Source organism: Acomys minous, assembly GCF_964271855.1.
Source record: "Acomys minous genome assembly, chromosome: 20".
NCBI lineage: Eukaryota > Metazoa > Chordata > Mammalia > Rodentia > Muridae > Acomys > Acomys minous.
This window is the reverse complement of record NC_140502.1, coordinates 25,587,831-25,702,378: the sequence shown is the minus strand read 5'-3', so window position 1 is coordinate 25,702,378 and position 114,548 is coordinate 25,587,831. Positions and strand designations below refer to the sequence as shown.

At 52.5% G+C, this 114,548-nt stretch overlaps 6 protein-coding genes across 19 annotated transcripts; 5 read left to right on the top strand and 1 right to left on the bottom strand.

Annotated features, from left to right (window-relative positions):
• Positions 1 to 2,321: 2,321 nt before the first annotated feature.
• ZNF382 (zinc finger protein 382) lies at positions 2,322 to 14,510 on the bottom strand. Of its 8 annotated transcripts, XR_014777116.1 has the most exons (6): positions 10,393 to 10,675; positions 8,373 to 8,446; positions 6,209 to 6,335; positions 5,301 to 5,393; positions 3,400 to 4,963; positions 2,322 to 2,861 (listed from the first exon to the last, which is right to left on the bottom strand). XR_014777116.1 is itself a non-coding variant. In XM_084771208.1 (5 exons), exons 3-5 carry the CDS (start codon positions 6,240 to 6,242, stop codon positions 3,555 to 3,557), a joined length of 1,536 nt encoding a protein of 511 aa, XP_084627334.1. In that variant the 5' UTR covers positions 6,243 to 6,335; positions 8,368 to 8,446; positions 14,199 to 14,510; the 3' UTR covers positions 2,322 to 3,554. The 8 variants fall into 8 exon arrangements, 7 of the variants coding, with proteins under 7 accessions (XP_084627334.1, XP_084627332.1, XP_084627333.1 ...); XM_084771208.1 differs by lacking the exon at positions 10,393 to 10,675 and adding an exon at positions 14,199 to 14,510 and having other exon boundaries at positions 2,322 to 4,963; positions 8,368 to 8,446; XM_084771206.1 differs by lacking the exon at positions 10,393 to 10,675 and adding an exon at positions 14,199 to 14,510 and having other exon boundaries at positions 2,322 to 4,963.
• A 65-nt stretch (positions 14,511 to 14,575) lies between these two features.
• LOC311591526 (uncharacterized protein) lies at positions 14,576 to 21,819 on the top strand. The gene is made up of 3 exons (XM_084771252.1): positions 14,576 to 14,653; positions 14,830 to 14,950; positions 18,473 to 21,819. Exon 3 carries the CDS (start codon positions 18,890 to 18,892, stop codon positions 20,099 to 20,101), a length of 1,212 nt encoding a protein of 403 aa, XP_084627378.1. The 5' UTR covers positions 14,576 to 14,653; positions 14,830 to 14,950; positions 18,473 to 18,889; the 3' UTR covers positions 20,102 to 21,819.
• Positions 21,820 to 23,270: 1,451 nt separating this feature from the next.
• Positions 23,271 to 30,905, top strand: ZNF566 (zinc finger protein 566; the record flags this gene model as incomplete). Its single annotated transcript, XM_084770509.1, has 5 exons — positions 23,271 to 23,297; positions 24,446 to 24,757; positions 26,721 to 26,764; positions 28,200 to 28,345; positions 29,644 to 30,905. The coding sequence occupies 5 exons, from the start codon at positions 23,271 to 23,273 to the stop codon at positions 30,624 to 30,626; spliced, it is 1,512 nt and encodes a 503-aa protein (XP_084626635.1). The 3' UTR covers positions 30,627 to 30,905.
• A 9,280-nt stretch (positions 30,906 to 40,185) lies between these two features.
• On the top strand, positions 40,186 to 51,245 carry ZFP82 (ZFP82 zinc finger protein). 2 transcript variants are annotated; one of them, XM_084771217.1, is made up of 6 exons: positions 40,186 to 40,540; positions 41,177 to 41,291; positions 42,807 to 42,892; positions 45,208 to 45,334; positions 46,185 to 46,271; positions 49,707 to 51,245. In XM_084771217.1, exons 3-6 carry the CDS (start codon positions 42,884 to 42,886, stop codon positions 51,080 to 51,082), a joined length of 1,599 nt encoding a protein of 532 aa, XP_084627343.1. In that variant the 5' UTR covers positions 40,186 to 40,540; positions 41,177 to 41,291; positions 42,807 to 42,883; the 3' UTR covers positions 51,083 to 51,245. The 2 variants fall into 2 exon arrangements, with proteins under 2 accessions (XP_084627343.1, XP_084627342.1); XM_084771216.1 differs by having other exon boundaries at positions 41,173 to 41,291.
• A 1,218-nt stretch (positions 51,246 to 52,463) lies between these two features.
• On the top strand, positions 52,464 to 71,852 carry LOC311591516 (uncharacterized protein). Of its 6 annotated transcripts, none has more exons than XM_084771213.1 (5): positions 52,464 to 53,126; positions 58,203 to 58,293; positions 60,231 to 60,357; positions 62,995 to 63,096; positions 67,717 to 71,852. In XM_084771213.1, exons 2-5 carry the CDS (start codon positions 58,279 to 58,281, stop codon positions 69,075 to 69,077), a joined length of 1,605 nt encoding a protein of 534 aa, XP_084627339.1. In that variant the 5' UTR covers positions 52,464 to 53,126; positions 58,203 to 58,278; the 3' UTR covers positions 69,078 to 71,852. The 6 variants fall into 6 exon arrangements, with proteins under 6 accessions (XP_084627339.1, XP_084627340.1, XP_084627336.1 ...); XM_084771214.1 differs by lacking the exon at positions 52,464 to 53,126 and adding an exon at positions 54,683 to 54,712 and having other exon boundaries at positions 62,998 to 63,096; XM_084771210.1 differs by lacking the exon at positions 52,464 to 53,126 and adding an exon at positions 54,683 to 54,712.
• A 2,380-nt stretch (positions 71,853 to 74,232) lies between these two features.
• Positions 74,233 to 88,021, top strand: LOC311591551 (uncharacterized protein). Its single transcript, XM_084771292.1, has 5 exons — positions 74,233 to 74,450; positions 74,656 to 74,820; positions 75,363 to 78,235; positions 80,023 to 80,279; positions 80,612 to 88,021. Exons 1-5 carry the CDS (start codon positions 74,343 to 74,345, stop codon positions 87,598 to 87,600), a joined length of 10,392 nt encoding a protein of 3,463 aa, XP_084627418.1. The 5' UTR covers positions 74,233 to 74,342; the 3' UTR covers positions 87,601 to 88,021.
• The last annotated feature ends 26,527 nt before the right edge of the window (positions 88,022 to 114,548 follow it).

Genomic DNA, 114,548 nt, shown 5'->3' with positions numbered 1-114,548 from the left:
AACTGTATCGTCCGCTGTGGCCGTCATCTCAAGAGGTCGCCAAGGCCAAGTGAATCCTCGGAGCAACAAATCCTTCCAGGGTCCCGTTTACTCTCCAAAATCCACCCAGACGCACGTTCTGGCTAACACACTGCCCTGTGCCTGTAAGGACAGGCGCGCGGGGGCGCACAGTGGAGACGCTTGCGGGGGAAAATGCGTAAAAGCCACATCCTGTGCGCCCGGGCGCGCGCGCGCCCCTCGGTGCGGTCTCCCGGCTCCCGCCTCCTCTCCCTGCACTGACCCCCGGGGGCTGCCGTCCACGTCCGCCCAGGCTCCCGCCTCCCCCCTCCGCGGGCCCAGGCCGGCTCGCCCGTCACCCGCCCGCTCCGCACGCAGCGGACGCACCGGGCTCACCTGGGACCGCGGGCTGCGCGGTGCGCGCGTGCGCCGTCGGCCTCTCCCAGGGGTCTCCGCGCCCCTTTCCCGGGGAGGCGGGGGATGGGGGGGGGGGGGGGGGGCTTCCCGACATCCGGGTTTTTTGCACCTTGGACTACATTTCCCACAGACCACCGGGCCACGTCCAACCTTTGCAGGTTTTGGGTCTCCCCGGGTTGTGCAAGGCCTGCAGCTCGGGTTCGTGTGTGCACGCTTGGGCGTGCGCTTGTGTGATGAGGCCACGGCTTAGCGCGTGGGAGGACTTGCGTGTTCCCTGCCCTGACGCGGGAGCTTGTGACGGACCGCGATGATCTGCGAGAGGTGGGCTGGGATGAGTTTGAAGTCATCAGTCACCGTTCTGGGCGCTGCCTGCTCCTCCAGAGGTCCCGAGTTCAATTCCCAGCAACCACGTGGTGGCTCACAACCATCTATAGTGAGATCTGGCGCCCTCTTCTGGCCTGCAGGTGAACATGCAGGCAGAGCACTGTATAGGTAATAAATAAAATCTTTGTTAAAAAAAAAAAAGGCAGGGCTGGAGAGATGGCTCAGTGGTTAAGAGCGCCGCCTGCTCTTCCAAAGGACCCGGGTTCAATTCCCAGCAACCACATGGTGGCTCACAGCCATCTATAGTGAGATCTGGCGCCCTCTTCTGGCCTGCAGGTGTACATGCAGGCAGAGCACTGTATACATAATAAATAAATATAAATCTTTTTAAAAGTTACAAGAGGTTGGGGATTTAGCTCAGGGGTAGAGCGCTTGCCCAGCAAGCGCAAGGCCTTGGGTTCGGTCCTCAGGTCTGGAAAAAATTAAAAAATAAAATAAAAAAGGTACATGCAGCCAGGCGTGGTGGCGCACGCCTTTAATCCCAGCACTGGGGAGGCAGAGGCAGGTGGATTGCTGTGAGTTCGAGGCCACCCTGGTCTACACTGCGAGTCCAGGACAGCCAGGGCTACACAGAGAAACCCTCTCAAAAAAACAAAAACAAAACCAAACAACAACAACAACAACAGTACGTGCACTCTAGTCACAGACCCGTTTCCCCCAATACTACGGCTGGAGTCGCCCTCTGACATGGCTTCTGTGCGGTCTGTGTAGCTGTTTTGCCTACTTGTCTGTACGTGCGGCCTCACGCGTGCCTGGTCCCCGCAGAGGCCGGAGGCCAGTGCTGGATCCTCCGGAGCTGTAGTGACAGCCATTGGGAGCCGCCAAGGGGGAGCTGGGAACCAGGTCCAAGCCCTGCACAGCAGCAGCGAGCTCCCTCCAGCTGCTCAGCCCTCCATTGCAGGAGCGCAGGCACACTGGGACTATCAGGAGTGGTTTGCCCTCCGAGTAAAACTGTCTCGTGCTGTGAAGGTTCTGAGTCATTCTGGGTGTTTCTACCGCAGCCGACTGAACATGCAAATAACCCTATGACCCAGTAATTACAAATTCCTGGAATAATGCACAGGGAGGTGCATACATGTACATTTTTATTATGACCGTAGCGGTAAGGTATGTAAAAGTCGGTCAGTAGCAGGATGGGTACAAGTGATGTTCTTTTTATTTTTATTTTCCACAAGTGATATTGTTATATGATGGAGTTCTATACAGAATAAAAATAAATGACCTTAAAAAATAATAAATAAATAAATAAACGCACCTTCTGCCACGTGCACTCATGACTCGGCTCAGAGGCGAGGCGTGAGGTAAGCAGTGTGTAACGGAACGTATGGTAAAGAACCCAACTGTACACAAAGGCTTAAAATGAGTAAAACCTAACTTACAAATGTCAGAAGTCCGAACTCCGGTTCAATTTGAAAAGGTAACAGCTAGTTTTTATCCCACGCGGACAAGGGGCATCTGTCAACGGTCTCTTACTGACTCACAAGGAAGGTGTGTACCGCGATTGAGAAACAAGCAAATTTGAGTATTTATAGAAGTTTATTTATCAGAGGTCAGTTTAGTCGGCTGTATCTGGTAACTAAAAAGAAAAAAAGAAAAAAAAAGCCTTTTTTTTATTTATTTATTTATTTATTTATTTATTTATTTATTTATTGTCATTTAATGGATCCAGTTGTATCTATGTGACAGGTTACCAAGTAGTGAATGGAAAGAACAGAACCTGAAGCCGCGTGGAGGTGGCGCATGCGCCTTTAACCCCAGCCCTCGGGAGGCAGAGGCAGGCGGATCGCTGTGAGTTCGAGGCCAGCCTGGTCTACAAAGAGAGTCCAGGACAGCCAAGGCTAACACGGAGAGACCCTGTCTTGAAAAAACAAAAAAGACTCGGCCTAGGAAGCTCGGCCCACTTCCAGCTACCGTCACAAGCTCCAGATCATCGGCTCTCAAGCCGCCCAGGCGGGTCCAGGTTATCCGTGGAAGTGGGTTCCCGCGCCAGGCACAGCTGAAGGAGGCGTCTTTCCCCAAGTCCACAGACACGGGTTTCGGTTTTGCCTGCAGAACGGGGCCATCTGGAGGAGAGAGCAGCCAAGGGTGGGATGAGCCCCTGACCCAGGATCTGCTTCTCCCAAATACTAGTGGGGTCGGGGCGGTGATGGTGGCGCACACCTTTAATCCCAGCACTCGGGAGGCAGAGGCAGGCGCATCGCTGTGAGTTCGAGGCCAGCCTGGTCTACAGAGCGAGTCCAGGACAAGCCAAGGCTACACAGAGAAACCCTGTCTTTAAAAAAAAAAAAATAACAGGGCTGGAGAGACGGCTCAGAGTTTCAGAGCACTGTCTGTTCTTCCAGAGGTCCTGAGTTCAATTCCCAGCAACCACATGGTGGCTCACAACCATCTATAATGAGATTTGGTGCCCTCTTGGGGCATGCACGTATTAAGTAAATAAATGTACAAAAACAAAACACACGCACACACAAATGACAACAACAACAAACAACAGAACATCAAAGTACTCAGTTCCAAGAAGAAGAAGAAGAAGAAGAAGAAGAAGAAGAAGAAGAAGAAGAAGAAGAAGAAAAAACAACTGCGGGGCGTGGTGGCACACACCTTTAATCCCGGCGCTTGGGAGGCAGAGGCAGGCCGAGTTTGGGGCCAGCCTGGTCTACATACTGAGTACTGGGCCAGCCAAGGTTACATAGTAGTGAGGCCCTGTATAAAACAAAAAAACCCTAATAAATAAGCCAGATAACGCGACAGCCTCCTCAGTGACTCCCCACGGCCTCTGCGTTGTGCGTCTTCTGGTGCGCGCTGAGGTTGGACTTGCAGCTGAAGGCCTTGCCGCACTCCCTGCAGCCGTGCGGCTTCTCCCCGGTGTGCGTCTTCTGGTGCCGGACGAGGTTCGATTTCCTGCTGAAGGCTTTCCCGCACTGGGGGCAGCCGTTGGCCTTCTCTCCGGTGTGGACGCGGTAGTGGACGGTGAGGATGGCCTTCTGCCGGAAGGACTTGCCGCAGTCGGCGCAGGCGTAGGGCTTCTCGCCGGTGTGGATGCGCTGGTGGAGGGTCAGGGTGGTCTTCTGGCAGAAGCGCTTGCCGCACTCGGCGCACGCGTAGGGCTTCTCGCCCGTGTGCGTCCTGCGGTGCACGGTGAGCGTGGTCTTCTGGATGAAGGCTTTGCCGCACTCGGCGCACCGGTGCGGCTTCTCCCCGGTGTGCGTCCTCTGGTGGTCCAGCAGGTAGGACTTCTTCCTGAAGGCGCTGCCGCACTGGGCGCAGCCGTAGGCTTTCTCGCCCGTGTGCGCCTTGCGGTGCCTGGTGAGGGTGGCCTTCTGCCGGAACGACTTGCCGCAGTCCGCGCACGGGTAGGGCCTCCCCTCCGCGTGCGTCCTCTCGTGCAGCGTCAGGGCCGTCTTCTGGCGGAAGGCTTTGGCGCACTGGCCGCACGCGTAGGGCTTCTCGCCCGTGTGGATCCGCTGGTGCTCGGTGAGGTAGGATTTCCTCCTGAAGCTGTTCCCGCAGTGGGGGCACCGAAAGGGCTTCTCCCCGGCCTGGGATGCGGGGTGGGGAACAAAAACCGGCTTCCCGCCAAGGAGCTGCTGGCTGTGCGCCTGGGGCCTCTTTTCAGGAAGATGCTCCGCGTGGGTCCCGAGGTGCGACCCTTCTAAAAAAGCCATTGGGTCGTCGCGGTAGCTGAGGGTTCTGTCTCCTCTCTGGCTTCTGCTGCGTGGGAACGCAGGTCCCGCCACGAGGAAGGGGCTGCCCCAGTCTCTCCACGCGAGCGGCTGCTCCGGGATCGGGATCTGCTGCTGCTGCTGCTGCTGCTGCTGGTGGTGGTGGTGAGCAAGCCCCGGTTTCAAACTCACGGCCCCCAGGTCTACTTGGTCACGGAGCATCCCTGCAGGGTGGGTTTTCTCACGGGTGGGACTCAGGCCGGGCTTCTTCCATTCCCTCCTCACGGGGCTCACATCCCCAGGAACGAATTCTGGGCCGTTTGTGCAAAGGTTCCCGTCAGACTTGTACTCAAAGAGTGTTTTGGAGACAATGTGGCTCTTGCCTACTGTCTCCCCGTGGAGACTGCTTCTCTCCTTAGTTAGTTCCTCGTGGTTGAAGATCACAACGGATTTAGGATTCTGGTCTCGGTAGTCTTTGAACTGTACCAAAACATCTTCATCTTCTAGAAAGGAATATAATTTAATTAGCAACACTTTGTGTATATGTGTATATATAAATTACACACACACACACACACACACACACACACACACACACAAAACCCATGATGTCTCATTATTGTGGTTTACAAAAATTATAAAATAAATTAACTTAAGCCGGGCTGTGGTGGCGCACGCCTTTATTCCCAGCACTCGGGAGGCAGAGGCAGGCGGATCGCTGTGAGTTCGAGGCCAGCCTGGTCTACAAAGCCAGTCCAGGACAGCCAGGGCTACACAGAGAGACCCTGTCTCAAAACAACAACAACAACAACAACAAAAGTGTTTACATCTATGACTTACCTAAATAGCTCTGACTTGGAAAAAGTCTCTCTGTCCACAACTCCTCCCCTTGTTCCAACCTGCGGATCATATCAGGTTTCGCCATATGAAGTCCTAATAATAAAGAAAAAAGAAAGGAAGGAAGGGGGTGCTGGAGAGATGGATCAGCGGCTAAGAGCACCGCCTGCTCTTCCAGAGGTCCTGAGTCCAATTCCCAGCGACCACATGGTGGCTCACAGCCATCTATAGTGAGATCTGGCGCCCTCTTCTGGCGAGTAGGTGTACAAGCCGAACACTGCAAACGTAAAATCTTTGGGGGGAACAAAAAGGAAGGAAAGAAAGAAAACTGAGACTTGTTTTAAGCTGTTGGGACTCCACACCACTGAGAAGGATACATCGTGGCAAATGGGGTACAAAATGAAGTCAATAGTCGGACGTTCTGGGGCTGAAGAGATGGCTCAGCAGTTAAAAACATGGGCTGCTCTTCCAGAGGACCCAGGTTCAATTCCCAGCACCCACAACCACCTGTAACTCCGGTTCTAAGGGATCCCACGCCCTCCTCTGGCCTTGGTAGGCATCAACCACACACGTGGTTCAAATACACACAACAACATCCATATAAGTTAAAAATAAAAATAAACCTTTACAAGATCTCATATTGGGTTGGACACAGAGGGCCATGCCTTTAATCCCAGCACTCAGGGGACAGAGGCAAGAAGGTCCCTGTGAATTCAAGGCCAGCCTGATCTGTACAGCAAGCCTCAGAACAGGCAGGATTACAGAGACCGTGTCTCAAAACAAAAACAAAAAACCATACATTCTACGAACGTATGATCTGGGCTGAGGAGGCGTCTCTTTGGCAATGTGCTTGCTGGTCACGCGTGAGGACCTGATTTTGGAATTCGTGGAAGGGCCTGAGTGACACTTACCCACAGAGATGAAGTGGCAATAGTTTTCCAGCATCACGTCCCTGTAGAGGGCCTTCTGGGCAGGGCCCAGGCGCTGCCACTCCTCCTGGGTGAAGTCCACGGTCACGTCCTTGAACGACACGGATCCCTGTAAGGGGAACACTGTGGCAGGTCACCCTGAAGTGACTGGACACGGGGAGCTAAACGCTGGGGTCGAGTCTGGCAGTGATCGGTGGCTGAACTAGCTTTAAAAATCCTGTCTTTTGGGCTGGAGAGTTGGCTCAGTTGTTAAGAGCACCGTCTGTTCTTCCAAAGGTCCCGGGTTCAATTCCCAGCACCCACGTGGCAGCTCACAACTGTCTGTAACTCCATGATCTGACACTCTCACACCAATGCACATAAATTTAAAAATTAAATAAAAATATTAAAAAAAAAAAAGAAAATCCTGTCTTTTTAAATAGATTTGTTGGGCTGGAGAGATGGCTCAGTGGTTAAGAGCGCTGCCTGCTCTCCCAGAGGTCCTGAGTTCAATTCCCAGCAACCACATGGTGCCTCACAGCCATCTCTTCTGGCCTGCAGGCAGAATGCTGTATACATAATAAATAAATAAATCTTTAAATAGATTTGTTTAGTTTGGGGTTGTGTGCTTGTGCTTACTTTATGTGTATAAATATTTGCCTGGACGCCGGGCGGTGGTGGCACATGCGCCTTTAATCCCAGAACCTGGGAGGCAGAGGCAGGGGGATCGCTGTGAGTTCGAGGCGAGCCTGGTCTATAAAGGGAGTCCTGGACAGCCAGGGCTACACAGAAAAACTCTGTCTCACAAAACAAAGCAACAACAACAACAAAAGTACTTGCCTGGATGCATTATGTGCACCGCAGGGTTGCAGTGCCTGAGGAGCACAGAAGGGAGCACAGAAAGGAGCACAGAAGGGAGCACCAAAGGGAGCACCGGGTTCTCTGGAACAGGAGTTTCCGGCTGCGGGTGCTGGGAACGGAGCCAAGTCCTCTGCACGAGCAGCCAACGCTCTTCCGCAGGAGGAGCAGCACTAAGCCCCCTGGGTCTCTCTATGTAGCTCTGGGTGCTCCCGACTGGCCCCTGCCTCTGCCCCTGAGTGCTGGGATTAAAGGCGGGAGCCACCATCCTGACATCAGCCACAGGGACTCTTTTGTTGTTGTTGTTGTTTTTTCGAGACAGGGTCTCTCTGTGTAGCCCTGGCTGTCCTGACTCACTTTGTAGACCAGGCTGGCCTCGAACTCACAGCGATCCTCCTGCCTCTGCCAACCGAGTGCTGGGATTAAAGGCGCTCGCCACAGCACCAGGTGCCACCGGTGCTCTTAATCACTGAAACACCTCTCTAGCCCCTTAATCGTGCTGTTTGTGCTACGCACACATACACACACCCACACATACATACACAGATACGATCACACTCATGTACTCTTTCTGAAAATATGTCCAGTAGTATTTACTTTTTATCTCATGTTAAAGATATAAGACCACACATTCTGTCCTGTGTGCAGTTCACTGACTGATGGACTAAAATGATAAAACCTTGATTCTGCTTGTGGAAAATATTTACTCAATAGGTATTAGAGACACAGTGAGGGGAGAATGCACACAAGGAAAAAAATGTTGTAATCTTAAATTTCACTGAAGATACAAACTTTTGTACTTAAAATAAATCTATATTGTAGGAATAAAGGGCACTAGGTTTTTAGGCCGGGCGGTGGTGGCACACACACCTTTAATCCCAGCACTTGGGAGGCAGAGGCAGGGGGATCGCTGTGAGTTCCAGGCCAGCCTGGTCTACAGAGCGAGTCCCAGGACATCCAGGACTACACAGAGAAACCAAGTGTCCAAAAACAAACTCAACCAAACAACCAAACAACCAAACAAAAAGATGGACATAGGAGACGAACAGCATAATGGATGTTTGTGAGCAACCGCCGTAAGTAGAAGGCAACGCCCGCTGAGGGCTCACGCTCACTGCGGCATTGGGTACCGGGGCTGAGTCGGTGGGGCAGGAGATGACGTGGGAAGGCACCGTCCTCCGATAGGGACCTAGGGACCCCGGCTTGGGAAGCGGATCCCAGGATGCAGGGCGCCAACGCAACGCTGCTAAGCAAATGTTCCTGTTCCCCCTCCTGCCCCCCAACGGAAAGAAAAAGAATCTCACCTCACCTTAGGCATGGCTTTGAGACTGGGGAGAGATGGGCCTCGTCGCCTGAGCTCCTCTTTCGGGCAAGGGAGGAGTCCTGTAAAGGCAAAGACGGGGGTGAGGGGGTGGGGGGGGGTGGGCATGAGGAGCCTAGGAGACAACGCTCAAGTTAGATCTCTTGGGAAAGCGCCATCAGCTCCTGCACACACAGCCAGGTGGTGGCAGTGGTGGCGCACACCTGTAATCCCAGCACTCGGGAGGCAGAGGCAGGTGGATCACTGTGAGTTTGAGGCCAGTCTGGTCTACAAAGCGAGTCCAGGACAGCCGAGGCTACACAGAGAGACCTTGTCTCAAAAACAAACAAATAAATCGGCACGCACTCCCACTGTTCCCGCTCATGCCTACCCTGAGGCCTCTTCCAAAGCCCAGGACCCGTGAGGGAGGGTGGAAGTGCACAAGTCCTGCTTTCTCTCTCCAAAACCCGAAGCGCAGTCCCCCGCTGAGCTAGGGTGGATTCTGAGGACCCAGCTGCAGCTTGCAGATGCACCAGGACTTGGTTTTGTTCTTTGTTTTTTCACACCCTTCAGCTTCCCACGGAGCACAGTTTACTGCGCAGGTGTCTGGGCTTGTGGCTCAGGGGTGCAGCACCCACTAGCATGAGCGAGACTCCGGGGACGATGGCCTCAGCACTGCCTGAGCCAACACTGAACGTGACGTCAGTTCCCAAGCCCTGATGACCACGGGTGAGAAGCTTTTAATCTTTATCTGTCCTATAATGTAGTTTAAAGGTATATATCTCAGCCTGGAGAGATGGCTCAGAGGTTAAGAGCACCGGCTGCTCTTCCAGAGGTCCTGAGTTCAGTTCCCAGCAACCACATGGTGGCTCACAGCCATCTATAGTGAGATCTGGCGCCCTCTTCTGGCCTGCAGGCGTACACGCAGGCAGAGCACTGTGTACATAATAATAAATAAATCTTTTTTAAAAGGGTCTACATCTCTTATTGTGATAAGCTTCCTTTAGTGAGTTTACATTTCCCCCTTTTGTAGCGACATCTGGTTTCGTTACACCTTTGCTGTGGGCTTCTGTTTTCTAATTTGCTGACACCGTTTTCTGGTTTCCCCCTGGTTTTCTATCACTGGACATAATCTCGGGTCCTATTTTCTGTTTAAGATGCAATGAATTTTGGGAGCCAAATAACTTTCCAGAGTTTCTCTTATTCAGTTTTGCATGGTGAAACTGTCCTGTAACTGTAATTAGCTGTGTCTCACACGCTATAAATCAGTGTCCCCCAACTAAGAGCAAGGGCCATCCTCATCACGTATGGTATTTATTTCTACATATGCTTCAAAAGACCTGACCAAAAAACAAAAACAAACAAACAACCTGATCATATGTTACATTTCTCCATGGCTTGAAAACATCTGTATTTTCTACTTTCTTTTTCATCGCCTTATTGATTTACTCGTATGACACTATTTAAGAGGCGTAGTCGAAGTCAAATGTGGTGGCGCACGCCTTTAATCCCAGCACTCGGGAGGCAGAGGCAGGTGGATGCTGTGAGTTCGAGGCCAGCCTGGTCTACAAAGCGAGTCCAGGACAGCCAAGGATACACAGAGAGACCCTGTCTCGAAAAACCAGGAAAAGAAAAGAAAAAAAAAAGAAAAAGAAAAAGAAAATAGAGCCGGGGAAACTGCGGGAACCCTAAGACCAAGATCCCATCATGCATCTTCCATACATTCAAGGAGATCGCAATCCCCCCCCTCACCCCACTCCACCCCCCTCAAATAAAAATCCACACTCAGGATTCGGGTCGCGGGAGCCAAACCCCAACACGCACCCCACACCCTCACATGCAACGCTCCCGCATCCCGGGGACCCGCTCCCAGCCACAGAAGCTTCCTGGCGCTTAAACCTCGCCAAGGACCCCCTGCGCCCCCGGGGTCACCCGCAGCCTTACACAGGGCCACGCCCACGGGCCACGCCCGAGGCCCTGCGCTATGGATGAGGGCAACACCCCAACAACACCCCCCACCCCAAATTACCCGGCCCGGCTCGGCCTCCCGGCTTCCTCCCCGGTCTCCCCATCTGGATTCGCCCTGGAGATCCGGAGCATCCGCGGCGATCCTCGGCCTCTTCCGACGCCCCAGTACCCGCAGCCTCATCCTCCCCGCCCCCCCCAATGCTCCCCCCTCCACCTCGGATCAGCCGTCTGCGCCTGCGCACGCCCGCCGGGGGTGGGGTGGGGTGGGGTGGGGGTGTGTTCGCTCTCCCAGGAGCCTCCGGGGCCGCCCGTTAGATGCTGCGCGCCCTGCCCGGCGCCCGGACCAAGGTTCCCTAGGCTAATGCCCGCGTTAGTCCCACACAGACCCCCAACCCCACCCCCGGGCGTGATGCTCGGTTTCGGGGTCACCCTCCTCTGGCTCTGTGGCTCGTCTGTGTGCAGAGTTGTGTGTGCCGGGTCCCAGTGGAAGCGGCGCTGCCGAGTTCCCCGGAGTCCCCGTCGTGTCCCCCAGCCCCCCAAACCCTTCAGCCGCCCCCCCAGCTCCCCCCACCCCACCCCAGGGCCTGTGTGACCGCCCTGTTGCCCGCGAGGGTCCCCGCGGGGGCGGTGGCTGCGTCGGGGTGACTGAACCCGGGGACCGGGCGGCTTGCGGTGATGTCAAAAGTCTGTGGCCAGTTGATCTTTGTGACAGCGCTATGCGCTGACCAAAGTGGGGTGGGATATGGTTTTGTTTTGTTTTGTTTTTTTAAAAGATTTGTTTATTTTATTTATTGCATATGGGTGCTTTATCTGCAGAAGAGGGTATCAGATCACATTATAGATGGTTGTGAGCCACCATGCGGTTGCTGGGAATTGAACTCAGGACCTCTGGAGGCGCAGGCAGCGCTCTTAACCACTGAGCCATCTCTCCAGCCCATGGTTTTATTTTTTTATTTATTTTTTTATTTTTTGACGGTTTTAGGCTGAAAAGTGCGAGGTGTGGCCTCTGTTGGGCTCTACACAGAAGTAGCTCTTTTAAGAAAGGAAACAATTCATTTAATTTTAAATTATGTGAGGGGGTCAGATACCCTGGAACTGGAGTTACAGACGGTTGATGAGCTGCCGTATAGGTGCTGGGAATTGAACTCGGGTCCTTTGGAAGACCAGACAGTGCTCTTAACCGCTGAGCCATCTCTCCAGCCCCCACAGAAGTGGCTGGTCATCGCTGTGCCCTCACCTGCCTTCTCGGGGTAAGAGCTGGAGATCTTAGATGGGAATTGCCACCAAAATCAAGCGTAAGTGAAGATGGGGGTACTGATTTGCCAAGAACAGGATTGCAACGATCGTTTTAGAAGTTCCGTGTTAATTATCAACTACTTTCCCAGTGGTTTGTATCCAGTATGATGTATTAATCGGTCATTCAACAGAAAAAGGACATGAAAAGCCGCACGGATTCGCTGGTTTGGACCAAACACTATTCCATCTGAAAGTGCCGTCTAGTCCCTATTGTATGATTTTCTTTTGAAGGAAAATCCTGCTGTCAAAAATGTGTCATTAGGGGCTGGAGAGATGGCTCAGAGGTTAAGAGCGCTCTCTGCTCTTCCAGAGGTCCTGAGTTCAGTTCCCAGCAACCACATGGTGGCTCACAGCCATCTATAGTGAGATCTGGTGCCCTCTTCTGGCCGGCAGGTGTACATGCAGGCAGAGGACTGTGTACATAATAGATAAATAAATAAATATTTTTTAAATAAATATTTTTTAAAAATTGTCATTAGGCTGGATGTGGTGGCACACGCCTTTAATCCCAGCACTCGGGAGGCAGAGGCAGGCGGATCGCTGTGAGTTCAAGGCCAGCCTGGTCTACAAAGCGAGTCCAGGACAACCAAGGCTACACAGAGAGACCCTGTCTCGAAAAACAAAAACAAACAAACATATATTTATTACATATACAATGTTCAGCCTGCATATGTGCCTGTCTGCCAGAAGAGGGCGCCAGATCTCACCATAGATGGTTATGAACCACCGTGTGGTTGCTGGGAACTGAACTCAGGACCTTGGGAAGAGCAGACAGAGCTCTTAACCTCTGAGCCATCTCCCCAGTCCAAGGTAAAGGTTCTTTAACTATATGCACAGGAAAGAATCTCAGGATGAGTCTGGGTGGAGCAACATTGGTAGGTTTAGTAAGCACTCAAGTGGAGGGTCATCTAGAGAAAGGGCAGTGTACAGTGCCAAGACACAGTGGGAGCTTTCTGAGAGACTCAGACACACGTTAGCCCTATTACATATGGCTGCACTATAGCCCTGTCAGTTCCCTCCCCCCCCCCCCCCCCCCCCGCTCTCTGCTTTGGTTTTTCGAGACAGGGTCTCTCTGTGTAGCCTTGGCTGTCCTGGACTCTCTCTGTAGACCAGGCTGGCCTGGAACTCACAGCAATCCTCCTGCCTCTGGCTGAGATTAAAGGTGTGCGCCACCATGCCCGGCCATTTCAGCTCTTATTTCTACCTCCTCCTCCTCCTCCTCCTCCTCTCAGTGGCTACAGCACTGAGTAAAATGACACTTACAGTCGTTACCTTTCTGTGGCTTTGATAAAACCATGAACAAGTCAGTTGACTGAGAGGAGACTTTATTTGGGGCTTACAGTTGCAGAGGCGGAGCAGAGGCGCAGCCACACACGGCAGGTGCAAGGGCGGGAACAGGGAGCCGAAAGCGCGGGTCTAGAATTGCAAGCACACCCGGGCTGGCCCCCTGCCCTCCTCCCCTCCCCCAACGACTCATTACATCTGCTCACCGCTTGGCTCTCTGCCGCTTCTCTCCCAAGCAAGGCAGCCAGCCTCTGTGCCTTTCTGAATAAATCTCTTGTGAGGTTTGTCGTAAGGTGTTACCTTCCCAACTGCCAGAATACCTTTCCGCTCAGAGGTGTAAGACATACATACACTAGGAGCCCTGTGGTGGTGGCGGCGCCTTTAATCCCAGCACTCGGGAGGCAGAGGCATGGCTGTGAGTTTGAGGCCAGCCTGGTCTACAAAGTGAGTCCGGGACAGCCAAGGCTACACAGAGAGACCCTGTCTAGAAAAACGAAGAGGAGGAGGATGAGGATGAGGATGAGGAGGAGGAGGAGGAGGAGGAGGAGGAGGAGGAGGAGGAGAAGAAAGAAGTGGGAGCAGTTGCAACTAGAAAGAGGGAAACGGCTATGTCGGAGGGACAGGGCTAAGGATGCTACTATTTTACAACAAATAGTTTCACCTGTTATACTGTGCAAGCAGTTGCCCTTCGCGGCCAGGAGGGGGCGCTGGTCTCCTTGGAGTTAGAGCTGCAGGTGATTATGAGCCGCTGAGCCAGCGCTGGGAACTGAACCTCTGCTAGAGCAGCCAGCGCTCTTAGCCACTGGGCATGCAGAAGCACACGCGGGCAGAATACTGCATAAACAATAAATAAACCTTACTTTTAAAAAAATCTTTATGGGGGCTGGAGAGACGGCTCAGAGGTTAAGAGCACTGACTGTTCTCCCAGAGGTCCTGAGTTCAATTCCCAGCAACCACGTGGTCTGTCTGTTGCCCTCTAGAATGTGACCTGGTGTCCTCTTCTGGCCTGCAGGTGTACATGCAGGCAGAGCACTGTTCACATAATAATAGATGAATTAAAAAAAAAATCTTTATGCTGCTGGGCGGTGGTGGCGCACGCCTTTAATCCCAGCACTCGGGAGGCAGAGGCAGGCAGATCGCTGTGAGTTCGAGGCCAGCCTGGTCTACAGAGCGAGTCCAGGACAGCCAAGGCTACACAGAGAGACCCTGTCTCGAAAAACTAAAAATAAGAAGAAGAAGGAGGAGGAGGAGGAGGAGAAGAAGAAGGAGAAGAAGAAGACGACTTACCCTAGGTACTGGGGAGCGAGCGGTGGACACCAGCCGCTCTGATATGTTAGTAGGCTGTTCAGTAGTCACCCGTTTGGCCCGGTTTTGGTTCCACAGAACCTCACAGCACATCTGCACACTGCTTTCCATGCTGTTACTCATGGTCACGACCCTAGGACTTCCGGTTACAAAAATCACAATTTGTGCCTCTTACTCCGGAACGCAATTTTCAGTTTCTATTCCCGCCTGACATCGTTGTGATACTGTGGCAATCGGTTTTAGAGTTCAACACCAGAGTCAGCTGCAACTCTCTGTTGCTACAAGCATGGGGACGCCCGGTGCCTTCTGGGAAATGTAGTTCGGCAGTGCACCACGGTGGCCAAGATGGCGCCAGGCCCTGGAGGCCCATAAAACCTATTCAGTGAGTTTGAGCTGCGTTGATTGCACACCTTCGTCACACACTGCGGTCCATCCTGGTAACACAGTTTAAAGCGCTAGTATCTGAGTCCCGGTCTCTTAGTCTTTTGCCCTTACCAGGGAGACCACTGGGGAAAAGTTCGCGGGGGGGGCGGAATTAAGGGTAGCCCCCTGAGAATTCTGGGAAATGTAGTCCACATTCTTTTTTTTTTTTCTTTTTTTTTTTTTAATGCAGAATGGAAAAAGATCCATCCACTAGTTGAGAGCTTGTTGGGCAGAGACCTCTGGGAGTGCTAGCTCACTGAAGGAGTGCGCAGGCGCAGGCTTCGTGGCTCTCCACCGTCGCCTTTGTCTGGGTGAGTTTTTATTTTGGGGGGTCGGGGCGGGGAGGGTAGAGCGTCTGTAGGGCTAGGGTTTTCCAGGGCTGTGTCGGGTCAAAATAGCTGTAGGGGAAGGTTTACCCTCCTGCAAGGGCGAGGATGCCTGGAGGTGGAGAATCGCCTGCGTGACAGCGGGGAGAACTCGCGTGGATGGGGGCTGGGGAGACTAGAAACCCGGGGTGGGTTTGCGGGTGGGGTGAGCATGCATACGTGTGAGGATGCGACGGCACTGGTTTCAAGTTTGTGAGAACACGCATTTTAAAAGGAAAAAAACCGCAGTTTTCTGGAAAACAGGAAAGGGGGGAAGGATAAATAGAGTGAGTAGTTTTAAAAGTGATTTTAAAAAATTGAAACAAATCTATAATGCAGTAGAAAGTGAAACCAGCATTCCTTTGGGGGAAAAATATATTTGAAGGAAGATTCCCTAAAACTTGTTATCTGGTGCCAACGCATCAGTAGGCATTAGTACTTGGGAGAACCTTTCGGTTGAACTATTTTTTGAGTAATCCCTAATTTGCGGACTAGTCCTGGGAAGGCGATTTCCACTGCTGCAGACGGGACAGAATCAGCCATGTAGTTGTCCCACCTTTGGCGCAGGGGGGTCATGGAAGCTACTTGGCACACAGGTTTGTCTATGGCTCAAGGCTCTTTGACAAGTTAAGTTTTAATTTGTTCCACATTTCCCCCATACCAATGTACAGACTTTCTCCTTAGTATTTTTGCCATCCTTTAAAAACAACAACAACAACAACAGAGTCTCTCCTCATAGTCCTAGCCGTCCTGGAGCTCACAGGCTGGGCTCTGCTTCCTAAGTGCTGGGGTCAAAGGCATTATGGCTCACACACCGCAAATCTGCCTGCCTGCCTATCAATCTGTATCTATCTATCTTAAGCCCTGACTGTCCTGGACTCACTTCGTAGACCAGGCTGGCCTCGAACTCGCAGCGATCCTCCTGCCTCTGCCTCCCGAGTGCTGGGATTAAAGGCGTGGGCCACCACTGCCCGGCCCCTGCATCTGGTTTTACAAGCAGTGGTGAGCAGCCCGTTGTGGCCGCTGGCAACCAAAGTCATGCCTTCTGGAAGAGCAGTAAGGACAGCTTTTAACTGCTGAGCTTGCTTCTCCAGCCCCTTAACACGGTTTTCAATAAAGTGAAAAAGTAAACAATTTCGCAGGCGTGCATGTGTGTGTGTGCGTGTGTGTGTGTACACGCTCACATGGATATGTGCATAAGTGCTCATGAACTTACGTGTGCATGTGTATGTAGCTGGGGGCATAAAGGGAAGAGGTCAGTTCTGTCTCACACGAGCCAGGGGCTCTCACTGATCGCGGAACCCACTGGCCTTGGCCTTGGTCCGTGAGCCTCAGGGATTCACTCGTCTCTAGCCTCTCCTCTATGTAACAGCTGGATGCTACCGTGTGTGGCTTTTTGTTTATATGGCTCATGTTTGATGACTTTTTAAAAACCTGTTTTTGTTTTGCATTTGGCCTCGTTGGGGATTGAATCCCTAACTTTTTCAAGGCGAAGCCCTTGGATGTGTTTTCTCAGAAATTAAAATATAGCCGGGCAGTGGTGGCGCACGCCTGTAATCCCAGCACTCGGGAGGCAGAAGCGGACGGATCTCTGTGCGCTCAAGGACAGCCTGGACTGTAAAGTGAGTCTAGGACAGTCAGGGTTACATAGAGAAACCCTGTTTTGAAAAACAAACAAACGGGCTGGAGAGACCGCTCAGCGCTTAAGAGCACTGTCTGCTCTTCCAGGGGTCCTGTGTTCAATTCCCAGCAACCACATGGTGGCTCACAGCCATCTATAGTGAGATCTGGCGCCCTCTTCTGGCCTGCGGGTGTACATGCAGGCAGAGCACTGTATATAATAATAAATAAATATTAAAAAAAGAAAAACAAACAAACAAAAATATGTACATATAATAGGTTTTTATTTTATTTTTGCCTGCTTGTATATATGAGCACCACATGCATTTCTGGTGTCTTGTGGTCAGAAGACGATGTCAAATCCCTTGTATCTGGAATTACCAGATGTACTGAGCCACCGTATTTGTTCTGGGTACCAAACTTAGGTCCTCAGTCTTAACCACTGAGCCAGCTCTGCAGAAGAAGATCCTCTATAACCTTTTTGCTTTCTTGTTTTTTTATTATTTATTTTTTTAAAGATTTATTTATTTATTATTATGTATACAGTGCTCTGACTGCATGTACACCTGCAGGCCACAAGAGGGCGCCAGATCTCACTATAGATGGCTGTGAGCCACCATGTGGTTGCTGGGAATTGAACTCAGGACCTCTGGGAGAGCAGGCAGTGCTCTTAACCTCTATTTTGTTTTATTGATTTTCATTCTATGTGTGTGGGTGTTATGTCTCTGTACCACATGCATGTGGTGCTCACAGAGGCCGGAAGATGACATTGGATCCTCTAGGATTGCAGTTAAAGATGGTTGCTAGCGAGCCGGGCATGGTGGCGCCCGCCTTTAATCCCAGCACTCGGGAGGCAGAGGTAGGTGGATCACTGTGTGTTCAAGGCCAGCCTGGTCTACAAAGTGAGTCCACTCTGTGTAGCCTTGGCTGTCCTGGACTTGCTTTGTAGACCAGGCTGGCCTCGAACTCACAGCGATCCTCCTGCCTTCTATTTCCCCATCTCCTGTATTGAGACAAATGTAGTGCTCTTTTTTTTTGTCCTGTCACCAACTGAACTGCCACCAACTGCCTCTCAGCTGTTTGAACTGCACTCAGCTCTACTCAGCTGAACTTACTGAACTGATCTGAATGCCTTGCCCTCTTTCCTGTGCTGTTCTTGGGCCTTACTCCATTCTGTCAGATCTCTCTCTGGTTCATCACTTTGCCTACCCCTCCATTAGAAGTCATATTGTGTGTACTAAGGGCGGGTCTGTGTTCCAGCCGGATCACACGGACATAGATGGTCTTTGGATCCAGCCATGTTGCTTCCTGAAAATTCCTCTGCATTCAGTAGTTTAGTTGTTTTTAATCTTTTGCTTTATTTTGACTTGTTTTTTTAAGGCAGAGTCTCATCTCTAGCCAAGCTGGCCTGGAATTCCATGTTGGCCCTAAACTAATAGGACAGTCCTCTGCCTCAGTGTCCCAAGTTCTAGGATTATAAGTGTGACCTACCATGTGTAACTTAAACACCTTCCTCCAACCCCCTTGGTTTCTTTCTGAGACAGGGTAGCCTTGGCTGTCCTGGACTCGCATTGTAGACCAGGCTGGCCTCGAACTCACAGCGATCCTCCTGCCTCTGCCTCCCGAGTGCTGGGACTAACGGCGTGCGCCACAACCGCCCGGCTTAAACAGTCTTTCTTCAATAGCACATTACTTCATTTTACTAGCAAAAATGGGAGAAGTCGCAGGTCGCCGAGGATGTTGATGAGAAGGGACCAGCTAACTTACTGGATGCCTTACGACGTTCTAGACGCCAGCATTTGTACCCTTGTTAAATTTTTTTAGTGACTTTTTTTTTTTCTCTTTTAGAAGCGGCCTCTGGAGTGTATGCACTGATACGGACCCAGGGTGAAGGACTTGCGACTTAAGCCTCATGTTTCTTTATTGAAATAGACTAAGAGCAAACCGGAAAACCTAGGAAACAGAGCATTTCCTCTGGGCAGAGACGTTGGTTTTTCACGAGCCGTCTCTCCTGTATGTGCGGCTCCGTTGGAGAGACGCTGAACTGTAAATGTGCCCACACTGACAATACAAGGACAGCGCTGGTTTCCCAGCCCCTCCCGGTAACCACCACGGCGCCAGCTACTCGCGCGGAAAGTCTCCCGTTGCGTAGTTGGCTACAGTGGACACTTGTGGAGAGAAACTGTATGTGGGTGGCGAGCGCGTGGGCGAAGCCTCCACCCTCGCTCAGGACCCTGCTAGGAGGGCAGCTCTGCGCGTAAGAGGATGCTGGAGAGTCTCCAGCCTGCGCCAGGTCCCCCGCGTGACGACCTTGATCCCGGAGAGAAACTTCACCAATGCGGGAAAAGCTTCAGCCTGAGACCGAGCTCTGCAGAGCCTGAGGCGGCGCACGGTGGGGAGGAAGCACGCGCTTGCGCCGAGTGTGGCAGGGAGTTTCCCCCAGGCTCGTCCCTCCCTCTCCGCCTGAGAAGCCGCCGCGCGCGGAGGAAGCCGCCCGCCTGCGGGAACTGCGGGGCAGCGGCCAGCCGGAGGGGACACCGCCTTTCTCATCAGAAACAGCCCAACGCCTCCGCCGCGGAGGAAGCCCGCGAGTGTGAGAAAACATCCGATCCCGGCGAGGCCGGCGCGGGCAAGGAGCCGTTTGCGCGCCCGGAGCGCGGGGAGGCTCTCGGCGGCGGCGCGTCCTGTCTCCAAGAGCAGCAGCAGGTGCGCGCCGGGGAGAAGCCGTTCGCGTGCGGCCAGTGTGGACGAGCCTTCAGCCAGAGGCAGTACCTCGCCAAACACCAGCACACCCACAGCGGGAAGAAGCCCTTTAGGTGCGACGAGTGTGGCAAAGCCTTCAGCCAGAAAGAGAACCTCGTCATACACCGGAGGATCCACACCGGGGAGCGGCCGTACGCGTGCGAAGGGTGCGGCAAGGCCTTCATCCAGAAGTCGAGCCTCATCCGACACCGGAGGAGCCACACCGGGGAGAAGCCGTACGCGTGCAAGGAGTGCGGCAAGGCCTTCAGCGGCAAGTCCAACCTCACGGAGCACGAGAAGGTTCACGCCGGGGAGAAGCCCTACAAGTGCAACGAGTGCGGCACCATCTTCAGGCAGAGGCAGTACCTCCTCAAGCACCACAACATCCACACGGGCGAGAAGCCCTACGAGTGCCACAAGTGCGGCAAGGCCTTCTCCCGCATCACGTCGCTCATCGTGCACGTGAGGATCCACACGGGCGACAAGCCCTACGAGTGCAAGGTGTGCGGCAAGGCCTTCTGCCAGAGCTCGTCCCTCACCGTGCACATGAGGAGCCACACGGGCGAGAAGCCGTACGGCTGCACCGAGTGCGGGAAGGCCTTCTCGCAGTTCTCCACCCTGGCTTTGCACATGAGGATCCACACCGGTGAGAAGCCGTACCAGTGCGGCGAGTGTGGCAAGGCCTTCAGCCAGAAGTCACACCACGTCCGACACCAGAGAATTCATGTTCACTAAACAAACAAACAAACAAACAAACAAAACCACAACAACCCTGCGGACGCCTTAGGTGTAGGAATGCTTGCGCAGAATGTATGATTAGTAATATATATCAGGAGATTCGTCTCACATTTAAAGTTAACGCCAGTGTGCCGGGCGGTGGTGGCACACGCCTTTAATCCCAGCACTCGGGAGGCAGAGGCAGGTGGATCGCTGTGAGTTCGAGGCCAGCCTGGTCTACAAAGTGAGTCCAGGACAGCCAAGGCTACACAGAGAAACCCTGTCTCGAAAAACAAAACAAAACAAAACAAAACAAAAAGACCCATAAAGTTATGCCAATGTAGGAAATCCTTCGGTAGTGACTTAAAACTTAAAATATAAAGATATTTAAAAAGATATATCACAGTATTATATACTTAGGAGACTCTCACAATAAATATTATCAGCACTATAATTTTTAGGACCCTTCTTAGCCACTCCAGTTAGGATAGTCTTAGCTTATCAAGCGTATTAAGATAATATAAGCAATATAAAGGTTTGAAAGTAAGAGACAAAAATATTTTTGATATATGCTTTGATACATGGGTAATTTGTAGAACTCGTTTTTTTCAAAGAAGGCGCTTTAGGACAGGGTCTCCCTATGGACATAGCTCAGGATGACCTTACACTCACCTCGTGGCTCGAGTTAGCCTTACATTTCTGGTGATCCTAACTCGACCACCCAATGCTGGGATTACAGCATTCCATACCAACTCAAAGGCCTTTGTTGATAGAATTGTATAAACTTAGCTAGGTGCAGCGGCACATGCTTTTTATCCCAGCACTCGGGTGTCAGAGGCAGGTGGATCTCTGTGAGTTCGAGGCCAGCCTGGTCTACAAAGCGAGTCCAGGACAGCCAAGGCTACACAGAGAGACCCTGTCTCGAAAAACCAAATTTAAGCCAGGAGTGGTGGTGCACACCTTTAATCCCAGCACTTGGGAGGCAGAGGCAGGAGGATCGCTGTGAGTTCGAGGCCAGCCTGGTCTACAAAGGGAGTCCAGGACAGCCAAGGTTACACAGAGAGACCCTGTCTCGAAAACCAAAAAAAAAAAAAAAAAAAAAAAGAAAGAAGGAAAGAAAGAAAAACCAAATTAAAAAAGAAATAAAGAATTGTATAACCTTGAGGTCAGAACAGGCTGTTGAATCTGGAACCATGAATGAATTCATGGCAGTTGCTTGTGGCAGCATCGTACATCAGTGGGAGAATCACGGATGACTTTAAAACCATCTCAGGATAATTGGCTCTGAGTGGAAAGACAACAGGGCTCTGATGCCATTCATTAAAGTAGTTCTTAGGAATTCCAGTGTCTTTGCAGAAAGCAAAGCCTTGTGTGAGGACTTCCTGAGAGGATGGTTTCTGAGACCTTGGAGTTCTAGAATCCTCTGCGAGTATCCTTGAGCAATTCTTCTCCTCAAGGAGCTGATGTGCTTACGTAGCGAGTCGTGTACCAGTTAGCCTGCTCACCGCAGCAGGGATTTTGGTAACGAAAGACGGGCGCCCATGTTTGTTGCTTCTGAAATAGGTGACCGAACTTCAGCAGTCATGCAGCCATGTGCTCTAGCAGCCAAGGACGGCAGGTCCAGTCTGTGTGTTCACAGCAAAAGAATTGCATCGGTCTGACGAAAGCGGAGACGATGGGTATGTTGTGATGGCTCTGTGTAAATTCTTGAATAAAACCAACTTAGCATCTCTGTACTGAGTGTTGGTTACTGGAAACTTTCCTCTGAAACTAGAGTTGGGAGGGGACAGGCGTTAGGGGAAAGCGGTTACTGCTGTAGCTCTGCAGAGATGAGACCTGACAAGGCAGGGTAATCACAAGCTGCTTCTGTTTTATGTTTAAATAGTTACTTTTCATTACAAAGAAAGGTTCCAAATAGATGGAACACATTGATAGTTCCATGTTGTGGCAACATGTATTCTTTGTTATTTTTCTTAAACAGATGTATATGAAAGATACATGAGATACATACATACCTGTGAGGACGTTAATAAGCACCACAGTACAAGGGTCTAACAGCAACATTTTTCTTTTTCTTTCTTTTCTTTTTTTTCGAAACAAGGTTTCTCTGTGTCCTGGAACTCAACTCTGTTGCCCCCGCTGGCCTCAAACTCAGACTCCACTTGGCCTCTGCCTCCCGAGTGTTGGAATTGAAGGCTTACGCCACCACCGCCCGGCTCTAGCAGCCGCCTTTTACCCAGCACAGTGGCCCAGTAACCTCACTATATGGCTCCCCCCGTCCCCTTTGAGGACATCCATGTCTTCAAGTAAAGGAACTACATCTTCGCTTTGGCATCAATACTCTTGGCCTTTGGAGCCATAGTTAAGTAAATCACTGTTGCTGTGTGGTTTCCATCTATCAACTGGACGCAGACTAATAGCCACATGGTGGCTCACAGCCGTCTGTAATGGTTTGAGTTTTAATCTCCAAAAGCAAGTGTGAAGAATTGAACCATAGCCAAGCACAGCAATGCACGTCTTTAATCCCAGCACTCGGGAGGCAGAGGCAGGCGGATCGCTGTGAGTTCGAGGCCAGCCTGGTCTACAAAGTGAGTCCAGGACAGCCAGGGCTACACAGAGAGACCAACCAACCAAACAAAAAACCCAAAAAACAAAAAAAGCAACGTAGCAGAAGACCAACTCGGTGCTCACACATGAGGGAGTGGAGCTTGCAGCCTTAACCCGCTTTCCAGGCAGTGTATTCGTCCCTTCAGGAGGCCAGACAAGTTCATTACGCAGCCCTAGATGACCCGGAACTTACCGTGCAAACCAGGCTGGTTACAAACTCGCAGAGATCCGCATCCCTCTGCCTCCTGAGGGCTGGGAGAAGAGGCGTGCGTCACTACGCCTGGCTGTGGTTCAGTTTTTCCGCACTTGCTTTTGGAGATTAAAACCCAAACACATTTGTAGGAGGATAAACATCCATACCATTGGGAAGTGCCACTGACTTCAGTGCGTTGCTTTTGTGGCGGTCTCTCCCGTCCCACGATGGTTGGTTGTTCTTCCGGAGGGACTGTTGGCGTGTAGGCAGGCCAGCCGCCAAGTCACAAGGCTCAGCCTCAGCCTCTCTAGGGTTGAGACTGCGGCCACGCACCACCACACAGGCCGCTCTTCCTTACCACTCCGGTACCTATGTGCCTGAGGGAAAATGCCAGGCACCAAGGCTGGCTCTGGCGTAATTTTATGAATTACTAAGATTGGTCAAGTGAAAAGTGGGGAGGACGGAGACAGCCCCTTGTCAAGGAGGGATAGACTCTGACACTTAAGCTGCGTGGTGGAGGTGCGCACCTTCAATCCCAGCACTGGGCAGCGTGGTGGTGCTGGGGATCTCTGAGTTCCAGGACAGCCAGTGCTATACAGAGAAACCCTGTCTTGAAAAACAAAAGAACAGGGGGCTGGAGAGACGGCTCAGTGGTTAAGAGCGCCGCCTGCTCTTCCAGAGGTCCTGAGTTCAATTCCCAGCAACCACATGGTGGCTCACAACCATCTACAATGTGATCTGATGTCCTCTTCTGGCCTGCAGGTGTACATGCAGGCGGAGCACTGTGTACATAATAATAAATAAATCTTAAAAAAAAAAAAAAAGAAAAACAAAAGAACAAAAACAACAAAAAGAAAGATTAAGATGTGCCTAATTCCAGACTGGAAAAGACTAAGTAAAATTATTATTGTTAACGGCCATGTTGAGAACCTAAAAATGCCATTTAAAGAATAATAGAACCAAAAGCTCTTCCAGAGATGGCTAAGAGCGACTTACTGCTCTTTTAAGAGGACCTGGGTTTGGTCCCCAGTGCCTACATGGTGGCTCACAACTATTAACTCCTATTAACTCCTATTCCAGATAAAATCCCGTCTCTGATAGATTCGTGTACAAATAAGAGTTAGCTGAGCTAGAGAAGACCCAAAGCCACAGGATCAGAAAGGCACATATGTAGTGCCCACACACACTCAGGCACACACACATGTTGGGTGCCAACTATAACCTTATGGATTTTATATGTGTCTTCTCCAGCCTGGAGTAGTGACATGGAGACTTCTATTTGCTTATAGTTAGCTTCTTTTTTTTTTTTTTCTGAGACAGGGTCTCTCTGTGTAGCCCTGGCTGTCCTGGACCCGCTTTGTAGACCAGGCTGGCCTCGAACTCACAGCGATCCGCCTGCCTCTGCCTCCCGAGTGCTGGGATTAAAGGCGTGCGCCACCACGCCCGGCCTTTATTTTTTTTTTTTTTAAACAGGCAGGGGCGGAGGCTGAATTCTGAGGAGTGCATTTCCAATGACAGGTGCTGTCCTCTTAGGCCACGCCCCCCCACCGAAACCCTCATAGAAACCCCGCCCATCGGGAAGCCATCTTGTCCCGCGCGGCGTCTCGGACTACGTTTCCCAGAAGCGCCCTCGGCTTCTCGCGGGGGTTGGGGCGGGGGAAGTCGCGCGCCGGCGGGACCTCGGCGCCGGGCGGGCAAGTGCTGCCGAAGTGCGGCGGCGGAGGCTCGCGGGGCTCGGGGACCCGGGAGGGGCAGGGCCTGGGGTGCGGAGCCCCGGGAGGAGGGCGGGGCGAGCGTGGCGCCCGGGGCTCTGTGCGGCGGCGGCGGGAGCTGAGGTCGGAGCCGTGCGAGCGGCGAGGGGGCGGGACGTGGCGGTGAGCACCCGATCCCGGTGAGCGCGGCGGCGGCGGGGATGGTGGGCGCCGCCCCTCGGTGAGCAGTGAGGGCGGGCGGCGTTGGTGCGTGTGTGTGCGTGTGTGTGTGCGTGTGTGTGAGGTGTGTGTGTGGGGGTGTGTGTGTGCGTGTGTGTGAGGTGTGTGTGTGTGAGGTGTGTGTGTGTGGTGTGTGTGTGTGTGAGTGTGTGTGTGGGGTGTGTGTGTGTGGTGTGTGCGTGTGTGTGGTGTGTGTGTGTGTGTGTGAGTGTGTGTGTGGGGTGTGTGCGTGTGCGTGTGTGTGTGTGGTGTGTGTGTGAGTGTGTGTGTGGGGTGTGTGCGTGTGTGTGTGTGGTGTGTGTGTGTGAGTGTGTGTGTGGGGTGTGTGTGTGTGTGAGTGTGTGTGTGTGGGGTGTGTGTGTGTGGTGTGTGCGTTTGCGTGTGTGGTGTGTGTGTGAGGTGTGTGGTGTGTGTGTGTGTGTGTGCGTGTGTGTGAGGTGTGTGTGTGTGGTGTGTGTGTGTGTGGGGGTGTGTGCGTGTGTGTTAGGTGTGTGCGTGTGTGCGTGTGGGGTGTGTGTGTGTGTGGTGTGTGTGTGTGTGTGCGTGTGTGGGTGTGTGTGTGTGGCTGGTGGGAGTGTTCTGTCCCCGCAGTGGCGTGCGTGCGTGTGTGCGACTGTGCCACCCTGTGCTGCACAGTACAGGTGGGAAAACGCCTGTGAATTTATTCTGTGCTCGTAAATTCCGTGTGGTTAAACTACTTACCTTTTGAGCCCCCCCCCCACCCCCGTAGGGTAGGTATTGTGAGTCTTTGGTGTGTGCGTGTGCGTGCGTGTGCATGTGTGCGTGTGCAGCTCTTGCGTGCCTGGTTCTTTAGTTTTCCCTCCCTCATCTTAGAAGTTCATGTGCGCGCTGTCATGCTCCCCTGTTGTGTCTTACTGTGCTGGTTCGTACACCTGTGTGGTTGCTAACTGAGTCTTTGTGCTGTTTGGTAACTTCCAGGATCTGAAGTGTACGGCACTTACTCATCTCGCCTCCTAGTACTTAATAATTTTTAATCTCATAAACAAACTGCCTTGGCTGTTTTTACTTTCATCCTTTCTTCCCTCCTTTCTTTCTTTCCTTCCTTTGTCACTGTGTAGCCCTGGCTGGCTTGGAACTTATTATCTAGACCAGGCTGGCCTCGAACTCACAGCGATCCGCCTGCCCCTACCTCGTGAGTGCTGGGATTAAAGGCGTGTGCCACCATGCCGGACTTTAATTACTTCTACAGTAGGGTACAGGAGCTTCAGTTTCCACCAGTGCAGGCACGAGTCCTGTGTTCCTCTCTGCTAACTGGTGCAAGATACGCCAGAGTGGATGCACTTACAGAGCTTGTAAGTGCCTTTAATCCCAGCATTCGGGAGACAGAGGCAGGTGGATCGCTGTGAGTTCGAAGCCAGCCTGGTCTACAAAGCGAGTCCAGGACAGCCAAGGCTACACAGAGAAACCCTGTCTCGGGGGAAAAAATTACTTTTAAACCGTGTGTGTGGTTGAGCAGACCTTTGATTCCAGCAAAAGTCTGGAGGCAGAGGGAGATGGATCTTTGGAGAGAGAGATGAGCCAGTGTTTATGTAGGCCTGGCTGTCCTCCCACCTTGGCAATGTTACTGCCTCAGTGTCATGCTGGGATTTCAGGCGTGTGCTGTCACACTGTAGTTTGGAAAAGGACCCTGTATCTGTGTGTGTGTGTGTGTGTGTGTGTGTGTGTGTGTGTGTGTGCTTGCTCACGTGCACCTGTGCCACCTGGCCCAGACCGTTCCCGAGGCTGGCTCTCTGAAGTTAGAGATGTTGAGAGATTTGTCCGTCCTCCCCACGCTCACCCCTTTGTGTGTGTGTGTGTGTGTGTGTGTGTGTGGTGTGAGTCCATGGGGAGTGAGGTAGTGGGAGCTGAGTCAAGCGGGTCTCACTGTTTTCTTTGTCTGTTCCAGAAGAGCCGCGGAGAGGGACTGTGCCTGTCGGAGCCATGGCTCAGGTGAGGCGCAGCTCTTTTTGTATTCACATATAGAGTCTTTTTTGTCTGGAGTACAGATGAACGTCCCCTTCGTCTTGATGCCTTTTTGGTGTTTAACGAGGAGGAAACTTCAGTTTAGTTACAGGCAGAGCCCGTGTTGTGTGTCTGCTTGCAGTGGGTGTGCAGTCACGGTAGGGCCCCTCGCTGTGTTGAGCAGAGCGCCACATCCTAAGGCAGTGGTTCTCGGTCTTCCTAACGCCGTGACCCTCAGGTCATGGTGACCCAAATCCATAAAATTACCTCTTTCCTACCTAACTGTAATTTTGCTACAGTGATGAGTTATAATATAAATATCTGTGTTTTCTAATGGCCTAAGCTGACCCTGTGAAAGAATTGGGCTATACCCAAAGGGGGTGAGAACCACTGCTCTAAAGGAGCTGGGCTCTGCTAGACAAGTTGAAAATGCTTCAGGGGCTGGAGAGACGGCCCAGCTGTTACAGGTTAAAGGCTCACAACAGAGCGTGGCGGCACACGCGTTAAATTCTGGCACTTAGGAGGCTCTACTTTCCGCTATTAATGCGGCTCCTTTAATTCGCTTATTGAGGCGGGTGGCTGAACCTGGCTTGGGGCGCAGGCTGTGACCCCCAAGTTCAGTCATGTCATTACCACAGGTCAATCACTGAATTTGTGACCATTTTTTAAAAAAATATTTTATTTCACTTGCCAACATCGCTCCCTCCCCCAGCCTGTATCAGAACCGTGTGTGTACAGCCCTGTGGAGGCCAGAGGGGGGCGCTGGATCCCCTCAAACTCGGTCACAGATGGTTGTGGGTTCTCAGAACCAAAGTCACCTCCTCTGCAAAGAGCGCCAGGTACCATTAACTGCCGAGCCGTCCCTCCAGCCCCGGTCAGCGCGTCTCTTATCTGGTCTTTTGGACACAGAGAGTCCCTCCCCGACCCTGTGTGTGTGTTGCCATCTGACCTGGCTACGCCCTAGGATGCCACCATTGTCCTGAAACTTCTACTGTACCCCTGGACTTCCCTCTGACATTCTCCCGTTGGTTTCGGCTGGTCGCTGCACCCCATGGCCTCTTCTGGTGGGCCGCCAGTGGTTTCTTTGCATCCTTGTGCACAGAACGGAAGGGAGTTTATTCTTCTCCACAGGATAGTGAACAGCTGCTGTCACTGTGTTCAGAGGTGCTAAGAGTCCCACTGCCATCGCCTCCCCCCCACTCCTTGATGTGTCTTTCTGGATGCTTCTAATGCCCTGCCTGTCTCTTCCATCCGGGAATTTTACTCTTCGCTGTCTGAGAAGAGGGCCGTGTGCTGAGAACACCAGGAGGCTTTGTATAAATCGGTCCCTGAATTCAGAAGTCCCCCCAGCTCAGCTCCGTGCTGTCCCAGCTTCATGTGGGGAGCAGAGGAATTCATGAACCCCACACGGCTTTGTCTGCAGCACGTGGTTGTCCCTCCAGGTGTCAGTGCTCTTCCGTGATGTGTACGTCGAGTTCTCTGAGGAGGAGTGGCAGTGCCTGACTGAGGAGCAGAGGGACCTGTACAGAGACGTCATGCTGGAGAACTGCAGCCACCTGCTGTCCATGGGTAAGGACACGTGTCCGTGCTCACCCCTGGCTTGCCCTGGGGTAGATCGGCCTCCTCCTTTCTTCCAAGTGGGAGGTGCTCACTTGCCTTTGGAAAAAAAACCGCCGGAGTTCTACACCCTAGTCCCACAGAGAGTTTCAAACTTTGTAGAGTTAGAAACAGGAAGCTGCACAGTATGGCGGCTCATGCCTGCTACCATAGCGCTTGGGAGGCTGAGGCAGGAGGATAGCAACCAGTTCTAGGCCAACCTAGGCTACAAAATGAGACCCTATCTCAAAAAGTAAAAATAAAAGAAGAGCCAAAAATAGTCGAGAGCATGGTGGCGCATTCTTGAAATGCCAGCACTTGGGAGAAAGAGGCAGATGGATCTCTGAGTTCTAGGCCAGCCAGGGCTACAGTGAGAGGCTGCCTTTAAAAACCTGAAAAGGGGCCAGGCATGGTGGTGCACGCCTTTAATCCCAGCACTGGGGAGGCAGAGGCAGGCAGATCACTGTGAGTTCGAGACCAGCCTGGTCTACAAAGGGAGTCCAGGACAGTCAAGGTTACACAGAGAAACTCTGTCTTAAAAAACCAAAAAACCAAAAACAAAACAAAAACCTAAAAGGGGGAGAAAGAGAAAGCTGCCTGAGTTACAGAATGCATTCTGAGCCTTGCCCGTGCCTGCTAAGCCAGCCTTGCGCCACTGACTGAGCCAGTCGTCCTTGTTTCCTTCTTTGTTTTGCTTGCTTGGTTTTCGAGACAAGGTCTCTCTGTAGCCCTGCTGTCCTGGAACTCACTCTGTACACCAGGCTGGCCTCGAACTCACAGCGATCCACCTGCCTCTGCCTTCCGAGTGCTGGTGCCACCACCACCCAGCACAATTTTTTTCTTAAATAAGATTTATTTAATTTTTGTATGCTTTGGTGTTTTGCCTGCATTTATATATCTGTGTGAAGGTGCCAGATCTCGTAGAACTACAGACAGATGCCGTGTGGGTACTAGGAATTGAACCTGGTCCTCTGGAAGAGCAGCCAGTGCTCTTAACTGCTGAGCCATCTCTCCAGATCACACAGTCTCATAAAACGCAGAGTAGCTTCAAACTTAGGATAACTTCGAACTCCCAATCCTCCTGCCTCAACTTCCTGAGCGCTGATAGTGTAGTTATATACCTGGGTGTTTAGCCATTGCACCCAGCTGGCCCTCAGCTGGTTTTCAAAAATCAACATAGATCTCCCTCCTATGTTTATGTCACATCTAATACAGTTTTCACGTCTCACATAATAAAAATGTGAGTGATCACGTTTGTATTTTTATTTTAGTCCTGGAATCAAGATGTGAGGCCCAGAAATTATTTTTTAAGAAGGAACTTTACGAGATAGAGTCAGTGCACTGGGAGATCATGAGGAAACTCACAAGGCAGGACGCCCAGCGCGCTAATCTCAGCCTCGCCTGGGAGTGCACCGGCCAGCCTGAGAGACAGTTGGGTGAGCGTCCTCTCGGCCCGTCCCCTCCCTTCTGGCTGCAGCAAATCATTAGGAAGAAAAAGGAGTTCTGCGCAAGTGAAGAAAACGGGACACGCTATCCACGCGGCTCACAGTTCACTGCCCATCAAATCTTCCGTGCCATCGAGAGGCCGTACGAATGCAAGGACTGCGGGAAGGCCTTCAGGCACCCCTCAGGCCTCACGCACCACCACAAAATCCACACAGGGAGGAAACCCTTTGAGTGTAAGGAGTGCGGGAAGACGTTCATCTGTGGCTCGGACCTCACACGCCATCACAGGATCCACACCGGCGAGAAGCCGTACGAGTGCAAGGACTGCGGGAAGGCCTTCAGCAGCGGCTCGAACTTTACCCGACATCAGAGGATCCACACGGGCGAGAAGCCGTACGAATGTAAGGACTGCGGGAAGGCCTTCAGCAGCGGCTCCAATTTTACTCAGCATCAGAGGATCCACACGGGAGAGAAGCCATACCAGTGCAAGGAGTGTGGCAATGCCTTCAGTCAGAGCTCACAACTCATTAAACACCAGAGGATCCACACGGGCGAGAAGCCGTATGAGTGCAGGGAGTGCGAGAAGGCCTTCCGCTCGGGGTCTGACCTCACCAGACACCAGAGGATCCACACGGGCGAGAAGCCGTACGGGTGCAAGATCTGTGGGAAGGCCTATTCTCAGAGCTCGCAGCTTGTCAGCCACCACAGGAGTCACGCCGGGAAGACAGGCTGCCCGCACGAGGGCTGCGGGAAGAGCTTCACCTTTGACCCACAGCTTCCTCAGCATCAGAACTTATACTGCTGCTAAGCGAAGCCGGGCAAGCGGACTGGGAGACCCAATGCTGCCAGAGAATCGTCTGTCTTTAAGATCCCTCCAGACTGAGGAATGTAGCAACAGTTTACTGCTTGGCTACAGCTTGTTCATCCGAAGGAAATTCATACTGGAGAAACACCCTACGAACATAGTGTATTCTGGGAGCCTTTCAGTAACAGTTTGCATTTGTTTTGGCTTAGATTATTCAGTCTGGCAAAGAGCTGAAAAGAAACAATGCTGTGATCTTAAATATCAGAATTCATGTAGAAACAACGTTGTGGTTTGCTTTCTTTTTTTTTTTTTCTTTTTCTTTTTTATTTTCTTTTTTTGGCTTTTCAAGACATGGTTTCTCTGTGTGGCCCTGGCTGTCCTGGAACTCACTCTGTAGACCAGGCTGTCCTGGAACTCAGAGATCCTCCTGCCTCTGCAGAGTTGGATGTAGTACAGACAGGAAGGAAGTGCTCCGAGAGAGGAAGTGTAAAGCAAAGCACGCCTGATAGAAGTGGGCGTGTCCCAGGGGAGAGTCGGTTAGGTCCTCACGGTGAGTGTGACTCAAGTTAACACCAGTAGAGACCTCTAAGGAAGCAACTCCTTTCTAACACTTTTGCCTCCACAGTAGCTAGAACCACAGACGGGTGTCACTGTGCTCAGATTGAGCTACCTGGCCGGCGGGCGGCTTGGTTTGATGAGACAGGGTCTCCCTATGTATCCCGGTCTGGCCTCAAGCTCAGCACTCCTGCCGAGACGCCCAGGTGCTGGCTGGGATTTCAGGCGACAGATGCTCAGCCAGGGCCCTGTCTGGTGTTTAGAGCTCTGCTCTTTCGTGGTCACCGTCAGGTGGGAGTGGTTGTGCCACCGGCCTCAGTGTTGCACGGCACTCAGGGCTGTGCCTGCCAGATGACAACAGGCCGCATGTTAGTGACCGCTTCCCAGTCCTGGCTGGCCCTGTTCTCTGAAAGGCATTGTCTTTTATTTAGGGAATATGATTAACGATGGTGAATTAATCAGAAATTTAATTGTCACATCTATTGTCACATCTACTTCGTGTATTTAAGACGAGGTCTTACTGCATAGCCCTGACTGGCTTGGACCTCACTGTGTAGCTCAGGCTGCTCTCAACTTTGAGCAATCCTCCTGCCTTGAAAGTGTTGAGATTACAGACGTATGCCAACACAATTTATTTTTTCGGACAATTAAAAAACACAGAAAGTGAGCCAGGGCAATCCCAGCACTCGGGAGGCAGAGGCAGATGGATCTCTGTGAGTTCGAGGCCAACCTGGTCTACAAAGTGAGTCCAGGACAGCCAAGGCTACACAGAGAGACCCTGTCTTGAAAAACCAAAAACCAAAACAACAAATACAGAAACTTAGCTCCTAGTGGTTCATTTGGATCAGAGGTTGACGAAGGAAAGCATGCAGGACAAATCCAATTTGTTGCATGCTGGCCAACAGCTACTAGCTAAGAACTTAGTAACTGAGTGGCTTTATTTTAGTTTTAAAATTATTATTATTAACACAGCGCTGGCTGGCCCGGAACTCACAATACATAGGCCAGACTGACTTCAAACTCCATAGAGAGTCTCCTGTAGTCTTGGGACTAAGGGCTTGTGTCACTACGCACTGCCATTTTAAAGAAATACGCTCCAGCCAGGCGCACACCAGTAATCCCAACACTCGGGGAGGCAGAGGCAGTCCGATGTCTGAGTGCGAGGCCAGCCTGATCTATAAAATGAGTCCAGGACTGACGGAGACCAGCTCCGCGAACGTCTTGAGTACAGGCGGACTACTGCTCTGGTGGCAAGTAGCCTTAAGAAACGGGCGGACTATTGCTCCGGTGGCAAATAGCAATGGTTTATTTCTTAGGTACAGTTTTTATACTATTTTAGAATAGCATATTCTGGCTTGGCGCGTACATTAGTTATTCATTAATATTACCAATAACAAACTTGGTTCTCATACCTATTAGACTAAACACATTCTGGGAATCAGTCAAGGGAGAAAATTTCACGAACAAGAAAGAAGATAACTATAAGCCTTCCCTCACCTTGAACCAACAACTGTTTGACTTTATCAAGAAGTTCTCAAGGAGTTACTGCCAAGACTTCTGGGAGCAGAGCCAGAGCCACCCAACCCTTCCAGGAGGGGCAGCCCCTGAGCTCTTCCCCAAAATCCTTAGTTAACCCTTTCAGGCCGATACCAAGTAGCAGTTCTCCTCATTCCACTCTTTTTTCTTTTATTAAATAAACATGGAGGGCGGCTTATCTTTATCTTGATACAACTTAAGTTTCTTCATTTCTATAAAACTTCTATTAAGCTGAGTAGTTAACATCTTCAAAATTACAGGCAGAAGGAGGCAACTCAAAAGAATAATAATAACTATAGCAATAACACCAAACACCCAATGTTTAAATGAGGAAAAGGATGGAAACACAGACTTTAACGTATTTACAAAATACTTCGCTTGTTCTGTTAAGTCGACTTTAATTTTTGGAGTGTTCGATATCCCTTGAATGTGATTTTTAAGCTCCTCTAAATCTAACGAAGTATTAGAATTATCCCATATCTCCTGAAGATGCTGCTGTATTTTATCCCAAGAGAATTGTGTAGCGTTATATGGTACAGGAGTAACACATATTATTTTATAATCAGCATGGCAAGCAAGAGATTCCCTAGTGGCTAGAATTTGTAATTGTCGCCCCATTAAATCAACTGCATCTTTTAAAGAGTTAAGTCTCAATTCCATTTTTTCATCCCATTGTTCTTGTGCTTGCAATGCTTTAATAACATTTATAGCCAAACCATTCACATAGGCAGCAGTTTGAATACTTTGAACTAATGATACAGAGGCAACAGCAGTGACAGTAATGGCAACAATAAGAGCAGCTATTCCAGTAATTATAAGCCCAATCATTCTTTTTTCTCTTCGTAATAATTGTGCAGAAGCTTGATGAATAAGTTCAGTCCCTCTTTCTTCGTATCATCCTTGGGACAAATTAACAGGAACATAAACATACCCTGGCTGTTTCACAATCAAGAAATTATCAATAGTATGGTTAATACAATTAGTAATTTGACAATCTGAACAATTAATTTGAGTTGATCCTATGGTAACATTTCCGCTTAAAAATGCATAAGGTTCAGGTACACAGGCCCTATTAAACACACTTATTTGATTTTGATTCACAGTAAGACCCATACCATTCCCTATTTGAATCCAAGTAATAATATGTTTTTTAACTTTTATTTCCCCCAAAGTGGCTACTGCCTTCCACAAAGATGTAAAATATGTTTTATTATTAAAGGTCCAAATTCCAGATACCAGATTTATGGGTCGTTGACCAGTGATGTCCAGCATATTCCAATCGCAAAAGGATGTGTTAGAACAAACAATTTCATTATTGTGACACACTCTCCAAAAGGGAGCAAAGTCTGATTTAGGAGGCACTACATTTTGACAAGCAGGAATATTAATTGGAGGATGGCCAGATCCACGTCGAGGATTTCTCTTAAATGGATAATAAAAGTCCAGGGCCCAATGAATTCCTGCCGAAACATTTGTGTCCCAATCACCTTGTATTTTAACCTGTTGGCATCCTTTGACAAAGTTTTTTGTAAAACAAATCAATTGTCCTTCAAATCGTCCTGAATAGTTCAAGAATGCATGAAAATATTTAATATGACTATCAGAGTATTGTCCCAAAAATTTTTGTCTGGTTAACATATACAGGGATGTCAAAAGCTTCATTCCATGTTACAGGATGAATAACTGGTGGATTGGGAACGTAAGCCCAATATACTTCTGCATGGCATCCTCTTTGAAGCAGCCAAATAATGCTAAGCAAGGCAGCGAGTATCTTCATATTAAGCATGGGCATCCTCTGCTCTGGAACATGCTGCAGGGATAGTCGAGCCATCCGTCTCCTCAGTTTTCCCATCCTTGTTTTTGGCATGCCTAATACACCGCTCAGGTATCCACTGAGGTGCAGGAGCGTCTGTAGGATAAACACAAACATACCCACGCCCCCATACTAGTACAGGGTCAGGGCCGTAAATTTTCCCGTCTAGTGGGTCCTTCCAGTATACCAATGGCCTTACCTTATCTAAAGGACGCCAATGGCGATCTGCTGCTGATGATCCATCTTTATCCAAAGTTAAAAAATTTAACGTAAAGAGAGCATGTGATAATAGGGTTTTTGGAGTATCCTTTATACCCCATATTCCCCCCTTTATTTTTCTTAAATGATTTTTAAGTAAATGATTTGTCTTTTCTATAATCCCTTGCCCTTGTGGATTATAAGGAATTCCTGTCTTATGTTGTATTGAGAATTGATGACAATATTTTTTAAAAGATTTACTAGTATACACAGGGGCATTATCAGTTTTAATAACTTTAGGTACTCCTAAAATAGAAAAACATTGTAATAAGTGAGTTATAACATATACAATACATTCTCCTGGAAAAACATTAGCTATTATATAATAAGAAAAAGTATCTATAGTAACATGCACAAATGATAATTTTTCAAAAGTGGGTATATGTGTCACATTCATTTGCCATAAATCATTAGGTCGCAGCCCTCGAGGATTTACCCCATAATGAGGGACAGGCAACAAAGGTGCACAGGAAGAGCATTGTTTAACTATATGTCTAGCCTGTTCTCTGGTTAAATTAAATTGCTTTCGCAGTGATAAAGCAGATTGATGATGTAAAGAATGAGAACGCTGTGCACTTTCAATATTAATATTACAAATTTTTGTAAGAGAATCAGCAAGAGCATTATTTTCAGCTAAAGGGCCAGGAAGGCCGGAGTGACTAGGAATATGTCCTATAAATAAAGGATAAGAACGCTGCAATAACAAGGATTGAATAAGACTTAAAGTTTCTGAATAAAGGAAACTGAGGAATTAATTAAAGTAACAGTTTCTAACCATTGTAAAGCTTGCACTATATAAAGACTATCCGAACAAATACTTAAAGAATCAGGAACTTGCAATAATGCTTGATAAACTGTATAAAGTTTCACTATCTGAGTGGAAACGTCCTGTAATTTCCATGTATATCTTTGATTGTTAAGGATCAAAACAGCATTACCATTAGATGAGCCATCAGTAAAAACAGCAACTGCTGGGGCTAAGGGTGTCTGCTTAACTATTTTAGAAAAGACTATACTATGGTAAGATGCAAAGCTCAATCCTTGTCTATCTTTAGTTGTCTGTTCTAACTTACATCTTATAAAGATAAAGCAACGTTATAATCTGTAGTCTGCAGATAAGTGTTAGAGGACTACATCTGTTTAATTTTAGTGTATTTGAATTGCTTGTTTTTAGCTATATATATGCTGATTATTTTAGAAAACACCTGCGCTTAGGTGAGCTATTACTTAACAAAACCATGAGCTTTAATTATTTTAAACAGTTTGTGATAGTAGCTCTTAACTTTACATACCAGTTGTAGTTAGAGTACCAGTATGGCTTAAGAGTGTTCACTATTATGTTTATAATTATTATTACTGTTGTATTTTTTAACCCACTGGCAATCAATCAAGATATAGACACCTTTTGTTATTACTTTTATAATAGGCTTAGTCTGAGTCACAGCAGACACTGCAGACACTAATCAATCAAACTATCTTTCTATAGCGGAGCAGGCACGGGATCCCCGTTTCAATCCCATGCCATCTGTTTTTAATAATTTTTATTAAGTTACCTTTTATCTATAATCTTAAATATTTGTTATTGTTATTGTTATTGTTATTATTATTATTATTATTATTATTATTATTATTATTATTATTATTTTAAATCTGGGCCACTCTTTTATATAACTTACAGCTCTTTGCCCAGAGTTTGGCAATGATTCCCAGTATCTGTCCCAATCCCCCACTGGGTGGAGTCTCTGAGAACATCTATGCTGGGCTAATATTTACTTATACATGAATACATACCATTGTTTTTTATATATTTTTTTTGTATTTTTAAATGTACCCCTTTGTTTTACTGGAGCGGCTTTACCCTTAATGTAAGCATACAGTAACAGCTGAGCAATTTTATTTCTTGCATTAATTTGTATTTTTTGTTTTACATATACTATGATTTTTTTTATATTTATATTTTATAATACCAGGATGCACAATAGGACCTTGAGAAGTTACTTCAGCATCAAGTTGAAAACTTTTTTTTTTTTTTTGAAAATGCATAGCCTTATAGTGAAAGTTGTTCAGAGCCCATCACCAAGGAGTCCAAGGAGTGACTAGGACTGAAAAAGACCTTACCAGTGGCTTTATCTGGTCACTGTTTATCACCCAGTTCCCGGAAAGACCCATCACATTAGCTCTCAGGGTTCAGTCTTTTATTTTTCTTGTTGGGTGTAGTAACCCTGTACTCACCATGTTGAGGCTTCTAGGCATGTTGGAGTTTGGAGCACATCATCAGAAGTTCAGGTAGCTCTGGGCCTGTTGCCAGTTTGATCTAAGCAGAAGACTCCCAGTCCGCTCCAAGGACAAAGCTAATTGATCAGTCTTTTACTGCCTTTTTTGAGAATCTTTTAAATGAGTTAAAACTAATGACCAACAGATGAAATTTCACCCTTTTTTACACTAGAATATAAAATAACACCAACCTCATGCTGGCTGTGGGAGCAACCTGCCTTGTCTCATGTCCAAAACTATTGTCAGTCTCAGTCCACAAGCAAACAGATAAACAAATAGACAGATACAGAAACGCCTTTGTCACTTGCAGGGGGGAAGAAAACTAGACCAGTGGATGGAGGCCACTTATCCACACAAATAGATACAAATAAAGACAGAAAACGACGCCAAAAGTCATAGTAGTCCAGACTATACCAAAACCAGAACCAAATGAGCGGTCGACCCGGTGATCAGGCGGGCCGAGGGCGCTCCCCAAGTGGAGGGAGATAGACTCCCTTCCTGGAGGTCAGGAACGTCTTCCAGCCTCCCCGTCAGGAGGTACACCATCTCCTGGCACAGGCAAAGAGCCACCTTGACACTGTGACTAACCCAAATGCTCGAGCTCCAAAGTGAAACTAAGAGGGACAGAGAGACAGATAAGACAGACAAAGAAGAGTGGCGGCCGCCCTATCTAATTCTTCTACTGGAGTCCGGGTCCTGGAGGGGACTTGGTGATCTCGCTGGGGCCTCCAATGTAAGACTGAGACCTCTAGAAAGATTTCTAGTCTATTCCCCGAGTCCCCACCAAGAGACTGAGTCCATTGCCGATGCAAATGCATAGGAGTAGAAATTTATTGAGCCATCGCGATGGGGTCTGTCCAGCTCTTTTAAGCTGTAGACCTCGAGAAACAGAGGCACAGGCCTTTTATAGGTTTTAGACAAAAAAAAAAATGAGTTTTACAGTATGTAATTGGTTGGCATTTGGGCAGAAAAGCTGCAAGCAGGGAGTTACAAGTCTTGGCGTTTGGTGGTTGGATAGTGGGTGGACGGGCAAGTTAACCTATGGAAAAGATTGATTGAAGCAGTCATAGGAACTTTTTTAGTTGAGGAGGGGTAGTGGAAATTTTAAACACAGCTGGTTGTCCCTGAGCAGCTGACTGAGACCTTGAGTCAAGTTGGATTCTTTAGGCTTTTTCTTTATAAGTGACCAGAAGGTAAAAGCATCTATAGGAACTTTCTCTAGTCCATGAGCAGTATAAAAACCCTTGATTCGTTCTACTTTTTCCAGGTTTCAATATTAATTGTACCTTCTTTAGGGAACCATGGACATACTTCATCAACAAATTCAAGAAAACGAGAAACTTGTTTAGAACCTACTGTAATACCTCTAGCAGTAAGCAAAGATTTAACTACATTAACAAACATTTTTCTTTCAGTACTTGAATTTACACCCATTTTATCGCCTGTGAAAAACTCTTTTACATATTTCTCTCAATACTTGCATTTATTCTTATTTTATCGCCTGTAAAAACACTGTTCCTTGCCTCAGATACTACTCACCCTGGCCGCGGCTGGTTGAGGCAAGCGGCGTTCCTTGGTTCCGAGCTCCCGGGTTTCGGCACCAAATGACGGAGACCAGCTCCGCGAACGTCTTGAGTACAGGCGGACTACTGCTCTGGTGGCAAGTAGCCTTGAACAGGCGGACTACTGCTCTGGTGGCAAGTAGCCTTAAGAAATGGGCGGACTATTGCTCCGGTGGCAAATAGCAATGGTTTATTTCTTAGGTACAGTTTTTATACTATTTTAGAATAGCATATTCTGGCTTGGCGCGTACATTAGTTATTCATTAATATTACCAATAACAAACTTGGTTTTCATACCTATTAGACTAAACACATTCTGGGAATCAGTCAAGGGAGAAAATTTCACGAACAAGAAAGAAGATAACTATAAGCCTTCCCTCACCTTGAACCAACAACTGTTTCAACTTTATCAAGAAGTTCTCAAGGAGTTACTGCCAAGACTTCTGGGAGCAGAGCCAGAGCCACCCAACCCTTCCAGGAGGGGCAGCCCCTGAGCTCTTCCCCAAAATCCTTAGTTAACCCTTTCAGGCCGATACTAAGTAGCAGTTCTCCTCACAGGACAGCCAAGGCTACACACAGAAACCCTGTCTAAAAAAAACCAAACAACAACAAAAAAGAATGCTTGTGTGACTAGGTTAGAAAACATGAAAATAAAAGGCAAGAAAAAAATTGGTTAGAATTAGCGGTACTAGAATGTACTTGTGCTGTCTTATGTTTCTCCTTAAAAAAGAAAAAAACAGGGCTGGAGAGACGGCTCAGAGGTTAAGAGCACCGCCTGCTCTTCCAAAGGTCCTGAGTTCAATTCCCAGCAACCACATGGTGGCTCACAATCATCTATAGTGAGATCTGATACCATCTTCTGCAGATAAAGCACTCATATACAATAAATAAATAAATTTAAAAAAAAAGGGAAACAAACAAAAACACCTCTGGCCAAGAAATTCCTTGATCCTTGGCTGCTTGTCTTATTTCTCCTTATTTTTCCTTAGTGTGGAGTTTCTGCCCTGCACAGTGGCTGGGACAGCCCAATGCTCATGCAGCGGACACTGGGCTCCTATCCAGCACCCACACGGTGGCTCACAAATATGGTGCCCTCCTTGGGTACCAGGTGAGAAGGTGGTGCACGTCGGCCAAACAAACATACACATAAAATTAAAAAAAAGAAATCTTCCAAGAAGAGACTTGATACCCTATGAGCATATACAGGGGGAAGAGGTCCCCCTCAGTCACAGTCATAAGGGAGGGGAGTAAGGGGAAAATGGGAGGGAGAGAGGAATGGAAGAATACAAGGGATGGGTTAGCAATTGAGATTATATGAATAAATTAATAAAATAAGAAATTTTAGCCTTAACAGTTTGGGGCAGGGCCAGGTGGTGGCGGCGCCCGCCCTTAATCCCAGCACTTCGGAGGCAGAGGCAGGTGGATCGCTGTGAGTTCGAGGCCAGCCTGGTCTACAAAGTGAGTCCAGGGCAGCCAGGGCTACACAGAGAGACCCTGTCTCCAAAAACCAAAAACAAAACTAAGAATCCAGGGCAGCAGCAAACTACAACACGACCGGGATGTTCCCTAAAACCTTATGTTAAAACATGTTCCTCTGCATTCATAGCCACATCAAGCCTATGGCTGTAATTAAATGCACGCCTCTCCAAAAAGAAAACCGGGTTGTCCTCAAATGCTTGCGCTGAGGAGGTCCCCCTGCTCCCTCCCCGTGGTCCCAGACAAAGCGCACGTCGGAGTGCGGCGCCTGCGCGCTGGGCGCCCGTGGCCGGCCCTCCCAGCAGCCCCCGCGCGCGCCTGCCTGGCCATTTAGGTCCTCAGGGCAGTGGGGGACCACGTCCGCCCACCGTGCTTCCGCAGCGGGTGTCACCTCGGCGCCGCCAGCTCCGGGGTCTGGGTTCCCGATCGTCCCATGGAGCGGGGTAAGGGGGTGGGGGTGGGGAGGTCAGGGCGGCCCCGGGTCCCGCGCGCGCCCTGGGTGGGGACCACGGGGGGGCGAACGGTGCCTGCTGGGCGTGGCAGGGCGGCACCGGGACTGCGTCCTGCGTGATGGCATTTGTGTGAGCGAATGGGATGCAGAGCGGCTCGCGTGGGCGACACTGCCGAGGTCGGGGAGTGTGTGGTTCTGGTCACATCGGCCCCAAGGATGAATGGTGCCCCCCACGCACTCACCTAGCGCCACACATCACCTAGCGCCACACATCACCCCCTGAGCGCCACACATCACCCCCTGAGCGCCACACATCACCCCCTGAGCGCCACACATCACCCCCTGAGCGCCACACAGAAGACGCCCCAGCAAACAAAACAAAACGTTCCGGATCTTGGGAGGAAAATGCTAGATCTGAATGACATGTCCCGCACCGGCCTCCCCACCACCACACACCCCTTCGGCTGGCTCCTTGGGGGTCACCCCCCAGCCCTCACACATGCTGGGACAGTGACACACTGGCAGGGGGTCCAGCGAGGAAGCAGAGGACAGCTGTGTGTGAGTGACAGGTGGTAGTGACAGGACTAGTGCCCTTGGGCTTTGATTTTTTTTTTTTTTTTTCAGCCAGGCTGGACAAGGCTCCAAGGAAACAACTGGATGTTAAGATTTCCCTTTTACTCCCAGTCCTGTCTTTAAGCGCTCAAAGGAAAGGAAGGAATAAATTGCTGTTGCCTGTTTAAAAGGTAAGGTCAAGGGATCAGATTGTGATGTACATGTGTGTTAACGTGTGTGCGCACAACTGGGTGCTGGTGCCTTAGACACCGGGGGCATCGATGGGATGGGATCCTCCTGGAGCTGGGGTGAAGGGCGGTTATGAGCCTCCTGAGTCAGGTGCTGGGAATTGAATTCCACAGGAGGAATATATACTGGTTTGTTTGTTTTTTTTTAACCACGTCCGAGACAGGGTCTCTCTGTGTAGCCCTGGCTGTCCTGGACTCGCTTTGTAGACCAGGCTGGCCTCGAACTCACAGCGATCCGCCTGCCTCTGCCTCCCAAGTGCTGGGATCAAAGGCGTGTGCCACCACCGCCTGTTTTCTAGTGAATTATCAGTGCCAAGGCTCCGCCACTGGAGCAGGGAATTCTGGGTTTCACAAGCGAGGAGCCGACGGAATTGAGAGCTGGCTCTGTGGGGAGAATAAAGGTTCTATCTGCTACTCCTCTTCCCAACTTTCAGTTTCTACACATCGGGTCTAATTTCTTTTATTGAGGGTTTTCCGACCTGTTGCAGGAATGTAGTAGACGACACAGCAGTCACCGCAACGCAGAAACACACGAATAAAACAGTAGGGTAGCAGTGCCTACCTGTGACATGTGCGGTGAAGGCAGGAGCGTCAGCACAGTGTGGAAGGCAGCTCGGCTGTGGGCAGCCCGAGCCACGGCGTCCCGGGGGGGCAGCCCGAGCCACGGCGTCGGGGGCGGGGGGGGGCAGCCCGAGCCATGGCGTCCCGGGGGGGGGAGGGCAGCCTGAGCCACGGCGTCGGGGGCGGGGGGGGGGGCAGCCCGAGCCACGGCGTCCCGGGGGGGGGAGGGCAGCCCGAGCCACGGCGTCGGGGGCGGGGGGGGGGCAGCCCGAGCCACGGCGTCCCGGGGGGGGGCAGCCCGAGCCACGGCGTCGGGGGCGGGGGGGGGGGCAGCCCGAGCCATGGCGTCCCGGGGGGGGGGAGGGCAGCCTGAGCCACGGCGTCGGGGGCGGGGGGGGGGGCAGCCCGAGCCACGGCGTCCCGGGGGGGGGGAGGGCAGCCCGAGCCACGGCGTCCCGGGGGGGGGAGGGCAGCCCGAGCCACGGCGTCGGGGGCGGGGGGGGGCAGCCCGATCCATGGCGTCCGGGGGGGGGCAGCCCGAGCCGCGGCGTCCCGGGGGGCAGCCCGAGCCACGGCTTTCCTTTCCAGCGGGCAGCCCGAGCCACGGCATCCCGGGGGGCAGCCCGAGCCATGGCGTCCGGGGGGGGGGGGGCAGCCCGAGCCACGGCGTCCCGGGGGGCAGCCCGAGCCACGGCGTCCTGGGGGGGGCCAGCCTGAGCTACGGCGTCCCAGCGGTTACGATGGCCAGGTTGGGATTTCTTGTCCTCGCGTAGGTGGGTCCAGGTGTGCCTGTGACACTCCTAAGGAGAGTGGGTAAGGTGGTGTGGCTGCAGATGGACGGACGGGTCTCTGGGGACTTCTGAGGCCAAATCTCACGGGCTTGTTTTCCTCCCCCAGCTCCGGCCTCAGTGGACTCTGCTTCTTCTGAGAAATAAACGTCAAGGAAGACCGAGCAGTTGCTGAACTTCTAAACGATGGCCCGTGTGAGTTAACTGTTTGTAGTCTTTTTCTGGGAACACTGTCATGTTGAGGTCCTGTGAATACTTCCCTTTTTAAAATCTTTTTATGTGTAGGAGTGTTTCTCCTGCCCGTGTGTGTACATGTGCATACGCGCACACGTGTGTGTGCTTGTGTGCATGTGTGTGTGGTGTGTGTGACTGTGTGTGTGTATGTGTGTACTACATGAGTGCCAGGTGCCTGAGGAGTCCAGAAAAAGGTGACAGATCCCTGGAATGGCACTTAACGTTATAAGTCACCACATAGGGGCTGGAGAGACGGCTCAGAGGTTAAGAGCACTGCCTGCCCTTCCAGAGGTCCTGAGTTCAATTCCCAGCAACCACATGGTGGCTCACAGCCATCTATAGTGAGATCTGGTGCCTTCCTCTGGCCTGCAGGCATACACGAAGGCAGAATACTGTATAAATAATAAATAAATTAAAAAAAAGTTACCACATAGGTGGTGGGAACCAAACCCAGGTCTTCTGCGAGAGCAGTGAGAACTCTCAGGGGCTCAGCCATGCCTCTGGCCCCGAGTGACCATTCCTTTGCCGTGAATCTTGCTGTCAGAGCCCCATCCAGGACCCTTCCTCCAGCTGCTTCAAATCCACTGGGGGAAGAAACCAAGCTTTGTCTTTTTCAGTCTTCAGTGCTCGCTGAATAAGCCATTCAGCATCCATAGCCGATGAGAGAATGGAGCCGCTCAGCTGCTCACAGGAAGGCGGGGGTTTTTCTAGACTTCTGTTTTCTAAGTACATAAAACGTGCTGCTGTTTGGCTTCAGCAAAGATACAGTGAAATCTGGTAGGTTTGGGCTTGAGTGGAGATGTGCCTGAGGTGTGCGGTCACAAAGAGCTAGGGGCTTTCGGGCTGCACTTGGGAGCAGTGTGGCACTAACAGCTGAGTGTGTCACGCCAGGACGCACTTGTGCCCTCCACTTGCTTGCGTAGGAAGCACGTTACCCACTGGGCCACCACTCCCCTCATCCCCGAGTTTTCTTTAAGACAATCCTGGAAGCCGGGCGTGGTGGCGCACGCCTTTAATCCCAGCACTCGGGAGGCAGAGGCAGGTGGATCGCTGTGAGTTCGAGGCCAGCCTGGTCTACAAAGTGAGTCCAGGACAGCCAAGGCTACACAGAGAAACCCTGTCTCGAAAAACCAAAAAAAAAAAAAAAAAAAAAAGACAATCCTGGAGCTGGGGGCGGCGACCGACACCGTTAAGCACGGCACGCTCAGGAGAAGGGTGCGGTAGACGGGCTGCCAGGCCCAGGTGATGCAGAGCTACAGTGGGAGACTCTGTCTCCAAAACAAACAGGACCGAAAGGGAGCCAGTGAGTCGGCTCAGCGGGTAAAAGGCCCTTGATGCGAGCCCGGTGACCGGAGAATTAGATTCTTGCAACCCACATAAAGGTGGAAGGCGAAAAAACCGACCTCACGAAGCTGTCTTCCCATTTCTGCGTGTACGTGCCCGCGCACACAACCGCACACAGGCTACGGGTGTGTAGCCCAGGCCGGCCTTGCGTTTACTGCCTTCCTACCTCAGGCGTGGTGGGTTCTGTTGTCCCTCCCCTAGGCTCTCCGTCTTGGCTCCATGCCTGTCCTAGGATCTCTCCATTGCTGTGATAAACACTGACCAAAGAGTGACACAGGGAGGGAAGGGTTTATTACGTTTCACAGCTCGTAGTCAGTCACGAAGGGAAGTCAGGACAGGAAGTCACAGCAGGGACCTGGAGGCAAGAACCGAAGCAGAGACCGTAGAGGGGGCTGCTCACTGTGACCGCTTCCTGGCTTCCTTGGCTGACCTTTCTTTTCTTTCCTTTCCTTTCTTTCTTTTTCTTTTTTATTTTTTTCTTTTTAAATTTTTTTATTTTTGGTTTTCTTGAGACAGGATCTCTTTGTGTAGCCCTGGCTGTCCTGGACTCGCTCTGTAGACCAGGCTGGCCTCGAACTCACAGAGATCCTCCCAAGTGCTGGAATTAAAGGCGTTTAAAGGCGTGCGCCACCGCCACCCGGCTGCATTTTCCTGTCTTACCATCTTCCAGCTCAAGCCACTTTGCTTGCTCTACTCCTGAGCCGGTGGCACATGCTCTTAGTGCCAACACTTGGGAGGCAGAGGCAGGCGGAGCCCTGGGAGGCCGCTCTGGGCTTCAGAGTGAGACAGTTTTATAGAGAGGATTTGTCTCAAAACAAACAGACGAGCTGCCTCTCACAGCACCTCTCACAGGGCTTCTCCTGTGTTTTTCCCTCGGGGCTTTAAATCCTCTTTTTTCCTGCTTTAGTCGTGACGTACGTCTTGTCCTCCAGGCGTGCGTGATGTTCAGCGATGTGTCCATCGCGTTCTCTCAGGAGGAGTGGGGGTGCCTGGACGTAGAGCAGAGGCGCCTCTACAGAGACGTCATGCTGGAGAACTACCGGAACGTCGCCTCACTAGGTAAGCTCCCGTGTCCTGGGGAAGTTTCAAGAAGCTCTTAGATTTCCTTTTGCATCTACCTATGTGTCTGTCTATCTGTCTGTCTGTGTGTTGTCTGCACGTGTGTTGTAGCAAGCATGTAGTGGTCAGAGGATGCCATTTGAAAACCGGCTTTTCTTCTTCCGCCGTGTGTGTTCTGGAATGTACCGGGGATGGTACCACGTGCCCTGATGCCCATGCCACCTCACCTGTCTTACTTCCTGGTTTGTTGTTGTTTTCTTTTTTCTTTACTTTTTTATTTTATTTATTTATTTATTTATTTAGGTTTTTCGAGACAGGGTTTCTCTGTGTAGCCCTGGCTGTCCTAGACTCGCTCTGTAGACCAGGCTGGCCTCGAACTCACAGAGATCCGCCTGCCTCTGCTGGGATTAAAGGCGTGCGCCACCATGCCTGGCCTTACTTCCTGGTTTTAAGGAGATGGGTTGAGCATTTATCAGAAGTGAAAGCGTTCATTAAGTGTGTTCTCTTTTCCCAGGCTTAACGGTCCCTTGGGCCCTTTACAGTGATGCAGTTTTTATTTCAGTGCTCTGTCTGCATGTACACCTGCAGGCCAGAAGAGGGCGCCAGATCTCACTATAGATGGCTGTGAGCCACCATGTGGTTGCTGGGAATTGAGCTCAGGACCTCTGGGAGAGCAGCCAGTGCTCTTAACCTCTGAGCCACCTCTCCAGCCCCACTGTGAATGCTCTTAAGCTGTCTTTACCTTCTTTAAGGGCTTTACCGGTTACCGTGGGAACCTGTACTAAAATGACCCAAGGACACTTCTGGATTTCATTCCCTCATCACCTGGAGTTTCTTTCCTCCTAAACAGGGTGCTTCATTTCTAAACCAGACGTGATTTCCTTACTGGAGCAAGGGAAGGAGCCTTGGAGGGCTGCAAGGAGGCGGCAAAACCCAGGTGAGTGAGTGTCTGTTGGGCTGGGGGACACGGGCTGGGGGACACGGGCTGGGGGACACGGGCTGGGGACACGGGCTGGGGACACGGGCTGGGGGACACGGGCTGGGGGACACGGGCTGGGGACACGGGCTGTGGGACACGGGCTGGGGACACGGGCTGGGGGACACGGGCTGGGGACACGGGCTGGGGACACGGGCTGGGGACACGGGCTGGGGGACACGGGCTGGGGGACACGGGCTGGGGACACGGGCTGGGGACACGGGCTGGGGGACACGGGCTGGGGGACACGGGCTGGGGACACGGGCTGGGGGACACGGGCTGGGGGACACGGGCTGGGGAACACGGGCTGGGGACACGGGCTGGGGACACGGACTGGGGACACGGGCTGGGGGACACGGGCTGGGGGACACGGGCTGGGGACACGGGCTGGGGACACGGGCTGGGGGACACGGGCTGGGGACACGGGCTGGGGACACGGGCTGGGGACACGGGCTGGGGGACACGGGCTGGGGGACACGGGCGGGGGACACGGGCTGGGGACACGGGCGGGGGACACGGGCGGGGGACACGGGCGGGGGACACGGGCTGGGGACACGGGCTGGGGACACGGGCTGGGGGACACGGGCTGGGGACACGGGCTGGGGACACGGGCTGGGGACACGGGCTGGGGACACGGGCTGGGGACACGGGCGGGGGACACGGGCGGGGGACACGGGCTGGGGACACGGGCTGGGGACACGGGCTGGGGGACACGGGCTGGGGACACGGGCGGGGGACACGGGCTGGGGACACGGGCGGGGGACACGGGCGGGGGACACGGGCTGGGGACACGGGCTGGGGACACGGGCTGGGGACACGGGCGGGGGACACGGGCGGGGGACACGGGCGGGGGACACGGGCGGGGGACACGGGCTGGGGACACGGGCTGGGGGACACGGGCGGGGGACACGGGCGGGGGACACGGGCGGGGGACACGGGCTGGGGACACGGGCTGGGGGACACGGGCTGGGGACACGGGCTGGGGACACGGGCTGGGGACACGGGCTGGGGGACACGGGCTGGGGACACGGGCTGGGGACACGGGCTGGGGACACGGGCTGGGGACACGGGCTGGGGACACGGGCTGGGGGACATGGGCTGGGGACACGGGCTGGGGACACGGGCTGGGGACACGGGCTGGGGACACGGGCTGGGGGACACGGGCTGGGGACACGGGCTGGAGACACGGGCTGGAGACACGGGCTGGGGACACGGGCTGGGGACACGGGCTGGGGACACGGGCTGGGGGACAGGGGCTGGGGACACGGGCTGGGGACACGGGCTGGAGACACGGGCTGGGGACACGGGCTGTGGACACGGGCGGGGGACATAGGCTGGGAACACGGGCTGGGAAACACCGACCAGTCAAAAGAGACCCGAGTGTGGAGGAGGGGCGGGAGCGGGAGGTGGGGTGGAGGACGGACACATCCGGGCGCTCTCCCTGCCCCGTGTGTGGGTGTAACTGTGCAGGCTTCACGAAAAAAGGATTTAACGGTCTGTAGTAAACCACGAGAGATCAGCAGGAGAGGTGTGTATGCACAGCAGATACGTAGCTGTGATAAATAAATCAATATGACTGCACTCTTCAGTAGAGAGAAGTCAAGACGGCACCTGACTTTAAGGAGCCTTTCAGCTTAGGAAGAGCTGAGGCTTGAAAAGCTCAGTGCCAGGCCGGCGGTGGCGGCGCATGCGCCTTTAGTCCCAGTGCTCGGGAGGCAGAGGCAGGAGGATCGGTGTGAGTTCGAGGCCAGCCTGGTCTGCAAAGCGAGTCCAGGACAGCCAGGGCTACACAGAGAAACCCTGTCTCCAAAAACCAAAACCCCAAAACAGGAAAAGCTCAGTGCCACCACGGTGTAAGGCCCTGAATTCTCCCTCTAGCACTTTCTATAAAGTTAAAAAAAGAAAGGAAAACCCAGTAAGAATCACGAAAATGTAAAGTTATTGGTAGTGGAGACGTGTGTGTGTGTGGGGGGAGGCTCAGCTGGTGGAGCACTGCTGTGTAAACGGGGGTGGGGGCGCTGATTTAGAGGAGCCTTAGTGTCCGCTTGAAGGCCAGGGCGCCTGTGGCTCAGTGCTGCGGCGGCAGAGGCAGGCTCCCGGGCCCTTGCCAGGCTGGCTGAGTTGGTAATTTCCAGCTTCAGACAACTAAGGCGGAGGAGGTCGAGCGATGGCTCCACAGCTAGGACGGCGCTGCCCTCACAGAGGACCCAGGTGGAGTTCCCAGAGCCCGCATGACGGGTCACAAACACATGAAAATCCAGTGCAGGGGACCCTGAGCCTTCCTTAGCCCTCTGCGCACGCTCGGTCCCCATAAATACACGTGGGCAAAGTACCCAGACACATAAATCAGAAAACAGGCCTGCCGCGCACAGCAGCGAGGGCTCTCAACCGCCGAGCCGTCTCTCCAGCCCCCAGATTAGAATCTGGTTTGGGGAGATGGCTCAGTGGCTGAAGTGTCCACTGCCCACATGTGCTCTGTCCCCCAGAGCACGTGTGAATGGCAGGTAGGTGCGGCCATCGACCCAGAGGACGCCCTAGAGCAAGCTGGGTAGCTAGACTAGCCGTATTGAAAGACCCAGTCTCGAGGACTAAGATGCATGATAGATTAAGGATGGTTCTTGACACCAACCTTGGGTCTCCACATGCCCCCGCACACACATACAGAGCATGTATGGGTGTGTGGGTGTGTGTGCACTCACATTATACAAACACATGAAAACTGGGAATAAAATTATAGTCTTATCCAGGTGTTTAAACAGTATTTGGGTTTTTTGTTTGTTTGGTTTGGTTTGGTTTTTTTGGTTTTCGAGACAGGGTCTCTCTGTGTAGCCTTGGCTGTCCTGGAGTCGCTTTGTAGACCAATCTGGCCTCGAACTCATAGCGATCCACCTGCCTCTGCCTCCCAAGTGCTGCGATTAAAGACTCATGTTATCGGGGCTGGAGAGATGGCTCAGCGGTTAAGAGCACTGGCTGCTCTTCCAAAGGTCCTGAGTTCAATTCCCAGCAACCACATGGTGGCTCACAACCATCTATAGTGAGATCTGGCGCCCTCTTCTGGCCTGCAGGTGTACACGCCGGTAGAACACTGTAGTATATACGCTAAATAAATAAATCTTAAAGATAAATAAAGACCCATGTTATCATGCCCAGCTGTAATCAGTGTTTGCAATAAGCTCTACAGCAATCCCGATCCGCACCTCAGCGTATGACCCGGGGACTGAACAGGAGCTCTTGTTTCCCTGGTATTCTCTCTGCCCCGTCCCTCCCCCAAGTTACACGACACGATTTTGGGTGTAGTTTTGAGTTTAGTTGAACATTACCTTGTCCTCTGTTTCTACTGTAGACAAGTCTACTTCTTTAGAAGAAGAAAACAGCCTGTGTTTTGCTTTCTTTCAGCTCTGCAAACTAAGGACGAGGCCAATCAGTTGTTCCCAGAAAATGGCCCTTACGAGGTGGATGTGTGCCGGTGGCAGGTTATGGGCAGGATTGGGAACAGTGGCCTGAGGGGCCTCGTCGTCGTCAAGAACGAATGGGGCGCCGAGCGAAACCCTGGGCGCCGGGAGGGCTCCCCGGAGGGCTGTGTCAGTCAGGTGGAGCCCCCCTCCCGCGAGAAGCGCCCCTCCTCCGCGGCCCCGCGCCGGAGAGCCCTGCTGGCGGGAAAGCCCCACGAGTGCGGCGACTGCGGGAAGGCGTTCAGAGTGCGCCAGCAGCTCACCTTTCACCGCAGGATCCACACGGGCGAGAAGCCCTACGCGTGTCACGAGTGTGGCGTGGCCTTCAGGCAGACCGCGCACCTCACCAGGCACCAGAAACTTCACTCCGCCCAGAAGCCGCGGGAGTGCAAGGACTGCGGGGAGACCTTCCCGTACGGCGTGGACCTCAGGGCGCACCAGAAAGCGCACAGCGGGGAGAAGCCCTACGCGTGCAAGGAGTGCGGGAAGGCCTTCAGGGTGCGGGGGCAGCTCACGCTCCACCAGAGGATCCACACGGGCGAGAAGCCCTACGCGTGCCAGGAGTGCGGGAAGGCCTTCCGGCAGCACGCACACCTCACCCGCCACCAGAAGCTCAGCGCGGCCGGCGCTCGGCTGTACGCGTGCCAGGAGTGCGGGCAAGCCTTTCTGTGCGCCCCCGGCCTCAGGGCGCACCACAAGCTCCACACCGGCGAGAAGCCCCACGCGTGCCTGGACTGCGGGAAGGCCTTTCGGGTGCGGCAGCAGCTCACGCTCCACCAGAGGACGCACACCGGGGAGAAGCCGTACGAGTGCCACGACTGCGGCAAGACCTTCAGCCGGGGTTACCACCTCATCCTCCATCACCGCATCCACACGGGCGAGAAGCCGTACGAGTGCAAGGAGTGCTGGAAGGCCTTCAGCCGCTACTCCCAGCTCATCTCCCACCAGAGCGTGCACGTGGGCGTCAAGCCCTACGCGTGTGAGGAGTGCGGGAAGGCCTTCCGGCTGCTCTCCCAGCTCACGCAGCACCAGAGCATCCATGCCGGCGAGAAGCCCTACGCGTGCGAGGAGTGTGGAAAAGCCTTCCGGCTGCGGCAGAAGCTCACCCTGCACCACAGCATCCACACGGGCGAGAAGCCCTACGCGTGCGAGGAGTGCGGGAAGGTCTTCCGGCTGAACTCTTCTCTCACCCAGCATCTGAGGATCCACTCTGGGGAGAAGCCCTACGAGTGTAAGGAGTGTAAAAAGGCCTTCAGGCAGCACTCCCACCTCACCCACCATCTGAAGGTTCACAGTGCCAAAAGTGTAACACAGGCTTAGTGGGACGTTCTTGGAATGTTTGCAGCACATGTCCTGAAACTGGCTGGGCATGAGGCTTCCTTCGTACCATTCAAGGGATGTGTTCGCCATGGTGCTATGGCCTGTCCTCAGCCATAATGCTTCAATACGTTACTCCTACCTATAAACAAATGTGTGACAACAACACCTCTGTCCTGTCACTCCGTCACGTTGAAACACGTTGCCTCGCGCTGTAGGTTTTTTATCCCCCCCCCCATTTGTGAAATGATGTAAAACTAGTAATAACAGCTGCAAATTCTTCTTTGAAAGTACATCAGGGCCAGGCGGTGGTGGCACACGCCTTTAATCCCAGCACTCGGGAGGCAGAGGCAGGTGGATCGCTGTGAGTTCGAGGCCAGCCTGGTCTACAAAGTGAGTCCAGGACAGCCAAGGCTACACAGAGAAACCTTGTCTTGAAACAAAAACAAAAAAGAAAAAAAAAAAGAAAGAAAGAAAGAAAAAGAGAGAGAAAGAACCCATCGGGCTGTGCAGTCTTCATCTTCTTCCTGGAATACGGGCTCTGCCCAGGGGGGAATGCCGCAGATGGTGTCAGCACCGCCATTAGCGACCAGGCTGCCCTGCTGCGGTGGCTGCATCTCAGAAGATCCTATTTGAATATTTGGAGAGAGCCCGAGGCTGCACAGACAGGCGAGACCTGTGCTCACACCGACTTCTGGGCATGCTCCACAGGAGACTAGACACTGCGGCAGGGTAGTTTTGGATCTTCCAGAGCAGACACCAGCTGAATGCCGTTAAGTGACGTCAGCTGACCCCATACGGAACCGTCAGGCCTCATAGCCATAAAGTAATACAGTGGTCATTATTTAAAGTCACTAATTTTCTTTTTTATAGTGACTCCCAACATGTACCCATCCCTCACTGAACTTTAGGTCTCTGGCTCTTGCGAATAGTGTTTGGGGTTGTTGTTTTACGCAGTCTTAGTGCGTAACCAGGCTAGGCGAAAGCTCATTGCTTAACTCAGACCTTGAACTCCCATGTCCTCCTACCTCAGTCTCCAGAGTGCTGAGATAACAGGGGCGCGTCACCACTTCCAGTGCGTGTCTGTGTGCTTGTGTCTGCTCTGCGCTGTGGCAGTGTGGTCCTGAGGATTGAACCCAGAGCCTTTCACTGGAAATCTCCCTAGTCCACTCAATTAACATGAAAAGAAACTAAACACTTATAATTCCTACTTTTAAAAATTCCCTGGGTTGTAGCTTTTTTCCTCCCTTTGAGGCAGGGTTTCTCTGTGTAGCCTTGGCTGTCCTGGACTCCCTTTGTAGACCAGGCTGGCCTCGAACTCACAGCAATCCACCTGCCTCTGCCTCCCGAGTGCTGGGATTAAAGGTGTGCGCCACCACTGCCCAGCTCACCATGTAACTTTTGACCACCGTGGAACTCACTATGTAGAACAGTCTGGCCTGGAACTTGAACTCATAGATCCCCAGGCCTTTGCCTCCAGAGTCCTGGGATTAAAGGCTTGGTCTTTTCAGTAAGCAGCACTAGGCAGCCTGGGTCACGTGTCTGTATAGATCAAAATATCATCTCTTCAGTAAGCAGCAGCAGGTCGCACGCAAGTCTATAGTACATGAAAAACAATTTGTTAGCTTAGTGATAGAGACACAGCTGTAGGGGAGATAAACGTGTCTGTTTTGATCCCACGCCTGGGATGGGGAGGAGACTTGTGAGAGAGCAGGTGGTGGGTATCCACTTAGAAGTCCAACCACTTTGGTGGGGGGAGCTTGGTTGTTGCCAGCTGAAAAACATCCTAGAACAGACTGAGAAGTCACATGTCCAAACAGGAGGCTGGGCTTTTTTGGGAGTGGTATTGTTTGGCTGTTCATCATGCCACTTCGAGACTCTCCTAGAGAGAACCGCTCGCTCCAGGGAAGGCTTCAAGGCTCCGGCTGAGGCTTCGGGTTCCCGTTGCTCCAGGTTCCAGCAGCAACTTTGGTGGACTTGTTGGTCTGCTGAGATCCTGCTGACTACGCCGTCGGGAGAATTGTTGCTAGGAACTGACACCCAGAAGGTTTCCTTCCTGTTTTCCTTAATCTCCTCTCCCCCCTGTTTAGGCTACTCAGGTTGAGAGGGAGGAACAAGTTCAGGATAAAGTATGATTGTTAAGGAAATTGAGCCTACACACAACAGAAAGATGCACAGGAGGACTTGGCAGGGGAGGACACAGGATTGTACGAGGAATTCACACTCATTAGACTAGTGTCCTATCCCTTAAAATTAGTTGATCACACAATGAGTAACATCTATTAATTATCTTAGTTCTGTTCCTCTACAGAACCCAGCCTTGCCCACCGACCTGGCGCCCACTCTGTCGCCCACACAGGTGGGAGGTCTCAACCGGGGGACAAACTGAGGTGCCTATTAACATTTCAAAGGAGACACAGTCCACCAGCTTCTCAGCACCCCCACTCCCCGCTGCAGCTGCCTCCTGGCTGGGGTACAACCTGCTACCCCAAACTCTTCAGCCCAGGGCTGGGCTTCTCTGACTCCTGTATAACCCAGCCATTTTCTCTGAACTGTCTTTCTTTTTTCTTTCTTTCTTTTTTTAACCTTTTGGTGCCTGCTTTGGTTCCTGCTCTCTTGGCCTCTACCTCTCCCCTCCGCTCCCCTCCCCTTACTCACTTCAGTCTGCCGGACATTTCACTCCGGACTCTCCCAGATGCCTCTGCCTGTGCTCTCGCTTTTATCTATGACAAAACCCTCAACCACTTTAGGAGCAGTCATGTCCTCCTTTTCCTTCCTTCCTTCCTTCTTTCTTTCTTTCTTTTTTTCTTTTCTTTTCTTTTTTTTCATTCACCTTGAATTTGCAGTCATCCTGCCTCAGGCTCCCGAAGCTGGGCTTTGTGCCGTGAGATGTGAGCACAGTGGTTCTCAGGCTCCTGATGCTGCGGCCTTTCCATACGCTTCCTCATGCTGTAGTGACCACTGCCCCCAAACCATGAAATTGTTTTTATTGCTACTTAGTAACTGCGATTTTGCTAAGGCTGCCACACTTCAATGTGACGGCCCCAACCATAACATTATTTTCATTGCTACTTAGTAACAGTGATTTTGCTAGTGTTAGGCATTGCAATGTAAATATTTGTGTTTTCCCAAGGGTCTTAGGTGACCTCTTTGAAAAGGGTCATTTGACCCTCGCAGATTAAGAACCACAGTGTTAGAAGAAAGCAGAATTATCTCTCCAGTCTCTTCAACTCCAGTTTGCAAAACAAACCCTAAAGACAATACCAACCAATAGAACAGTCACTCAGTGATTAGATGGGACAGTGGAGAGGGGGGAAAAAAAGCGAGAACCCAGGGATGTTTTGTTTTTTTGTTTCAGTTGGTTTTTCAAGACAGGGTTTCTCTGTGTAGCCTTGGCTGTCCTGGACTCGCTTTGTAGACCAGGCTGGCCTCGAACTCACAGCGATCCTAAAGGCAGGAGCCACCAAGCCTGGCTATAGGGATGTCTTACCGAGCACCCTAGCCTCACGACCCCCAACCACGCTTGCGCACTCCGCCCGTGGCCGCATTAGTCTCTGTCCCACTTTGGACTACATTTCCCACAGGCCTCTGCGCGGCATCTTTCCGGCCGCTTAGCGCCTTTGGCTGGGAGAGGTGAGTTGGTCCTCTGCACGGAGGAAACAGGCGCGCGCGGGGGAGGGCGGCGCGGGAGCTGCGTGGATCTGGCGATCGGTCGGCCTGAGGGACTTGGAGTCGGCGGCGCTGTGTCCTCGGGCTCCCAGAGGCCCAGCGTGGCTCCGGGTTGCCGTGTGTGCAGCCCAGGGTGAAGGATTCCTCCCCCTCCCCGCCCCCCAACAATGCGATCGATGGCAGCGCCTCTGCCCGCGCGGTCCTACTGTGTGCGCACGTGGTGGTGCGACTGACTGGTCACGGGTGTGTGTGTGTCCCGAGGCCACCAAGCCGGGAGGGCACCCTCCGGATTCGTCCTTTCTCCCAGGCTTGGGAATAACGGAAGGAAATGATGCTGCATGCATACATAGAAACCTCGTATTAGTGTTGTTGTATATGTGAAAAAAAAATTGGCCAAGTTACTTTCTTCTTCCTCTTTGTCCTATGAAGTGTGATCCTTATTATTATTATTATTTATTTTTTATTTTATTTATTTATTTATTTTTGGTTTTTCGAGACAGGGTTTCTCTGTGCAGCCTTGGCTGTCCTGGACTCGCTTTGTAGACCAGGCTGGCCTCGAACTCACAGCGATCCTCCTGCCTCTGCCTGGGATTAAAGACCTGTGCCACCCCTGCCCGGCGGCCCCCAATCACATATGCCATAATCGCCTGAGCACTAAGTAGGAAGAGGTTTGTAGGCTGGTCTGCTGCCAATTGCTCTAGCCCTCCAACTCTTGTATACTTTACGTAAAGTTTACTTTGTTCTGCTTGTGCTATCCCTGAGTAAGTGCAGGGCAGATGCGCCAAGAGCATATTGAAGCGGGAGCCTCGTAAGGAGGTCTCTGGCCTCTTTATGTGAGTCACAAACTTCCAGGACACAAGGAGGACCTTTAAGTAGGGCGGGTGAAGGACACCTCCCCAAAGCAGGAGGGTGTAGTAGTGCACTTGGGCCTTTCCTGGGGAAGCTTACAGGCAGGTACCCTGGAAGAAGGCATAAGCGACTCTTAAGAACTTTCCCATCAGTCCAACACCCCCAAGTTGTACCAATGTAAACACCCCCCCCAAGCATGCAGCATGCGGAGATGAAAATCAAACGTGAAAGGCGGCAAATCGGCGATCACAACATGTGGCTCGGCTTGGCTGTGCCTCCTCGTCAGAGAGCCGTGCTGGCTCCATGGCATTCACAGTTCCCAGTGGACACGGCTGTGCCAGGAAACTAAAGCTGGCTGCAGGTCTGCCTGCGCACCATCCAAGGAAAATGCAGTGCTCAAGAGAAATGTCACTTTTTTTGTTTTTTGTTTTTGTTTTTCAAGATAGGGTCTCTCTGTGTAGCACTGGCTGTCCTGGACTCGCTTTGTAGACCAGACTGGTCTTGAACTCATAGTGATCCTTAAGAGGTCATTTTGGATGTTAAAGCTTGAGATTAGGTGGGCGAAGCCTGTATCAACTACAGATTCCTGACTGACACCCTGTGGATGGGAACCACACAGGAGCAATTAAAGTGCGATGCACTTTTGTAAGCTCCCCCCCCACACACATACACACCACGCACACACCACACACACACACCACACACACACAAACCACACACATCACACCACACCACACACACACACACCACACACACACACACACCACACACACACACACACACCACACACACACACACACACCACACACACACACACACCACACACACACACACACACCACACACACACACACACACACCACACACACACACACCACACACACACACACACACACACACACACACACAAAAGGGAACGAGAGTGTCCATGGATGTGCTGGTGGGATCTGGGGACTGGACTTTGGCATGAGATCAGTGATACCTTAACAAGGAGGCTCTGTCAACGCTCAGCCATCGCTGTAGCCGCATGGAGGCTTCCCATGGTCCTGTTGTAAGGCCGTAGACATTGACCCGTCAGCCTTTAGAATTAAGACTAGCTAAGCTCATACATTAAATGATTTTTAAAAAAACTTTTAGGAAATATAAGTTGGATTTTCCCATTCTCAAAAACCACGATTACTACCCCAGGTGTGGTGGTGCACGCCTTTAATCCCAGCGCTCGGGAGGCTGAGGCAGGCGGATCGCTGTGAGTTCGAGGCCAGCCTGGGCTACAGAGCGAGTCCAGGACAGCCAAGGCTACACAGAGAAACCCTGTCTCGAAAAAATATTACTACTGCTGAACTTAAGCCCCTATCTGACATGTGTTATGAGGAGATTGGGATCCATGCTCGTGCAGAACACTGAGTAAAGGAGCAAGACGCGCCTCACGGCTCGTACAGAGGGAGACCTGACACCCCCGAGCCTGCTCACAGCACCCACTCCTCACACTCCTGCTGGGTGTGTCTCGCGGAATCGGCCGCTCGGGCGGGTCCCTCCCCTGGCTACAGCTGAGGAGACTGAAGCCTCTTTGGTTGCTTCGCTGCCTCCTAAGGGAAGATGTCGGAGCAGAGCGCTCTCTGGCCAGGACCTGTCTAGCGTCGCTCTCCCCTACCACGCACAGCGGTCAAGTCACCTTCTTCCTCGCGGTGGCTCGAGGCACAGGGGTTTGATGGCTCCAACTCCTGAAGTTACATCCCACCATTTCTCCTTCAAGCGGATCACAGGAACCCTCGCCTCAGCCAGCGGCTATGGCTTTTACAGACGGCGCCTCTCGCGGACAGCTGTAAAGAGAGTCGTTCCCGGGTGGCGCCAGAAGCCTCAGCTCCGAGTGGAGTTAATTAGCTGCTGTGATCTCGTCTTCTCTGATTGGGCGGATGAAGCCTTTAAGGTGGCTTCTGACTCGCAGCGTGTCGTCAGACTGTTTCCACGTAGTGAAACGGCTGCTTGCCCCTCTGGGAAAACCGCACCATCTCCACCTCTACAAGACGCCCGAGCTTTTATTAGGAGAGGAAATCACAGGCTGCCTCCAACTTGGAGAGCCGCCTGCCTCTTCCTCCCGGGTGACACCTCACCGGGCGCCGTGTTAGCTGTCATTGATCCCCGTTGCCCAGGAAAGATCCGAAACCGTTTGCTTAGTAACAGGGTCTTTCACTTCAGGACCTTCCCGGCACCCCTCTTTCTAGAGCTGGGGTTCGCACCCAAGGCCTTGTGTGTTGAGGCACCGCTGCCCCCTCTGAGGCTTTGTCTCCTGAGCGTCGTCTGCTTCGGAGGCTCATAAGGAGATGTAAGATGGCTCTAAGGGAGAGGGGTTTAGTCTTCACAGTGGGAGCCCTCTGCGTGGCCGCTGACTTGAGCCTCAGGAGGCGGGTTAATGTAGTGACAGGAGTGTGTGGCCCAAGCCGAAGCTCTCTGTAGAAATCTCTGCGTTGGGGTGGGCTCCGGGCTGGGTGGAAGCACAGTAACGAGGGGGACTTGGAAGCAAGAGCGACAGGAAAAACCCTGCTCTTACTACGTAAATTGTTTGGGAACTTCTAAGCACATCGGGGATTCATTTCTTTTTATTCCAGCTTCGCGTGCCTGAACCCTCCCGCTTCCCAGAGAGGTTACTGAAAAGTGCTGACCCGTGACTGCAGTTCTAACACTATGGCCCTGGCCCAGGTAGGTTAATTTTTTTTTTCTTTTCCCCAGCCTGGCCTTGAACATACGAGTCTACTGTCTGCCTCCTGAGTGCTGGGACTGCAAGTGTGTACAGCACACCTGGCACCTATTTCCTCCGAAACACTCGGTTTCCAGGTAGCTGAACTCAGTCACTGTTTCCTGAACCTGCTGATGTAGCGAGCGCCACACGGGGGTCAGAGACACGGCCCATTGCTGTACGGTACGTGTCTTCCCCAGCGGGCCAAGGTAAAAGCCCTGAGGTAAAGCAGAGCAATTCAGACAGAAGGTGAGAGAAGCCGGTTTGCATCAGTCAGCTTGGAGAGGAGTTTTGAGCTAGAACAGCTGAGTTGAACCAGTCTGCCAGAGTTCAGAGAGCTAGAAAGGGGGAGATTATTCAGCAGTGTCTGAGACAATTACATCTGGCAAATAAAAGTTACTTTTGCAGATTTGTATGTGTTAGATACAAGAGCCAGGTGGGGTTTTTGGGATTCTTTTTTTTGGGGGGGGGGGAAAGGAGGCAGGGTCTTACTATGTAGCCATGACTGGCTGGCTTTGAACTCACTATTTAGACCAGGCTGGCCTAGAAGTCACGGAAATCCACCTGTTTCTGTCTTCCAAGTGGTGGCTCAAATATCTAAATTTTGTTTTGTTTTGTTTTGTTTGTTTTGTTTTTGTTTTTGTTTTTGTTTTTTTGAGACAGGGTTTCTCTGTGTAGCCTTGGCTGTCCTGGACTCACTTTGTAGACCAGGCTGGCCTCAAACTCACAGCGATCCTCCTGCCTCTGCCTCCCAACAAATATCTAAATGTTAAAAAAGAGATATCAGATATATCAAATACAGTCAAGATGAGGAAAAGTTTTTAGCAAAAATTTAAAAGTTAAAGAACTGTTTGTAACATTGCATATCTTTAAAATAAAACCTGGAAAAAAAGTAAAATAAAATAAAACCCGACTTTGAAATGAATTTGAAATCAGCCTGCCTTAGATATTTTTGTAGTATATTTGGAATGGATTTTTCTTGAAGAAAAATTTTATCAGCGTGTTTTCATGGTTAATGAAACCGAGTGTCATATTCCTGTAGAGTTTATGACGGGAGCATGTAGGATATTCACATATAACTTCTAGACAGTTGGGTTCATCTGTGGGTTTTGTTGTATTCATTTCCAGAACGAATGAAAAAAATCTAGTCCTTAGCGGCAAGAGGGCTCAGAAGGTAAAGGCAAGGGTGTGAGTTTAATCCCCTGGACCCACAGGAGGAGGAACGGGCTCTTGTAGGCTGCCCTCTGACCTCATGGACTATGGCATGCACAGCACACCAATAAAAATGAAACAAACGTTTAGAGTTTTAAGTTTTCTGTGCGCGTGTAGGGCCGTGTGGGAGCAGAGCATCCCCCTGCCTCTGACACCCTGACTTCCGCGCTGTCTGGTCCTGCTGTAGCGTTCAGCCCCGTGCTGTTTGTGTGCCGCGGCTTCCCGTGTCACCCGTGCACCTTCAGTCTCCACGCGGCTCAGAGGTTAAGAGCACCGCCTGCTCCTCCAGAGGCCCTGAGTTCGATTCCCAGCAACCACATGGTGGCTCACAGCCATTTATAGTGAGATCTGGCGCCCTCTTCTGGCCTGCAGGGGTACATGCAGGTAGAGCGCTTTATACATAATAAAAAAAATAAATAAACCTTTTAAAAAATAAAAAGATTGGCCGGGGCGGTGGTGGCGGCGCACACGCCTTTAATCCCAGCACTCGGGAGGCAGAGGCGGGCGGATCGCTGTGAGTTCGAGGCCAGCCTGGTCTACAGAGCGAGTCCAGGACAGCCAAGGCTACACAGAGAAACCCTGTCTCGAAAAACCAAAAATAAAATAAAATAAAATAAAATAAAATAAAATAAAAATAAAAAGAATTTTCCCACGCACTACACGGGTTTGTTTGTTTGTTTTTCCCCAGGCACCGGTGACGTTCAGGGATGTGGCTGTGGCTTTCTCCCGGGAGGAGTGGGCGTTCCTGGACGCGGCGCAGAGGAGGCTGTACAGGGAGGTGACGCGGGAGAACTACGGCCATTTCCTCTCGCTGGGTGAGCGCAACCCGCTGCCTTCTTACCGTGTGGGGCAGAGCCAGGCCCTGGCCCTTCAGCCTCTCACCGATCCCGAGGTGGCCCCGGTCGCTTCCTCAGACTCCGGTGACTTCTCGCCCGCTCCGTGTCCTGCGAACTCTGCGATCCGGGTTGGATGTGGCCCGGGCCATTTTCCAAGCCAAAAGCAGATTTGTGTTACGGGTCAGTTGTGCCGGCCTAAGATGGCTGACAGCTGACACACCGAGCCTGAAATGTACTGTGAAGGTTTTGGCTCTATGCCGGGCAGGGTCAGAACCGGTACAAACTCGCAAACTAAACAAACTACTCTAGACTTCGTAACCTACACACATCCCAGGCACTCGCCATTTCTCCCTCCTGTCACTCCCAGCTCCGCCCCCTTCTCCAGGAAGTCCCGCCTCCCACTTCCTGTCCTTCTGCCCAGCTGATTGGCCAAATGGTGCTTTATTGACAGGTGTGACACCCACTCAAGACATTCCTCCACAGGTCTCCTCCCTTAGCATTGGAGTGTAGACGTCTCCCGCTTCTTTCTGATTTCAGAGGCCATGTGTGTGGGTGGACGCAGGGAGACGCGCTCTGTGGGGAGCCCGGCCCCTCACACTCTTCCCACTCTCTGGGCCATGGCTGCAGCTCAGGGTCCGAGCACTTGCCTAGCGCGCTGGGGTCCCCGGCTGCACCCCAGGTCAGGGACAGCTAAAATCCTGAGCGGTCTGTGTTCTACAGCGGAGAGGTGAACTGGAAAGGGCCTGGCACTGTTTCCAGAAGCTTCTCTCCCTGTTAGCCCAGTGAGACGAGCTCCGTGGACTTCGTGTCAGCCACGGTCATGTTGTACAGATGATGATCGTGGCCGAGGCACACGGGCTCCGTGGACTTCGTGTCAGCCACCGTCGTGTTGTACAGATGATGATCGTGGCCGAGGCACACGGGTTCCGTGGACTTCGTGTCAGCCACGGTCGTGTTGTGCAGATGATCGTGGCCGAGGCACACGGGCTCCGTGGACTTCGTGTCAGCCACGGTCGTGTTGTGCAGATGATCGTGGCCGAGGCACACGGGCTCCGTGGACTTCGTGTCAGCCACCGTCGTGTTGTACAGATGATGATCGTGGCCGAGGCACACGGGTTCCGTGGACTTCGTGTCAGCCACCATCGTGTTGTGCAGATGATCGTGGCCGAGGTACACGAGCTCCGTGGACTTCGTGTCAGCCACCATCGTGTTGTGCAGATGATCGTGGCCGAGGCACACGGGCTCCGTGGACTTCGTGTCAGCCACTGTCGTGTTGTACAGATGATCGTGGCCGAGGTACACGAGCTCCGTGGACTTCGTGTCAGCCACCATCGTGTTGTGCAGATGATCGTGGCCGAGGCACACGGGCTCCGTGGACTTCATGTCAGCCACGGTCGTGTTGTGCAGATGATCGTGGCCGAGGCACACGGGTTCTGTGGACTTCGTGTCAGCCACGGTCGTGTTGTGCAGATGATCGTGGCCGAGGCACACGGGCTCCGTGGACTTCGTGTCAGCCACGGTCGTGTTGTGCAGATGATCGTGGCCGAGGCACACGGGCTCCGTGGACTTCGTGTCAGCCACTGTCGTGTTGTACAGATGATCGTGGCCGAGGTACACGAGCTCCGTGGACTTCGTGTCAGCCACCATCGTGTTGTGCAGATGATCGTGGCCGAGGCACACGGGTTCCGTGGACTTCGTGTCAGCCACGGTCGTGTTGTGCAGATGATCGTGGCCAGGCACACGGGCTCCGTGGACTTCGTGTCAGCCACTGTCGTGAGTGTGCACAGATTTCTCACAGCTACTCTGACAGAGATACCGTCACCGCCCTCAGCTCAGTGAGAACGCTCAGGCAGCACAGGTCGGGGCAGCACCTCTGCACACGTGGGGAACTGAACTCAAGTTCCCGGATGCACACACCATGGCGCAGCAGGAACAAGAGAACCCGGGAATCACGGGCCAGCGAGGGACAACGGAAGAGACCCGTTTCCGACGGGAAAGCTAGGACTCGGGCCTATGTGTGTGCTGTGGCATGCGTGTGTCCACACTCACATGAGCATACACTCACACACACACACTCATGCACCCACACTCTCGCACACGTGCACGCACACACTCACATGCTCACACACCTGCTGTGCACACACTCACACTCGTGTGCACACACATGCTCGGGCTCACATGCGCACACTCACTCACATGTGCGCACACACTCACATGCGCGTGCACACAGACTCTCACATGCCCATGCACACACACACACATGTGCACACACACACTATTTACTGAGGGCCTATTGAGCAGGCAGGATGTGCCACAGCTCTGCTGCCTCCCCGAAGAGCCAGACTACATTACATGACGCGTGTTGTCAGTCACCTGGTATTTATTATTGCTATTTCCCTAGACGGTTGTTCTGGGCATTTGTAGCATTTACTTAAGGCTTTGGTTGTGAAGTCAGGCATGGCGGGAGCTCTGTACCGGAGAAGCTGAGGCAGGAGGATAGCCACTGGGCTGCAGCGCCAGACCCTGCCTCAAAACAAAACAAGAAGCACCATTTTGACTTAGAACCAACTGCACACTTTTCAGGCTGGTAATCCGCTGGGACGGTTTTCTGTTAAGCAGGACATTCTGTGTCCGAGAGAGAGGCGTTCGCCTTGCTGGGAGAGGACGTGCGGGAGCCCGAGATGCCTGTGAAGGGTGGGAGAAGACGACGTTGCCCTGGTGAGTGAGAGTGAGCTGGCATAGGCGGGGGTCCCACAGGTGGGTGCTCAGCTCAGTGAGGTGGGGGGGGGAGGTTCCACAGGTGGGTGCTCAGCTCAGTGAGGTGGGGGAGGAGGTTCCACAGGTGGGTGCTTAGCTCAGTGAGGTGAGGGGAGGTTCCACAGGTGGGTGCTCAGCTCAGTGAGGTGAGGGGAGGTTCCACAGGTGGGTGCTCAGCTCAGTGAGGTGGGGGGGAGGTTCCACAGGTGGGTGCTTAGCTCAGTGAGGTGAGGGGAGGTTCCACAGGTGGGTGCTCAGCTCAGTGAGGTGGGGGAGGAGGTTCCACAGGTGGGTGCTTAGCTCAGTGAGGTGGGGGGAGGTTCCACAGGTGGGTGCTCAGCTCAGTGAGGTGGGGGAGGTTCCACAGGTGGGTGCTCAGCTCAGTGAGGTGGGGGGAGGTTCCACAGGTGGGTGCTCAGCTCAGTGAGGTGGGGGGGGGTCCCACAGGTGGGTGCTCAGCTCAGTGAGGTGGGGGGGGGAGGTTCCACAGGTGGGTGCTCAGCTCAGTGAGGTGGGGGGGGAGGTTCCACAGGTGGGTGCTCAGCTCAGTGAGGTGGGGGGGGGAGGTTCCACAGGTGGGTGCTCAGCTCAGTGAGGTGAGGGGAGGTTCCACAGGTGGGTGCTCAGCTCAGTGAGGTGGGGGGGGAGGTTCCACAGGTGGATGCTCAGCTCAGTGAGGTGGGGGGGGAGGTTCCACAGGTGGGTGCTCAGCTCAGTGAGGTGAGGGGGGAGGTTCCACAGGTGGGTGCTCAGCTCAGTGAGGTGGGGGGGTGTCCCACAGGTGGGTGCTCAGCTCAGTGAGGTGGGGGAGGTTCCACAGGTGGGTGCTCAGCTCAGTGAGGTGGGGGGGGAGGTTCCACAGGTGGGTGCTCAGCTCAGTGAGGTGGGGGGGAGGTTCCACAGGTGGGTGCTCAGCTCAGTGAGGTGGGGGGGTGTCCCACAGGTGGGTGCTCAGCTCAGTGAGGTGGGGGAGGTTCCACAGGTGGGTGCTCAGCTCAGTGAGGTGGGGGGGAGGTTCCACAGGTGGGTGCTCAGCTCAGTGAGGTGGGGGGGGTTCCACAGGTGGGTGCTCAGCTCAGTGAGGTGGGGGGGTGTCCCACAGGTGGGTGCTCAGCTCAGTGAGGTGGGGGAGGTTCCACAGGTGGGTGCTCAGCTCAGTGAGGTGGGGGGGGGAGGTTCCACAGGTGGATGCTCAGCTCAGTGAGGGGGGGGAGGTTCCACAGGTGGGTGCTCAGCTCAGTGAGGTGGGGGAGGTTCCACAGGTGGGTGCTCAGCTCAGTGAGGTGGGGGGGAGGTTCCACAGGTGGGTGCTCAGCTCAGTGAGGTGGGGGAGGTTCCACAGGTGGGTGCTCAGCTCAGTGAGGTGAGGGGTGTCCCACAGGTGGGTGCTCAGCTCAGTGAGGTGGGGGAGGTTCCACAGGTGGGTGCTCAGCTCAGTGAGGTGGGGGGGAGGTTCCACAGGTGGGTGCTCAGCTCAGTGAGGTGGGGGGGGAGGTTCCACAGGTGGGTGCTCAGCTCAGTGAGGTGAGGGGGGTCCCACAGGTGGGTGCTCAGCTCAGTGAGGTGGGGGAGGTTCCACAGGTGGGTGCTCAGCTCAGAGAGGTGAGGGGAGGTTCCACAGGTGGGTGCTCAGCTCAGTGAGGTGGGGGGGGAGGTTCCACAGGTGGGTGCTCAGTTCAGTGAGGTGGGGGGGGAGGTTCCACAGGTGGGTGCTCAGCTCAGTGAGGTGGGGGGGAGGTTCCACAGGTGGGTGCTCAGCTCAGAGAGGTGAGGGGAGGTTCCACAGGTGGGTGCTCAGTTCAGTGAGGTGGGGGGGGGAGGTTCCACAGGTGGGTGCTCAGTTCAGTGAGGTGGCGGGGGAGGTTCCACAGGTGGGTGCTCAGTTCAGTGAGGTGGGGGGGGGAGGTTCCACAGGTGGGTGCTCAGCTCAGTGAGGTGGGGGGAGGTTCCACAGGTGGGTGCTCAGCTCAGCTCAGTGAGGGGGGTTCCACAGGTGGGTGTTCAGCTCAGCTCAGTGAGGGGGGTTCCACAGGTGGGTGCTCAGCTCAGTGAGGTGAGGGGAGGTTCCACAGGTGGGTGCTCAGCTCAGTGAGGTGGGGGGGGGGAGGTTCCACAGGTGGGTGCTCAGCTCAGTGAGGTGAGGGGAGGTTCCACAGGTGGGTGCTCAGCTCAGTGAGGTGGGGGGGGGGAGGTTCCACAGGTGGGTGCTCAGCTCAGTGAGGTGAGGGGAGGAGGTTCCACAGGTGGGTGCTCAGCTCAGTGAGGTGAGGGGAGGTTCCACAGGTGGGTGCTCAGCTCAGTGAGGTGGGGGGGGGAGGTTCCACAGGTGGATGCTCAGCTCAGTGAGGTGGGGGGGGAGGTTCCACAGGTGGGTGCTCAGCTCAGTGAGGTGAGGGGGGAGGTTCCACAGGTGGGTGCTCAGCTCAGTGAGGTGGGGGGGTGTCCCACAGGTGGGTGCTCAGCTCAGTGAGGTGGGGGAGGTTCCACAGGTGGGTGCTCAGCTCAGTGAGGTGGGGGGGGAGGTTCCACAGGTGGGTGCTCAGCTCAGTGAGGTGGGGGGGAGGTTCCACAGGTGGGTGCTCAGCTCAGTGAGGTGGGGGGGTGTCCCACAGGTGGGTGCTCAGCTCAGTGAGGTGGGGGAGGTTCCACAGGTGGGTGCTCAGCTCAGTGAGGTGGGGGGGGAGGTTCCACAGGTGGGTGCTCAGCTCAGTGAGGTGGGGGGGTTCCACAGGTGGGTGCTCAGCTCAGTGAGGTGGGGGGGTGTCCCACAGGTGGGTGCTCAGCTCAGTGAGGTGGGGGAGGTTCCACAGGTGGGTGCTCAGCTCAGTGAGGTGGGGGGGGAGGTTCCACAGGTGGGTGCTCAGCTCAGTGAGGTGGGGGGGGGTTCCACAGGTGGGTGCTCAGCTCAGTGAGGTGAGGGGAGGTTCCACAGGTGGGTGCTCAGCTCAGCTCAGTGAGGTGGGGGAGGTTCCACAGGTGGGTGCTCAGCTCAGCTCAGTGAGGTGGGGGGGGGTTCCACAGGTGGGTGCTCAGCTCAGTGAGGTGAGGTGGGGGGGGAGGTTCCACAGGTGGGTGCTCAGCTCAGCTCAGTGAGGTGGGGGAGGTTCCACAGGTGGGTGCTCAGCTCAGTGAGGGGGGGGGGAGGTTCCACAGGTGGGTGCTCAGCTCAGTGAGGTGGGGGGAGGTTCCACAGATAGGTGCTCAGCTCAGTGAGGTGGGGGGGAGGTTCCACAGGTGGGTGCTCAGCTCAGTGAGGGGGTTCCACAGGTGGGTGCTCAGCTCAGTTCAGTGAGGTGGGGGGGGAGGTTCCACAGGTGGGTGCTCGGCTCAGTGAGGTGAGGGGGGAGGTTCCACAGGTGGGTGCTCAGCTCAGTGAGGTGGAGCGCTTGCCAAGAATCGTTGGGGAGCACTCTTCCAAAGCAGCCTGGAGGGTCATTTGAGACCTGAAGCAAATTTAGGTTTAAAAAGCTCACAGTGATCCTCCTGCCTCTGCCTCCTGAGTGCTGGTATTTGAGGCGTGCGCCACCACTGCCCAGCGCCCTTCCTTCCAGACAAGGTTTCCCATATCCCAGGCTGGAGCTGAACCCACTGTGTATCCAGGAAGGACCTTGAACGTCCCTTCCTCGTTCTCTCCCACCTCCCTGCTGCGGCTCTAGTCCGCACCACCACGCCCAGTTGGGTCTTGACTATTTATTTTTAGGTGGACTTTCTTATGTCGCCCAGGCTGGCTTCTACCTCTCAGGATCAAGTGACCCTTCTCCCTTAACCTGCCTGGAAGCTGGGGAAATAAACACAAGCAAAGGGCTGGGGGGATGGTTCAGCTGTTAAAGGCCAGGCTCACAACCAAAACTATAAGAGTTCGGTTCCCAGCACCCACAGCTGTCTCCCCAGCCACCAAAAAACAAAACAAAACAAAAAAACCAAAACCCCCCCCACATTTCACTCCCCAGTTTGCCTTTCTTTTTAGTTTTAGAGATGATTTACTTTGTAGCCCAAGCTGTCCTGAGACTCTTTGTAGCCCAGGCTCTGTATCCCAGGCTGCTCTGAGACTCTTTGTAGCCCAGGCTGTCCTGAAACTCTGTAGCCCAGGCTGTCCTGAGACTCTTTGTAGCCCAGGCTGTCCTGAAATTCTTTGTATCCCAGGCTGGCCTTAAGCATCCTCCTGCTTTGGCCTCCTGTGTGCTGGGGTGGCAGGTGTGAGTTGCTTGGTCCTGTTCTCACATGTGCCACCTTGGCTTGAAACAGGACTTCTGGTTAATTTGTACTTATTTTATTCATGGAGTGGGCTTTGGCCACCCTGAGTAACTTTACCCCGTGATATAGAGCTGTTAGTGTTCTGCTGATAAAACCGTGCGTGACTGTGTGTCAACGCCTGCTGTCTTTCTCATGGACGTAGTAACTTCTGGTGCAGGATTTGGCGAAGGCTGCGGGGTTTGGGGTGCACATGGGTAGTATTTTTCAGAGATGCCCGTTTACAGGAGGAGGCCCAGCCTATCACTTCCGGTAGGCGTGACTTTAGGTCCTTTTATTGGTCCTTCTGGAACCTGGAAGCAGTGTGTTTTCTTTCTTGTTTCCATTCAGATTTGGAGTCCAGACTCAGGACACCGCCATCCGCAGACGGGGACACTTCCGGCGCTTGTTCATTAAAATGGGAGTTGATGGAGAAAACCAATAGCCTCAGCCCTCAGGGTTCTGGTCCTAGAGACGACCGGAAGTGCACCAGCAAGGCTGAGCGACGAAGGGAAGCCCAGGAGGGTCACCCTGGGCAGCTGACAGTCACCTCCGGGAAGGTCACACCGGAAAAGCGCAGTGTCCTCTCGGAGAACCAGAGAGTCCAGAGCGGGGAGAAGCCGTACGAGTGTCGAGAGTGCAGCAGGACCTTCATCCGGCGCTCCACGCTGTGTCAGCACGTGAGGATCCATACGGGCGAGAAGCCGTACGCGTGCCGGGAGTGCGGGCAGCCCTTCCGACAGCGCGCCCACCTCCTCCGCCATCACAAGCTCCACACGGGCGAGAAGCCCCACGCGTGCAAGGACTGCGGCAAGGCCTTCACGGTGCTGCAGGAGCTCACACAGCACCGGCGGCTCCACACCGGCGAGAAGCCGTACGCGTGCAAGGAGTGCGGCAAGGCCTTCCGCGTGCACCAGCAGCTGGCTCGGCACCAGCGGGTCCACACCGGCGAGAAGCCGTACGCGTGCAAGGCCTGCGGGAAGACCTTCAGGCAGTGCACACACCTCACCCGCCACCAGAGGCTTCACACCTCCCAGAGGCTGTACGAGTGTAAGGAGTGTGGCAAAGCCTTCGTGTGCGGCCCGGACCTGCGAGTCCATCAGAAAACGCACTTTGGCGAGAAGCCCTACGCGTGCAAGGAGTGCGGCAAGGCCTTCAGGGTGTGCCAGCAGCTGGCGGTCCATCAGAGCGTCCACACTGGGGAGAAGCCCCACGCGTGCCAGGCCTGCGGGAAGGCCTTCAGGCTGAGGCAACAACTCGTCCGCCACCAGAGAATCCACGCCCACGAGAGACCCTACCCGTGCCTGGAGTGCTGCAAGACCTTCAGCAGTCACTCCCAGCTGGCTTCACACCAGAGCATCCATGTTGGCGAGAGACCCTACGCGTGCGAGGAGTGTGGCAAGGCCTTCCGGCTGCCCTCCCAGCTCACGCAGCACCAGAGCATCCACACGGGCGAAAAGCCCTATGCGTGTGAGGAGTGTGGAAAAGCCTTCCGGCTGCCCTCCCAGCTCACCCAGCACCAGAGCATCCACACGGGCGAGAAGCCTTATGCGTGCAAGGAGTGCGGGAAGGCGTTCAGACTCTATTCCTTTCTCTCCCAGCACCAGAGGGTCCACACTGGGGAGAAGCCCTACGCGTGCAAGGCGTGCAAGAAGGCCTTCAGGCAGCACTCACACCTCACCCAGCACCAGAGGATCCACAGCGGGACGTAACAAGCAACGTAGTATAGGTTCCACGCTACGTTGCACAGTGTCGGGAAATGCAGTTTTGAGGATAATTTATTGCATGCTTTTATAAGTGAGGGTAAGAAAGACCGTGCTGCTTTGACGGGCGGAGGGAAATGTTTAGTCTTATCTGCTATCACCGCCATCTGAGAACTCTCTGGCCTGCTGTGATACTGGACTCGCTGCCAACATGGTGACAACAGAACTTACATGTGCTTCTTACTGTTGAGTAAGAAATCAATAGGAAAACGGTAGCTTAAATAATATACATTTATCATCTAAAAATTCCTATAGATCAGGAGTCTAGGCGTGCGTTAATTGGGTCTTTGAGGCTTCAGCTAAGCCTGGGGTCTTACCTGGAGAAGGGTGCACACTGGCGTTAGCCATAGGTTAGACGCCCGGACTCACGGTTTTAAGAGCTGGTCCATTGAGACCCTGAGTTTCTCGATGGCCACGTTCACCCTCCCAGCATGGCTGCTGCTGGCAGCATGGAAGTCGGCTAACAAGACTGCTGAAGCTATAACCTGCGTAATCTAATCACAAAAGGAATATCCCGTCATTTTACCACCTTCTACTGGTTGGAAATAAGTTCTCAGACCAGCTCACACTCAGGAAGACTGCATGAAATTAAAATAGCATGAGACAGGGACTAATGAGTGAATACCAGTTCAGAGCCCACATTGGTGTCCTGCCTAATAAAATTGATTTAAGGATGAAGTAACGTATTTCCCAGCATATAAGACGACTCCCTGGGGCTGGAGAGATGGCTCAGATGGCTCTGCTCTTCCAGGGGTCCTGAGGTCCCAGCAACCACATGGTGGCTCACAACCATCTATAGTGCGATCTGGCGCCCTCTTCTGGCCTGCAGGGGTACATGCAGACAGAACACTCTATTCGTAATAATAAATAAATGTTAAAAAAAAAAAAAAAAGACGACCCCCAACTTTAACTTTTCCAGTTAAAATATAGAGTTTACTTAACGAGTCTGCGTTGGAAGACAGGTCGTCTTATACGGCGAGTGTATTCCAAACTATATTTTAACTGGATATGTTAAGATTGGGGGTCGTCTTATACGCTAGAAAATGCGCAGTTAGCACTTGCCAGGCTAGCAGCCACGGGCAGCATGTGTCCTACACAACATCCTGTAACTGTTATCACCAGCATTGTCAGTTCTTTTTTTTTTTTCAAGATTTATTTATTATTATGTATACAGTGCTCTGCCTACATGTACATCTGCAGGCCAAGGGAGGGCACAGATCACATTAGAGATGGTTGTTAGCCACCACGTGGTTGCTGGGAATTGAACTCATGACCTCTGGAAGAGCAGTCAGTGCTCTTAACCGCTGAGCCATCTCTCCAGCCCGTCAGTTCTTATAAGAGGAAGAGGATGCCGTGGGAGTGCCTGCTTACACGTCTCCACATTCATAAGCCTCAGTGTAGTTTCTCCTGGGTAAGATCGAGGAGATTATGGTAAATGCGAGACATTTGTCAGCTGAGCACAAACTTCACAATTAAAAGAGACTGAACTTAATGAATGTGGGTTGTTAAAACTTAACTATTAACTGGGGAGTCAGAGGTAATAATGACTTCAGATTTTGTAAAAAGGCAGATCATCCAGAATCTCTCCTCTGACCAGCTCGTGTTTAATACACAGTCTCAAGGAGAGCATGAAAGACAGGCAGCCGCTTGGGGACTTTGTTTTTATGCGCACGCAGCTGTGAATACTGGGGCTGGGGAAGTGGCTCAGTGGTTAAGGTGACCACTGTGTAAGTACCAGGATGCACATTTGGACCCCCAGAATCAAGTTAAATGCCAGGTCCGTGTGGCGGCTACTCCCCTGACCCCCCCCCCCCGTAACTCCGGGCCCCTGGAGACAGAGATTGGGTATCCAAGATGCTTTCCTGAGAGAGCCTAGGGTCTCCACACGCACCTGTGCGCATGCTCACCTGCACACATGTGCCCCCACACGTACATATACATACGGACGAGTGCCATGCACATGCAAATAGAAAGAGCCGGTTTTAGAGTCAACATATGTAGCGAGAATTTTGGTGTCTTTAAAAATCCAGTTGTGGCCTGGTGGTGGTGGTGGCACACGCCTTTAATCCCAGCACTCGGGGAGGCAGAGGCAGGCGGATCACTGTGAGTTCGAGGCCAGCCTGGTCTACAAAGTGAGTCTAGGACAGTCAAGGCTACACAGAGAGACCCTGTCTCGAAAAAAAAAAAAACCCAACCAAATAAATAATCCAGTTCTGTTATGTAAACATGTTTTTGTTTTAATCCAAGGTGTGGGATATGAGGGTACTTCAGACTGTTCACAGCAGCAGACCGTTCACCTCGCAAATGCTCTGGCAGGGCCGTGATTCTGCCAGCTGAAGATAGTTTAATTCTGGGGACTCTAGAGAGGCTATTAAAAAAAGACCAGGGGCCCCAGGAAGGAGGCGTGGATGTTGCTAGTTTAATCAAGCGTTTGAGAGAAAAGAGACAAGAAAAAGTGGGAGATATCCTGACGAGGTGAAAATTGGGCTTTACAGAGGTGTATGCCCCCTTTCCCCACTAACCTTCTGTCTCTCCTACCTGGTGTTTGGGTGTTAGAAGGTGTAAGAACCCAAATAAAGTAGCATTAACATACGTGCTCAGATTGCAGTCCTTTTTCTTTTCCTTTTTTTGAGACAGGGTTTCCCTGTGTAGCCCTGGCTGTCCTGGATTCGCTGGGTAGACTAGGCTGGCCTCGAACTCACAGCGATCCCCCTGCCTCTGCCTCCCCAGTGCTGGGATTAAAGGTCAGGATTAGGTTTTTGTAGAACGAGCACAAGCGGAAACGCACGGACAGGGTTGGCCTAGGCGAGCCTCCCGCCCACACCATCGCGGCGGCCGGATCCCGGCGCACACGGTTCGCTGCGGTCCCGCATCCCAAGGCCGCAGGATGGGACGGGGAGGGCGGGAGGCAAACCGGGCTCCTCCCTCTCCTGCCCACCCCCTGGGGCTCCTGAAGTCGGGGGGCCCACGGCAGCGCCCCCCGTCTCTGCGCTGGGCTCGCCTGCAGCTCCCCCGAGCCCGGCTCCCGAGCTGACACCGGCGGCGGCAGGGACGCGCGTCCCCTCCCGCGTGCGCGGCTGATGCGGGCGCCGCTGTCACAAAGGGCGGCGCTGCGCAGGCCGGGGCGACCCTGCCGCCAGGAGCCCGTCTCTCCCCCTAGTGTGGCTGCGTGTTTCCCCCCCACTTCCCGGGGAAGGGAGGACGATAGAGACTGAAACGGTGCTAGCAAGTAAAAATAAATACATAAATAAATAAACAAATAAACAAATAAATAAATACAGGGCAGCCGGTTAAAATTCAGAGAGCTCGAGTTGTTTTCTCTTTGGGTCTTGGGTTTTTTTGTGTGTGTGTTGTTGAGTCAGAGTCTCACAGATCCCCCGGGTTGGCCTAGAACCTCCTCACTTCCCGGGCTGTGCTGGGTGGACTGCACCGCCACGCCCCGTTTTAATGCGATTCTAGGACCAACCCAGAGCCTCGACCCTGCTAGGCAAGCAAGCATTCTACCAACGAAGCTATGCCCGCAGCCCCAGTCCCGCCATTATTTCAGTTAGCTGTGTCCTACTATCCAAAATTCGAAGTTGTTGTTGTTGTTATTATTATTCATTTATTATTATTATTTTATTATTAGTTTTTTTTCCAAGACAGGGTCTCTCTGTGTAGCCCTGGCTGTCCTGGACTCGCGTTGTAGACCAGGCTGGCCTCGAACTCACAGCGATCCGCCTGCCTCTGCCTCCCGTGTGCTGGGATTAAAGGAGCGCACAACGACGCTGGTCCAGAAGTTATTTATTCAGATTAAATCTCCTTACTTGTTCAAAGTAATTTTACTAGCCCGGCCTTCGTGCAGTTAGAAGCTGCGCAGACAAGCCTTCAGGACCCGCGCCCGAGCCTGTGAGCACCACAGTGGCTGGTCCCGCCCAGTTCTTGCCCCCAACCTCCTCGCGTCTGTCCTGAGGCTGTGTGCGGCTCTCAGGACCAGCGCTCGGAAACCCGCTGTCATGAAAAGTCACTGCGCATCCCCCTGCATTCCACACTTGCCCTATCTCCCCGCCTCCCAGCACTGGGCCCCTGCTGAGTGTCAGGCTCTCAGCGATGCTGATGCTGTCAGCGCGGGTGTGAGGGTTAGGGGCGGGGGCCGGAGAGAGGCATTGTGATGTTGGAGCCGGCGACCTGCTTTCTGCGCAAAACTGCTAGTGGAGCTTGTGGTCCCTTGAGCCAAGGGTACGTAGTCCTCTGCATGGTGGAGGTGTGGAGGGGTGTGGAAAGGAAGTGGGAAGGCTGTGGGCGTGATATTAGAAACAGGCGCTCCCGGCTAGGGCGGGAAGAGGAATAAATCAATGGCCTCCGTCCAGCAGAGGTCACTAAAGGCACTGGCTAGCTGTAAAGATAGGACTGTCAGGAGTCTGGCTGTGGTGGCGCACGCCTTTAATCCCAGCACTCGGGGAGGCAGAGGCAGGTGGATCGCTGAGAGTTCGAGGCCAGCCTGGTCTACAAAATTAGCCCAGGACAGCCAAAGATACAGAGGGAAACCCTGTGTTTAAAAAAAAAAAAAATCAAGAGTGTCTCACTATGTAGCTCTGGCTGTCCTGGAACTCACTATGTAGACCAGGCTTGCCTCGACTCACAAAAATCTGTCTACCTTGGTCCCCTGAGTAAGGAGATTAAAACCGTATGTCAAAATTTCCAGGCTCACTTGTAATTCTTTTTTTATTATTAATTTTTAAAAAACAGTTTATGTGCATTGGTGTTGTGCCTACATGTAGGTCTGTGTGAAGGTGTCAGATCTTGAAATTACAGACAGTTGTAAGGTGCCATGTGGGTGCTGGGACTTGAACCTGGGTCCAGTGGAAGAGCAGTTCATTCTCTTAACAGCTGAGCCATCTCTCCAGCCCTCACTCGTAACTTTCCACGAGAGCCCGGGTTGGATTCCCAGCACCCACACGGCGATCTGAGCCCCTCTTCTGACCTCTCACAGGCCCTAGGCCCACGTGGTAAACATACATACACGTAGGCTAAATGCTCACACACACACACACACACACACACACATTCACACACACACACACACATCTGAACAAAGGAGTTTTTCCTCGCTGCTCCTCCCTCTGCAACCTGTCTGCCCCTCGGTCGGTCTGGCTCTCCTGCTCCCCTCATCTTCAGTCTGACGTCAGCTGCTGGGGTTCAGTGTTCTCCCTCCCCCAGGCTCGGCACTCCAAGATGACTAGGAAGACGTGGAAGGTTCCTACGCCTGTGCCCTCACCTAGACTCATCCCTGAGTGGAAGAATTTGAGACTCATCATACAGGAGACCCTGAAGGACAAAGAGGTGACTTGGGGCGCGGCTGTGCACGTGGGGGGGGGCTGAATGGCCTGCCCTGCCATGGGAGGGCAGCGTCCGGCAGTAGGACAAACGGACACGGGTTAGGCACACGCCCATGGAGCAGTGCTCACTAGCCCCTCCGTGCTGACTGGGTGAGGCAGTGCCAGCTCATATTTGCTTCTTAGCGCCTGTCTTTTTTTTTCTCCTTCAGGTCAAGGAATTCAGGAGAAACAAGACTGTCCTGAGCGACAGGCCCCAGACTCTGTACCACGAGTCGTACCGTTTACAGAAGAATCCTTCTGTGGGCTTCTACTCTCTGGACGCTAACTATTTCGTCGCCTTAAACTGGTTGGAACAGTACCAGAAACAGATCCAGGTACAGCTGCTTGGTTTCTGCTCCTTCCTTCCTAACGCAGCCCACGGGTCCCGGGTCTGGACTGTCCTCCGTTCAGAATGGGCGGGGCCAGCTCTGAACAAATCCGTGCCACATCCGCATCTGCCACAGCTTCTTCCTGTGTTTCTTGGGCTGGCTGCAGACCTACTGTGTAGCCCGAGCTGTCCCACCTCAGCACCCGGGTGCTGGGATCACAGACATGGGCCACCACATACAGAAAGAAAACTAGTTTGTTTTAAGACCTGTCTCCATGTTCCAGCTTGACCTGGGTTGGTGGCCCTTTCAGACTGACAGTCATCGGGGCCCAAAGAATGCGTGTTTATTATCAGAGTAGGCAGAAGGCCAACTAAAGGGCCCTGAACCCTGGGGCTTCTGTCATAAATCCAGTACCTAGTCCTAGGACAACCCCAAAGCTGAGTCCTCCCTTCGTCTACAACGGGAGACAGGCAGACTTTCCCTGACAGCACACGCCCTGGAGATGCTCTGCCCCGCGTCCAGCCTCTGTCTCCCCCGGTCTCTTCCAGGCAGTACTATGGATACAGGAAAAAGATACAGAGAAGAGAAGGACCATCAAGAAGATGAAGTTTCCCATGACGGATGAAGTGCCGCCCATCAAGTCCATGGTCCACGCGGGCTCCTCCCACCTGCTGATCGTCTGCTGTGATGACCTGCGCCTGCGGCTCTTTGCAGACCACCACCAGGGGTTCAGAGCTCTGAGCACGGTGCCCTGTCGTTTCTCCATCAGCTGTCTCTGCTACGACTCAGAAACTGGGGTGCTCTTCTCCGGCACTACGGGAGCTGTGGTTACCTGGTTCGTCATCGCAAACGGCAAAGGCCTCCAGCTGGCTCACAAAGTGGCTCTGAGCGGCCGGGAGCTCGTACAGGACTTGTCCCTCCACACGTCCCCGGGGTTCCTGATGGCTCTGTGTGAGAACACGGCGAGGGTCTTTACCCACAACGGCCAAGGCCATCTTACGGAAGTGAGGAAGTTCACTCTCCCCACCAGCGGCTCCTCCCTCACCTGCTCCTACAGCTGTGACCTGCAGAACGCCTTCTACGCCGGAAACGAGAACGGCGAGATCCTCGCGTGGCATTTCCACACCGGCAACTTCCTGCACAGCTTCAGGGCCCATTCCTCCCCCGTCATAAGCGTCTGCAGCCGTCCCGAGACCTACACGTTGTTCACGGCAGGCAGGGAGGGGGTGGTGAAGGAGTGGAACCTGGCTTCCGGCAGCTTGCTGAGGCAGCTGGAGGTTGGCGAGCACCTGCGGCAGCTGCGGTTTATTGACAGCAGCACGTTCTTCTGCCAGAGCACCTCCTCTTTCTCACTGCACCACCTGCCCCACTTTTACAGGGTCTTCAATATCTGCGGCTCTGTCCCCCAGAAGATGGAGCGGGTCCCCTGCGGCGATAACCGGGCTCGGATCCTGTGTGCCACGGAAGACGGCTTACTTCGCTTCTTGTCTCCGGTCACTGGGGACCTCCTGATCGTCACCTGGCCTCTCCTCATCATGGACAAGGCTGTGGCCTGGGCCTACCACCCCGACAGAGAGGAGCTCTTCGTGGCAACAGGCAGCTCAGAGCTGCTGGTGTTCGATGCCTCACGGTCCCCGTGTCCAGCCAAGTATCTCCTGTGCACTTCAGACAACCACAGAGACAGAGTCAAGTGCCTGGCTTACGGGAGGGTCCACTCGGGCAGCATTAAGAAAGGAGTGCTGTTCTGTGGGCACGAGAGCGGCACCGTCAGAATCCTGTCTCAGTACTGCTCCATCCGGACAGAGAAGACCGTTCACTCTGGGCCAGTGCTGGCGCTGTGCACGCCGGAGGGTGGTGAAGACTGCTCCCTACTATGTACCTATGGCAAGGACAACTACCTCCGCCTTACGAAAGTGGTGTGCTCAGGGAAGGACATGACCCTGGAGCCCATGGGCGGAATCCTCAGCGTTTATCCTTTAAAACACGTGGTGCTCCTCCCAGGCTCTGTGGGGGCCGTCACGGAGGACTCCTGCTGGTGTCTCTGGAGCCTCCAAGATTTCCCGACGTCAGGGTCAGAGCAGAACGCCACGCCGTCTTCGAGACACACAAACAGCCTGCACCAAGGCACCATCACTTCCTTTGACGTCTGCCTCTCCCTAAAGCTCTTTGTCACGGGAGCCAGGGACGGGTCGGTCCGGATCTGGGATTTCCGAGGGAATCTTGTGACCCAGTTCGACTCCGAACTGCGTTTTGCTACACCCTGCTTTGCCAATAAGCGAGGTGACCTGCTTTTGACGTTCAACCAAACCATCTACCTAGTGTCCTGTGTCAGCTTGCTCCCTCCCGCCCGGCTGTCACTCCTAAGGACACTAAACGATGACGATGAGATGCAAGAAGCCCCAAAGCCCTTCCTTCCCAGTTTCTTCTGTTTGTTTGACTTGATATTTGTACCCAAGTTTAAGTACCTGGAGCAAAGCGTTCGGGAACTCCAGGGGCTGGAGACCCTGGCCAACAAACGGGCCATTGCTTTCGATGACACCGTGCCCCACGTTGTGGAAGAGGACAGACATCCGCCCTTCCTGTCTCCTAAGAGACGTAGGTTGTCCTTTGCGGAGGGAAAAGATGCTGATTTCGCCGCTTCTGACTCCAAGCAAAAGCACCCATGTGCGGCCCCTGCTCAGCTGGACCTGCGCGGCTGGGACGGGCTGGATGCCTACCGCATGCTGCGTTGCTTCTTCGGCAAAGGGAAGAAGTGGTTTCTTGCTCCTGATGGCTACATCCCTAACTCAGCGGTCCGTGGCCGCCTCTGGCCTGACGGGACCCCAGTTTTCCTGAGATACGATCAAAGTACATCCTACAAAGAAATGGACGAGAAGGCAACTGAACCATTAAGATCCTGGTCGCTGTCACCTGAGAGCTTAGGAGAGATGGAAGAGTCAAGGAAGAGGCAGCAAGACGCACATTGGGAGCAGGGAGTCCCCTATGGTATCCTCCAAAGTGTGTCTGAGGGACACTGGAAGGCAAGACAGTTCAGTGATGGCCTCCTGGAGAACCTGGTGGAGACCATCCTCAGCCTCACAGTTTTCTGCTCTACGGAAAAGTACAAGAATTACTTCACTGCCCTGGCAGAGATTTTCGCCCATCACCAAATCTCTCCAAAGATGCGCGTCGAGACAGCCACTCGCCTGCTCAAAGACATAAGCCATTACAACCCCAGCATCCGGGAGATGGCCTGGGAAATGCTGGAGAAGCTAGGCTTCATCAACCAGTTTTTTACCGTTCCTCTGGCCCTGGGGCTGGTGGACAGTGAGAACAGCGTGCGGACCAAGGTCTTATACCTCATGTCCAAATACACGGGCATCCAGACCAAGGCCAGGCTGCTGCACCAGCTGAGGCGACGGGACTCCTCCCAAGAAACGCAGTGAGTTAGGCGGAGACCGTCCTTTTCCTGATTGCCCCTAGGCTCTGCCTTTTACCCCGCCTCACAACCTCCTTTTATTTTCTGTCACTCCTTTACTTGTTCCACGATTCTGTTTTGCCTCAGTGCTGTTCCTAACTGCTTTTCTCATGACTATTTTCTCCCCATCATTTACTCCCCTCTTTAAGATTCTTCAAAGCATGGGCTGGAGAGACGGCTCAGAGGTTAAGAGCACTGCCTGCTTTTCCAAATGTGCTGAGTTCAACTCCCAGCAACCACATGGTGGCTCACAGCCATCTGTAGTGAGATCTTCTGGCGTGCGGGTGTAAATGCGGGCAGAGCACTACATATGCTATATATGCAATAAATAAATATATCTTTAAGAAAAAGATTCTTATAATGAGTGAGTTAACCCAGAAGCAGAAAGACTCAAATGGTATACACTCACTTATATCTGCATATTAGCCCAAGGGGCATGTCCCACGAAAGCCTTCACTTACCAGGAAACCGAGACAGAGGGGAGGACATTCTATTGGGACTCTAGATGAGAGAAGCATGGGAGAATGGCAAAGTAGAAGGATCCAGAGGGTCCTAGAAGCCTACAAGAAGAACATTATGATAGACAGATTTGGGCCCAGGGGTCCCGCTCAAACTAAGGCACCAGCCAAGGACAATACAGGCGGTAAACCTTAAACCCCTACCCAGATCTAGACAATGGACAGAACACTCTCCACAGTAGAGTGGAGAGTGGGATATTACTTTCTCACATACTCTGGTGCCTCACCTTTGACCATGTCCCCTGGAGGGGGAGACCTGGTGGCACTCAGAGGAAGGACAGCAGGTTACCAAGAAGAGACTTGATACCCTATGATCATATAGAGGGGGAGGTAATCCCCCTCAGGAACAGTCATAGGGGAGGGGAATACGGGGAAAATGGGAGGGAGGGAAGAATGGGAGGATACAAGGGATGGGATAACCATTGAGATGTAACAAGAATAAATTAATAAAGTAAAAAAAAATATAAAAAAAAAAGAAAAAGAAAAAGATTCTTCAAAACAGCCCCAGGTATAGCGAGTGATGCACAACTGTAGTCCCAGCACCCAGGAAAAGATGAGGCAGGAGGATCCAGTGTGTTCTAGAACACTTCTCAGAAAAAAGATAACAATTTTTTTCAGGATTTAAGTCCACATACCTTCGTTGTGACTATTCTGTCTTTTTTTTTCCTTTCTTTTAATCTTCACTTAAAAAAAATATTTTGCGTGCATTGGCCTGCATGTGTGCCTGTGTGAGGGTGTAGGATTCCTTGGAACTGGAGTTACAGAGAGCTGTGAGTCACCATGTGAGTGCTGGAAATTGAACTAGGGTCCTCTGGCAAACCAGCCAGTGTTCTTAAGTGATGAGCCATCACTCCAGTCCCAATTATTTATTTATTTATATTTGGTTTTCTAGACAGGGTTTCTCTCTGTAGCACTAAAATATCAAGCCATCTCTCCCATTCCTCACCCGTCCCTCCCTCTTCTTCCTTCCTTTCTTTTCTTTCTTTATTATTATTTTTTTCCTTTGGTTTTTCGAGACAGGGTCTCTCTATGTAGCCCTGGCTGTCCTGGACTCGCTTTGTAGACCAGGCTGGAATCGAACTCACAGAGATCTGCCTGCCTCTGCCACCTGAGTGCTGGGATTAAAGGCGTGCCCCAGCACGGCTGGCCCCGCCCTGTCCCCCCCACCCCCATTTTAAAATTTTATCTTATCCCTTGCTCAGTATTATCTTCCTTTCTTCATTCCTTTTGCAGCCAGGACATGCTGGAGGATCTTCCTCTGAGCCACCTGCTGAGGTTGCCAGCTAGAGACATGGATTGTCTGCTCAGCTGCGTGAAGGACCAGCTACAGGAAGACCTGACCGTACCGAAGAGAAGCGATTCGCTTCCCTGGTCTCTTGACACGGAGAAGTCTGAAAACCTAGAGGCGGCTGACGGACAAACCTTTATGCCTTTGTCAGAATCTGAAAAGTTGGACGGCCTGAAAATTCAGGACAAGGCCAGAAAGATTGGTATTTACGGGGTGATATTCAGGGGCTGTTGGGGACCAATCTATAAGACAGGGCCAAGAATGGGACCTGCCATGTGGGAACAGTGAAGTGGGGGGGGGGGGTCTGACTCATCCAAAGCCAGCTTCCTGAGAAAGGTCCTACCCGGGGACACGTGACACGGCCTGCCTTCTTCAGGATCTCCAAGTGTGATGTAAAACAGCAGGAGCGTTTGTGAAGGCCAAGGCCTCCGTCCCCTTCGCCTTTACAGCGCTAACCGCAGGTCACTAAACTAGCTGTTACACAAAGTCTCACAACCTCTACACTGGCTCACTGTTTTTCCTCCCAATGTCCAGCAGTTAAAAAGGCCCTGAAGGTGTCCAGAACAAGCAAAAAGGAAGAACTGCAGAAGGTGCCTTCAACGACTGCAGACGAACAGAGGAAACCTGTGCACGCCGACACCCAGGATGTTTCCCTAGTGTCAGAGACACCGGCTCCCAGCTCTGACAAACCCTGGGAAGGACCCCAGATAGGACCCCAGAAAGAACCCCAGAAAGGACTCCAGAAAGAACTCCAGAAAAGACTCCAGAAAGGACTCCAGAAAAGACTCCAGAAAGAACTCCACGAAGGTCTCCAGATAGGACCACAGAAAGAACTCCAGAAAGAACCCCAGGAAGAACTCCAGAAAGGACCCCGGGAAGTCAGAGAGGCCTTGGTAGTCCCAGGAGCCACAGACAAAGAAAGGACAGTTATTAAACAGAAAAGACGTGTGAAACAAGCAACGAAGAAAGAAAAAACAAAGCAGCGGAAGCCAAAAGAAGGTATTTCAGCGAAGGCTGCCAGAGCACCCGAGAAAGAACTCAGCGAGGACTCCTCGCTGGCTGCAAAGCTAGAAAACGATACAGCGAAGAGATTAGAAAAATCGAGTCGTGGTTTAGGGGGTCCCCCTGGGCGTGGCCGATCAGAAAACACCTCTTGGCGAGAGGACATTTGCAGCCTTCTCACTTCAAGAATAGCGGGTTGTCATCCAGGGATGGAGCGGGATCTGGGGGAAGAACTGGGGAATTTGGCTGAGGTGGTGCTCACTGACAGACCCAGCTGGGCTCTCTTCCAAGAACTATGTCCCTCACAAACAATTATATCAAAATTTCAGGTAGCCACGCCGAAACCTGTACAGGTATCTGTCCTTAAAAAACAGAGGGCTAAAGGAGCTATGAAGGAGGAAGTGATAGCCACGCCGAAACCTATACAGGTATCTGTCCTTAAAAAACAGAGGGCTAAAGGAGCTATGAAGGAGGAAGTGATAGCCACGCCGAAACCTATACAGGTATCTGTCCTTAAAAAACAGAGGGCTAAAGGAGCTATGAAGGAGGAAGTGATAGCCACGCCGAAACCTATACAGGTATCTGTCCTTAAAAAACAGAGGGCTAAAGGAGCTATGAAGGAGGAAGTGACAGTGACGGATGCAGCTGGAGAGGGCACAAGCATGCTGAAGAAACACAGAGTATTTTCTCCGAAAGGGAAGGAAAAGATGATGGGTCTTTTAGACAGTCCCCGGGTCTTTGCAAAAAAGAAACTAGACATAGGGAAAGGGAAAATAATTGAAGAAAAAGAGGAGTTGATTAAACGTGACTTGAAAGAAATCTTGATTACGTCCAAGTGGGAAAAGAAACCGACAAAGCCCGAGGAAACAAAGAAGAGAAAATTAATCACTGATGAAAAGGAACCAGATGAGACAGTGACACACGACAAAGAGACAGCTGCTGCCCCACTTCAAGAACAAGTGGGACTGATTAGAAAAGAGAAGGAAGAACTTAGAAAAGAGAAGATTAGAACACCGTTCATGGGCAAAAAGAAACCAACCCATCCGGAGAAGACGGCGGCAGAGGACAAGGCAGAACCTGCTGCCCCCCAAAAGGCATTAACTCCAGGAGACATGACCTTAGCTCTAGAAAAAAAGGAGCCGCCGGAACAGGTGAAGAAACCACACAGAGAAAGAAGGAGAACCACCTCGGAAGAAGAGATGACGGCCCTGGAAAAGAAAAAATGGGACTGGGAAAAGATGATGGGAGGCCATAGGGAGAGCGCGAGGGCCAAGCAGCAGCAGGTGCTGTCCCCAGCCAGGAAAAAGGAACAGAAGAAGCCTGGAGAGAAAGAGACAGGAAAGGAGCTGAGCGCTGGGGAAGGGAGGAAACAGCCCCGGGAAGAGAAGAAAGAGCGCCGGGTAGCAGAGAGTGCTGAGAAGGAGGGGGTCATCTCAGAGCTGCGGGTGTCTCACTATTCTTCTTCTTCTCTGGAGGAAGAGGAAGGCTCATCTGAGGAAGAAAGCAAGGAAGCACCGGGAAGGGTGCGCTCCACAGAGCAAGGCGATGTGTTGGCTCGAAAGGAAGACTGGTCTGCGGAAAAAGAAAGAGAAGTTGAGCAATCAGTTGGGCAAGAGAAGGAGGAGGAGGAAGAGGAAGAGGAAAGTAAAGCCAGGAAGAAAAAACATTTAGCTCAGGAAAGAGAGAAACTGGACCTGGAAGAAAAAGTTAGACCCACCAGGGAACAGGAAAGAAAAGCTCATCGAGAAAAGAGAAGAGCTCAGAAAGAGGCAGGAAGAACTGGGGAAGAAAGGAGGGCATCCTGGGAAAAAGAGACAGTGGGGCTATCAGAGGAGAAGAGGGAAGACGAAAGGGAAGAGGAGGGGGAGGAGGAAGAGGAAGAAGAGGAGGGGGAGGAGGAAAAGGAAAAAGAGGAGGAGAAGGAAAAGGAAGGAGAGGAGGAAGAGGAAGAAGAGGAGGGGAAGGAGGAAGAGGAAGAAGAGGAGGGGAAGGAGGAAGAGGAAGAAGAGGAAGAGGAAGAAGAGGAAGAAGAGGAAGAAGAGGAAGAAGAGGAAGAGGAAGAAGAGGAAGAAGAGGGGAAAATGAAGGAAGTGAGGAAAGAGAAGGAAGCATCTGAGCAAGAAAGGAAACAGAGACTTGAGGAAGAAAGACTGCCTGCTCTGAGAAGAAACCTGGCTCTGGAAATGGAAGAGGAGCCTGAGAAAATAAAACTGCAGCCAAGAGAGAAACTCCTGCCAGTTCCAGAAGAGGAGGAGGATGTGTGGGAGACCCAGGCTGCGGAGGAAACGTCCCATGCAAAGAAAAGGGGGCAGCGGAGTGTAAAAGGCAAGAAAGCACCTGGGGTAAGAAAAGAGAGAACCAAGAAAAGACAGGAACCAGCTCTACAAGACCAGAAAGAGAGGTTACAGAGGGAGAAAGAACAGAGCCGGCTCCGGGAGGAGGAGAAAGGGACCAAAAGGAAAAAGCAATTGGTCCAGGAAGAGGAGAGAGAGATGTTAACAAAAGTGGGTCCTCAGGCCAAGAGCCTTTTCCCGGAAACAAATGGAGCGAGACTGACGCCAGAAGATCAGGCCAAGAGGCACAGAGCTGAGGACGAGAGGGCTGCAGCTGGGCAAAGAGGGAGCATAAGAAAAGGAAAAGCAGGACTAGCTGCAATAGGGGAACAAATTATAAAACCACAGGATAAACTGTACCAGGAGAAGAGGAAACTGCCCACCAGGACCAAGCGGGGCCATGTTGCTAGGGACAGGAGGAAAGCGAGGGTGCCAAGGAAGCCGGCAGACAAGAAGCCGGCCGGGAAAAGCAGGCTTCGCCTGGAAGAGATGGATGCTGACGCCAGGGCAAAGCTGCAGGTCAAAGAGAACCAGCTGTTGCAGGCCCTGGCTGGGATGCTTTCGGAAGTGGGCGTGGCGTCCGAAGACGAGGGGCTGCCCGATATGAGGATTTATGGCCACAGGTGGGAAGTGCTTGAGGAGCCAGGCGTGAAAACTGAGGCTGAGAGGGAGCAGGCTGAGGAAGACATCTGCAGGCAGCTGACGAGGAACCAGGAGGCGATTTTCCTGGAGAGAGGCCAGGTAGAGACGCTGCTGAACAAGCTGCGGGACAAACAGCTCTTACAGAAGAGGCAGGTGTTCAAGCTGGGCAAGAACCTGGAAGAAGGTGAGCCAGAAAAGATCCAGCTGAAGCAGCTGCTAGAGAATTTCAGAGAGCAACTCTTTGAGGAATGGGCTGAGGAGAAAATGAAGGAACACTTAACTTATGAGGAAAGAGCAGGGGTGCCTGTGGTGACAGGAGAGGAGCGCCCAGAGGAAGGCAAGGAGGAAGAGAAGGCGGTTGTGCCCAAGAAAAAGAAAAGGATAAGAAAGGCCAGTCTGAGCGAAGAGGACGTACAGAACTTGGCTGAGGAACAAAGAAAAGGGAGCCTCGTCCAAAAAAGGAAAAAGAAAAAGCAGAAAGAGAAGCTGGGTGCACAGGAAGGCGCAGGCGAAGCAGAGGCGGGACATCTCTTCCAAGAGGCGCTGGGGCGCCTTGGGGAGGAGGACAAGGCCAGGGGAGAGGACACGGGGATTCTCGGTGTGGACCAAGAGAGCCTGGGCAAGGAAAGCCCAAGTGAGGAAACCCTGCGTGAGGAAAGACCAAGAGAAGAAAAACCAGGAGAGGAAAGACCGGAAGAGGAAAGCCTGAGAGAGGAAAGACCAGGAGAGGAAAGCCTAAGAGAGGAAAAACCAGGAGAGGAAAGACCAGGAGAAGAAAAACCAGGAGAGGAAAAACCAGGAGAGGAAAGCCTGAGAGAGGAAAGACCAGGAGAGGAAAGACCGGGAGAAGAAAACCTGAGAAAAGAAAGCCTGAGAGAGGAAAGCCTGAGAGGGGAAAAAGCGAGAGAGGAAAGACTGGGAGAGGAAAGACCAGGAGAGAACAGACCAAGAGAGGAAAGCCTGAGAGAGAAAAGCCTGAAAGAGAAAAGACGGAGAAAGAAGAGATGGAGAGAGGAAAGCCTGAGAGGGGAAAGCCTGAGAGGGGAAAGCCTGAGAGAGGAAAGACCGAGAGAGAAAAGCCTGAGAGGGGAAAGCCTGAGAGGGGAAAGCCTGAGAGGGGAAAGCCTGAGAGAGGAAAGCCTGAGAGGGGAAAGCCTGAGAGAGGAAAGACCGAGAGAGAAAAGCCTGAGAGAGGAAAGACCGAGAGAGAAAAGCCTGAGAGGGGAAAGCCTGAGAGAGGAAAGCCTGAGAGGGGAAAGCCTGAGAGGGGAAAGCCTGAGAGGGGAAAAACCGAGAGAGAAAAGCCTGAGAGAGGAAAGACCGAGAGAGAAAAGCCTGAGAGGGGAAAGCCTGAGAGAGGAAAGCCTGAGAGGGGAAAGCCTGAGAGGGGAAAGCCTGAGAGGGGAAAAACCGAGAGAGAAAAGCCTGAGAGAGGAAAGACCGAGAGAGAAAAGCCGGAGAGAGAAGAGACCAAGAGAGGAAAGACCGGGAGAGCAGGAATTGCGTCCTGGTGAAGGACAGAGCCCCAGCAAGTTGTTGCATCTCAGTGAAGATGAGAGCCTCAGAGAAGAGGAAGAGAGTCTGACTGAGGCAGAGGAAGGAGAGGAAGAGGAGAGGACAAAGGAGGAGGAAAGGAAGAAGGAGAGGAAGAAGAAGAAGATGAAAAAGAGGAGACCCGAAGAGGTGACGCCTTTAGAAAAGGAAGGAGTGTCGAAACCAGAAGCAGCTTGGTCCAAACCGCAGACGGAAGCTGAGGATCTTGCTGAGGAAAGGGATGGTACAGTTGGATGGGAAATGCTGCTTAGGAAGGGGGGCCTGCTTGACGGAGAGGAAGATTCTAGATTCATGGGCATGGGGGGAAAGGAAGAAGCATTCCTAGAAGGGTTGAAAGAAAAATGGGACCATCGATTTCTTGAAGTCGTCCCCAGGGCAAGTTCCCAGGGAAGACAAGAGGCTGGCATCTTGCCTGAGGACAGGAAGGACGCTTCCCGAGCTACAGGAACCGCCTTAGAGACGGAAATGCCAAAGCGGCTCCCCAGGCCACAGCTGGAATTACCCGGCATCCTCCAACAACAGACGCCTAAAGGTGAATCCGTGCCGAGTTGGCTCTTAGGGCATCAAGACGGTCCGCTGAAGGAAACTGGGGGTCAGGATGGACCCCCAGTCCCTGCCTCTTCCCCTGAAAGGTTAACTGAAAGGCCCAGAAGCCCACCCTATGCGGAAGCACACATCGCAGAGGAGGGCTGGAGAAAAGATGGGCCCGGAAGGCTGGAAGCGGAAGAACCGCTTTCCAGGTGGAGTCTCCACCAGCTGCACCAGCTCCTCAGGGATTTCGATCCCCGCAACTACTGGGAAACGATCCAGCTCTCCAACCTGAAGGCCATTGTCCGGCATCTGCGAGAGCCCAGCCTCGACCTAAGTCAAACCGATCTGCCCCAGCCGGGCCAAGTCGCCTTTAGTCCGCTCGACTTAGAAACGCCCCGTCCAGTGAGAAGAAAAGAAGAGGGGCGGCGGACAGCGTCCTCTGTCCCCGAACCGAAGGTGATTTCAGCCGCCCGAACGCCAAGGCCGGGAGCCTCCAGCTGGGCTGGCTTGGCCGTGGCTGACAGGGAAAAGCCGGCCCGGCTGCCTCCCACGGCCATGGAGGACGCACAGCACCGTCATCCAACCAGGAGGGACGTCCTCAGAGGTGCCCGTGCCCCTGCGGATAGAAAGCCCCTGGTCTCGGTGTTCAAGGACTCACGGGGGAAGGTGCAGACCCCCACATTACCCAAGGCCAGGGAGGCAGCGCGTGCCCCTGCACCACTGTCACCACCCACCCCCGGCGGGACCACAGGCGCAAAGGCTGTGAAGTGGCAGCTCCTCGACGAGGCGCACAGACGCGCCCGCATGCAGCAGTTATCCGACGCTCTCAGCGAGATGGGGACGCGACCGGCTCCCCGGAGAGACCTCCTCACGGGGGCCCACGCGTCCGTGGACAGGCAGACGTTGGCCCTGATGTTTCACAAGGAACTGAAGGCTTTTCAGACAAAAAGCAGGCGCCCCGAAGTGGCCAAGACCACGAAGGCCACCCCGGAAACGAGAGAAGCGCTGCCTCCGTGGGAGACGTTCGTGGCGCTCTACCACGTGCTGCTGATGCTGCGGCAGCGGTACGCCGAAGACGCGGCTACGTGGACGGAGCAGTTTCACCAGCTCATGGACCTGTACCAGATCACGTCCCCCCGGATCCAGAGGCTGCTGCAGGACCTGCTGCCGAGAGAAGAGCCTCCACGCCGCGAGTTCGTGTCCCGCGAGGCCCTGGAGGCCACGGAGCTGCTGCCCGGGGAGCGGCTGCTCTACCGTCTGTTTCTCGCTGGCCCCCGCGGCCCTGCAGGTCCCCGTCAGTTCTGGGATGTGATTCCCCTCTCTGGGCAGAACAGGGTGGCTACTGTGCAGCCTGTGGGCATCGCCCAGTACGGGTTCCTAGAGCTCGCGTGGAAAAGCTTACCGCAAGTCCACCCGCGCTTGCTCGGGAACTTGCCCAGCATTTTCCCCCATCCTCACTGACAGGGCCTCGCGCGGGGACTCTGAAAACACTGCAGAAAGAAAGGAGACGTGGCCACCGTGGTTTTTTATTTTTTATTTTTCATTTTTAAAGCCCCCTGACTTGTTCCCCTCATCAAGGATGGGGAGGTATACAAGGACCCACCTCCCTTCAGCTACTGTGCACTAAATAAAATGACATTCCTCATTTGTAACAAATGCTCCAGTTTCTTTTTCCTCCTGCCTGGACTCTCCAGGAAAAGAGGCCGGAGGGAATGGTCGCCCTTCACGTGAAGAAGAGCAGCTGCTTTTCAGTATCTTCGTAAGCTTCCGTCTGGACCAACTTCCCAAAGCGCTCCAAGCCTTGCTGTTCTTGTCTATGTAATGGGGGCATAGAATTAAATAGTAATTTAATGGTTTATTTTTACTCGTGTGCATGTGTGTGTGTGTGTGTGAGTGTGCATTGTGGGTGTGCATATGTGTCTGTATATGTTTCTTCCAGCTAGATGTCACCTCCCAAAGTTTGCAGAGCCTCACAAAATAGCACTAATGACACCAGGTGATCACAGTCAACATGGAGCTGGGCATTGTGGCACTCGGGAGGCAGAGGCAGGTAGATCTCTGTGAGTTCAAGGCATGCCCGGGGGGGGGGGGGGAAAGAGAGAGAGAGAGAGAGAGAGAGAGAGAGAGAGAGAGAGAGAGAGAGAGAGAGAGAGTGTGTGTGTGTGTGTGTGTGTGTGTGTTCTGGGACAACCATAAAGAGACCCAGTCTCATCCGGGCAGTGGTGGCGCACGCCTTTAATCCCAGCACTTGGGAGGCAGAGGCAGGAGGATCGCTTTGAGTTCGAGGCTAGCCTGGTCTACAAAGTGAGTCCAGGACAGCCAAGGTTACACAGAGAGACCCTGTCTCAAAAGAACAGGAGAGAGAGAGGGAGGGGGGACCCAGTCTCGAAAAACAAGCAGTGTATGAGCCCATGAGCTGCACCCTCTATTCAAAACAATGCCCACAAGCAATAACCCACGAGAAAAATGATTTAAAATCCAGGATGTGGACCGTCCAACAATAAGTGTCCTGTACTCTTCAAAACCGTACACGGCGAGGCTGGAGTCAGCAAGGTTCTTGCCACACAAGTGGGAGGACCTGAGTTTGTCTTTTCAGAACACGCATATGTTGGGTGTCGGCCACGTCTCCAGTGCTTGGGAGAAGGAAGAGGATCCGTGGAGTTTGCTGGTCAGCCAGTGTTGCCACATCAGCAAGCTTGGGATCCTATGAGAAACTTTGTCTTAAAAAAATTAATTAAAAAAAGAAAGACCTAAAGAGATGGCTCAGCAGTTAAGCACAAGGGTTGCTCATTTGCTCTTCCAGAGAACCTAGGCTTGATTCCCAGCATGCGCATGGTGGCTCACGGTCCTAGGCAGTCCAATGCCCTTCTCTGGCCACATGGGCACTGCACGGATGAGGTGTACAGACATGCAGGCAGATACCACTGTGCATTGTAAGGACCAGACAAAATCCATGTGGAAAAATAAACTCCATTTGGTCTTAAACCTAGCCAAGGGCAGAACCCAGATTCCAGGGGGGGGAAACACAAACTAGTCTAAACAGAAAACTATTCCCTAGCAACTCATCTCGGGAAAACACCCAGACTCCAAATACACTCTCTGCTGGCCAAGCTGAGCAGCAGGTGGTCTGGCACATAGCAACAACCAATTAGGAGAAGCCAGGCCAAAGTTCCTGACGCCCCCATGACTGCTTCAGCCAATCTTTTCTATAGATCAACTTGCCCTACACCTATTACCCAACCATGAAACGCCAAGCCTTCTAACTCCCTGCTTGCAGCTTTTCTGCCCAAATGCCGTCCCATCACATACTGTTAAAACCCGTTTCTTTGTCTAAAACCTGTAAACACCCCTCCTAATTGAGACTCGAGGCCACTTCCCTGCATCTGCTGTGCCAGTGCACGGGAGGGGTGGCCTGGGTTTGAACCTGCAATAAAGATTTCCTTGCCATTGCGTTTGGACTTGGCTCTTGGGTGGCCTGTTCGGGGAGTCTCTCAAAATTTGGGCATAACAACATACGAAATAAAAAATCTTTTTTTAAAAAAAAGATTTATTTATTTATTATTTATACAGTGTCCTGCCCGCATGTGAGCTTGCACGCCAGAAGAGGACACCAGATCTCAGAATAGGGGGTTGTGAGCCATCGTGTGGTTGCTGGGAATTGAACTCAGGACCTTTGGAAGAGCAGGCAGTCCTCTTAAACCACTGAGCCATCTCTCCAGCCCGAAATAAAAAAATCTTTAAAGGTTAAAAAAATAAGGTGGACGAGTGATTAAGGAAGACATACACACACACTTCTGCACCCTCCCACACATGCACATTCACACAAACATGCGCACATACAAAACAAAATTGAGAGCAGACAAAGGAAAAACCATAGGGATACTTTAAGCTAGGAGTTGGATTTTTTTCTTTTTAAAATTCTTTTAAATTAATCTAACAAAGAAGCCTGTGTCCTCTAAAATTGGGGACCAGGCAAGGCTGCCCACTTTCTCCATATCTCTTCAATATAGTTCTTGAAGTTTTAGTCAGAGCAATAAGACAACAAAAGGAGATCAAGGGGATCCACACCAGAAAGGAGGAAGTCAAACTATCCCTATTTGCAGATGATATGATAGTGTACATTAGTAACCCCCAAAATTCCACCAGAGAACTCCTACAGCTGATAAACACCTTCAGCAAATTGGCTGGATACAAAATTAACTCAAAAAAGTCAGTAGCCTTCCTTTATACAAATGACAATCATGCAGAGGAAGAAATTAGGAAAACTACGCCCTTCACAATAGCCATAAGCAATATAAAATACCTAGGAATAACTCTAGCCAAGCAAGTTTAGGACTTGTTTGAAAAAAAAAAAAACTTTAAATCTCTGAAGAAAGAGATTGAAGATGACATCAGAAGATGGAAGAATCTCCCTTGTTCGTGGATCAGGAGAATTAACGTAGCAAAAATGGCCATCTTACCAAAAGCAACTTACAGATTCAATGCAATCCCTATCAAAATACCTACACAATATTTTAAAGATATTGAAAGATCAATTCTCAACTTCATATGGAAAAACAAAAAACCCAGAACAGCTAAAACAATCCTATACAATAAAAGATCCTCCGAGGAATCTCCATACCTGATCTCAAGGGGTACTATAGAGCAATAGTAATTAAAACAGCATAGCACTGGCACAGCAATAGGCTGGTTAATCAATGGAATCGAATCAAAGACCCAGAAATGAATCCACACTCATACAGTCACTTGATTTTTGACAAAGAAGCCAAATCTATTCAATGAAAAAAGAATAGCATATTCAACAAATGGTGCTGTGTTGGCTTGTCTAACTGGATGTCTACATGTAAAAAACTCCAATTAGATCCATATTTGTCACCATGCACAAAACTCAAATCCAAGTGGATTAAAGACCTCAACATAAAACCAGAGACACTAAATTGGTCAAAAGAAAAAGTAGGGAAGAGCCTGGAACACATTGGCACAGGAGACAACTTCCTGAACAGAACACCAACAGCCCAGGCCTTAGGTCAACAATCAATAAATGCTACCTCATGAGGCTGAGAAGCTTTTGTAAGGCAGGAGACATTGTCAACAGAACAAAGCAACCGCCTACAGACTGGGAAAAGATCTTCACCAACCCTACATCTGACAAAGGTCTAATACCCAAAATATATAAAGAACTCAAGAAATTAAACACCACCAAACCAAATAACTCAATTGAGAAATGAGGCTCAGAACTAAACAGAGAATTCTCAACAAAGGAATATCAAATGGCCGAGAAACACTTAAAGAAATGTTCAACATCTTTAGTCATCAGAGAAATGCAAATCAAAACGACTCTGAGATTCCATCTTACACCCATCAGAATGGCTAAGATCAAAAACTCAAGTGAGAGTTTGAGAATGAGCAAGTGACCCCACATGCTGGCGAGGATGTGGAGAAAGGGGAACACTCCTTCATTGCTGGTGGGAATGCAAACTTAAACAACCACTTTGGTAAATCTAACTGGCGCTATCTCAGAAAACTGGGAATAGGGCTTCTTCAAGACTCAGCTAATCCACTCCTTGAAATGTACCCAGAAGATGCTCCACCACACAAGGACATATGCTCAACCATATTCATAGCAGCCTTATTCATAATAGCCAGAACCTGGAAACAGCCTAAATGTCCCTCAGTTAAAGAATGGATAAAGAAACTGTGGTACATTAACACCATGGAATACTACTCAGCTATTAAAAACAAGGAAATCCTGAAATTTGTGGACACATGGATAGAACTAGAAATGATCATAATGAGTTAACCCAGAAGCAGAAAGACTCACATGGTGTATACTCACTTATAATTGGGCACTAGCCCAAAAGGCATGTCCCATTAAAGTCTTCACTTACCAGGAGATTGGGATAGATGTGAGGACATCCTACTGGGACTCTAGGTAAGAGAAATATAGGAGACGGGGAAATAGAAGGACCCAGAGGGTACTAGAAACCTACAAGAACATCATGACAGGTGGATCAAGGCCCAGGGGGTCTGCCCAAACTATTGCACTAACCAAGGACAATACAAGTAGTAAACATCGAACACCTACTCTGATCTACCCAATGGACAGGACATTCTCCACAGTTATGTGGAGAGAGGGAACTGAATCTAACATGAACTCTGGTGCTCCATATTTGATCACCTCCCCTTGGTGGGGAGGCCTGGTGGCACTCAAAGAAAGAATAAGCAGGCTACCAAGATGAGACTTGATAGCTTATGGCCATATAGTGAGGGAGGAGGTAACCCTCGGTCACAGACCTAGGGGAGGGGAACAGGGTGAAATAGGGAGGAAGGAATGGGAGGATACAAGTGACTGGATAACAATTGAGTTGTAATCTGAGTAAATTAAATAAAAAATATTTTTAAAAAAGATGGCAGGTAATGAGCCACGGGTGTTTCACTTTGAGCTTTAGTTTGTTCATAGCTGTTCATTGTCTTGTGCCTGGTTTTGCCAGCTGCAGACAGTTTCTGCAAGTGACATTTGGAATTCTGGGAACTTTTCAGAGGATATTGCTGGAGGTTGGTCTGATGTATTTTGATGCTAATTATTGGATTCCCAAGGTCTGCTTGCTGTACCTTCTCACACACGCCAATTATTGCTGTGCGACCTTCTCTCCCTGTTTGATTAACCAAAGGCTGATACCTGGGCAGGACTGGAAGAAAGTAGGCATGGAAACAGTTTGTGGGCCTGGGGCAGTAGAGGAACACGGGGTGGGGGGAGGAAGAGGAGGAGGAAGAGGAGGAGGAGGAGGAGCAGGAGGGAGAGGAGGAGGGAGGGGACAGAAGACCAGGAGGAGAAAGAGGAAGAGGAGGAATAAAAGGAGAAGGAGGAGGGAGAAGAGGTGGAGGGGGAGGAAGAGGAAGAGGAGGAGAAGGAACAGAAGGAAGGGGAAGAAGAGAAAGAAGAGGGAGAGGAAAAGGAGGAGGAAGAGGTAGAGGAAGATGAGGAGGGAGAGGAGGAGGAGGAGGGAGAGGAGGAGGAAGAAAGGCAGGATTGAGAAGGAAATGGATGGACACATGGGTCAGCACAGGGAAGGAGCACATGGCCGGATCAGGATGGATGGAGGAGCTGGAGGACATCAGCAAGTATTTATGAAATTATGAGCAGGACTCAGCCCAAACAGGAAGAACGGACACCATGCTGCCAGGGCTTACGCGGTAATCTCTGCCATGCCCTAGGTAAAGGCTATTCTAAAAAGTACAGAAGGTGCCTGTGTCTTTATTAATAGTGTGTTAGACAACACTGCCATAATTATTATAAATATATTCATATATACATGTTTATATGCATAAATGTTTATATAATATAAACATTTATTAGGCCACACCACTAAATTAACCGCAGCGGGCTATATAAATACGAGGCCCCCCGAGGGGGTAGGTTGCTGGTGCTGGTTGGCTGGTGTTGGGATGGTATTGGTTGTGCTTTGCCGAGTGGTCATGCAAAGAGCAATGAGAAATTAAATGTCCTGATGGGGAAGATCAGGCCGGCCTCGGAACGTGAAGGCCCCGATCAGCGGGAAGTATCTAAACAGCTTTGCCCTTTTCCGCTCTGTCCTTTTCTCTCTCCTATCTAGTGTTAGAGGGGTCACTAGTGGAGATGGGGAGACAGACGGGAACCCACGAAGTGGTGGCTTCCAGCTATAATATCGATGTGTTTTTCTCTGACATTTGGGCAGAGTTCTCAGTAGCTCCATCTGACCCTTGGTTTTATTTAATTGAGAGATCAAAACAAAATGTGCTTACGTTCTTCTATGTCCATGATTAGATTTGATTTGGTGTTTCCCTGGTGTACCAGAATTCTATGTTCTGTTGTTTTTAACTTATTTTTTTAAAATCTTATGCGCATGGCTGTTTTGCCTACATCTGTACCCCATCTGTGTGCCTGGTACCCAAGAGGCCAGAGCAGACCCCTGGAGCTGGAGCTAGGGTTGGATTTTTGGACTTAGAGCCACCATCAGGGTGCTGGAATTGAACCCAGGTCCTCTGGAAAAGCAGCCTGTGCTCTTAACCACGGAGCCATCTCTCCAGCCCCCTCCCCTGCCTTCTGGCCCGGCTGCTGTGCCCCACGTGACCCACACTACTGCTCAGGCTTTCTGCTTGCTATTAACTTGGTGTACTGAATCTTTTGTTTCCGGAATGACTTCACTTTGGTTTCTCTTTTTTTGTGTTTGTTTTTCGAGATGGGGTTTCTGTGTGTAGCCTTGGCTGTCCTGGACGGTTTCTCTTTTTAAAAAAGACTTATTATTAGCCAGGCGTGGTGGCGCACGCCTTTGATCCCAGCATTCAGGAGGCAGAGGCAGGCGGGTCACTATGAGTTCAAGGCCAGTCTGGTCCACAGAACATATATATATGTGTGTGTATGTGAGTGTGTGTGTGTGCATGTATTCTGGTTCTGTAATTCTCTTGGCGAATGTAGCACATACAAACGGAAAACAGCAGGTACACAGCCTGTCCTGGCCACAGTGTTGACAGGAGCTACCTACAGTACAAGTCTAACAGCTATGCATCACCCATGTGTAGTCGGGGTTTGATTTTACAGACACCCAGTGTGCGAGGCCGTTCCCTCTGCAGGCACAAGATGGCTTCACAAAGGAAAAATGATGACTCCATCTTATTTTTTTTCTAAAATTATTTATTTTATAAAATTTCAACCCAAACCAACAAACAAAACCCCATGCTTTGAAAATGCTGGGCTCCCATCACACACATCCTACTGATTCTTGGTTATTTTTAGGCAGGAAGATTAAAGCCGTAAATATGGGAAACCACTTGAGGTAACGGTGTTTCAGAAGCAGAACTGGCCAACCAGCATCCGGATAAACGCTGTTCCGCACAGGGTGGGGCAGCACACCTGCAGGCTCAGTGCAGCCGGTTGCCTGTCTCTGTGAATGCTTCACTGACACACAGTGAGATCCAGTTCTGTTCTGGCCAGAAACATGCTGACATTGTGGGACATAACGTCGCCTGTTTTGGGGGCTGCTCAGTACATCACGAGACACTGAGAAGGTTCTCTGGCCTCTGCCCACCAGACACAAGCAGCAAATCATCTTTAAAGTGACAAATGCCTGCGGACACTGGCGAACACGGACTGGGGATGTGGCAGAGTGGCTGAGAACCACTGGTTCATTCATGCTGCAAAACAACAGGCCCCGCCCCCAACCTGAAATACTGCCTAGCCCTTCCTAAACTATTTTGGCAGCTATGTTGACCTAAGTGTAAACGATACATGCCAGACCAAGTCCATGTGGTAACATGGTCTCCTGGCCATGTTTCTACATATGTCTCAAAAACCACAACAAAACCAAAACCCCTCCACTCTACAAAGGGAGACAGCAACACACAGAGACCATGGTCGAATGACCCGGGGGCCCCGGAGGCATTCAGCCTGGAGAGCAGTGGAGAAGTGCACATGGAAGGCACATGTTTCCAGTCCTGGTTGGCTCACCTGTCTCTGCTGAGGTGATGGCGAGCTTCACGCAGAGACAATAAGGCACCGTGTGTGTTTGAACCCATTTATGTTAAGGCAGGAATCCAGCCGTTCTACAGAAGCAGAGGCAGCAACATGCGGTGCCACCTCTGTCCTGAGCTCACACCGCTGATGGCAAAGCTACAAGCCGCGGGAAGAGCAGGCTGCACACACAAGGCTGGATTGTGATGTGAAACTAGCGGGGCTGTGAGCACTGACTGGGCCGCCACCCATATTGTAGCACCACGTGAGAAAAGCAGGCTGCACTCCTGTGTGTATGTGCAACCCTGTTCACTACACGCCACCTCTGTTACCAACAAGAGTGTGAGCACAGGTAGCATCCCGGCCAGAGTGCACGTGGCAGAGCAGCAGCCACTGAGTAGCGTCCCTTGGGACAGTGCACACAGCCTCGCGTCTCTAGCTGCGTCACAGCACCGTCCTGCTTTCAGGTGCATCATGATTCATAGACTTGGGAGGGACACTCAAGTCTTGAAAAAAATATGTATACACAAGCAGAAAAATTAAAACGCTATCTTTCCAACTCTGAAATCAGTACTAATATATCACCTTTAAAGACCCCCCCCACCTTGGGGCTGGAGGGATGGCTCAGTGGTTAAGAGCTCTACCTGCTCTTCCAGAGGTCCTGAGTTCAATTCCCAGCAACCACATGGTGGCTCACAGCCATCTACAGTGAGATCTGGCGCCCTCTTCTGGCCTGCAGGCACACATATGGGCAGAGTACTGTACAAATAATAAATAAATATTAAAAAAAAAAAAAAAAAACTCGGTAACAGCCAGAGACAACGGAAGAGAGATCTCTCCAGTCGCTGGGCATGTAAGGCAGTTCAATGAAAGTTCACAATTATGAAAATAACAAAGAAGCCAGCTATCTCCGGCATGGTTGCTTTGTTCTGTTTTTAACCTGAGATGTGTCCGAGCTGGCCTGACACGTGCGACCCTCCTGCCTCTGGCTCCCAGCAGCTTGTATTGCAGGCATACACACCGTCCCACTGCACTGGGCACACCTGAAATACCAGCTGGACGCTATTCCCCAACCACACGCATCCTCACAGCCTAACTAGAAATGTGGTGCTAACATTGCGAATGTATAAAAGGACAGTAAACACCTTGCCCTGGGTGAACTCTCGAGGGTGAGGAAGGAGCAAACATGCCCAAGTCCCTTTCCACACTTCTTCAGCGCAAGTTAATGTTACAGAATAAACTCAGAAACCTTCCATGAAGTCTCAGTGGGATGAAGGAAGAATCTGCTGCGTTTTCAGCAGACGTGTGGCCTCGGGTACCAAAGCTCACACTGTCTAATGCCACGAGCTCTCCCCCGGGGCGGCCGGGTGTGGACCCCCACTTCCAGCCACTCATCCCTCAGTCTGCCCTTGAGATGGCTTCTCTGAGGCCTGTTTGGCTCAGGATGATGCAAAGAGCTTGTCTACTTTCTTTACAGTCACGGTACTTTCCAGTTCTTTACGATAAATTCTGAAACAAGCAAGTCCCTTCCAATTTCTGTAATTGTAAGGTTTTTACTGGTGACAAGTGTCCAATCACTTCTGCAGCTAATCGGTCTTTGAGGATGAGGAACCTGCGGCCTTGTTAGCTGCCCGCCGGTGTTAAGTCGTGTGAGTGTTCTGAAGGGACGTCACCTCATTCGTTTCTCTGTCGTGAGTGGACTCTCTGGCGATGCTGGGTGAGGTGAGAGCCACGGAGGAAGGCTTTCCCACACTGCGCACACTTATGGGGCTTCTCACCAGTGTGGATCTTCTGGTGCCGGCTGAGTTCGGAGCCTCGGCCGAAGCTCTTCCCACACTCCTGACACTCATATGGCTTCTCGCCGCTGTGGCTTCTCTCATGGTGTGTTAGCTCGGATCTTCGAATGAAAGCCTTGCCACACTCCTGGCATTTGTGTGGCCTCTCGCCAGTGTGAACTTTCTGATGTCTAAGGAGCTCTGTGGTGCACGTGAAGGACTTGCCGCACTCCCTGCACTTGTAGGGTTTCTCGCCCGCATGGGCTCTCTGATGGCGGGCAAGCTCCGAGCCGCGCCGGAAGCCTTTGCCACACTGCTTACACGTATAGGGCCTGTCTCCAGTGTGGACACTCTGGTGGCGGAGCAGATGTGAGTCGGAGATAAAGCCTTTTCTGCACTCTCGACACTTGTGGGGTTTCTCCCCGGTGTGAGTCATCTGATGGAGGGTGAGCTGAGAGGCGCAGCTGTACACTTTGTCACAGTCCTGGCACTCGTAGCCTCTCGCCCCGGCGTGAGTTAGCTGGTGCAGACTGAGCTGCGTGTCGTACCGGAAGGCCTTCCCGCACTCCTTACACACGTGAGGCTTCTCCCCGGTGTGGATCCGCTGGTGACGGAGAAGGTGCGAGGGGCGCGTGAAGGCCTTCCTGCACTCCTTGCACTCGAAGCACTTCTCGTCAGTGTGCACTCTCTGGTGAAGGCTAAGCTGCGCGCTGGACGGGAAAGCCTTCCCACACTCCTCACATGTGTACGGCTTCTCACCCACATGCAGCTTTTGATGGTGGCTGAGCTGGGCTGGGGCCTGGAAGCCCTTCCCGCACTCCTTACACCTGTGGGGTCCCTCACTGCTGTGCGCACCCTGACTAGGAACACGGGCCCCGCTCTCACTTTCCTTGCTGTTCTTGCTCTCCTGGCATCTCTGCTGCATGACCACATCTGGCCTACAGTGACAAACCTTCCCACACTGTGCACACCCAGTGCCTTTTTCCCTACTGTGAACTTGCTCGTCTTCAGTGGGACACGACTGGCTCGTGGGTGTGCCCTTACACTTCTTGCACTCACAGGGGTTCTCTCCAGGGTGAGCTTCCCTATGGTCTGTGCCCTGGACAGGACTGGGCCCCTCGACAGAGGTTACCACAGCCTGTCGCCTCTCCAGCTGGCACGTGATTTCTCTGTCCCCACGGCTGGAGGGTGTGTGGTTCTTGGCCATGTTTTGTGGCAGTGATTTAACTGTGTGACCATCCTTTGGAGGTGAGTTCTTGCTTTCTCTTCCAGACTCCCAGTCTGGAAGATGAGAAGAAAGTGGGAGGTTATTTTCACACGTCAGAAGGGAATATTGCTGGAACTGACAACTAAAGGCAATGAAAGTTTAAACAACTCCTAATACAACATTGAGTGTTAGAGGTTGGGGTGGCTATAGGAAGTGCCACCTTAGCACACTGCTGAGAACAGCTGGTAATATTGTGGCAGTGTGAGGCTATGGTTTCAGTTTTACGCAAACCAGGAATTAGGAAGGACACCACAGGTCCAGGCAGCCTGTGTCCCTGAGAACACAACAGGCTGTGCACAAAAGCAGCAGTTTGCTCCCCCAGGGGACCCAGGAAGGAGGTCCTCCCCAGCCTCAATTCCCTGATCTTAAAGTCCTGCACAGTAGGAAGGAGAAATAGAGCAGGGAACGTCTTCCTCTCCTTCTCAACTCTAAGAGGCTGTCCATGTCCCATGGTCAGTCCGTGCCTCCATCTCACTTCTGGCTGAGCCAGGCCTCAGTATTAGAGTACTGGACTACAGTGTGGGATGTGCGGCTTCTAAATTGTTTAAATTAAAATGTTAATTATACGTGTTAGTTCCTATACAGTGCTGCCTCAAATGCAGCAACTCCCTGGGAAACCACTAAGAAAATAACTCTAAGAATTGCAATAATAAAAATAAATAAATAAAATAATAGCCAGGGCGGTGGTGGCGCACGCCTTTAATCCCAGCACTCGGGAGGCAGAGACAGGCGGGTTCCTGTGAGTTCTAGGCCAGCTTAGTCTCCAAAGAGAGTCCAGGACAGCCAAGGCTACACAGAGAGACCCTGTCTCGAAAAACGAAAAAAGGAAAAAAAAAAAAAAGAATTCAGAGCCTCGTGCTAGACACCTCCCCCCCCCTCACTTACTGGGACGCCACATTTCCGCCTCATCCCTCATAGCCATCCAGGCCTCTCTCCCATGCTCTAGAGAGGAGATCACGCTTGGCTTAGCATCAGTAAGCCCTGTCCAAAGACAAAAGAAACGCTCACAGTGTGCACGTCAGATTAACATCAGTCTAGGAGGTCGGCCAAGGTGGCGCATGCCTTTAATCCTAGAGCTCAAAGGGAGGGGCAGGCGGATCTCTGAGGGTTCAAGGCCAGCCAGGGCTACATGATTGCCAACAAAGAAAAACAGGGTCTCAGCCGCGAGAGGGGAGGTGGCCAGAAGCCCCCACTCCTACCCCAGAAGTTACTATCTCAAGTTTTCTCCAAAGGTCTCTTGCTGTTTCATAATGTTTTGTCTGAGTTCTCCTCCCCTACCTTAAAGCCTTAACAGACCTTTTGCTCATATATTATGGTTTCCATGTAGTTTTCTGTACATGTAAATGCGTATCTCAGTGTCTGTGTTCTCATGGCTTTGCAATTGTCCCTTGTTTGTTTAGTCGTATCCTGGTTTGTTGTCTAATGAGAGGAAAGGAGGGTGTGGGTTTCTGTTGGGGTGGGGTGGGGGAGTGGGGAGGAGCCGGGAGCATTTGAGGGGAGGGGAAATGGAATCAGAATGTACCATATGAGAAAAACTTTTTTGAGAGAGAGACAGACACATGCACGCACGCATGTGCGCATGCACACGGGGGGGGGGGGGGGGAGAGGAAGAAACTGGGCCAGTAAGATGGCTCAATGTAAAGGCGACCTAAATCCAACCCTTGCAGCCCATGTACAGACGCAGAGTTCCCACCCCACGGAGCCGTCCTCTGACCTCCACGTGCACGCCGCTCCCCACTCCAAGGATAAGAATGAATCATTTAATCATTAAATAAGTTAAGGATCAAAGTGAGTGAACGTTAGAGGGCTAAAGGAGACAACATGTGTGTCAAGAGTGTGTGTGTGTTGGTGTGTGTATGCAGGTGTGTGTGTGTGTGTGTAGGGGTGTGTGTGTGTGTGTAGGTGTGTGTGTGTGTAGGTGTGTGTGTGTGTGTGTAGGTGTGTGTGTGTCTGTGTGTGTCTGTGTGTGTGTGTGTAGGTGTGTGTGTGTGTGTGTGTGTGTAGGTGTGTGTGTAGGTGTGTGTGTATGTGTAGGTGTGTGTGTGTGTCTGTGTGTGTGTCTGTGTGTGTGTGTAAAGAGAGTGTGTGTGTGTAGGTGTGTGTGTGTGTGTGTGTAAAGAGAGTGTGTGTGTGTAGGTGTGTGTGTAAAGAGTGTGTGTGTGTCTGTGTGTGTTTGTGTGTGTAGGTGTGTGTGTGTGTGTGTGTGTGTGTGTGTGCAGCACCATTAACTTAGTCCAGGGCCTGAGAAGTGCTCATAAGAACTCAATAACTCATGGTGATGCATATTTATTTTCCCAGCACTGACAAAGCTGAGGCAGGAGGATTGTCAGTTTGAGACCATCCTGGGGCACATAACACACTTTGTCTCAAACAAAACAAACCAACAGGGGCTGGAGAGAAGGCTCAGCAGCTAAGAGCACGGGCTGCTCCTCCAGAGAACTGGAGTTCCATTCCCAGCACCCACGTGGTGGCTCACAACCATTTGTAACTCAAATGTGATGTGACGCCCTCTTCCGGTTTCCATGGGCACCAGGCATGCACATGCAGGCAAAACACCTATACACATAATACAATTTTTTTAAAAATTCAAAAAACCAAAAGGAAACAAAAAACGCACCATTTACCATGAAGGACATGAATGGTGGGCGGATGAGCTAACCCAGAGACAAGGTGCTGTAGTTCTCCCTCATCACGGCCCGGTGCACGGCCCTGTGGGCAGGCTGCAGGCACGTCCACTCCTCCCGAGAGAAGTAAATGGCCACATCTCTGAACCCGAGGCCCTGGAACCAGCCACACCTGAACGCGCCCTTTGTGACAGGAAGACAAAGCCTTGAAGCCAATGGGAAGACAGCGGGAGGACGACTCTCTGGAAAACCTGGTGACGCCAGGGTGGGGTCAGAGGCGCCACACGGCTCTGAGCGCGCCCGCTCCTTGGCACCTCAAATAAAGTCCATGTAAATAGTGTTTCTCAACTGAGTGGAACTGTACATGTAGGTACACAGCGCCCTCTAGTCACTGGGTAGATTCCTGGGTAGGTGTGTGCACGTGCCCGCGTGGGCAAGTGCGCGTGCCCGCGTGATCTGTTCTGTTATGGTTCACTCACTGTGCTTCGTGAGGGCCTCTCTTCTTTGTGCCTGTAAAAGTCTGCCCTTCCACGTATTTACACCTGAAAGTTCTCGCTATGACCCCTTGTATCTCTGACCTGAGCTGTACTCTCTCCTTCTTCCTTTCCTTCCAAAGAACCTATGACGCTCACGCCTCCAACCAGTGCCCCAACGCCTGGTCTCTACCCCTTGGAAACTTGAAAGGGTCTGCCTGCCACAGTGAGGCAGAACTAGAGCTGGTGCCAACTGTCTGGGTCTCCACTCCAATCTGCCCTAAGAGCTGCAGGAGATGAACCTCCCACCGAGGACGCCCTTTTAAAAAGGCCTCACACAACAGCCCCGGAAAGTGGAAAGACAAATCCATCACCACAGATGTGCAAAACACAACAAGGATTATCAGACAACAAGCCAATGACAGGTGCCCAACTCCCTGATAATAGAAACCAAAATATTGAGATAGCTGAAATGTTTGAGAAAAACTTTAGAGTCCTACTTCAAAAAAAAAAAAAAAAAAAGACCTAGTGAGAGAGGGTGAGCCGGCCTTCCCCCCTGCCAGCTGCAGCACTTGGGAGAGTGGACCCTGCGCCTGGTTCTGGTGGAGGGCGTGCAGGTGGGCTGGCCCCGAGGAGCTGGCCCAGCCACTCATCTATTGTAAGGTGTTATGAGTCCAGAGTTAATGCCCTTCTCTCCACCCCCCCAACACCTGAGGCAGCTGGCATGCTGGCCCCTAAGGCATGAGAGCAGGGGAGCGGGCCCTGCCTCTCGCCTGGGCAACGCAGTGGAGCTGGCCCTGATGGCAGGGGCACCGTGAGCCCTGAGGGAGTGAGAGCGGCAGAGCTGGCCTAGTCCCTTGCACTCCACAGCACTTGGGAGAACGGGTCCTTGACTGGGCATCACAGTGGAGTTGGCTCTGGAGGTGTGGGTGTGGGGGAACTGGGCCTGAGGTCACAAGAGCGGAACTGTCCCCACCTCCTGCTGATGGTAGCAGTGGTGAGCTGGCAGGCTGATTAACTCAGCCACGACCCAGGCCCAGATCAAGGCCTTTCACCTGACCTATCCCAAAATCTCCTCCATCTCAGGACTGCTGGAACAGGGGAAATGCCAGCTCTGCAGCTCCAATGCTGCAGGATCTCCATGACACGGGGGCAGTGACTGGGAGGAGACCTGGTGGGGATCTAATATTGATGGCGTCCCAGAAGCCAGAGATCTCGAATCAGACCACTGACTGTGAAAATGTGCAGACAGAGATCTACTGAGGGACACACCGTGACAAACTACAGCTTCCACTATGTTCCCTACGATTTCGCTTTGTTGCAAGGGCGAAGGTAGATGTGAGCGAGGGGAGATGGGTGGGCCTGGGACACATGAGACGAAACTCTCAAAGAACCAGTAAAAAGCAAAACAAAAACCACCAATGACCTAGGAAAACGGGAACCATCGGCACTGGCTGCGTACCCACTGGTGACTCGACCGGACACCAGTGGGAAGTTCTAATCCAAATGTGACAGCTGAGCCCATGGCCTGTATTTCAGGACCAGCGTTAGGGAGGCCCAGGCAGGAGGGGCTCTCTGAGTCTGGGCTGTCCTGGTCTACAAAGTAAGTTCTAAGCCAGCCAGGGCTACACAGTGAAACCCTACCTCACAGCCAAACAGTGCACGGCTCACACAGGTGTCCATGGTTAAACATAGTCCAGCAAACAGACACACAGGCGAGGGTGTGCCTGGGACGGGAGGAAGCTATGAGATGGTCGGAAAGAGTTGTCAGAATGCACTCAATACCAGTATGAAATTGTCAAAGGTACAGTATCAAAGAAAAAAAGAAAAAGAAAAAGAAAAGGGGGCTAGAGAGATGGCTCAGCAGCTAGGATCATTGGCTGCTCCTCCAGAGGATGCAGGTTCAATCCCCAGCACCCACAATCACTGGTTACCCCAGCCTCTGGGACCCACCACCCTCCTCTAGGACACGTGCAGTGCAAAGACACATGTACAGGCAAATACCCACACACAAAAGAAAAATAAATCTTAAAAAAGTAAAAAAAAAAAAAAAAAGGAAAAGAAATTCACCATACAAATATGGCCTTAAGGCAGGGAGGAGGGTTGTGACATGCCACTGCACTCAGGGACGAACTCCCTGCAGCCACCGCCCGGGGCCAGGCCAACGACACCGGTCACTGTTCCCATGGGCAGCACTAATTCAACTCAGTGGGTTAAAAAACCAAAGGCCTGATAGGGGAAGGCAACGGACACAGGGATGTCAGGAAGTCAAGATTGCACATGAGCACTGTACAATGCGGACAGATAAGACGTTCTATTTTTAAAAGACTACACAGCAGAACTAATGGCCAAGCAGGCCCACAGGGCTGTGAGGAGCACTGAATACGATCACATTTGGGGAGGACCTCAGATCACAGTGAGCCCTTAGGCAGCTGCTCCTGTCCGCGGCACCGTGCTCTGAAACCAGACTCATGGGGCTAACCAGACACAGCACGGACGACAGCATCTGCACTGTTGACAGCTGAGTGTCGTCGAGGGACTGGTGTTCCTAGTCAGTTCTGGATGCTTTGCAGGAATCTAAGAATAGAACCAGGAGGCAGGAGGAGGCGCACGCCTGTAATCCCAGCACTGGGGAGGCAGAGGCAGGTGGATCGCTGTGAGTTTGAGGCCAGCCTGGTCTACAAAGCGAGTCCTACAATCACGGCTACAGAGAGACCCTGTCTCAAAAAAACAAAAAGTAAAACAACCAAACCAACCAACTAACCAAAAATGCAATCAAGGTTTTCTATCTTGGGGAAAGGTGAGGCGAAGGGGAAGACATCCGAGACACTGTCATTTTACTAAGCTTGTGAGTGCAGTGACCCCAGAAGGGACAACAAAGTCCTAAGACCGAAATAGTCTTACTTGGCTCCTCAAACTAGGATCACGGCAAGATTTTGTTCTTATAAGTGAAGGAACCCTGGGAAAGGGAAAGTCCACACGACACGGATGCAGACTGTGCAGAGCAGGAGCCCAGGTGCTAGAGAGAACCACTCTTCCCCAGCTCACTTCAGCCTCGCAAACACGCCTGACTCTCAGTGGCATTTAGAAAGCAGGAAGCCGATCCACAGCATAGAAGCAAACGCAGCTTACCTCAGCCTCGGCTTCTGATGCAAAACTCTTCTTCCCTCCTCTTCTGGATCCTGAAGAGAAAGAAAAAGGTGACAATGGTTAAGAAACTATGCACTCACACAGAGCACCCCTGCACCGCTCCCCACCCCGGCACCGCTCCCCACCCCCGGCACCGCTCCCCACCCCGGCACCGCTCCCCACCCCGGCACCGCTCCCCACCCCGGCACCGCTCCCCACCCCCGGCACCGCTCCCCACCCCCGGCACCGCTCCCCACCCCCGGCACCGCTCCCCACCCCCGGCACCGCTCCCCACCCCCGGCACCGCTCCCCACCCCCGGCACCGCTCCCCACCCCCGGCACCGCTCCCCACCCCCGGCACCGCTCCCCACCCCCCGGCACCGCTCCCCACCCCGGCACCGCTCCCCACCCCGGCACCGCTCCCCACCCCCGGCACCGCTCCCCACCCCCGGCACCGCTCCCCACCCCGGCACCGCTCCCCACCCCCGGCACCGCTCCCCACCCCCGGCACCGCTCCCCACCCCGGCACCGCTCCCCACCCCGGCACCGCTCCCCACCCCCGGCACCGCTCCCCCACCCCGGCACCGCTCCCCACCCCCGGCACCGCTCCCCACCCCCGGCACCGCTCCCCACCCCCGGCACCGCTCCCCACCCCGGCACCGCTCCCCACCCCGGCACCGCTCCCCACCCCGGCACCGCTCCCCACCCCGGCACCGCTCCCCACCCCCGGCACCGCTCCCCACCCCCGGCACCGCTCCCCACCCCCGGCACCGCTCCCCACCCCCGGCACCGCTCCCCACCCCCGGCACCGCTCCCCACCCCCGGCACCGCTCCCCACCCCCGGCACCGCTCCCCACCCCCGGCACCGCTCCCCACCCCCGGCACCGCTCCCCACCCCCGGCACCGCTCCCCACCCCCCGGCACCGCTCCCCACCCCGGCACCGCTCCCCACCCCGGCACCGCTCCCCACCCCCGGCACCGCTCCCCACCCCCGGCACCGCTCCCCACCCCGGCACCGCTCCCCACCCCCGGCACCGGTCCCCACCCCCTGCACCGCTCCCCACCCCGGCACCGCTCCCCACCCCCGGCACCGCTCCCCACCCCCGGCACCGCTCCCCCACCCCGGCACCGCTCCCCACCCCCGGCACCGCTCCCCACCCCCTGCACCGCTCCCCACCCCCGGCACCGCTCCCCACCCCCGGCACCGCTCCCCACCCCCGGCACCGCTCCCCACCCCGGCACCGCTCCCCACCCCGGCACCGCTCCCATCTACAGCACTCAAGAGGCCCAGACCTCACAACCTTCTCCAATCTTTACTTAGGACCCAGATTGGAGTCCTGGGGTGGTGGTGGCGCACGCCTGTAATCCCAGCACTCCGGAGGCGGAGGCAGGCGGATCGCTTTGAGTTTGAGGCCAGCCTGGCCTACATAGTGAATGCCAGGACAGCCAGGGCTACACAGACAGACCCTGTCTCCAAAAAAAAAAAAAAAAAAAAAGTCATAAGCACCATGAAATAAGAATGAAGAACATGGGTATCACATAAAAACACCTAACAAGATAATATATGCAAAGTCGCCAGCAGCCTTTACATGTATAATTGGGACAAGTTACACTTGATGCTGCAGCTTCCTTGTTCGTCAATGTATTCGGAACCACTTTTACTTGCACACTGGGGCGACTAAGGACACTTAGAGGCGAGTCCTTCAGTTTACAAGAGTGACCTACACCTTCCTCGCTCAGTCACCTCACGTCCCACGCTCCCTTCACTGCTGTCCCTCCCCCTACACATAACACACAGACGGAGCAGAGGGGCTCCGGGCTCCACCGCCCGCCACTGCCCTGTGCACACGCTCCAGCCTTCCGTGGAGTCAGGGTCATTCCAACCAGTAAGCCGCAAGCCTGCAGCTCTCTTTCTTTTTATTTTCCCCCTAGCCTAGTGCTGGGAGCCACATGGGGCTATGTGGACCTCAATTTATAGTCAGTTTCTCCAAATTTAAAAACCACTGGAGCCTGCAAAGCGCTTCTGAGGTAAGGAGAGTGTCAGATCTGGTTTTTATTAGAGAGCACGAAAATTACGTTTGCTGCAGCGAAAGTGCACGCACGTCGACAAATCCTCTCACCGCTGCGATCAATGACATCAGTTACCCCGTGGGACACGCCCTGCTATGCACCTCTCAGGGAAATGGTAATGTTACCATTCTGATACAGAAGACCAGAGAGGCTCAGAGTCCTCATTTCATAGCTAATGGCTTACGCATCTTCAACATTGGCTTCCTTCTTTTTCCCTTTCTTTCTTTTTTGAGACAGCATTTCTCTGTGTAGCTCTCTGTACACCAGGCTGGCCTCCAACTCACAGAGATCCACTATCCTTGCTGAGTCTAAAGGCGCGCGGCACTGCCCAGCCTTCTGGAAGCTATGCTGAGAGTAGACTTTCCCCCAGGCGTGGATCAGAACCGACTGTGAAGTGTGTCACACACCTGCAACAGGAGGGAATTATGGAGATGGTTGTTCCTCATCCCTCTCAACTGCATCTGACTAAACGGGTCTGAGACTCTCCACACATTCATGTAAGCTCACACAGGCAGACGGCAAATGGACACAGCGCCTGCAACACGGCCCTTTCTCCCTCGGGAGCTGCCTCCTCCTCTGCCAACCTTGTTGTAAAACCAAGCAGACATTTTGGGCAGAGGTGGCACTCGGCTTTAATTACAGCACTCGGGAGGCAGAGGCAGGAGGATCTCTGAACTCGAGGCCAGCCTGGGATACCCTTTCTCGAAAACCAAAACAAAACCCAAAAAGACTAAAACAACCCCCCAAAAAACCCAAAACCCCCAGACTCCTCTCCTGTTTCTGTGAGCAGCAGCCTGCCCTGTGCAGCTCTCTTCCAGCTCAACGCTGCTCTGATCAGCGCCAGCTTCCTGTCCCTCAGAAACGCCCACTCACGCGCGGACAGCCTGATGCCATCTCTCTGCATCTCTCTAGTCGTCCGGCAATGCCTGAGCAAGAACAGAAACCCTAAATGCAGCTCCGTCCCATGTTTAGCTGGAAGTCGACAGGATGATTCACTGTCCATTAAAACAGTTTAAATGACTTTAGGGTTAGACACCAGCAGGCTTGGAGCACCCTCCCTCACAGTGTCCTCCTTCAGAATTTCCCACAGCGGTCCCAAGACTCTCCTGATAAGGACGGCACCTTTGCCCATCAGGAAAGGAGCCACTGAAGTCACAAGTGCCCCCGCCACACCATTCACCTGGCTAATAAACAAACAAACACCCAAAACTGGCAAGAATGTTAACCAGGCGCTTGCCATGCCCAGTAACTTGTTTTTCTAGATTTTTGCTCTTCCCCACTCCCAGGCAACGTGGCCTACAGGCCACAGGCAGCCTTACTAAAGCACGCTCACTACAGAAGCTTGAGCCTTTCTCTGAGACCTGTAGAAGGGGCAGCCACTCTGCCACACGGGGCTAAACTCTCCTCAGAACCCCAGTGTTGTCTGTTGTTAGCAACTTTTCATACATCTCAGACACGGAGAGGAGAGAGCGGACATGGTGGCGCGCGAGGCCTACGGACCAGTTCTGAAAGAGCCGGCCACTCACTCAGGAGACCACCCTGGGAACTCCTTGCACATCTAAGGGGCTCTTTGTGCTGCTCTCAGGGGCTAAACTTAGTCGGGGCAGGAGCAGCAGCTGGTTAGTTCCAGGGGAACAGGCAGCAGCCATGTTCTGGAGGCAGCTGCTGAAGCCTTGTGCGGCTGACACCCACCTGTCATCTGCCAAAGTTACCATATGACGCGCATACCACAGCCTGCCAAGTAAAGGAGAGAAACCACCAAGACAGAATCCGTAGCACTAAACATCATGAGTTTTCCTAAACACACACAGGCAGCCGTACCTCAGCACTCATCTCTTCAGGACAAATGAAGAACTTGTCTATCCACAGCCCCGTGCACACGTGAGATGTGGCTTTCTTTCTGACAAGCCCCAAACTGGAAGCAGCCCAAGTATTTAGCGACAGGTGACTGGCTAAGCAGTTGTGCAAACGTTACTGAGAAGAAGCTCCTGAGATGACAGCGTGGCGGCAGCGTCCAGTAGCCGAGCAAATGAAGCCAGCGGCCACCGGCAGCTCCCGACCCCACTTACAGGGAGCTCTAGACTGTGCACACAAATCCACCAACATGGAAGTTACGGCTGGTGGTTTTAGACCCCGAGTAGAGTCTTCTGAGGGGTGGGAGCAGAGGCCGCCACAAGGAAATGGGTCAAGTACAGTCTCTTCTAGGAGCAGAGACACAGGCCTCTGTGTAAATTTATCACGATGCAGACTTAAGACTTAATGCTTTATGTAAAATGCTTCCATTTTTAGAAAGGAAAAGAATTTACTCTCAGAAGAAGTAAAGAACTTTCAGAGTGCAGGGTTGGTAAAGAGCTGAAAACAGGAATGGTAGGAAGAGAGCTCAGACCGAAGCTGTCACTCTCCTCAAGTGAAAACCTACTTTACAAATCAACAGCTCTGGCTCATCGGAACAGTGAGGCCCTGGGTCAGACTGTCCCCCCCCCCCCATTCTGAGACAGGCAGCTATGCGGATCACAACTGACTGGGGCAGAAGCTACAGAAAACAAGGGACAGAGTCCCTCAAACTACAGCTCGTGGGGGTAAAGCCCCATCTCAGGGAAACACCCGATACACTTTCATGAGTTCTTTTTTTGATACAAAATAAGGTGGATCTTATTTAAACTATAAGGGGCGGTGGCCACTGTAGTTTCTAAAGCGAGTGTTCAAACAGGACTTTAATGCCACCCAACAGATGGACATGCCAAGGGCATTTGAAAGAATGCCAAATGCAAGAGTGAAGACACTGCTTAGTTTGGGACGTTGAAACACTACACTGAGCAATTTCCCTCCCTTTCTCTACAAATCCCCTGGACAGCAGCACAGTTGCCTCTGGCAGCTAAAGTTTCCACATTTCAAAATAGAACAGTTGAGGGGAAGGTAGAAAAAAAAAGAGCCAACTGGTGAAGGCAGCTGCGACTGCGGCAGCCCAGAGGCTAGCCTGATGCCAACTGTCTTTGCGCGTGCCCTGACATCTTCCCAGACAGACTGTGGTCACTACACAAGACTCCGGATGGAAAAGCCTGGACCATAAGCAGAGAGAGACTCTGCATCCCTTCCTAAGTGGCACACGGGACTAAAGCCAAACACGGGGACTGTGACACGCCCATAAACCTGGCAAGTACAAAGAGGAGGGCTGAAGTCGTGAGCACTGCAACCTGTTTCCTCTGCACCACCAGAGCCGGCCTCAGGGAGAAGGCATGAGCAACAGTTCTTCCCTCCCCAGCAACAGACACATCCAGTCTTGTTTCCACTTGCATCTCAGCACGTCTTATTTGCTTGCTGACTAGCTGAGCAGAGCACACAAGTCAGAAACAGGTGGCACAAGGAATAGTAAATTATATTTATTATCACTTTGTTCTCTCTATCCACAATTTCACCCTGCTCCCTGAGCCTCAGCCCCACCCCGCTGACCACTAGGAACGGCTAGTATACGAAAACAAGGCCTTTGCCAGCGGGCAGGTCAAGCCTCAGTGGGATGGCTCGATGGCGCCTCACCAGTTCTTAGTTGGGATCACAGAAATCCTGCACTGTGCATCCAACAGAAGGCTGGGAAAGCCACCGTCTGAAACACACCCAGAGCGCCCCGCTCTGCACAGGGCCAGCCCCAGTAGCGGTACGCAAGAGCCGAGCCTAGAGCAGTTTCACCAGCACCAACGGGCCGGGGTTGAGGTTCTCCATAGTCACTGCGCTCCACCCTGGGGTAAAAACCGGGACGCACTGGGGAGGCTCCAGTCCAGAGCTGTAGCTCACGAGGCAACCGAGATCAGATGCAACGCAGTTCCCTCCACAGCAGGATCTACAACAGGAAAGTCACTGGAAAGGGGGCCAAACACTTCAGAATGGAGACGCCAGGGTCTCCCAGGACTCAGGCTGCCCCCTCTCCCGGGGTCTCCCAGGACTCAGGCTGCCCCGTCTCCCGGGGTCTCCCAGGACTCAGGCTGCCCCCTCTCCCGGGGTCTCCCAGGACTCAGGCTGCCCCCTCTCCCAGGGTCTCCCAGGACTCAGGCTGCCCCCTCTCCCGGGGTCTCCCAGGACTCAGGCTGCCCCGTCTCCCGGGGTCTCCCAGGACTCAGGCTGCCCCGTCTCCCGGGGTCTCCCAGGACTCAGGCTGCTCCCTCTCCCGGGGTCTCCCAGGACTCAGGCTGCCCCCTCTCCCGGGGTCTCCCAGGACTCAGGCTGCCCCCTCTCCCGGGGTCTCCCAGGACTCAGGCTGCCCCGTCTCCAGGGGTCTCCCAGGACTCAGGCTGCCCCCTCTCTGCCTGCACCTATCACATTGCACAGGTCTGTTTACTGGAGTTATTCTTGTCAAATCAAACTGTAAGGCAAAGTGAAAATGAAACAGCAGACCTAGCACAAGCATTCAGGTACAACAAGACCACTGCGGTGAAGCAGACGGGGTTTAAAATGGAGCAGCGTGCTAAGGGCTCAGTGGGGAAAGCGGGAGAAAGCAAGAAAAGGTGGGCAATGCAATCAAAGATAAAAATTCTAAGCAAAAAGAAAAACAGGAGTGCCACAGATCAGAAACACTGCAAAAGAAACCCAGCTATATGCCTCTCTTATAACTCAACCTCAAGTTCACCGAGGCATTTGTGTGTTGGGGTGGGGAATCTGAGCTCGGGTCTTCAGGCTTGCACAGCAAACGCTGTACCCATTCCACAAACACAACAACAACAACAACAACAAACTCTCAGAGACCAGCAAGATGGCTTCTTAGTGGGTAAAAATACTTGCCACCAAGCCCAAGAACCTGAGTCCAGTCCTGGTACCCACATAACAGGAGGAGAGAACCAACTCCCACAAGCCGTCTTTTGACAAGACATGATAAAACATGGCAGCAGAGGGCCAGAGAGGCGGCTCAGTGGGTACAGGCGCTCGCCCCCGAGTCTAACACGCTGAGTTCAACCCCGGGGACCTGAATCATAGACTTACACAAACGGTCTGCTGGCCATATGTGCACCTACATATATACGCACATTAGTGAACTAATGAACGAACACAAATGCGTATTGATTTCTTGCTTTCTGTTTTTCCAAGGTGACATGATTTGTGGAGCTGCCCACATTTCATACATTTGAATAATTGAAGCTGCCATCAGTTTGTGGCCACCAACATTACTATTGTCAAAGGCGTCTTATTTTAGGTCACTGAGAGTCAGTTCCTTCAAGGGCTCTTCTAGCTTTTTAAATGATCTCAGTCTTCAATGCTTTTCTTACCTTTTTTTTTTTTTTTTTTTTTTTTTTTGTTTTTGAGACAGGGTCTCTCTGTGTAGCCTGGCTGTCCCAGACTCGCTTTGTAGACCAGGCTGGCCTCGACCTCACAGCAATCCGCCTGCCTCTGCCTCCTAAGTGCTGGGACTAAAGGCGTGTGCCACCATGCCCAGCTCTATCTATCTATTTTAAGGGAAGTTACTCTATCTATCTATCTATCTATCTATCTATCTATCTATCTATCTATCAATCACATGGTATGGGTATCACAGTTTCCCAGGTGACCTATGGGATGGGTATCACAGTGTCCCAGGTGGCCATGGGATGGTATCACAGTGTCCCAGGTGGCCTATGGGATGGGCATCACAGTGTCCCAGGTGACCTATGGGATGGGTATCACAGTGTCCCAGGTGGCCATGGGATGGGTATCACAGTGTCCCAGGTGGCCATGGGATGGGTATCACAGTGTCCCAGGTGGCCTATGGGATGGTATCACAGTGTCCCAGGTGGCCATGGGATGGTATCACAGTGTCGCAGGTGGCTATGGGATGGGTATCACAGTGTCCCAGGTGGCCATGGGATGGGTATCACAGTGTCCCAGGTGACCTATGGGATGGTATCACAGTGTCCCAGGTGGCCTATGGGATGGGTATCACAGTGTCCCAGGTGGCCATGGGATGGGTATCACAGTGTCCCAGGTGGCCATGGAATGGTATCACAGTGTCCCAGGTGGCCATGGGATGGTATCACAGTGTCCCAGGTGGCCATGGGATGGTATCACAGTGTCCCAGGTGGCCATGGGATGGTATCACAGTGTCCCAGGTGGCCTATGGGATGGTATAACAGTGTCCCAGGTGACCATGGGATGGTATTACAGTGTCCCAGGTGGCAATGGGATGGGTATCACAGTGTCCCAGGTGGCCATGGGATGGGTATCACAGTGTCCCAGGTGGCCATGGGAAGGGTATCACAGTGTCCCAGGTGGCCTATGGGATGGAATCACAGTGTCCCAGGTGGCCATGGGATGGTATCACAGTGTCCCAGGTGGCCATGGGATGGGTATCACAGTGTCCCAGGTGGCCTACGGGATGGGTATCACAGTGTCCCAGGTGGCCATGGGATGGGTATCACAGTGTCCCAGGTGGCCATGGGATGGTATCACAGTTTCCCAGGGGGCCATGGAGTGGGTATCACAGTGTCCCAGGTGGCCATGGGATGGAATCACAGTGTCCCAGGTGACCTATGGGATGGTATCACAGTGTCCCAGGTGGCCATGGGATGGGTTTCACAGTGTCCCAGGTGGCCATGGGATGGTATCACAGTGTCCCAGGTGGCCATGGGATGGTATCACAGTGTCCCAGGTGGCCTATGGGATGGTATCACAGTGTCCCAGGTGGCCTATGGGATGGGTATCACAGTGTCCCAGGTGGCCATGGGATGGGTATCACAGTGTCCCAGGTGACCTATGGGATGGGTATCACAGCGTCCCAGGTGACCTATGGGATGGGTATCACAGTGTCCCAGGTGGCCATGGGATGGTATCACAGTGTCCCAGGTGGCCATGGGATGGTATCACAGTGTCCCAGGTGACATATGGAATGGGTATCACAGTGTCCCAGGTGGCCATGGGATGGTATCACAGTGTCCCAGGTGGCCATGGGATGGGTATCACAGTGTCCCAGGTGGCCGATGGGATGGTATCACAGTGTCCCAGCTGGCCATGGTATGGGTATCACAGTGTCCCAGGTGGCCATGGGATGGGTATCACAGTGTCCAGGTGGCCATGGGATGGTATCACAGTGTCCCAGGTGGCCTATGGGATGGTATCACAGTGTCCCAGGTGGCCTATGGGATGGGTATCACAGTGTCCCAGGTGGCCATGGGATGGGTATCACAGTGTCCCAGGTGGCCATGGGATGGTATCACAGTGTCCCAGGTGGCCATGGGATGGTATCACAGTGTCCCAGGTGGCCTATGGGATGGGTATCACAGTGTCCCAGGTGACCTATGGGATGGGTATCACCGTGTCCCAGGTGGCCATGGGATGGTATCACAGTGTCCCAGGTGGCCATGGGATGGTATCACAGTGTCCCAGGTGGCCATGGGATGGTATCACAGTGTCCCAGGTGGCCTATGGGATGGGTATCACAGTGTTCCAGGTGGCCATGGGATGGTATCACAGTGTCCCAGGTGGCCTATGGGATGGGTATCACAGTGTCCCAGGTGGCCATGGGATGGGTATCACAGTGTCCCAGGTGGCCATGGGATGGTATCACAGTTTCCCAGGGGGCCATGGGGTGGGTATCACAGTGTCCCAGGTGGCCATGGGATGGAATCA

Bases quoted from the DNA above. Each gene is read 5' to 3' on its own strand.
- LOC311591551 (XM_084771292.1), top strand. From the start codon at position 74,343: ATGACTAGGAAGACGTGGAAGGTTCCTACGCCTGTGCCCTCACCTAGA. The intron at 74,451-74,655 runs GTGACTTGGGGC...TTTCTCCTTCAG, and splicing joins AGACCCTGAAGGACAAAGAG to GTCAAGGAATTCAGGAGAAA. The intron at 78,236-80,022 runs GTGAGTTAGGCG...TTCCTTTTGCAG, and splicing joins GACTCCTCCCAAGAAACGCA to CCAGGACATGCTGGAGGATC.
- LOC311591516 (XM_084771213.1), top strand. The intron at 60,358-62,994 runs GTGAGCGCAACC...TTTTCTGTTAAG, and splicing joins CGGCCATTTCCTCTCGCTGG to CAGGACATTCTGTGTCCGAG. The intron at 63,097-67,716 runs GTGAGTGAGAGT...GTTTCCATTCAG, and splicing joins GAGAAGACGACGTTGCCCTG to ATTTGGAGTCCAGACTCAGG.
- ZFP82 (XM_084771217.1), top strand. The intron at 45,335-46,184 runs GTAAGCTCCCGT...CCTCCTAAACAG, and splicing joins CCGGAACGTCGCCTCACTAG to GGTGCTTCATTTCTAAACCA. The intron at 46,272-49,706 runs GTGAGTGAGTGT...GCTTTCTTTCAG, and splicing joins AAGGAGGCGGCAAAACCCAG to CTCTGCAAACTAAGGACGAG.
- LOC311591526 (XM_084771252.1), top strand. From the start codon at position 18,890: ATGCTGGAGAGTCTCCAGCCTGCGCCAGGTCCCCCGCGTGACGACCTT.
- ZNF382 (XM_084771203.1), bottom strand. From the start codon at position 10,435: ATGGGGAGACCGGGGAGGAAGCCGGGAGGCCGAGCCGGGCCGG. The intron at 8,447-10,392 runs GTAATTTGGGGT...TTGCCTTTACAG, and splicing joins GGGAGGCCGAGCCGGGCCGG to GACTCCTCCCTTGCCCGAAA. The intron at 4,964-5,300 runs GTAAGTCATAGA...ATTCCTTTCTAG, and splicing joins TCCAAGTCAGAGCTATTTAG to AAGATGAAGATGTTTTGGTA.